Source organism: Rhinopithecus roxellana, chromosome 7, assembly GCF_007565055.1.
Source record: "Rhinopithecus roxellana isolate Shanxi Qingling chromosome 7, ASM756505v1, whole genome shotgun sequence".
Classification (NCBI taxonomy): Eukaryota; Metazoa; Chordata; class Mammalia; order Primates; family Cercopithecidae; genus Rhinopithecus; species Rhinopithecus roxellana.
Genome location: NC_044555.1, coordinates 83,948,449 through 84,092,627, shown reverse-complemented (window position 1 = coordinate 84,092,627; position 144,179 = coordinate 83,948,449). Strand labels below are relative to the sequence as shown.

The window sequence follows — 144,179 nt, the reverse complement described above, 5'->3', positions numbered from 1 at the left end:
GCCTCGGCTTCCCAAAGTGCTGGGATTACAGGTGTGAGCTACCACACTCAGGTAATTTGGTCTCTCTCGGTGGGAACGGCACTTCCTGCTGTGTCTAGTTGGCCATCTTCTCTCCTCTCAACACTGGATTATTATGGAAGGGCATGTTGATACTTGTTTTCTGTGCTACTTAAACTTTTTTTTTTTGTGGTTTATGTGTAAGCTCCTTCAAATTTGAACCTGAAAAACATATTTAACCAAAATATTTAATTCTGTATTGTGTTTATAGAAGAAAATATTTTGATTAAAAGATCTCTTTTCATTTTCCTCCTCATTAATTAAAAATAGTACCCAGTTTAAACAAAGAGAATGAGCTTTTGGGTAAGACAGTTCTGAATTTGAATCCTAGTTCTACCACTTCTAGACTAATGTGTGATACTGGGTTGGGTGGTTACTTATCTTGCTGAGCCTCTGTTTATTCATATTTAAAATAGAGATGATACTTGATTCACAAAGTTGTAAAGCCAAATTTTAATACTATATTCTGAGTCTCCGGCACATTTGAGGTATGCAGATTTCCTTCCTGACCTGGCATGGTGGCTCATACCTATAATCCCAGCACTTTGGGAGGCCGAGGTGGGTGGATTGCCTGAGGCCAGGAGGTTGAGACCAGCCTGGGCAACATGGTGAAACTCTGTCTCTTCAAAAAATAAAAAAATTAGCCGGGTGTGGTGGTGCATGCCTGTAGTCCCAGCTACTTGAGAGGCTGAAGTGGGAGGATCTCTTGAGCCTAGGAAGTCGAGGCTGCAGTGAGCCATGATCACACCCCTGCACTCCAGCCTGGGTGACAGAGTGAGAACCCTGTCTCAAACAAAAACAGAAACAAATTTTCTTCCTTGTTTTTATCCTAAGGTTTTTTTTTGGTTTTGTTTTGTTTTTTTTTGCAGTAAAATTCACATAACATAAATTTAGCCATTTTAAAACGAACAATTCAAGGGCATTTAGTACATTCACTGTGTTGTGCAACCATCACCTCCATTTTATTCTGAAACATTTTTATCACCTTAAAAGGAAACCCTGTACCCATTAAACAGTTGCTCCCCATTTCTTTCTCCCCCTTGCCCTTGTTGTTAATCACCAATCTGTCTCAATGGATTTACCTATTCTAGATATTAATAGTTTGTGTAAATGGAATCATACAAGGTGTGACCTTTTGTGTCTTTCACTTAGCATAATGCCTTCAAGGTTTATACATGTTGTAGCATATATTAGTACTTCATTCCTTTTTATGACCGAATACTATTCCTTTGTATGGATATGTCACAGTTTGCTTATCCATTTCTCCGATGATGGACATTTAGGCCCTTTCCACCTTTTGGCTACCGTGAATAGTGCTGCTATGAACACGGGTGTGTGTATATATGTGTATGTATATGTATATGTGTGTATACATATGTATGTGTGTGTGTGTGTGTGTGTATACATGAGTACGTCTTTTCAGTTCTTTGGGATCTGTACCTAGGAGCGGAATTGGTGGGTCATATGGTAATTTAACTTTTTTGAAGAACTGCCAAACTGTTTTTTTTTTCTTCTTAAGACGGAGTTTCACTGTGTCACCCAGGCTGGAGTGCAGTGGTGCAGTCTTGGCTCACTGCAACCTCCGCTTCCTGGGTTTAAGCAGTTGTCATGCCTCAGGCTCCCAAGTAGTTGGGACTACAGGTGTGTGCCACCACGCCTGGCTGATTTTTGTGTTTTTAGTAGAGACGGGATTTCTGTTGGCCAGGCTGGTCTCGAACTTCTGACTTCAGGTGATCTGCCTGCCTTGGCCTCCCAAAGTGCTGGGATTACAGGCGTAAGCCACTACGCCTGGCTGCTAAACTGTTGTTCACAGCAACTGCACCACTTTACATTCTCACTAGCAGTGTACAAGGGTCCTGATTTCTCCACATCCTTGCCAACAGTTGTTATTTGTCATCTTTTTTATTATAGCCATCCTAGTGAGTATGAAGTGGTACCTAAATTTGCAGTTCTTCCTTCCGTTTTGAATATATTCTAGAAATTAAGTTGGTCGATGAGTATTTGAATCTTACTTTTGCCAAGAAAATGGTAAAATGTTACGATCGAGCTATAGTAGTCAATTTAATGCATTAACACCCTGAATTGTTTCTATGATAATACAAGATCAGAGACAAAACTTGAATTTTAAAAAGTCATTAATTCAGCAAACATTTATTGGATGCACATTATATGGTAGGCCCTAGACCAGGTATTGAGAGGTAACAGTGGAACTTGACATAGTTCCTTCTCCTAAGGGAACTCACAGTGTGGTGGGACAGATAGATATATGTAAATAAAGACAAGCTGTTACAAGGTCTATGCCAGTAGAGATAAATACATACAGTATGTGTGCTGTGTGAACATCATGGTCCTATGTTTGCCTGAGTAACTTATTGCTAGAATTTTACAGAGCTGGTAGTTGAGCAGAATTTTGAAGAATGTGTAATAGTTTAGCCATTGACAACAAGGAAGGGAAGGCCTTTCCTGAAAGGAGAATCGGTCTCTGTGAAGGCTGAAAGAGTGAGAATGGAAGACTGAGCAGATGTTGACAAAAAGTTAAATTCTGTAAAATATTTGAAGAGATTTATTCTGAGCCAAATATGAGTGACCTTGGCCTGTGACACAGCCCCCAGGAGATCCTGAGAACATGTGCCCAAGGTGGTTGGGGTGCAGCTTGGTTTTATACATTTTAGGGAGACATGAAACTGCAATCAAATACATTTAAGAAATATGTTGGTTTGGTCCAGAAAGGTGGGACAGCTTGAAGGTGGGGGGACTTCCAGGTCATAGAGTTAATTTTTAAAAATTATTATTATTATACTTTAAGTTCTAGGGTACATGTGCACAACGTACAGGTTTGTTACATATGTAGACGTGTGCCATGTTGGTGTGCTGCACCCATTAACTTGTCATTTACATTAGGTATATCTCCTAATGCTATCCCTCCTCCCTCCCCCCACAACAGGCCCTGGAGTGTGGTGTTCCCCACCCTGTGTCCAGGTGTTCTCATTGTTCAGTTCCCACCTATGAGTGAGAACATGTGATGTTTGGTTTTCTGTCCTTGTGATAGTTTGCTGAGAATGATGGTTTCCAGCTTCATCCATGTCCCTACAAAGGACATGAACTCACCCTTTTTTATGACTGCATAGTATTCCATGGTGTATACATGCCACATTTTCTTAATCCAGTCTATCATTGATGGACATTTGGGTTGATCCCAAGTCTTTGCTATTTTGAATAGTGCCACAATAAACATACGTGTGCATGTGTCTTTATAGCAGCATGATTTAGAATCCTTTGGATATATACCCAGTAATGGGATGGCTGGGTCAAATGGTATTTCTAATTCTAGATCCCTGAGGAATCGCCATACTGTTTTCCATAATGGTTGAACTAGTTTACAATCCCACCAACAGTGTAAAAGTGTCCCTATTTCTCCACATCCTCTCCAGCACCTGCTGTTTCCTGACTTTTTAATGATTGCCATTCTAACTGGTGTGAGATGGTATCTCATTGTGGTTTTGATTTGCATTTCTCTAATGACCAGTGATGATGAGCATTTTTTCATGTGCCTGTTGGCTGCATAAATATCTTCTTTTGTGAAATGTCTGTTCATATCCTTCGCCTGCTTTTTGATGGGGTTGTTTGATTTTTTCTTGTAAATTTGTTTAAGTTCTTTGTAGATTCTGGATATTAGCCCTTTGTCAGATGGGTAGATTGCAAAAATTTTCTCCCATTCTGTAGGTTGCCTGTCCACTCTGATGGTAGTTTCTTTTGCTGTGCAGAAGCTTTTTAGTTTAATTAGATTCCATTTCTCAATTTTGGCTTTTGTTGCTGTTGCTTTTGGTGTTTTAGACATGAAGTCATTGCCCATGCCTGTGTCCTGAATGGCATTGCCTAGGTTTTTTTCTCGGGATTTCTAGGGTTTTAGGTCTGACATTTAAGTCTTTAATCCATCTTGAATTAATTTTTATATAGGTGTAAGGAGGGAATCCAGTTTCAGCTTTCTACATATGGCTAGCCAGTTTTCCCAGCACCATTTATTAAACAGGGAATCCTTTCCCCATTTCTTATTTTTGTCAGGTTTGTCAAAGATCAGATGGTTGTGATGTGTGATACTATTTCTGAGGGCTCTGTTCTGTTCCATTGGTCTATATGTCTGTTTTGGTACCAGTGCCATGCTGTTTTGGTACCAGTGCCACGCTGTTTTGGTACCAGTGCCACGCTGTTTTGGTTACTGTAGCCTTGTAGTATAGTTTGAAGTCAGGTAGCGTGATGCCCCCAGCTTTGTTCTTTTGGCTTAGGATTGTCTTGGCAATGCGGGCTCTTTTTTGGTTCCATATGAACTTTAAAGTAGTTTTTTCCAATTCTGTGAAGAAACTCATTGGTAGCTTGATGGGGATGGCATTGAATCTATAAATTACCTTGGGTAGTATGGCCATTTTCACAATATTGATTCTTCCTATCCATGAGCATGGAATGTTCTTCCATTTGTTTGTGTCCTCTTTTATTTCGTTGAGCAGTGGTTTGTAATTTTCCTTGAAGAGGTCCTTCACATCCCTTGTAAGTTGGATTCCTAGGTATTTTATTCTCTTTGAAGCAATTGTGAATGGGAGTTCACTCATGCTTTGGCTCTCTGTTTGTCTGTTACTGGTGTATAGGAATGCTTGTGATTTTTGCACATTGATTTTGTATCCTGAGACTTTACTGAAGTTGCTTATCAGCTTAAGGAGATTTTGGGCTGAGATGATGGGGTTTTCTAAACAATACAATCATGTCATCTGCAAACAGGGACAATTTGACTTCTTTTCCTAATTCAATACCCTTTATTTCTTTCTCCTGCCTGATTGCCCTGGCCAGAACTTCCAAACTATGTTGAATAGGAGTGGTGAGAGAGGGCATTCCTGTCTCGTGCCAGTTTTCAGATTGTTCCAGTTTGCCAAATTGTAAAGACCATCGATGCTAGGAAGAAACCGCATCAACTAACGAGCAAAATAAGCAGCTAACATCATAATGACAGGATCAAATTCACACATAACAATATTAACCTTAAATGTAAATGGGCTAAATCCTCCAATTAAAAGGCAGAGACTGGCAAATTGGATAAAGAGTCAAGAGCCATCAGTGTGCTGTATTCAGGAGACGCATCTCAGGTGCAGAGACACACATAGGCTCAAAATAAAGGGATGGAGGAAGATCTACCAAGCAAATGGAAAACAAACAAAAGCAGGGGTTGCAATCCTAGTCTGTGATAAAACAGACTTTAAACAAACAAAGATCAAAAGAGACAAAGAAGGCCATTACATAATGGTAAAGGGATCAATTCAACAAGAAGAGCTAACTATCCTAAATATATATGCACCCAATACAGGATGACCCAGATTCATGAAACAAGTCCTTAGAGACCTACAGAGAGACTTAGACTCCCACACAATAATAATGAGAGACTTTAACACCCCACTGTCAACATTAGACAGATCCACGAGGCAGAAAGTTAACAAGGATATCCAGGACTTGAACTCAGCTCTGCATCAAGCAGACCTAATAGACATCTACAGAACTCTCCACCCCAAATCAGCAGAATATACATTCTTCTCAGCACCACATTGCAGTTATTCCAAAATTGACCACATGGTTGGAAGTAAAGCACTCCTCAGCAAATGTAAAAGAACAGAAATTATAGCAAACTGTCTCTCAGACCACAGTGCGATCAAACTAGAACTCAGGATTAAGAAACTCAATCAAAACCATTCAGTTACGTGGAAACTGAACAACTTGCCCCTGAGTACATACTTGCTCCTGAGTACTGGGTACATAACGAAATGAAGGCAGAATATAATGTATATTAACCTTAAATATATAATTTTTATTTGCCAATTATACCTCATTAAATCTGAAAAAGGTCAAGAGCAAGGGAGCCCCTGCCCTCTGAAACATGAAGTGGGAGCCCTAGGCAATTGCTTTGCTTTGTTTTTCTATGTTGATGTGAGAGATGATTCCTATATATGACATAATTGGATACTGTATTCTGAAGGAGAGACTCCTTTTTGTGCTTCCCATAAAAATATGGGAAGATCCCAATAGGTAAGTTGCTAGAAAGTTTTACCACGCTAAGTTGAAGTTACTGATTCCTCTAATAAAAGCCTCTTTATTTTTTCTGGAGAATTAAAGTATTTTCTGATAATATGAAATCTTAGGATACCTAAAACTTCATTTCAGATAGTACTTTTAGTTTTAAGTGGTTTTCAGTGAATGACCTTTGGAAATGGTTTTAAAGGTCAAGTAAAACTTATTTTGAGTCATAAGGAGACAATACCTTGTGTCATTTACTTTAATAATTTTTATATTTTTTCCTCAGTTCCTATTGTAAAGAATATAGCAAAAACAGAGTCTTCTCCTTCCGAAGCGAGCCAGCATTCAATGCAGTCTCCACAGAAAACTACTCTAATATTACCAACACAGCAGGTCAGGAGATCAGGTCGAATTAAACCACCTGGACCTACTGCAGTCCCCAAAAGGAGCAGTTCTGTTAAAAATATCTCACCAAGGAAAAAAGGTCCAAACTCAGGAAAAAAGGTTAGTTGTATCTCCTCCTAATTTGTATTATAGGTGTTTGTGGTGTCTTATTATTTATAACATGCAATTTAGGAATTTACTAAGAGGATGATGAGGGTCTTTAGGAATGTACTAAGAGTATGTAGGCTTTTGAAAGCCTCACATAACTATCGATAGATTATTATTTCTTTGCTTGGGTAAACTTAAAACTTTTTATAGTGTTCTACTTCTTCAAAACCACAATGAAAGTACTATTAATACATGAGTGTATTTATGTTCAGACTACTTAATTTGAAACTCAGTATACTTTAAAAATCATTATGAAGTGAATCTTACTGTACATATATTATGCTTCAGTAAACTGAGGCAGGGAGAGAAGAATCAGTGTGATGAATTCAATAATGCTGGAGTCAACTCTAAAACCTAGAAATAATAGAAAAAGCAACAACCTGAAGACACTGAAGAGTGAAAAGAAGCAGACAGATTCTGGTGGCAGGGGAAGTACTGACTGGGAGAAGGGGTGTTATACAAAGTGAGTTTCCATTGTTGTGGTTTTAAGCAAGTACACTTTGTGTAGCATGTGAGGCAACAGGAGTATTAGTAGAAAAATGACAATTTATCTGTCCTAGGGAAACCAGAAAAGTCAGGAAACCTGTGGCTGTTAAAGGGAATGGAGGGATTTTGGAAGGGAAAGGACCAGAGAGGGAATCTACAAATTCTGTCTACCAATGTCTCTGACCGACCCCTGATCTGAGCATGTTTGTCTAATACACACAGGCCAGTGTAGCTAAAGCAAAAGATCTGAACTGAGGCTGGATGAAATTAGGCCCAAGATCAGAATTTAAAGTTCAAGTCTAGCCAAGGTAATTACTAGCTAAACAAAAGAAATAACAATCATCAGAGAAATACAGAATTTAGAATCTGCACAGATTTTTGTAACATCTGGAATGTAACTCAAAATTACCCAAATACGTAGTAAAATGAATAATATTTTCAAGAGAAAAGAAAATCAACTGAGACAGACCCAAGTATAACCCAGATGTTAGAACTAGCAAACAAAAGTTTTAAAGTGGCTATTCAACTGGTCCTCGATGAAGTTACACACACACACACACGTGCACACACACACACACACACATATACACAATTGTACTGATTAAAAAGACCATCTTAGTGGAGAAGCAAAGGATAAAAAGGAGCCACATTGAAACTCAGGAACTGAAAAATACAGTATCTGAAGTAAAAGATTCACTGGACAGAATTAACCAGAATTGACTAGAGATGACAGAAGAAAGAGTAAATGAACTGGAAGACAGAAGAATAGAAATTATCCAGGGTGAAAAACTCAGACTAAGATTGAGAAAGAAAATGAACCCAGAGACCTTTTAGATAATATCAGAGGTCCAATATAATGTAATGGGAGTCCCAAAAGGAAAAGAAAGAGAAACTGGAGCAGAAAAAATATTTGAAGAAATAATGTCTCAAAATTTTCCAAATGTCATGAAAGATCGAAATATGTAGACACAAATTACTCAACCAAGAGCAAACAGAATAAGCACAAAGACATCTAAGCTGAGGCATATTAGAGACAAACTGTTGAAAACCAGAGACAGAGCAAATCTTAAAGGCAACAATGTAAAAATGAAAAAGTACATGCAGAGAAACAAAAATTTGATTAACAGCTGACATTTCTCATCAAAAGCCATAGAGGCCAGAAGAGAGTAGAACATCTTTAAAGGACTGAAAAGAAAAAAAAAAAAAAAACCCTGTCAACCCGAAATTCTATATGTATCAAAAATACTCTTCCAGAATGAAGGTGAACTTAGAATATATATAATTTTTGTTTGTCAATTATACCTTAATAAAGTAGAAAAGACTCCTAAGTAGAGTTCAATAGTTTTCTTCATATAATTTATACTGTCATTTATTCTTATTTATTTCTGCATATTTTATGATTTTTGTTGCTATTGTGAAGGAAATCTTTTCCTTATTACTCTTTTCTATGAAACAAAAGATATATTTTTTAAAAAAAGAATGAAGGTGAAAACAGTTTCATTTTCAGATAAAAGCATACTAAGATAAATCACTGTCAAACCAGCACTGCAGGAAATGCTAAAAGGAAAATCATCAGGCTAAAGGAAAATGGGACCAGATGGAAACCTGGTTTCTCAGAGAGAAAGGAATTGCTTTGAAGATGGTAAATCTTTGGGTAAATGCAAATGACTTATAATAAGATGACTATTTATAGCTAATTACAATACAGTGTTGCAGAGTTTATATTAAACAGACATGAAACAATTGTAGTATAAAGGCCTGATGTGGGGGATATGGATCCTATATCATTGCAAGATTTCACCATTTTATGTGAAGTGGTACAATATTAACTTTATATGGCTTGTGGAAAATTAAGGATGTACATTCTAATCCCCAGGACATATTGTAAAAGAATTATAGCTAAAAAGCAAGTAATTATAGCTAAAAAGCCAATAGAAAATTAAAATGTAATTCTAAGGAATATTTGAATATTCAAATACATTCAATATAAAATATTCTAAGGAATATAAACTATTAACAAAAGGAAAGGAGAGGTTGGGTACAGTGGCTCATGCCTGTAATCCCAGCACTTTGGGAGGCCAAGGCAGAAAGAATGCTTGAACCCAGGAGTTTGAGACCAGTCTGGGCAACATGGCAAAACCCCATCTCTACACAAAATACAAAAATTAGCTGGGTGCAGTGGCGCACGCATGTAGCCCCAGCTACATGGGAAACTGAGGCAGCAGAAGAATTGCTAGGAGGTGGAGGTTGCAGTGAGCTGAGATGGTGCTATTGCACTCCAGCTTGGGTGACAGGAGTGAAACCTTGTCTCAAAGGGGGAAAAAAAAAGGAAAGGAAAAGGAGGAACAGAACCAAACACAGAGGAGACAAATCAAAAACAGGCAATAAAATAGTAGATCCAGCCAGGCATGGTGGCTCGCACCTGTAATCCCAGCACTTTGGGAGGCTGAGGCTGGTGGATCACCTGAGGTCAGGAGTTTGAGACCAGCCTGGCCAACATGGCAAAACCCCATTTCTACTAAATATACAAAAATTAGGCATGCTCACAGGTGCGTGTAATCCCAGCTACTCAGGAAGCTGAGGCACGAGAATCGCTTGAACCCAGGAGGCGGAGGTTGCAGTGAGCTGAGATTTTGCCACTGCACTGTAGCCTGGGTGACAGAGGGAGACTCCATCTCAAAAAAAAAAAAAAAAAAAAAAAAAAAAAAGTAGACCCAGATCCAAACATACTAGTAATTGCATGAAAAGTTAGTGGATTGTCCTTTTTGGTTAAAAAGACAGAGATTATCAACATGGATTTTTTTTTTTTTTTAAAAGGCCCAAATATATCCTGTCTACAAGAGATGCACTCTAAATATAAAGACATAGAATCTTTTCAGATCTCTTGGGGCTGACTGAATTAAATGCCAGCAGTATTATCTTACATATTCCTGAGTTCAGCCATCTGATATCAGTAGCTGTAACATTTCCATTTTGTTTCAACTTATGTTTGCTGTATGGAAAAAAATATATAACATTTTAAAATATATTGATACTGGTATTCTTTAAAAACACTCAAAATTTACAAAATAAAAATCAAAAGTCAAAGCTAAATATTTCAAAAATACAGTCACGAACACTGAAAAAAATCAAGCAGATTGTTCTAATATAAATGGTAGCAGATGAAAAATTTTAAATGAAAAATAAAAGTTAATAGTGAAATTTAAAGTGAAATAATATTTTAAATGCATTAAAAAATTAACATATATGTGTATTTTCCAGCTTCTGAAATGTCTTTGTGATTAGTTGGTATAATGGTGAAAATATAAGATAACACCAAATAGTTTCCTTTGATTCCTTTAGTTTCCAGTTCCAAGCTAATTTGATAATTTTGGAGAACTCTCTTTGAAAACATTGTTTATTTGATAATGGGGATGGAGAAGGGACAGTTACTATACTCTTGTAAAAATTATTTAAAAAATTTTTTACTTTTTATTATGAATATGTAATACTTGTATATATTTATGGGATGGGGTCTATGTTATATTTGGATACAAGTTGTGATTTTCTTCCTCCCCTTAAGGGAGGAGTGCAGGAGCACATTTTCTAAATAAATGTACCTTTATTCAATTTGCAGTGTTAATGCAAACATGCTATCTTGGTATGTCTCAAGACAAAGGATTCAGATTTCAGATTTTTAAAATAGTGAAAGAATGACATGATCAACCCAGTAATTATAATTCAGTACTGAAAAATAACATGATTGTGTCCAGGCAGTAGTGCATGCCATGTAATCCCGGCACTTTGGGAGGCAGAGGTAGGAGGATTTGTTGAGCCCAGGAGCTCAAATCCAGCCAGGGCAACATAGTAAGACAAAAAAAAAAAAAAAGTCACATTTTTTGTTTCTTTAACATTGATAAAAAACATTGTATCAATGTTAAATAAACAATAATGTGATTTACTAGATTACTGTCAACCCAAATGACAGTCATTAATTTAAGCAAATAAATTCCAGCAACATTGAATGTTCTGTTTTTTACTCCTTTGCTCCTGCCTTTTAAATGTCCTCTGTTATTACCTTTTCTATGCACAGGTGTCCCTTCTCTTATATTGGAGAGTCATGTTTGAAGGTAGCTCCTGGAAAACCACAAGAGTTGATGTAAAATAAACAAAATACTAGTGAACTTTAACAATGCTCAGGAGACATTGGTTCTTATAGGCGATAGGCATAATTTTGTATAGACTTTAGCAAGCCATCTGTTGTGATTTTGTCAGAATTATTGTATGTAATATGGAGAAATATGGGTTAGACACAGCGAAGACTAGATGAGCAACTTCTTTCTGAAAATAAACTCTGTCCTCTGCCTTGCTGAGATTTTTTTTCTATTGGATGTACTGCTCTGGGTTAGAGATTTACAGACTTTTCTTTAGCAATGTGAAAAAACTTGTCTTACAGGGAACCTCAAAAAATAAAGTTAAGTTTTACGGAATAAACTAATTTGGCTAAGGTGTGATTAGTTGGAGCAGGAGTAGGACAGGGAATCCCAGCCATCTGGTCTCTTCTTCCCCTACCTGGACAGTTCATGGACCTCTGAGAAGCTCAGTTTGGAAAGTTCTGCAGTTCATGGCACACACAGGGGTTTCCAACCTGAGGACTTCTGATAACTAATAATTTTGTAAACCAATGATATTTATAATTTTCTGACTTTCTTATCTAAGAATATATTAATGAGTATTTTATACTTGTATTTTTTTCCCTTTCTTTTTAACAGGAAAAGCCTTTGCCTGTGATATGTTCTACATCTGCAGCTTCTCTAAAATCGCTGACCAGAGACCGTGGCATGTTATATAAAGATGCCGCTTCTGGGCCATGTAAAATAGTGATGTCTACAGGTAAATTCATATTTTAAAAATAGTATAGAATTACTAATCTTTTATCCTGTATTATTTTCAGTGTCTTTGAGGTCCTGGAAATAAAATAATAGGGGAAAAAGATGATAATATTAAATATTTATCTTAACATTTTTCATATTAAAGTATTTTGAAATTCTGATTGTTCCATTTTACATTAAGGAAAAAGTCTTTAAATACATGAGTCACTTGAAAATTGAGATACTCTTAAAGTATTTTATCCATTTAAGTAAGATTTATGAAATTTACATTATTGTCAAATCTATTCTTGTTTTCCCTTTATCTCATTTCAAAATTTGTCTTTTTGTATTGTATGTATTTTCAAAGCTACCTCAAACCTTTTCTTAATGCCTTTTAAAAATTATCTCCCTTACACTGTCCTATTCCCTGGACTTTTTTTCCTTTTAATTGTTCTTTCCTGATTAAAAGTAAATTTAGTTTTTTAAAAATAGAAGTCACTTTAAAAATGATTGTTGTAACATATCTCATTTTTTTCAGTTTATTATTTCTGATTTTTAATTAGCAGGAAAGACTAGCTGAATGGATATAACACAAAGGAGATAAAACATTGAAATCCTTGTTTAGCTTCACTTGTATTCAGTAGAATTTGTCCATGCCATCAGCACCGTGGGTTGAATTTTTAATTGCTATTTCATTTCTGAAAGATAACATAGTCTTTCCTCTGGCTGTTGCCACAAAGTTGAATTGTATATTTCAACAGAGCAAAAGTGAGAATGATCAGTTTTCTTATACTAAATATAGACTATGTGTGTGTGAAAGTTTTACAATATTAATTAATGGATTAAAAATGTGCTTCTTAGGGGAACAATTTATTTTATTTTTGGTAGTAATGTGGCCTCATGTTTTATTTTTTTGTTTGTTTTTCGTTTTTTGAGACAGTCTCACTTCATCACCCAGAGTGGAGTGCAGTGGCGCGATCTTGGCTCACTGCAACCTCTGCCTCCCGGGTTCAAGCGATTCTTCTGCCTCAGCCTCCCAAGTAGCTGGGACCACAGGCATGTGCCACCACACCCAGATAATTTTTGTATTTTTAGTGGAGATGGGGTTTTGCTGTGTTGGCCAGGCTGGTCTCTAACTCCTGACCTGAGCTGATCCACCCACCTCGGCCTCCCAAAGTGCTGGGATTACAGGCATGAGCAACTGCGCCCAGCCTCCCTCATGTTTTTATAGTGTATATTGATTTGCATTTGTTGATTCTCAGTAAAGAAAATTATTGGAAGTTGGCATTTATGTGATTATAGATGAATTGCTTCTGTATCATATGCTTTTATTATACTAAGGAAAGAGTTTATTTTAAAGTTTTCTTCTGTGAATCTTGGTATATATAGAAGGAACATTTTTATTTTCTTAAAATTAATAAAATATTAATATATATCAATAGAACTTAACTGTTATGTATATCTTAAATTATGTGGTTACTTTAGAAAATATAATTGAGGTGCAGTATTGGTGATTTAAAAGAAATTCAGTTCAAAAAAGAGCATAGCAAGATGACCCGTTTTGAAAGGAAATTCTTGTACTGTGTATACAATTAAAAGATGAAAATATTCATCTGTCTTTGTGCCATTTTATATAATGTGGGAATGTATGAAGAATTGTTTTTGTGATGTTCCTAAAATGTCTATAGGTTTTATATCATCAGTTTGGACAAGATTCTAAAAAACTGAGTAAACATTTTGATGGTTTCTTTGTGGGTTCAGTGTGAATGTATGGTTGCATGAATGTAAAAATATATTTACCTACATATTTTTAGGTAACAGAAATGATCATTGATATTAACTATATTTAGGTTTTCTGTGAGTGAAGTGGCTAGTGGGATATAGTAATTGATTATGTAGTGTTTTCACAAAATTTCTTTTAATCAGTCTCATTGTTATGTCTGCATACGTATTTTTCCTCAAGTCTGTGTCTATGTAAACAAACATGGAAACTTTGGCCCTCACCTGGATCCGAAGAGAATCCAGCAGCTGCCTGACCACTTTGGCCCAGGCCCCGTGAATGTGGTGCTTCGCCGGATTGTGCAGGCCTGTGTGGATTGTGCCCTTGAAACTAAAACTGTTTTTGGATACCTGAAGCCAGATAATCGTGGAGGAGAAGTGATAACTGGTATACTTATCTAATACATTGTCTAATTCAGGCCCTCCCCTCCCCTCCCTTCTTCTCCCCTCCCTTCCCTCCTCCCCCCTCTCTTCCCCCTCCCCCTCCCCTTCCTCTTCTTCTTTCTTCCTTCTTCTTCTTCTTTTTTTAGAACAGGGTCTCACTCTGTCACCCAGGCTGAAGTACAGTGGTGTGATCTTGGCTCACTGCAGCCTCCACCTCGCAGGTTCAAGCGATTCTCCCACCTTAACCTCCTGAGTAGCTGGGATTATAGGCATGTGCCACCATGCCTGGCTAACTTTTGTATTTTTAGTAGAGACAGGGTTTTACCATGTTGCCCGGGCTGGTCTTGAACTCCTGGCCTCATGTGATCTGCACACCTTGGCCTCCCAGAATGCTGGGATTACAGGTGTGAGCCACTGCACTTAGCCTGTGATATTTATTATATTAGTATAATAGAATATTTATAGGAGTTATATATTTATAGACTTTAAGCCCTGGTTTGAAAAGTTTACTTTTAAAATGGACAAATGATGTCAGAATAATGTAAATTGGGACAAAAGTCACAGATCCTTCATTTTACATGCTGTGTTAAGCTCACTATAGGCAGAGTACCTTGGTTGATAATATATTTTATCTATAAGAAGCTCTAAATAAAAATGCGACTCAAGAAGTCATTAAGCAAGAAGATACAGTTGGTAGCTGTGATCAGACACCACAACATTCATACCCATGGAATATTTGGAATAGAAGGAAGTGTTACATAGATCAGTGAGTTTCTGTTGTTGTTGTTGACTTAAGAATATTTTCAAATGAGGATGTTTTTACCAATACAGGCTATTGTGTTTGAATGAGAGGAGCTTTTATAATTTAAGATTATTTCTTTATGAATTACAAAAACCACAAATTAGACTTATAATACCTTTCCTAAAGTGATGATTTTTTAAAATATTAGTGTTGTATGGCCGGGCGCGGTGGCTCATGCCTGTAATCCCAGCACTTTGGGAGGCCGAGACGGGCAGATCATGAGGTCAGGAGATTGAGACCATCCTGGCTAACACGGTGAAACCCCGTCTCTACTAAAAAAAAAATACAAAAAACTAGCCGGGCGAGGTGGCGGCGCCTGTAGTCCCAGCTACTCGGGAGGCTGAGGCAGGAGAATGGCGTAAACCCGGGAGGCGGAGCCTGCAGTGAGCTGAGATCCGGCCACTGCACTCCAGCCCGGGCTACAGAGCGAGACTCCGTCTCAAAAAAAAAAAAAAAAAAAATTAGTGTTGTATTTCTCATCTCTCTGAGATTACTCTTGACACCCTTTTTTTCCCCAATAGCCTCCTTTGATGGGGAAACTCATTCCATCCAGCTCCCTCCAGTGAACAGTGCATCATTTGCTCTTCGCTTTCTTGAGAACTTCTGCCACAGTCTGCAGTGTGATAACCTTTTGAGTAGCCAGCCTTTTAGTTCTTCCAGGGGTCATACTCACAGCTCTGCAGAGCATGATAAAAATCAGTCAGGTGAGAGAAAATGTAAACTCTTATAATTCTGTTTAACTTGAGAATCTTGTATAATTGTTTTTCCTTGTGTTCTCCTCAAAGTAAACATTTTAGCCACAGTGAACTAATTAGAAATGTATAACATGTAGTTGTTTTTGTTCATTCAAAGTAGGAAAGTAATTTCTTGTATTCATAATGAACTTGAGAATCAAAGCCCATGGATTACTTACGTTTGGCTTCATTGTGACTACCTCACAGAGTTAAACATTCTCTATTAGACTGAAGTGTGGCTTTAAAGTTACTGACCTTTATAATCCTAAGAAGTTAGCAAAGCATGTTGAGCCCATTGGCTATAAAGATTTTGTTGCAGTCATCAAGGTTTGACAAATGATGATATGATTTTGTTGTTGCTTTTTGAGGCAGAGTCTCGCTCTGTCGCCCCAGGCTGAAGTGTGGTGGCGCAATCTCAGCTCACTGCAACCTCCGCCTCCTGGATTCAAGCGATCCTCCTGTCTTAGCCTCCTGAGTAGCTGGGATTACAGGCACCCACCACCATGCCCAGCTAATTTTTGTATTTTTAGTAGAGACAGAGTTTTGCCATGTTGGCCAGGCTAGTCTTGAACGCCTGACCTTAAGTGATCCTCCCACCTTGACCTCCCAAAGTGCTAGGATTTACAGGCGTGAGCCTCCACACCCAGCCTGTGATATGCTTGGATTTGACATTTGAACCATGGTTGCTTCTCTTCCATAAGAACCCCAAACTGATGCCTGAATGAGAGGGTAGGTATAAGATAGCCCTGTAGAACCAAAAGCGGGTTTCTTGCTTCTGATCCCTAAAGCAAGAAAGCTCTTCCAGCTTTTATGCAAGTGCTCTTTTGCTTTTTGGGAGCGGTTTGTCTCTTTTTCATGTGACTTATGAAAGCTAACTATGTTTTACCGATCATGGCAGGATTGTATGTGGGTCTTTCAAGAGTAACTGAGATTCTTAGGTGTTACTGCCGCATGGTTTTCTGGCCAGGTGCTGCTGATTCTGGAAATACAGAGTACCATCAGACTATCTTTTTAAGTCCAGGGATTCTAATTCACGTGCCACTCAAGTGTGAAGCGTGGGTACCATGTCTCTAGCTACTACTTTTTTTTTCTGGTCCTCCTGGTTACCCACACCCTTCTCCTCTACTTCAGTGACACCTCTCATATCCATCCCCTTTTTTTCCATTTCCTTGTTACTACCCTGCTTCAGACAGTACTAACCCCTTCTCTGGTTTAGTAAAGCAGGCTCCTAACTGGAATCCTCTTTCCAGTTTCTCCCCTCTGGTGTAGCTGTCCAGTGAGTCCCTTTGAAATAAAGGTATGATACTGTGACATGCTTGCAAAAGTGTTCATGGAGAAGCAGTGGCATGGAGAGCACAGGTGTTGGAGTTTGTCAGACCTGGGTTCCAATCCTGGCCTTGTAATCTCTATGCTGGAAGAGTGTAAAGTCTGACCGGCCTACATTTTAATTCAGTTCCTGCTGTTAACTAGCTATGTGCCCATAGACAAAGTACTGAGCCTCTCTAGTTCTCAGTTTCCTTATCTGCAAAGTGGATACCTCTTTAGTTGTGAAATTGAAAGAAAGTATTTGTAAATTCTTAACCTACATTATGCCTGGCATGAAGTAGGAGCAATAAAAGCCAGCTGTCAGAACTAGGGGGAAGAGGAAGAGTGAAGTTTCATGTTTTCGTGTGATATTATCCTTTTTTTTTTCCTTCTTCGGGAGAGGTAGGAGGTCATCAGAAATGGTAGGAAATTTGGAAGATGGCTAGAAAGGGAAGGGCCACCTGTGTGGGAAGAGGGGTGTCTGTGTATTGATAGGTTTTCTGTTTCTAAGAGTAATGTGGGGAAAAATATGAGTTGGAGATGCTGAGAGTACAATTTCCTGATTTCTCACTCTGTTGCCCAGGTTAGAGTGCAATGACACCATCTCGGATCGCTACAACCTCCGCCTCCTGGGTTCAAGCAATTCTCTTGCCTCAGCCTCCCAAATAGCTGGGATTGCAGGTGCCTGCCACCATGCCTGGCTAATTTTTGTATTTTTAGTAGAGGTGGAGTTTCACCTTGTTGACCAGGCTGGTCTCAAACTCCTGGCCTCAAGTGATGCTTCCACCTTGGCCTCCCAGAGTGCTGGGATTACTGGCCTGAGCCACCATGCCAGGCCCAATTTCCTGATTTCTTACACAAAGCATTAAGAATGCCAGTAATTTACAAAACCCCATTCTTTGAAAGATTTTAAAGAAAATGTAATTCTTCTTTAAATTGAACACAGAATGTTTGAATTTTCAGATTAATCCAATAGTAATAGGTAACTATTTGAAAAAATACACTGAATAATCCACATATTTTACATTATTTTAAGGGTTATTAATTTTCTCTCACAGAAAGCTTAATTTAGCCATTTGAAAGTGGCTTTGAGTTGGAACTCTTAGGTTTTTAAGTCAGCTTGTAGTTAAAGAAGTTGCATGTAAATGTTATGAGGTTGATTATTACTAAGATTTCATGTCTAGTATCCCATTTCTCTTACATTTTTTAAAATAAGGGACTCAAAAATAGTTTAAAATAGAGTGCTCTTCTTAGGAGACTTTGATTCTGACCAATCTTGTGTTTGCACATTTTAGCAGTAATTTTAAAGACATTTTACTGAAGTATAGTATACATAGAGAAAATTGTACATGGAATGTAGCTTGATTAATTTTCATGCCTGTATAAGCAGTCCCTGGTTGGAAAAGTAGCTATTACTAGTACCCTAGAAGCACTGCTAATGTGTCAAACCCCCTTTCATCCACTACTACCCCTCACTTTGCACATGGATACCTACTGCCCTGACTTCTAGTACCATGTATTACTTTTGCCTGTTTTTGAACTTTATAGAAATGGAATTATACACCATTTACTCTTGTGCCTAGCTTTTTTGGCCCATCATTATGTTTGTAAGATTCATCTGTATTGTTGCATATAGTTAGATCATTCATTCTTATTGTTGTATAATATTCTGTTGTATAAATATGCTACCGTGGTATGTATCCATTTGAGTGCTTTCTGTTTTGTGCCCTTATAAGTAGTGTTATGTTTTGTACTCTTATAAGTAGTGTTATCATGAACATTCTATACACGTCTTTCTGTTCCTGTATCTATCTTGGAGGGAATTGCTAGGTCACAGGAAATGCATAGATTAAGCTTTAGTAGGTACTGCCAAACAGTTTTTCAAAGTGGTTGCCTCAATTTACTCTCCTATCAGCTCTCTGCTTTTTAAAATAGATTATAATTCTCAGGTGAAATTTTTTATTTGATCTTTTCTGTCCATTTTTCCTGTTTTCGTGAACATATTCATCAAAATTGCATTATAGTCTTTGTCTACTGACACCAGTAGTTTTTCTCTCAATTGGTTTATGGTCTTACTTCTTTGCATGTTTACCACTATTTTTTGGTATGTGGGACATTGTATATAAAGGATCTGCAGAAGCTCCAGATTTCTACCTTAAAAAGTTTCCTCTTTTTTAAGCAGAAAGAAGGAGGGCTCATTCCATTCAGTGATTGAACTGGGTTGGGGCTAAATAGCAGTTTTAATAAGACTCAGTCTATCTCCTGATTCCTCGCTATTCTTCAGGTGTTACTTTCCCAGGCTTTTGATTGAGAACCTGGGAATTCCCTAGCTCCTTAACCTTGAAAGACTATGGGGAATTGTTCTTCCCTCCTTCAGGGGTTTGCTGCTCAGCTCTTCAGCCTTCTTCCTCATGTATTATCACAACTTCACACTTGTGTTTAGGTGGCTTGTGTGTTTGAGCTAGACCTCTTCACCCCGGTGGGTCTTTATTTCTTAAGCGTCGTGAGACTGTGAGAGATTTCATCGTGCCTTTTAAGAGTTTTTAGCCTAACTCCCCAGCTTCCTGTATAGCTCCAGAACTTGGCAAATGTCCTATAGGGGAAAACCAGCTATGAGTTTGAGTTTCTGATTTGTCACTCCAGCTGTGTGAAGCTGCTAAATCTTTTTTGATTTATTTTTGCCTAGTTATAGCCCTCTGCCTGTGTCAAGTTCTATTTTCAGTGTAGTGCCAAGAATCAGCAAATTCCTACAGGGAAAAAATATGACGAGATCTTCAGTTTAGACTAGAATGGTTCTTCCCCCTCTGGAATTTGATTTTATTAGTTCCTATGACTGCTATACCTTGAGGATGCTTTTCTTATAATAACTTTATTGAGATATAATTCACATACCATAATTTCACCCTTTTAAAAGTACACAATTCAATATTTTTTAGTGTATTCACAGAGTTGTGCAGTCATCACCACTATCTTCATCACCCCAAAAGAAATCCCATACCTGTTAACTATCATCCCTCAATGTCTTTTCTCCCTCACCACTGGAAACTATTTATTGACTTTCTGTCTTTATGGATTTTCCTATTCTAGACATTTCATGTTAATAGAATCATATAATATGCAGTCTTTGTGTGTGGCTTCTTTCACTTAGCATAGTGTGTTTTTTTGTTTGTTTTGTTTTTTGAGACGGAGTCTCGCTCTGTTGCCTAGGCTGGAATGCAGTGGTGTGATCTTGGCTCGCCGCAGCCTCTGCCTCCTGGGTTCAAGGGTTCAGGCGATTTTCCTGCCTCAGCCTCCTGAGTAGCTGGGACTACAGGTGCCCACCACCATGCCCGGCTAATTTTTGTCTTTTTAGTAGAGACAGGTTTCACCACATCATCCAGGCTGCTCTCGAATTCCTGACCTCAAGTGATCCGCCCATCTTGGCCTCCCAAAATGCTGGGATTACAGGTGTGAGCCACCATGCCCACCCTATGTTTTCAAGGTTCTCCCATGTGGTAGCATGTATCAGTGCTTCATTCCTTTTTATGGCTGAATAATATTCTGTTGTATGGCTATATTGTATTTTGTTTATCCATTTATCAGTTGATGCACTTCTGGATTGTTTCCACTTTTTGGCTATTAGGAATGCTTCTGCAATGAACATTTGTATATAAGTTTTTGTGTGGATACATGTTCTCTCGGGTACAAACCTAGGTGTGGAATTGTTGGGTCATATGGTTAACTCTGTTTAACTTCATGAGGACCTGACAGACTTTTCCACAGAGGCTATACCATTTTACATTTCCATCAGCAGTGAATGAGGTTTCAATTTCTCCTTGTAAACACTTGTTATTGTCCATCTTTTTTATTATACCCATTCTAGCAGGTGCGAAATGGTATCTCATTATGGTGTGATTTGCATTTTTCCAATAGTTGATGATGAGCATCTTTTCTTGTGCTTTTTGGCCATTTGTATATCTTTGGAGAAATGTGTGTTCGAATCCTTTGTCCATTTTTAATTGGTTTCATTTTTTATTGTTGAGTCATAAGAGTTCTTTGTATATTCTAGATACAAGTCCTATATCAGGTATATGCTTTGCATATATTTTATCCCATTCTTTGGGGTTGTCTTTTAACTTCCTACTTTTTTTTTCTCTCTCTCTCTTTTTTTTTTTTTTTTTTTTTTTTTTGCGACGGAGTCCTGCTCTGTCACCCAGGCTGGAGTGCAGTGGCGTGATTTTGGCTCACCGCAGCCTCTGCCTCCCAGTTTCAAACAATCCTCTCAGCTCAGCCTCCAGAGTGCTGGGACTACAGGTGTGTGCCCCCACACTTGGCTAATTTTTGTATTTTTAATAGAGATGAGGTGGCATGGTTTGACTGTGTCCCCACCCAAATCTCATCTTGAATTATAGTTCCCATAATCTCCACATGTCATGGGAGGGACCCAGCAGAAGGTAATTGAATCATGGGGGCAGTTACCCTCATGCTGTTCTTGTGATAGTGAGTGAGTTCTCATGAGATCTGATGGTTTTAGAAGGGGCTTTCCCTGCTTTGCTCTGCACTTCTGCCTGCTGCCATGTAAGATGTGCCTTTGCTCCTCCTTTGCCTTCTGCCATGATTGTGAGTCCTCCCCAGCCATGTGGAACTGTGAGTCTATTAAACCTCTTTTTCTTTATAAATTACCCAGTCTCAGGTATGTATTAGCAGCATGAGAACGGACTAATACACTGGCCTTTTTTTAGTTCTTTAGACATGATTTTCATTTTTTAGTTCCTTGAATATATTTATAATAGCTGATTTAAAGTATTTGTCTAGGTCAGGTGCAGTGGCTCACGTCTGTAATCCCAGCACTTTGGGAGGCCAAGGCGGGACGATCACTTGAGGCCAGGAGTTTGAGACCAGTCTGGCTAACATGGCGAAACCCTCTCTCTACTAAAGATACAAAAATTAGCCAGGTGTGGTGGCATGTGCCTATAATCCCAGCTGCTTGGGAGGCTGAGGCATGAGAATCATTTGAACCTGGGAGGCAGAGGTTGCAGCGAGCTGAGATCATGCCATTGCACTCCAGCATGGGCAACAGAGTGAGACCGTGTCCCAAAATAAAGTATTTGTCTAGTAAGTCCAATGTCTGGACTTCCTCAGGGACAGTTTCTGTTAACTGATTTTTTTCCCTTTGTATGGACCATATTGTTTCTTCACATGTCTCATTTTTTTTGTTGTTGAAAACTGGACATTTAAAAATCATATAATATGGCAACTCTGGAAATCAGATTCCCTTCTCCCTAGGGTTTGTTGTTGTTGCTGGTGCTGTTTAGTGACTTTTCCTGGACTAATTCTGTAAAGGCTGTATTTCTTTGTTAAGAGTAGTCACTGAAGTCTGCTTGGTTAGCTTAATGTGGTTAATGATTGGGTAGAAATTTCCTTAAATACCTGGAACCAGTGTATCTCCCAGCCTTGGCCAAGGGGTGTGTGTTGGGACATAACGTCAGTGCTCCAAGAGGCAGTTTGTAAGTCAACTTTGTGCAGAGCCTCAAGGTCAGCCAGAGATGAAAGATTAGGGTGTTCTCATGTCTTTCCTGGGCATGCATATATACATCCAAGCACATGCATGTGAACTATCTAGATTCCCAGGAATATGTCTGTGTTTTTCAAAGTCTCCTAGGGGGCATCTTATACCCAGTTTTTCCTTTTAAGCTTTTTGGCCAGCCTATTGTTAGCCCTGACTGGTAATATGGTCTCAGGCAGCTGCAAAGTTAAACAGTTGCCACCATTTTCCCCCATCAGATGCCCTGGAGATGGGGTTGTTCACACAGAACAAGCTGTAATGTAGGTCAAATAAAGACAAACCCTGAAAAGGAGCTTTTCAGTGAGCTTCAAGACTGGTCTAAGTGATAGTTCTCTGGGCATGGGGCTTTTGGAGTGCTCCAAAACCATTATGTCCCCATCCAGTGACTATTGCATGGCTGTTTTTCACACCTGCCGTAGTTGTGAAGTGTTGATTTTCAAGGCTACTGTGAAAATGGGGTGAGGGGGATTATATTAGGGCAAGTTAAAATGCCATAGAATTTGCTGTTTTTTTCTGAGATCCATTCATTTTTCTTAAACACTTTGGATTGTGGGAAGTCTTTAATTTCCAGAGTTTTGAAAAAGTTAGTTTTTATAGTTTTTGCCACTGTTTTCAATGTTTTTATGAAGGAGTAGATTTTTGGAGGTCTTTGATCAGTCATCCTGGAAGTGCTTCTCTGATGATTTAAAAAATACTTTGTAAATTACCTGGCTTTTCCTAGTTATCTCTGTAGGAACACTTTCCTCCCTTAGCCTTACTACAATACCCAGAAGCAGAAGTCGAGTCAATTTTATATTTGTTTCAGCCCCAAATAGTAGAGCATACCTAGCTTCGTAAACTTTTCATAAAGCATTAGTACATTACATATAAATGATAAAGATGTTTTCTAATCTTGCCGAGATTCTGAGGGAAATAAACATTTATAGAAAACTGTATTTTAGAACTCGAATTTTCCATATTAAGTTGGTATGAAAAGCCAACTTTCCTTAGAATTTAATGTCTTAATTAATTGTAGAAATTTGAGATATGTTTTGCCTGTTGGTTTTATAGTCCATTATTAAAAATAAAACTAAAGTGGTAAGAGCTCTACCGGACTCATTGGGATTCACTGAGTAACTAGATTGAACTAAAGGTTACTCATCATGACATTTTGAGCAGCATGCCTGGCCCTCAGCCGAAATTTTGAACCAGATGAAGTTTGACTTTGATACTCATTGCAATCTTTCTTCTCTTTTGAGGTCTACTATCAGACTTTTAAGATTTTTCTTATACCTTATTTGTCCTTTTAGTTAGAGGTTAAATCAGGATATTTGTTGATACTTAGGGTATAATTGATGATTAAAGCTGTCTTTACTTTCAGGATCATGTTTTACAGAGTGGTCCTTTAGGTAGAAGTGTGTTTGGTTGAATGATAAGTAAGCAGTAGACTTGTTTTAAGGGTAGCTCTAAGCCAGGATTGTTACTTAACAAAATGGATGTTCATTATACCATATCTTTTATTTAATTTCTCTGAAGTTTTAACTCCTCCTGCTCATGGGAGCAATTTTCCCAGGCCATTTTAGACACATTTTAATGGGTTGCCTCACTGCCTTGTGAGATATTTAGAGAGATCTGGTAACCCCATATTAAGAGTTAAATGCTTTTTAACTCTTGAATATTATTTCAGTGAAAATATAAAATAGGATGAAATAGACACATGTTATTCAAGAACATCAAATAATTGAGAAGTTGTCAATGAAGGTATTGTAGGCAAATGATGTAGAAACAAGTGTTTCATGCTGATGATATGAAAATGCTTGAGTATATTAGTTCGTTATAACAGACAACTGTTTTTCCTTTGAGAACAGCAAAAGAAGATGTAACAGGAAGGCAAAGCACCAAACGATCTCCTCAGCAATCTGTACCATATGTTGTTCCTCTCTCTCCTAAGCTCCCCAAAACAAAGGAGTATGCATCTGAAGGTAAATAGCATTTACACCTCCCAGGATTGGGAAGAAATGTTTCTCTGCTACCACTTGTGTATACTCTTGGGGTGGTAGTATTGGAGGTAGAGAGGTAAATTTGCCTAAATAAGTTTGGCAGTTAGGCTACTACTTGGACAGCTTTGTTGAACACTTCATTCCCTTCAGAAGTGCACGGCTGTTATTTCTCCATAGAAAAAAAAAATTATAATAACCTAATAACCTTTTTCCTTCACTTTTGTATTGCTAAAAATTGGTAGAAAGAAGAATAGAAAAACCTGCTGCCTTTCTCCAGAGAAGGTGTTAACTGCCCAAGTAGTAAACAAATGTTAGAAACCAACTGTATGATCATATTATAACAAATAGTAATGAAGAACTGCATTTCTAAAAACATGCTTTAGTGAGGTGTTTATAGTCTTGGTGGCAAGACTGGCAAATGATAGTAAGTTACTATGAAAAATATAGGTGATATGGAATCACTTTGGACTGTAGGACAATGTCCATTAATATAAATGCCAAGGAAGGCCAAGTCGCGTGGATCATCTGAGGTCAGGAGTTCGAGACCAGCCTGGCCAACATGATGAAACCCTGTCTGTAGTAAAAAAAAAAAAAAAAACCCAAAAGATTAGCCGGGCATGGTGGCAGGCACCTGTACTCCCAGCTACTCGGGAGGCTGAGGCAGGAGAATCGCTTGAACCCAGGAGGTGGAGGTTGCAGTGAACCAAGATTGCGCCACTGCACCCCAGCCTGGGCAACAAGAGCAAAACTCTGTCTCAATCAATCAATCAATCAGTGCATGCATCCATACCAAGGAGAGGATAGCCATGAACTTTGTGTTAGAGCGTTGTGATTCAGTATAGCACAAGTTAAGTGAACTTGCTAGGGATGAAATTTTTTACCTTTTAGTAGTATTTGAATGAAATTTTTTACCTTTTAGTAGTATTTGAATTGTAAGTCTATTGAAGATAGCCTCCTTTGTCTTTTTCCCTGTAGAAGAACCATTGTTTGCTGGGAGAAATGCCATTCCCAAAGAGGAAAATCTTTCAGAAGATTCTAAGAGCTCATCACTAAATTCAGGAAATTGTTTGAATCCTGCCTGTAGAAATCCTATGTATATTCATACTTCAGTCTCCCAGGATTTTTCTCAAAGTGTGCCAGGCACCACAAGTTCACTCCTAGTTGGGGACAAATCATCCCCCAAGAGCAGTCCCCATGAAGTTAAATTCCAAATGCAGAGGAAAAGTGAAGGTATGTTCAAAAATAGTGGCTCTCAATGTGTTTGTCTTTTGCCTTGAGATTTTCATACCTAACAGCATCCCCTGAGAGTATCACATTGGAGAAAGTGCTAAAATTTGGGAGGCTGAGTCCTCCCTTTCACATCACTGTCAGGTCAGACCATTATGGATCCTCCAATCCTCTTGACGGCACAGAACTGTCTCTGGGGATCTGGATCACCAACCATGTCTCTGATAGAGACTTCTCAGATTAGTAGTGCTTGAGCAGTTGTAATTTATCATTTGCTTGGGTACTGTCTGGACTCACAAATCTCTCATGACTCTGAGGCCTGGAAAGACAGTCCCTCTCCTTTCTGTTGTACACTTTTCTTAGTCTCTCTTGAGACCTTTCCTGGCCTTAGCCTGTGTTGACTCCTGGATTCGGGCTGGCATCTTGTTACCACAGCCACACCATTTCCTCATTCTCCACATCCTTCCTCAGACCCACCAGGAAGACATGACGTGTATAAGTAGGGCAACATCCTGTTGCCATTTAGAAAGAGCCAAAACAGGTCGGGCGCGGGGTGGCTCACGCCTGTAATCTTAGCACTTTGGGAGGCCGAGGCGGGCAGATCACCCGAAGTCGGGAATTCGAGACCAGCCTGACCAACATGGAGAAACCCTGTCTCTACTAAAAATAAATACAAAATTAGCCAGGCATGGTGGTGCTGCATGCCTATAATGCCAGCTACTCGGGAGCCTGAGGCAGGAGAGTCGCTTGAACCCGGGAGGCAGAGATTGCAGTGAGCCGAGATTGCGCCATTGCATTCCAGCCTAGGCAGCAAGAGCAAAACTCCGTCTCAAAAAAAAAAAAAAGAAAGAAAGAAAGAGCCAAAACAGCCTTCAGTGTGCAAAAAGGGCTAATACCCTGTACCTTTGAAGGATTAAGGGTGCAGGAGAGTGAGGTTGGGAATAAGTGTCTTGTCCTTTTTCTCCAGGTAGGCACGTAGGCGAGGTTGAGTGTAGGAAGTGGGAACCCTTGCCTTTGATCATGGGTGTTATCTATGGGCAACCACACTGTGCACACCCCATGACACATTTAATGTTGTCAGCCCCATCCCTTCTGGAGATTTTCTCTGCTTTTAGAGTGACATGGTTTGCAGTGTCTAACAATAGATGCTTATTCCATAAGGGCTAGTATACCCTGCATTTTAAAGTATTTTCACAAAGTTTGACCTTTTGAAGATAGGCCTTCAGTATAAGATTACTTCTAATGCTGAGTATCTCACTTCGAAATGTATGTCAAACACTGTTGTGCTAAGGTAGCCAGTATTGGGGCTTCAGAAGGCTGGCTTCTGGTCTTCTTAGGAATGTAGAGACTAATAGTAATAACATTGCTTTCTAGTAATTTACTTACTGGTAATAGAAATAATAATCATCTTCATCACTATCTGACATATGCCAGGCATATAATATTTCATATGGCCTCCTACATGATACTGTTACAACAATTCCTTGAAATGTAGGTGCTGGCAAGCATTTTCAGGTGAGAAATTAGAAGTCATGGCCGGGCGCGGTGGCTCAAGCCTGTAATCCCAGCACTTTGGGAGGCCGAGACGGGTGGATCACGAGGTCAGGAGATCGAGACCATCCTGGCGAACACGGTGAAACCCCGTCTCTACTAAAAATACAAAAACTAGCCGGGCGAGGTGGCGGGCGCCTGTAGTCCCAGCTACTCGGGAGGCTGAGGCAGGAGAATGGCGTCAACCCGGGAGGCGGAGCTTGCAGTGAGCTGAGATCCGGCCACTGCACTCCAGCCCGGGCGACAGAGCGAGACTCCGTCTCAAAAAAAAAAAAAAAAAGAAGTCATTTGGCTGAGTCCCTCAGCTAAAAAGTGGCTGGGCCAGTCCTTGAACTCAAACACTCTGACTCCAGGGTTGTACTCTTAACTTCTGTAGTACTTACATCTCCCAAGAACAGATACTTATTTTCATTAGAAACTGTCCAGAGGTGCCATTACTATTATTTTTGAGGCATTTGAACTGTTACCTAGAGCTGATTCCACTCCTGACAGCCAGTGATGCTCACACAATTTCCTGTCCTGCCTTGTCCCATTATTCGAATGAAAAATATTGCTGATCTTTATTATAGGAAAGAAATCCGGTGATGTCGTGGGGAATCAGATCACTTTCATACTTTCATTATACTTATTCTATAAATATTGATTGATATGCCAGTGTATATAAGACAGAACCGTTCAGGAGAAAAGCATGACTGGACTTTGATTATTTTTCACATGATTAGTTTGTTTCATGTAATTATTTGAATAACAGTAATGTAATGGTTGAAAACTTCTCTGATTGTTTTGAAGGTGTAGGCCCAATTAAATTATATTTTCATAATAGACTAAAAATAGAAAATCTTATGGTTTTATTTTTAGTATAAAATTAATTTTATACCCCAAATCATATCTTTTTACATATAGTTTATCTGCAGTAAACTGTAAAACTAGTTACATGTTATTCAAAACATAAATGTACCAGATTATGACAGAAACCAGAAATTCCACAAAAATATAAGTTAAATTAGAGATATGATTAGCTTTGCCAGTGATTTTTTTTCATGTTACATTGTGTCTTTGTTGAGTTAAAGGAGATAGTGTTTCTGTCTAAATTGTCAGAATGCCTTAGGCACAGCGTGGTCTACACCGTCATCATTTTTACTTGGGTCGATACAGCCCAGCAGAATTTCTCTGTAGATATGGCCAACATTTTTTTCTGTGAGTGAAGGGGAGAATATATTTTGGTATAGAGTTTTTATTTCACATCATCGTTGTGATGTTGGAAAGAAATAAAATTCAGAGCTACACACAAAAAATTAACCACTATAAGTTCTTTTATTTTCTGTTTTTCTTTACCCTTCCCCTAGGTAAGTACTTAAAATGCTTCTAAAATGGCCATAGCCCAGAGGGTAGGAAAGAAAGGGTACTCCTTTGGCTAATTCACACACAAAAAACCATCTAATTTGTGTTGACCGTCCTTGGTTAGAGAAACAAATCTTCCTAGCTAAGTACAAAATGCACTTCAGTTATCACACACTAACTTTAGGGAGTTAAGGGCTCTGGTTGAGTAAATGAATACTTGTCAGGACACAGATTTCATCACAACTTAGTAAAGAGTGCAGCTAAGACCATTTGAGATATGAGCACTTAAATTGTTTCATGTCTCAGTTATGTATTTTTTTAACGTATAAACCTTCAACCAAAATATGCAATTAAACATGATAAAGGAATTAAATGTTAAAGTTATTTCTGACCTAGCTTAGCAGAAAATAATCTTGTTTTCTTCAAAATTCAGATAAACGACCAGGCACGGTGGCTCACGCCTGTAATCCCAGCACTTTGGGAGGCCGAAGCGGGCGGATCACGAGGTCAGGAGATCGAGACCATCCTGGCTAACACAGTGAAACCCTGTCTCTACTAAAGAATACAAAAAATTAGCCAGGCGTAGTGGCGAACGCCTATAGTCCCATCTACTCGGGAGGCCGAGGCAGGAGAATGGCATGAACCCAAGAGGCAGAGGTTGTAGTGAGCTGAGATTGTGCCACTGCACTCCAGCCTGGGCGACAGACCAAGACTCCGTCTCAACAACAACAACAAAATTCAGATAAGCATTTAAGCCATGAGAGACAGGAATCTAAAGAGTAAAGTGATGCTAAAAATATTCTTATTGGATACATCAGAGAGATTTGGTAAAAGGACTACTTTGTTTATCAAAAATAATGGGATTATTGAAATTATTTGATTAAAGTGAACACATTTAAGCAATTAGAAAACTCAATTTGGCTAGGCGTGGTGGCTCATGCCTGTAATTCCAGCAGTTTGGGGGCCTGAGGTGGGCAGACTGCTTGAGCCCAGGAGTTTGAGACCAGCCTGGGCAACATGGATAAATCCTGTCTGTACAAAAAATATAAAGATTAGCTGGGAGTGGTGGCATGTGTCTGTAGTCCCAGCTACTTGGGAGGCCAAGGTGGGAGGATCACTTCAGCCCAAGAGGTCAACACTGCAGTGAGCCATGATTGTGCCACTGCACTCCAGCCTGGGCAACAGAGTGAGACCCTGTCTCAAAAAAACCAAAACAGCAACAAAAATACAAAACAAACAAACAAAATAAAACCAACTGTAAATTTGGGGAATTTCCATCAGATTTAGCTAGTAAAATAAACCTAATCTAGACAGATAGATAGAGATTGAAATTCCTTGGAAGACTTAAGAGAGAAGTCATAGGTTAGATTAGATTAACCTAATTTTACCCAAGTAACAGATCTTTTGCTGTATTTGCTTGTGGCCAAAGAGGCCTTGGATTGCTTAGTCTGTTTTGTGATCTTTGAAGCTTTAAGGTAACTTCTGAACCTGCTTTTGTTGTTTGGGGGAGGTCAGATGGGATGCTCTTATGTAGCCATCCTCACATCATCTTTGTATAAGCTTTCACAGTTGGAGTCTTGAGACCTTGTTGGGGAACTTAACAAAAGGTTCCAGAAATGAGACCATTATTCCCTACCTAACATCTCTTCTTTCAGGATAATGATCAGGTCAAGTATGATTTGTCTTTTTTCCCCCCCATTGAAGCTCCAAGTTATATAGCTGTACCTGATCCCAGTGTCCTGAAACAAGGCTTCTCTAAGGACCCTTCAACCTGGTCTGTGGATGAAGTGATACAGTTTATGAAACATACAGATCCTCAGATATCAGGCCCCCTCGCCGACCTCTTCAGGCAACATGTAATGTATCTTTTGATCCGGTTTTCCTGCCGTAATGCCTTTGAATGACCTCTGTGCAGGCCCTTCATTTGGATGCTGTGTGGATGGTGGGGGAACCCTATCAACTGATTTTTCCATATGTGAGAAAGGTTATTTTTCCCAAGATATTAGTTCCTTAAATGGTAGATTAATGGTCTGTTCTTTAAGTGAGTATCCAGGTGCTTAAAATACAAACTGCTTCACCTTCTCAAGATACAATGATTCAGCATTGCAACTCTCAGGTGTACCTCCCCTTTGTAACGACAGATACAAGGATCCTCCCCGACCTGCTCCCAGCTCAGCGCCAGGACCATGAGTAGGAGGGGTTGACCACAGGCTATTACAGGGTGGCCTTCCTCCAGTGAATCCAGCAACTGTATAAGATTAAGTACATCCTTTTAAACAGGAACTCACAAATACCAAATAATATGCTTCCATAACATAAATTGGTTAAGGTAATAAAGAATTTTAGGAGGATGCCTTGTGACTATTAAGTAATATTTTCAGTGTTTTCTAACAAATCAAATGAGTGATCTATTATCTGAGGTACCCTTTTCACTATTGCAAGAAAATTAGTAATTAGTTTTAGCATCTAACCAGCTTCAGACAACTGATTAGCCTTCAACATAATGACAACACTGTATAGCACATTTACAGTTTGCATTGATATTGACATATTCCTGGCCCTTCTCAGAAAGTTATTGATCATCTGAAATTAATTTCTATCATTGTTTTCGACCCTTTGTCATAGATATGTTTAGTATTTTATTTAACACACAGTGTTTAAAGTCAGATTGTTGGATACTTGGGACATTTCTTGAAGATACAAGGTTAAATTTTCTTTTTCTTAAATTTAAACTAAATTCATAAATTATCAAATGATGCTTCACTATATAAATTATATTTTTAATAGTTTTCAGGAAATAAAGCATATTCAGAGAATATATATCCGGAGTATACAGCTGCTCTATTTTACATGTTCTTATGTATAAATAACTTGATATAAAAGCATTATTAATGAGTATGATTTCCTTCTCTCTGTAGGAAATTGATGGGAAGGCTCTGTTCCTACTCAAGAGTGATGTGATGATGAAGTATATGGGGCTGAAGCTGGGGCCAGCATTAAAGCTGTGTTACTACATTGAAAAACTTAAAGAAGGAAAATACAATTGAAAAAAATATGTGTAAGTTTAGATTGGACATAATTCTCAGATGTACTGTTAACATTTTAATTTAAAAGTATTTCTCAGCAGTTTTTGTTTTGTAGACAGTTCCTATAAAAGTGTTTTATCAGAATTGCAGAACTGTATTAACAGTTCAGTCAACTTTTTTTTTTTTTTTCCCTGGAGTCACCAACCAGCCTCGGGAGGCACAGCCACCACTCCCCCAGTCTACTTCTTTAAAAAGCATTTGGCCGGGCGCGGTGACTCAAGCCTGTAATCCCATCACTTTGGGAGGCCGAGACGGGCGGATCACGAGATCAGGAGATCAAGACCATCCCGGCTAACACAGTGAAACCCCGTCTCTACTAAAAAATACAAAAAACTAGCCAGGCGAGGTGGCGGGCGCCTGTAGTCCCAGCTACTCCGGAGGCTGAGGCAGGAGAATGGCATAAACCCGGGAGGCAGAGCTTGCAGTGAGCTGAGATCCGGCCACTGCACTCCAGCCCGGGCGACAGAGCGAGACTCCGTCTCAAAAAAAAAAAAAAAAAAAGCATTTAACATGTTAGTATTGGCATATTCAAATTGCCAGTTCTTTATGTCTTTTTAAATTTTCATTGTACAGTTTACAAATATACTTAATGTAGTTAACAGAGAAAAACCTTTGATTTTGGTTAATCTTTATATCTAGAACCAAAACAGCTAAATCCCAAAGGGGAAAATATCAGGGATTGACAACTTATATAATTAAATCCATGAGAATTTTTCCTCACCAGAGAATTTAAAGGTGCACCTGTAGATACCATCTTTTCTCGGATGTTTTGTCTGATACTCTGTGGTGTTCTGTTCATGTTCTATCAGTATATCTAGAAAGGGAATAGCCATATAAATTATTTTCCTTTTATTATTTCTCTGTATGTTGTATTTGATCATATTTAAAGGAAAAAAGCAAGCTTATAAAGCTTATAAGCTTTCATAAAGTGTTCTTAACCAGTTTTTGATAAATTTTTTAAATTATAGGATAGAATTGTCATTTTATGCAGGAGATATTTATACTACGAGGGTTGTTTGAATGGAGTAAGATTAAATTTTTTCAGTAAAATACCTATTATTTTTAAACTTTCCGTATTTTCACTGAGCTTGGACATTTAACTAGGCATTCTTTTCTTACATCTCTATGTGAAGATACCAGTGTCCAAATTTTTTGAAGATATATATTATATGTGTTTATTCCTCATATGGTACTTTACCATATTTGTGTATTGTTTTATACCTGTAGGTTTACACACAAGTAAATCTTCTTTTTTCTTGAATTTAATCTGGCACTTTGCACTGCCACAGAGGTAATGATGAACTGTGTATATAGTTAGATGTTTCGATTTCGTAAAAAATATATGTCCATCGTTGGCTATCACCAGTACCTCTCAGCTTACTCTTCAGGGGATATGAAACAATCTGTAGATTCGTTTCCATACAGGGAAGTTCTCTGTCCTATGCAATGTTTCTAATTAATTTGCTTAGTTCTGAGCCATTTATTCTGCTACACTTCGAAAGATATATTAGTTCAGATTTATTGTTTGGGGCTTTATTTTATTTTTTTATTTTTTTTGAGATGGAGTTTCACTCTTGTTGCCCAGGCTGGAGTGCAATAGCTCGATCTCGGCTCACTGCAACCTCTGCCTCCCTGGTTCCAGCAATTCTCCTGCCTCAGCGATTACAGGCATGCACCACCACGCCCAGCTAATTTTGTAGAGATGGGGTTTCTCCATGTTGGTCAGGCTGGTCTCGAACTGCTGACCTCAGGTGATCCGCCCACCTCGGCCTTGTAAAATGCTGGGATTACAGGCATGAGCCACCGTGCCCAGCCATGTTTGGGGCTTTATTTTATAAGTTAGAACTTTGAAGAGGAAATGGTGCTATATGTTTATTGTTATTACTTTGTGTAACTTTGATGTAATGTCTATAAGCTATGAGAATCAGTTATAAAAGTATTAGCCATTTGTTGTAAATGCCAATAAAATATTCACCAGGGGCAAGAATGTACATTTTCTTTTTAGAAAACCAAATGTACTTTAGACATGAATGCAACTATTTAAAGAATAGCTTCATTTATGTTATTCCTTATATGTCATAAGATTCTTACTTAAACTTGGTCTTCTTTCAAGTTGTTTGTATGAAGATGCTGTACCCACTTGAACAGTCCTCAGGTGTTTACATAAATACTATGTTTTACAGTTTTCATATTTTAAAATATTAATAAAGTTAATCGCAACGATTCATTCAAAGCCTCAGGTGTGATTTTATTTACCGTTAACTGCATTACATTAAAGTGTGTATTTGTTGGAACTGGAACAGAGCCAGTCTAGTAAGTTTGTGGCTTTCCATGTCCAAATACTTGAGTTTTAAAACCTGCCCAGATTCTAATGCTAAACAGGATGCCTAAGAACCAAGGGCTGGTTTCTTACAGCTTCAATGAGACCCCAGCGGGGGCTGTAAGAAGTTCAGTCGATGAGCTGCATCTGTACTCAGAGCCTTTGTTATTTATGATATCATCAGTGATGTGAGATTGCTAGAAAATGCCCGTGCCCCGAGATGTCTCATCCCATCTGAGCCTGTACGCCTGGCTGGCAACTCTGGCTGCTCTTTTACCACTGGGGGCCAGAGGCCGCCTCCTGGATGCACCTGCTTTTGGCCCTCTGCCTTCAGATGGTCCAGCTGCCCCGGTGGGATACCCTTGGAGGACTGGGGTTTTGCATAGCCTCACTTATTCGGCCCCTACCCCGACCCCAGGAGCTGCGGCTCCAGCCGAGGAACCCAGAAACCCTCACTGCTCTTGCTCCCCAGCAGCGTGTCTGTGATTCACTGGAGACAATAGGGCCCTGACTGAGGCTCCAGGGGTGATGCTCAGCGACTGGAACGGGGGTGTCAATTTGAGTGATCTGAGACTTGAGTGATTCGTGGCTCCTTTTTTTCTCCTATCTGGCTTGTAAACTTTTAGTCTGCAGACTATCATGCTGTATTATCCTTCCTGTGAATTTTCCAGATGTAAAATGATCTTCCTCTGGCTTTGCCTCTCATTCCATCCTTTGATGCTTTGTAACCTGCAGAATTCTGCATCTTGAGCTCTATGACCTTCTAGGCACACCTAACATTTGCTTCAGTCTTTCGTCTGTGTGATTTCTTATTGTTGAAATGTCTTACAGTGCATGTTCTAGAGTGGGATTTCCCAAACTTTTAAACCAAGGCCTCCCTCTGCAGGCATAGAAACGCCATGCCCTTCTGTAACATTCAAAAGTAAAAAGTAAATACTGTGAGTAGTGACAGTGTAATTGGGAGGTAAAGCACTGCTTTTCCAAGCTGCAGAAGGGATTGTCCTCGCAGTTGGTTGAGTACATGAAGTAGGTTAAAATTTCGGGGGCTATAGCTTGATGCTGGAGCTTGCACACAAAGTCCCCTGAGGCTGATCCAGGCAATGTGGGAGAGCTTTAGGTTTGAGAGGACATGCAAGTGAGAGCCTGCCGTTGGAATGTGTGGGGGACAGTTCTTCCTCTTCTGGCTGTTTGCCCTATTTTGTCAGTAGGTTGATGCCACTAAACCTTAAGGGCGACACTCCATAGTTAGCACATGCTCAAATTGAGCTTGGCCACTCCCCCTGTTCTAACAGAGGCAACTCTCTTGTTATGGGATCACCTTTCTGGCTTTAGGGACACTATCAGCATTGAGGGGAGATCTTTAAGAAATAGGGGATCTAGCTCCTCCCCTCGAGCTGCCTCAACATAACAGACAAACCAGCGTTCATGAAAAGGAGAATGTCAGGACACTTATGACAGAGCATATGAGTCAGTGCCAAGTGCCCATAAGTGACGTGTCCTCATGCATCAGTAATTCCATGTCCTGTTCTCCTGCCATAGAACTGAAGCACTTAAGCACATGCATTTGTGGAAATAATCCCTCAGGGACAATGGGGCGGCCAGGGCAGGGTTTTGGCCTTGCCAAGCCCTGCTCCTCCTTTAGCCTCACTCCTCCACTTGGCTTTGGCTGGCTTCGGAGGCTCAAGTCCACTGACGTCAGGGGTGGGGTGGGTGCACATATTCCATAGGGGCAGAAATCAGTCCGTTGGGAGCAGCACACACATCTTACAACTTCCTTTTATACTCACGTAAGAGGAAAAAGATTAAGCTTTTCTGCAGTTAACGTATGGATTCACTGATGTGTTCTAAAGTGCTGAACATTGTTGGTACTTGCCACCATCCCAGCTTATCTTACAACTTCCTTTTATATTCACGTAAGAGGAAAAAGATTAAGCTTTTCTGTAGTTAATGTACCGATTCACTGATGTGTTCTAAAGTGCTGAACATTGTTGGTACTTGCCACCATCCCAGCCCTTCTTGGTTCCTCCCTGTCCTTAGAGGCATAAAGCCTGAACACGACACTTGCCACACTCCTTTACCGGTAGATGTGGATTCTTAGATTCTGCCCCAAGCGACCCTGTGCCCTGATTTGGGGAGGAGGGAGGTGAGGAGAAGCCGCTTTCTTCTGGTGGCTGCACAGGACAGGCTTTCAAGCATCAGCAGGAGGCAGATGTGGGGTTTGCCAGCAGCCTCTGAATATCATCTTGAGATTCACCCACTTCAGTCATGCAGGCAGCTGAGACACCTGGGGCAGGGGAGCTTCCCTGTGACTCTTGCACTCCTGAATTTCTAGAAACTTCTTCCCTCACCTTAGCCCCTGCCTTCCAGGAGCCATGTAAGCTTCTGATTCTGTATTAAACCACTTCCATTCTGAAGATTCAGAATGGCTCATGTGTTCCTGGCCAGGCTTGGACTTGTCTACCTTCTTCGGCGTATCTGTCCTGTAAAGGTGGCCCACTGTTCAGAAAGAAGAGTAAAACTTCCATAGAAAGGGCCCTTTATATTACCCAGTTTAAATAAACTAGCATATTTCATCAAATCTAAGACCTCTTTGATTGTAAGATGCACCACTGTTTATTAAACAGTAAAAGAAAATGCTACCTATTAAACTATCACCATTGATTATAAAATGCAAACTGATTTCATAGATGTTAATGTGAAAAGATGGGTGGCTTAAGACATAAAATGTTAGCTCTTAAAAGCGGAACAGGTGGTTTTATTGGTTTTATTTATTTTTTTATTATTATCTTTTGAGAAAGAGTCTCTCTCTTGCCCAGGCTGGAGTGCAGTGGTACGATCTCAGCTCACTGCAACCTCCGCCTCTTGGGTTCAAGTGATTCTTCTGCCTTGGCCTCCTGAGTAGCTAGGATTACAAGTGCGCACCACCACACCTGGCTTAATTTTTGTACTTTTAGTGGAGATGGGGTTTCACCATTTGGCGAGACTGATCTTGAACTCCTGACCTCAGGTGATCCGCCCTCCTCGGCCTCCCAAAGTGCTGGGGTGCCACCGCACCCGGCCTGAACAGGTGGTTTTAAAAGGTGAATGAAAAGTTACATTAACTGAATTGAAGACTAATAATGTAAGACCAAGGGAATGGCAAGAAAATGGCAGAGCTCGTCTGAGCTTTGCAACAACCTAGTACAAATTAAAACAAAAGCGATCTAATCAGATCTGCCCCAAATTCACAATTATCAAGGAGACTTTGAAATGTGAAATTATATCCATTATCGTAAGCAAAAAGCCTTACCACAAATGTGTATCTTGCCTTTAGGTATTAACTAGTACTAGGATGAAGCCATCGTATTTAGCAAGGCATGTAACAATTTCCTTGCATCCAGCCAAGGAAAAAAAGGGGAACTTGGAATGATTGTAGATTAAAAGACTCTTAAGAGTCATGTCACCCAAATGCAATGCACAGACCTCGTTTAGATGCTGATTAAAAGAAAACAACAGGAAAAATGCATACATGAGACAATCCAGGGAAAGGTGAATACTCAGTGGATATTAGATGATACTGAAGAGTTGCTGTTCATTTCTAACAATGGTGCTAATTGGTATTATAATCGTATTTTGAAAAGATGATGCCCCTATCTCTTGGAAATAAGTATCTTATAAAAATTTTACATATTAAATGAGATGATATCTGGAATTGCTTTGAAATAATTCAATGGGGAAGGAGATGCAGATGAAACAGGGTTGGCCTTATGTTGGTATTTGTTGTGGCCAGTGACACATACATGGGAATCCATTACACAAATTTCTCTACTATCATGTGTGTTTGAAATTTTCCATAATAAAAAGTTTATGCAGAATATAAAGACAATTTTTTCTATACTTTTCAGAGATGTCTGAAGTCAAGCAACATTCAATATACAGAGGGTTTCAGTAAATTAATGATCAATATTTAGACTTCTTGCTTGAGGTTTCTTAATATTAGCCAAAGACAGCTAAGCCACCTACGACTGAGAAGCACCTGTTCTTCCTGTTATGATTGAAAAGGAAACAAGGTTGCAGTAATAGATGATAAACAAAACAGGGTAAAGGGTCAACTCATTCCTTTGTCAGTAAATAATTGGGAGGCATGTAGAAAACAGGAAGACTTGAAGACACATATCCAGATAAATGGCAGGGTGGCAGGTCTGCCATTCTGTTGAATGAAATGACAGGTGTTTCTGAAACTCATCAGTGTATGGTGGAATCTGATGCTGCTTTCCTGGAGGAAGCGATGGTCAGAAAGGGAAGACCCTCATCCCTTCACCCATGCTCCTCCACACTCTGCCCTCTCCAAAGGGGCCTCTACCTCTGGGGTATTCTGGGGAATTCCTCCAAGTACAAGGGCTGGTGGTTTCAAAGTTGTTAGCACTCTCTCAGTTGGTTATTCCAGTTATTACCTCTCTAATTGTGTTTGCTTTTCAGACAAAGGGATTCAGTTCCTTTTTCATTCTTTTTCGCCATATACAGTTCTCTTCCATACACCTGAAGAAGCCCCTCATGACTCATATTTGCCAATATACACCGTTCTCCATGTTGGGAAGTCTCTCTCCCAGGAGAGTCCACCTAGGTCAACATCACCGTAAACGACATCACTATGAAGTCACTACCAGTGGGTTTCCAAAGACCATAAAATCCCTGGTTTTGGCCAGGCGCGGTGGCTCATTCCTGTAATCCCAGCACTTTGGGAGGCCGAGATGGACAGATCACTTCAGGTCTGGATTCGAGACCAGCCTGGCAAACATGGTGAAACTTCGTCTACTAAAAATACAAAAATTAGCCAGGCGTGGTGGTGCATGCCTCTAGTCCCAGCTACTTGGGAGACTGAGGCAAGAGAATCACTTGAACCCGGGAGGCGGAGGTTGTAGTGAGCTGAGATCGCGCCATTGCATTCCAGTTTACTTGCTCATGATCCGAAGTAGATGTCCTTCTGCCAGATGGTGATTTGGGGACCCAGGCTCCTTCCGTCTGTGGCTCCACCATCCCTAGGACCTTGGGGTCCTTGGACTCCTGGTAGCAGGGCACACATCACTTCTGTTCTCATTCCATGGGCTGGACCTCAGTCACATGGCCACACCTCACTGTTAACAGTGGCCACGAAAAGTCTGTGTACCCAGGAAGATGAGGAATTGGGTCTTTGGTAACTAGCCAGCAGTCTCCACTATACATCACTATCCTAACATCAGAACATCACCTGTTTATCCCTCCTGTAAGTTTGTCAGTTTCTCTGTGGCACCCCTCTAACCCCATGACACACACCTGGCTCCCCTTAGCCTCCTTCCCTGATACATTATCTTTACATCACTTAAACTTATGGCTGCTTAGATTATTGTTCCCAGCAATCAACTCTTCCCTACAAAGAATATTTCTTCCCATTCATTGCAATGGGATTTGCAGTTCCTCCCTGAAGGTGAACTCTGTTGCCCAGCCCATTGTTGCACTTGGCCCTGAACCCTGCTTTGGCCTTTGGGAGGTACACAAGTGGACTAAAGAGCACCACATCAAGCAGAAGCCTTCCTATGGGAGAGATCATCTGTCACATGCTTCTCCCTTGGCTGTGAGCACAGCATTGGCCAGACAGGGCTGCCCCTTCAGACTGGGTTCTGGAGCAAGCAAGAAGGCCTGTGGGGCTGGGCCAAGGCCATCCTGTGGCCTCCTTCATATTATGTGAGCAAGAAGTAGTGTCTACAGTTGTAACTCACTGGGATTTAGGGATTCATTATCATAGCTTAAAAATATGGTGAGATGCAACTGATACATTTCCTGCCACGGTTCATTCATTCATTCACTTGTTTATTTGCATATTGGATGTCTTTCCCCACTAGAATGAACTCTTCATGAGGGCAATGAGTTTCACCAGCTTTCATTCTTGCCATCAGGGATCAATTACTTGCTGATAGAATCATAATCCTGGGAATCAGATCGAGGCTGAGTTTTTATTTTTTAATTTTTATTTTTTGGGTTACAGTTTGGTTTTATATACACTATAAGGAGACAGGTGTTACAGGTAAAGACAAAAACTCGTACATGGGAGGTATACATTGGTTCGACCGGAAAGGCAGGACAACGTGGAGCAGGGACTTACAGGTCATAGGTAGATTCAAAGATTTTCTGATTGGCAACCTGTTGAAAGAGTTAAGCTTTGTCCCAAGGCTTGAAGTCAGTAGAAAGAAATGCTTGCATTAAGATAAGGGGAATTGTGGGGGTCCAGATTTTTGTTATGTAGATGAAGCCTCATAGGTAGCAGCCTTCAGAGAGAATAGATGGTGAAATAAAGCTGAAGCCTACTGGGCTGCATTCCCAGGAGGCCAGGCGTTCTTAGTCTTTGATAACTAGCCAGCAGTCTCCACTATACATCACTATCCTAACATCAGAACATCACCTGTTTATCTCTTAGTTAGGAGATCGGGGCTGAGTTTTTAAGTAGCAAACACATACTGAGCCATTCCACAAGTGTCAGTGAATGACTGATATAAGGTGCCATTTGGCCTTTGGATTATTTTCTGGTTGGTTTCACTTCTGTGTTCTTTTTTTTTTTTTTTTTCCCACAGTGAATTATTTCTTTCTTTTTTTTTTTTATTATACTTTAAGTTCTAGGGTACATGTGCATAACGTGCAGGTTTGTTACATATGTATACTTGTGCCATGTTGGTGTGCTGCACCCATCAACTTGTCAGCACCCATCAATTCGTCATTTATATCAGGTATAACTCCCAATGCAATCCCTCCCCCCTCCCCCCTCCCCATGATAGGCCCCGGTGTGTGATGTTCCCCTTCCCGAGTCCAAGTGATCTCATTGTTCAGTTCCCACCTATGAGTGAGAACATGCGGTGCTTGGTTTTCTGCTCCTGTGATAGTTTGCTGAGAATGATGGTCCCCAGCTGCATCCATGTCCCTACAAAGGATGCAAACTCATCCTTTTTTATGGCTGCATAGCATTCCATGGTGTATATGTGCCACATTTTCTTAATCCAGTCTGTCACTGATGGACATTTGGGTTGATTCCAAGTCTTTGCTATTGTGAATAGTGCCACAATAAACATACGTGTGCATGTGTCTTTATAGCAGCATGATTCATAATCCTTTGGGTATATACCCAGTAGTGGGATGGCTGGGTCATATGGTACATCTAGTTCTAGATCCTTGAGGAATTGCCATACTCTTTTCCATAATGGTTGAACTAGTTTACAATCCCACCAACAGTGTAAAAGTGTTCCTATTTCTCCACATCCTCTCCAGCACCTGTTGTTTCCTGACTTTTTAATGATTGCCATTCTAACTGGTGTGAGATGGTATCTCATTGTGGTTTTGATTTGCATTTCTCTGATGGCAAGTGATGATGAGCATTTTTTCATGTGTCTGTTGGCTGTATGAATGTCTTCTTTTGAGAAATGTCTGTTCATATCCTTTGCCCACTTTTTGATGGGGTTGTTTGTTTTTTTTCTTGTAAATTTGTTTGAGTTCTTTGTAGGTTCTGGATATCAGCCCTTTGTCAGATGGGTGGATTGCAAAAATTTTCTCCCATTCTGTAGGTTGCCTGTTCACTCTGATGGTAGTCTCTTTTGCTGTGCAGAAGCTCTTTAGTTTAATGAGATCCCATTTGTCAATTTTGGCTTTTGTTGCCGTTGCTTTTGGTGTTTTAGACATGAAGTCCTTGCCCATGCCTATGTCCTGAATGGTACTACCTAGATTTTCTTCTAGGGTTTTTATGGTATTAGGTCTAACATTTAAGTCTCTAGTCCATCTTGAATTAATTTTCGTATAAGGAGTAAGGAAAGGATCCAGTTTCAGCTTTCTACTTATGGCTAGCCAATTTTCCCAGCACCATTTATTAAATAGGGAATCCTTTCCTCATTTCTTGTTTCTCTCAGGTTTGTCAAAGATCAGATGGCTATAGTTGTGTGGTATTATTTCTGAGGACTCTGTTCTGTTCCATTGGTCTATATCTCTGTTTTGGTACCAGTACCATGCTGTTTTGGTTACTGTAGCCTTGTAGTATAGTTTGAAGTCAGGTAGCGTGATGCCTCCAGCTTTGTTCTTTTGACTTAGGATTGTCTTGGCAATGCGGGCTCTTTTTTGGTTCCATATGAACTTTAAAGCAGTTTTTTCCAATTCTGTGAAGAAACTCATTGGTAGCTTGATGGGGATGGCATTGAATCTATAAATGACCTTGGGCAGTATGGCCATTTTCACGATATTGATTCTTCCTATCCATGAGCATGGTATGTTCTTCCATTTGTTTGTGTCCTCTTTGATTTCACTGAGCAGTGGTTTGTAGTTCTCCTTGAAGAGGTCCTTGACATCCCTTGTAAGTTGGATTCCTAGGTATTTTATTCTCTTTGAAGCAATTGTGAATGGAAGTTCATTCCTGATTTGGCTCTCTGTTTGTCTGTTACTGGTGTATAAGAATGCTTGTGATTTTTGCACATTAATTTTGTATCCTAAGACTTTGCTGAAGTTGCTTATCAGGTTAAGGAGATTTTGGGCTGAGACGATGGGGTTTTCTAAATATACAATCATGTCATCTGCAAACAGGGACAGTTTGACTTCTTCTTTTCCTAACTGAATACCCTTTATTTCTTTCTCTTGCCTGATTGCCCTAGCCAGAACTTCCACGACTATGTTGAATAGGAGCGGTGAGAGAGGGCATCCCTGTCTTGTGCCAGTTTTCAAAGGGAATTTTTCCAGTTTTTGCCCATTCAGTATGATATTGGCTGTGGGTTTGTCATAAATAGCTCTTATTATTTTGAGGTACGTTCCATCAATACCAAATTTATTGAGCGTTTTTAGCATGAAGGGCTGTTGAATTTTGTCAAAAGCCTTTTCTGCATCTATTGAGATAATCATGTGATTTTTGTCTTTGGTTCTGTTTATATGCTGGATTACGTTTATTGATTTGCGAATGTTGAACCAGCCTTGCAAGTACCATTCCTTCTGAAACTATTCCAATCAATAGAAAAAGAGGGAATCCTCCCTAACTCATTTTATGAGGGCAACATCATCCTGATACCAAAGCCTGGCAGAGACACAACAAAAAAAGAGAATTTTAGACCAATATCCCTGATGAACATCGATGCAAAAATCCTCGATAAAATACTGGCAAACCGGATTCAGCAGCACATCAAAAAGCTTATCCACCATGATCAAGTGGGCTTCATCCCTGGGAGGCACTTCTGTGTTTTATATACAGCCAGTCAAGCACTGAAACTATCGGAAGAAAGAGGGAGTTAATGGAGGACAGTGTGGCTCTGAAGAGAATTAAAAACTGGTTTAACATGACATCTTGCTAGCAGCCATTGAGTCACTCACTCTCGCCTTCTCAGTAAATACCTTTCAGAAAATGAAAATGACCAGAACACAGGGTACCTCTGAAAATTAGAAGGGCAGGCAAGCTTTTGCCCATCTGGGAAATATTTCTACAACTCTCAGGCCCTTGAAGGTGGATTGAGAAAATACATACATCATCAATTCTAAGATGTTCTTTTTTTCCCAGGCATGAACGTATCTGACATCTGGATGGGTTTTACAATCCATGGCGTCTTCAGATGCCAGGTACTATGGTCATTTGGGGCGTGGCCATGCTGCACCCCTTGTGTTATTCCTTCAGGTTATGTCAATTCCAAAACACCCAGCAAACCCTAGCCAAGGAGGCGGCTGCAACTCCTGGAGCCGGGGCGTGGGTAGTGCATGTGGACCCCACAGGCACAGCACTGCAGGTGGAAGCTGAAGCAGAAGAGCCCTGATGGGAGCACACACTGCCAAGTGGAGTTTTCAAAACCCCGTGTCAAAGGACCAGGAAGTGGGGGAGGAAAACGCCCCATAAGGCACTGCAGACTGACAGGCAGCTGGGCATGAGAGAGTGCACAGCACAGGCACCATTCCCAGCCTCAGGATGCTCGCAGTCTATCTGGGAAGACAGCATGAAACATACAAACACCTATGTAACTCATGAGTGTGCAAAATACGGCAGATGGCGTAGCCATGAGAGATCCACCAGGCAGCCTCTACCTGGCTGAGAAGATTGTGCGGGGCTTCTGGAGAAAGCGTCGTTTCCACCAAGACCTGAAGGATGATGGGCAGGGGTCAAGGGAGGTGTGTGTCGAAGGCCAAAGACCCTGAGCAGGAGTGAGCTTCTGTCAAGACACACCTGTCCCTCTTCCAGTAGGTCTGTGGCTTTCTTTTCAAGACATCCTCAGTACATCTGGTGATCATCTGATTGAAAACCTTTATCTTTTCCCCAGGATAAACCAATTGTTCCTACACTTTTCCCAAAGGGCAAATTTATCACCTTTATCACATATTAAATCCTTATAAAATGTTTTAAAAACATAATGTATTATTTGTGTGGAACAAAATTACCCCCAAACTTAGCAGCTTAAAACAACAAGCACTCAGGATCTCACGCAGGGTCTGATGATCCGAAATCTGGGCACTGCTCAGCCACGTGGTTCTGCCCCAGGGTCTTACAGGTCATGCACTCACTGTCGGCTGGAACTGCAGTCATCTCAAGGCTTGACTAGGATGGGGCTCTGCTTCCCAGATGGCTCACTCATGTATAGGATGACCAGCTTGTCCCCAGAGTTAGCACTGAGAGGCTTGTGTCCTGGCTCACCCCACAGTCCCAGGATGGTTGGTCACCCACACACGTTGACTGGAGCCCTCGACTTCGCTGTGGCTTTTGGCAGAAGGCCTCCATTCTCATGGGGCTACCATCTCAGCCACCTATTCCCTCTGGTACAAGGCTCCCAAGACTGCGGTGGAGGGAGGCAAAAGCGATTCAGGAGAGAGGCAGAGGCATCCGAAGACCTTTCACAAAATTGAGCACAGGTTCAGCAACAAGGAACATGTGAATTACAGGAAACAAATACTGTCTTTTGTAGCCTAGGGTCAGAAGTGACGACTTCTGCAGTGTTCTGGCCCCCAGACCATCCCTGATTCACTGTGGGGTGGATTACACAGGAGTGGGACTACCGGGGGCAAGGGGGGACCACTACGGGTCAACTTGTGGGCTGATACCACACATGAAAAATGTTGAGCTTCGCCAGTGATTAAAGAAACATGAAGTGAAACAGGGTGTGTGTGATTCTTCACCTTTTATAAATTTAGCAAAGTCATGGAGGCCATAATCCTAAGTGAATTAGTGCAACAGAAAACCAAATACTGCATGTTCTCACTTATAAGTGGGAGCTAAACATTCGGTACTGATGGACATAAAGATGGCAGAAAAAAAAAATGTGGGGACTATTAGATGGGGGAGGGAGGGAAGACAGCAAAGGCTGAAACACTCATTGTTGGGTGCTATGCTCACTACCTGGGTGACAGGATCATTTGTACCCCAAACCTCAGCGTCACACAATATACCCAGGTAACAAACCTGCGTGTGCACTCCCTGAATCTAAAATCAAAGTTGAAACAAAATTTAGCAAAGGTCAAAGCAATGTCAAATACTCATGCTAATGGTATGTGAATTTGGTGTAGCATGTCCAGAAGGCAGTTAGGCATCACACAGAAAAAGCCTGAAAAAGACACACACCTATTGATTTGGTAATTTCTCTACTTCCAATGTATCCTGCAGAAGTAACCATGTGCTCAAAGAGTAAGGTATTAGCAAGCCTGTTCATCACAATATTGTTAGAAATGACAAAGGGCTCATAAACAAGTCCACAATAGGGGAACTGTTGAAATTATGTTACACCCATTCAATGCACACATTTGCAGTCATGAAAAAGTTACACAGGGGAAAGTTATTTATTCACATGGAAAGATACACGATATGTTGATCAAAGCAGGTCACAGGTAGATTTGTAGCATTCCTTCTCCAGGGGATCCCATTGTGTGTTTATACTCAGATGTGTTTATACATCTAGAAGACGTTTGGAAGATACATATGAACGTGTCTATAGTTGGTGTGGAGGGGCAGGTGGGATTCTGGCCATGTTTTCTTTGTTTTGCTTATCTTCACTCTCTGATTTCTCTGCAGCGCATTGGTGTTATAATAATTGTTCAATTGCAAGAACACAGGCTATATCATGTCCAAATCACTGTGGAAGACAAAAGGTAATAAAACATTGCCATTTAGCAGGCAGCAGAAACAGCCAAAATCATAAGGAAAGAGCATAATGTATGTCAGAAGACCAACAATGTAATGACATTACATAGAAACAGATTAAATGCCCATGTTAAAATGATTCCAGGATTTATTTTTAAAACAATCTTATGCTTTTACCTACCTCATCATTTACCTCAAACATTAGAATAAAGGGTCGAGCTGGGCATGGTGGTGCTTGCTGTTGTCCCAGCTACTGGGCAGGCTGAAGCAGGAGGGTTGCTTGAGTCCAGGAGTTCGAGACCAGCCTGGGCAACATAGGGAACCCCCCCGTCTCTTAAATAAATAAAGGACTGGACAAAAACTGATCAACAAGCAAACAGAAAGTGCCACCGTGATAATACTGATCCAGGTGAGGGAGAATTAGAGGCAAAAACAGTCAATGCATCAGGAATGGCTACCTGGTATGAAGTTCAAGTACAGATCATGAAGGTGTGTATGATCAATTACACATAATCAACAGTAGAAAGCAGAACCAGATGAACCTCATGGATAATTTAATAGAAAGGCAACAGGAATGAAAGACTTTGTTCTTAGCTTTTGATAGATGTATGCAAAATTAATGGTAGATATTGGTATCATTGTAAAGGCATTATTAATAGACATCAAATTCAAAAAGGGAACACAGACTTTTCAGGACTCCATAGAACGTTCATAAAATTGAGTACCTACTATGCTACCAGAACCCTCTGAATGTCAGAGCACAGTACGGGTTATGGCCTGGGGCAAAAAGTTGGAAGTTAATGAGAGTCTCTGAGGCACTAACAACAAAATCAACAATCACCACCACCACCTTTCTAGGCACAGCTTCTTTCCTGAACTTTCTCCTTGTGTTCCTGGCCCGTGCATCCAACACTCAGCTAATGTCTCCACCTCCAAGCCACAGCCATCTCCTGTTCATCATCCCTGAGTCTTTTCCCCTCCTGTTTTTACCACTCTATACCTCTTCAGTCCTGCCTGTGTCAATAGCGCCCTCAGGCAGGAGTCATGAGTGTGGGTTTGCCATCTGCTGCTTCACAAACCCTTTTCACCTTGCTTAAACCTTCAGTTTTGTCTCGTTACTCTTTTAGGTGAAGGCAATCTTTAAACCCTCTGAACTAGACAAAATTACATTCCCTTTAAACAAAAGCCATATTCCCATGCCTTCTTCTAATCTTTTACTAAAGAAACATTATACTTTCCTTCCTTACACTTTGTATGTAAAACTGTTTCTCCAGTAGTGTCAATTACATATTACAGTGTTAACTCTTAGCAACTTTTATTTTTTGTGATCTCGGCTCACTGCAACCTCTGCCTCCTGTGTTCAAGCGATTCTCCTGCCTCAGCCTCCTGAGTAGCTGAGATTCCAGGTGTGTACTACCACACCCGGCTAATTTTTTTGTATTTTTAGTAGAGATGGGGTTTCACCATGTTGGTCAGTCTGGTCTTAAACTCCTGACCTCAAATGATCTGCCTGCCTGCCTCCCAAAGTGTTGGGATTGCAGGCGTGAACCACCACACCTTGTTAACCAATAATTTTTAAAACTGTCTTTATTTCCAAAAGATTGCTAAAGTCACGTGAACAAATGGCATTGAAATTTCTTTCTTTTTTTTTTTTTTTGGTCAGAGTCTTGCTCTGTCACCCGGGCTGGAGTGCAGTGGTGAGATCTCGGCTCACTGCAACCTCCGCCTCCCAAGTTCAAGCCATTCTCCTGTCTCAGCCTCTTGAGTAGCTGGGATTACATGCGCGTGCCACCACGCCCGGCTAATTTTTGTATTTTTAGTAGAGACGGAGTTTCGCCATGTTGGCCAGGCTGGTCTCAAACTCCTGACCTCAAGTGATCCACCCACCTCAGCCTCCCAAAGTGCTGGGATTACAGTCATGAGCCACCATGCCCAGCCTAGGCCTTATTGTATTACTGACACACCAACACATGATGTGGCTCTGACCATCTCTTCCTATCTTCCTGCCATTGGTACTCACACAGGATCTGCCCCCGCCCATCTCTTCTGTCTTTCTGTGCTCCATCCCCACACCTCTTCTGCTCCTGTCCGTGTCTTTCTGTTTTAGTAGGGTCCATACCTACCCGTGATGTGTTTCCTTCCCTTCTCTCATTGTCTTATTTGATTCTGACCCTTACTGAATATTAGACCCATCCTTCTCCTCTCGGCCACCCTTGTGAAGCTGCCCTGGCCATTTCTTGGATGCTTCGGCATGTCCAGCTTCCTCCTGAATTCAGGCCCCGCCCTTGCAGTGGCTCTTCCTGGGTTCCTCTGCTCCCAGGTGTTGGGGCTTCTTCCTCTTTGGACCATTCACGTCTCAGTTCTAATGTGGCCTCTCAGAGAAGTCTTCTGTGACTGTCCCTCTTGGCACGTCCTCCCTTCCTTGTCATCTCCTTTTACTTTCTTCACAGTGCTCCACGCCTCCGGAAAGTATTTTGTTCATTTCTGTTTTCCCTCCCCTTGCTGACCAGAAGGTCAAGGTCAAGGCCTGGTGTGTGCGGCTGCCGGCTCTGTCCCCGCCTCACGATTGTGCTTGGCACCCTGGAGGTGATCAGTGAGGATGTGTTCAATGAAGAAGTGAATTCCAGGAGTCAAGACACAGCTCAGCAGGAGTGGCCACGCACGCTGAAATCCATGGGACCCCAAGGCAGAGGAAAGCTGGGAGGAGCCAGAGGATTTGGACAGCAGAAAGCCGGCAGTCAGCTATGGCTAACTGCGCTTGCAGGACCCAGGAGGCGGAAGGCGGTGGAAGGAGGGAGGGCTGGGGGGTGGGTTCAGGGAGGAAAAGAAACGCGAGAATTTGAGTGGCCGGAGAAGAAAACACTCGGCAGCAAGCGTGTGAGGCACGCCTTGGGCCAGGGGCTTGGCCCCGCTTCGGGGAGGGCTGGTCCTGCTGTCGTGTTGTCGTCGTGGGAGGGAGCTGGGGCTCCTGGCCTATAGACAGGGCTTGACTTCAGTCACCAGGAGCCGCTGTCTACACGTAAGACAGGCGCGAAGAGCTCAGGTTGGAAGGGGGGTGTTTAGAGGACACCGTGCCCTGAGGCAGGTTGAGAGGCAGGAGGACTGCTCAGGTGGGATTCGCAGGTGAGGACCACGGGCTCAGGGAAAGGGCTGGGGAGCTTGATCTCCTGGTGCAGCAGAGGGGCTGGAGAGAGCAGTGAAAATGGAGACCATCAGAGACAGCCCTTGGGCCACGGGGCCGGGGTCCAACCGCAGTTGGCGTCATTCCGCAGGGGAAGGAGTCGTGGAGCCTGGAGGGGAGGTACGGAGGCTTCTCAAGCCATCCTCGGGGGGTGCCAGGGTCACGGGGCCACAGAGAGCAGGGGCCCAGCACTGGAATCCAGGGAGGCGCGAGTCCAGGACAGGGTGCCCCTTGGGTGAAGGCAGCACACGGACTCCTGTACCAACACGTGCGCGGGTCACCAAACCCACACCAAGTCAGAAATTCCAGTGCACGCAGACGGTCTACCAGTTCCTGCTGAGGGTCTGCGGAGGGCCTATGGGGGCCGCCTGTTCTCAGGGCCGGCTCCTGCTGGCTTGGCCCTATCCAAGGAGGCCCCTCCATGGCGCTTTCCTTGCCTCTCCTTCGGGGCCCCTTCTCCGTCCAAGAGCCTCAGAGCCTTTCAGAAAGGGATTGGAGAGGGAAAGACCTGCCCAAGGCGCTCAGGGCTGGACCCTCTGCCTGTGTGGCTTTGTCACAGAGCTCAGGCAATCCGAGTGTGTTTTCTCCTTGGTCCAAGGAGGATCGCCCCTCCCCTGACAGTTCAGGGAGGTCAAGAAGGGGAAGTGCCTCATCCCAAAGAGTGCCCACTCTGTCTCTGCCTGTCTTCCTGCCTTTCCCGTCCCCAGGCTCCTGCTACTCCCTTTCCTACAGACTGGCCACGGCTCACCCCGCCACACACACAGTGGAACTGTAGCCCTAGCAAGCCTTACTATTAAGGAAGACTTTAAATTCCTTCTCCAAATTCTTTTGAGCTTGGATTCTGGACAGCTGAGCAGGGCCTGGAGCAGGAAGGACCTTGGGTAGGCTTTGAATGAGATCCCAGAAGCTGTGGGAATCAATTGAAGGGTGATCAATGGCGGGAGGCCACACAATCAGATCCGTATTCTGGGAGCTCTGGAGCTCTCAGCCAACAGGAGCTGACCATCTGCTCCGTGCACTACCTGGGATATGCATCCCAACTGCGTATTTTCCTTGGGGTCCACTCGAAAAATTTCTTCCTGCCTTTTCCTGGGCTGTGCTTAGAAGAGCAAGCATCCCTCTGAAAGTAGTCTGAGTGGTTGGGTTAATGACCGCAAGTGAAGCACAACTCCCTTTCTCTTTAAAACGATAGAGTAAAGTACTTTCAAGCTTGCCTGAGGTCTGAGAAGCTGAGCTTTCTGCAGTGCTCTTAGCGGAACCTTTGACTAGAGCGTTCAAAAGGCGTCTTCCCTGTTTGCTTTCTGAGCATGAAAACATCAAGATGCAGAATCCAGAAAGGTCACTGGAGCCTGGCCCTCTGCGATCTGGATTCGAGGCTGCAGACTCTCTGTTGAACTGGGCGAGGGGGAGGGCAGAGTGCGCTGGGGCCCAGCCTCCTGGGGCCCTGAAAGGTGGGACGGTGCAGGCCAGTCCCCCCACCCAAACGCAGGCGCAGGAAGAAGCCACATGGGATTTGCTTCCCCACCAGGAGCTAGGTGAGTGAGAGGCGAGCCCTGGAGTCATGCACCTGGTGACGATCAGCATGGGCTGATGGGGTCAGAGGAGGTGACAGCTCGGGTTGTGCCTAATTAGGAGGCCTCCTCCAGCTGGAGGTGCTTCCACCTTCTACCACCCCTGGGGCACACCTAAGACCCTGTTAGCCACCCCTCACCCCCCTTCTCCCCCGGGAGGCTGAGTGCTAGACTCAGCATGGGAGACAGGGTGAAGTTCTCAGGCAAATTTTACTCTACTAAGGTCACTGTTTTGTAGGTAACACAGAAATGGTGAGGTGCTAGCCTGTCACTCTGTCCTGTGCTCAGCCTGTCTTCCCCTTTTCATCACCATCTCAGCCCCATCCGTCTTCCTCTCTCCCTCCTCTCTTTTTCTCTCTGACACACGCACGCACACACACACAGACACGTGTCTGTGCCCATGAACACATGGGATCCAGCTTTCACAACTGATGGCCAGAGCTCGGTGCTGCTTTGTAGCTCCTCCGGGCCTTTCCCTGTCCTTACAAAGAACACACCCTCTGATGGTTAATATTGAGTTTCAACCTGATTGGATTGAAGGATGCACAGTATTGTCCCTGGGTGTGTCTGTGAGGGTGTTGCCAAGGAGATTAACATTTGAGTCAGTGGACTGGGAGAGGCAGACCCACCCTCAATCTGGGTGGGCACCATCTAATCAGCTGCCAGCACGGCTAGGATAAAAGCAGGTGGAAGAGCGTGGAAGGACTAGACTGACTTAGTCTTCTGGCCTACATCTTTCTCCCATGCTGGATGCTTCCTGCCCTCAAACATCAGACTCCAAGTTCTTCAGCTTTTGGACTCTTGGACCTTCGACCACAGACTGAAGGCTGCACTGCTGGCTTCCTTCCTTTTGAGCTTTTGGGACTTGGGCTGGCTTCCTTGCTCCTCAGCTTGCAGATGGTCTATTGTGGGACTTTACCTTGTGATCGTGTAAGTCAATCCTCCTTAATAAACTCCCCTTTATATATACATCTATCCTATTAGTTCTGTCCCTCTGGAGAACCCTGACTAATACACACTCCTTTGTCAAACCTGCCCTTAGGGCCAAAAACCCACTGCAGACACTGGAGTCAGCAAAGCAGCAGGCTCTCAGGGCCTCATGAAAGCATGGCATTGCATGCCTTGGCCAGGCCACCGGAGCTGTGTCTGGGGCTTTAAGCCACGGGTGATGACCACTGTGCCTGGTGAGATGGAACCCCCCCCGGGTGGCAGGAGTTTGAATGGAGTGGAGTGGAAACAAGTGGAGAGTGGCGCCTTGGGCAGCTGGACACTGCTCTGTGGCCATATTGTCCCGTCTCGTGTCCTGTGGGCTGCATTTAAGTCAACTCTCCCTCTCTTCTTGCAGGCCCAGCAGGCAGGGCACAGCCTGCTTGCTTCCCCTGCAAATCAACCAGGTTGATGCTAGGAACCTGCCCCTGCCCCTAGTTGGGATTACAGGTGCCTGCCACCATGCCTGGCTAATTTTTTTGTATTTTTAGTAGAGATGGAGTTTCACCATGTTGGCCAGACTGATCTTGAACTCCTGACCTGAAGTGATTCACCTGCCACACGTAGATTTATTACAGCCCAATTCACAATTACAAAGATATAGAACCAACCTAAGTGCCCATTGACCGATGAGTGGATAAAGAAAATGTGGTATGTATACACCATGGAATACTACTCAGCCATAAAAAGGAATGAAATATTGTCTTTTGTGGCAACTTGGACAGAGCTGGAGGCCATTATTGTAAGTGAAGTAACTCGGGAATGGAAAACCACTTACTGCATGTTCTCACTTACAAGTGGGAGCTAAGCTATGGGTATACAAAGGCATGCAGAGTGGCATAATGGACACTGGACACTCAGAAGAAGGAGAGTGGGAGGATGGTGTGGAATTAAAAAAACTGCAGTGGCTCACACCTGTAATCCCAGCACTTTGGGATGCTGAGGCAGGCAGATCACCAGAGGTTAGGAGTTCGAAACCAGCCTGGCCAACATAGTGAAACCCTGTCTCTAATGAAAATACAAAAAAAAAAAAAAAAAAAAAAAAAAAGCCAAACGTGGTAGTCCTGTAACCTGTAGTCCCAGCTACTCGGGAGGCTGAGGCAGGAGAGTCGCTTGAACCCGGGAGGCAGAGGTTGCAGTAAGCCGACATTGTGCTACTGTACTCCAGCCTGGGTGACAGAGTGAGACTCTGTAGATTGGGTACAGTGTACACTACTTGGGTGATGGATGCAGTAACATCTCAGAATTCACCACTATATATTTCATCCCTGTAACAAAAAACCACTTGTACCCCAAAAGCTACTGAAATAAAAAACATTTAAAAAATAATATCTTTGAAAATAAATAAATAAAATAAATAATTCTTTGTAGAAATAAGTTACCATTACCTTTGCAAGAGAGAATGTTTGCTTGCTTTATGCAGGCACCAGGGAGTGCTAAATTCGCAGGTGACATGAGGCTGATCTAGAGACCACATGGTTAGTTTTTGGTTACTTTTACTCTGAAGATTTGTCTCTTTGTGGTCCCAGTTTGAGGTGGGAGGTGGTTTACAAACTCTCCTTTGGTGGGTCCCAGATTCCGACTTTTGTCCCTCAGTCCCACAAAAACACCCAACGTGTAGCTCAGCCTCCTTTGGCCTCTTCTGCATCAGCAAATGTCCAAGAACAAAAGCAATGCTCTCAATTTCTCACACCTATCTAGGTTTTGGGTCTTTCTCAGATCTTAGCTGAGAAATTGTTAACTTTATGATACTCTTTAATGGTGTGTGTGTGTGTGTGTGTGTGTGTGTGTGTGTGTGTGTATAGACAGAGTCTTGCTCTGTCACCCAGGCTGGAGTACCGTTTCGCAATCTTGGCTCACTGCCACCTCCACCTCCCAGGTTCAAGCAATTCCCTGCCTCAGCCTCCCGAGTAGCTGGGACTACAGGCACCCACCGCCACACCTGGCTAATTTTTGTATTTTTAGTAGAGACCGGGTTTCACCATCTTGGCCAGGCTGGTCTTAAACTCCCGACCTCGTGATCCGCCTGCCTCGGCCTCCCAAAGTGCTGGGATTACAGGCTTTAGCCACCGCGCCCGGCCTAATGCTATAATATTTAAAAGACATTGCATTCAGTTTTTCTTTTTAGTTGTCTTTCAGAAGATGTTCACCAGTCCACAATTACAGGCTGCGGAACTCCACATTGCTGTGACTGTACTGGCTGTTGACAGAAATACCTGCTCTGTAGCTGCCGTGGTCCAGCTTGCACCTGGGAACAGACAGCTTTGCAGCATCTCCTCCCACTTCTCCCGTGGCTGGGAAGCCTCCCTTGCCTGCTGTTCTTCCCTGCTCAGGTTAATATAGCTTAGGTAGGACAGGAAATGGAAAGTCAGTCTCAGGCGTGACAATAGGAAAGTGTTTCTTCCCTCCCTCCCACCTCCCTCTGTGGAGAAGAGGCATCAGGCAAATGAATGGAGAGGACTGACCAGAAATTAAACTGAAGGGGATTACTGAGTATCTGTTGGCTATTCAATTAGTCCATGAACAAACCTTGTGTACCTATTGAGTACTGTGTGCTAGAAGGAAATCCCAAAAGTTGGGTGCATCCCTCCAGGTCCAATATGAAGAGAAATACCATGCGGTAATTTGAACAGGGAAAGTTTAATGTAAAGAATTATTGGTTGGGTGTGGTGTCTCATGTCTGTAATCCCAACACTTTGGGAGGCTGAGGCGGGAGAATCACTTGAGCCCAGGAGTTTGAGACCAGCCTGGGCAACATAGGGAGACCCCCATCTCAACGAAAAAATTTAAAATTAACTGGGCATGGTGGTGCATGCCTGTAGTCACAGCTACTCAGGAGGCTGAGGTGGGAGGATTGCTTGAACCTGGGAGATCCAGGCTGCAGTGAGCCATGATCGAGTCACTGCACTCCAGTCTGGATGACAGAGCCAGACCCTGTCTCAGAAAGAAAAAAAAAAAAAAAAAAGAAAGAAAAAAATATTAAGTATAAAAGAGGACTGGAGTAATGAGAGATTAGCTAATAATAAAACTCTAAAATATTATTTACAAATTACAGCTATAAGAAACAGGCACTACCCTTAGGGTTGAGACACAGTGTCTAAGACTCACTGAATGGCTTGCACTGGTGGACTTCACTGTAAATCTATTCTCTGGAATTTGCTGGAAACCCAACCTTGAAACTTGACAAATTTGCTGGAAATATATCCTCTATAAAGTACTGGAAATCTGCCTTCTCCTGCAGGAGAAAGCTACACTTTGCATCAGTGTCCTCAGAGAGCACAGGTCAACCAGGAGGCAAAAAAAACCCTTTCCTCCTATGGTCTCCTTTTAGCACCTTCTACTGCCAAAGGCTTAAACTGTGTTACTGGCAAAGGGAAAAATACTTAAAGGGCCCACATCCACTTTCACAGAGTCGACAAAAGTGGGTGAAGTTGGAGGTGAGAGGTAACACATTGGTAACCAGCACAATGTATCCATTTCAGCCCTCGGTTGCTCTATGCATCCTCCTACACATATGTACACTCTGGTATGATAGCAAAACAACTCTGTGTTTCTACCTAACAATATACACCTTTGCTTCTCACAAGTAAAGAAATTCTTACCCTTCCCCCAAATGAGGAGACCCACAGTCCCAAGAGTCATTGTATAACTGACACAGTGAAGAAATGGATCCCAAATTCCAGGAACCAGGTTCTTTATATTTTATAACATTTAATTCTTAGAATCTTGTGAGGGAGATGGTGTTCAAATATAAATAAGACATGGTGCTGTCCTCCAGGAACTTAGGAGAGAGGCATGTTGATGAGGATTTATAATATCAGGCAAAGTAATTTAAATACTAATAGGGACGTGAAGATTACCTGCTGTAGGATCCTTCTTACCAGGGGGCTATCGGAAAGTGTCTTGATGGAGGTATTATTTGAACAGATGTAGTACCGAGGCAGGTTTTGAAAGGTGTGAAGACAATAGTAAAGACATGGAATCAATCCAGGTGCCCATCAATGGTGGACTGAATAAAGAAAATGTGTTACATATACACCATGGAATACTAGGCAGTCATAACAAAGAACAAAACCATGTCCTTTGCAGCAGCATATACACAGCTGGAGGCCTTTCTCCTAAGTGAATTAACACAGAAACAGAAAACCACATACCGAATCTTCTCACTTGTAAGTAGGAGCTTAAATATCCGGTACACAGGGACAGAAAGATGGGAACAATAGGCTGCAGACTATTAGAGGGGGCAGGAAGGAGGGGAGGGGAGGGGTTGCTAAGTATTTATTAGGGGCACATTTTCAAAGTCGGCTTGTTTTCGGATTTGTTCCCAAAGCCGGCACCGGATGTGAGGAAGCAACCCAGAAAACACTAGAAAGTCTGAACGCAATTCTCTTACATTGGACTTTTTTTTTTTATGATGTGCTTTTTGGGACGAGCAGAATTACACTGTTGGCTCCCAGTTCATTATCTCTCTCTCTCTCCATCTGTATCTATATCTACATATATTCACACACATATATAGTACAAATATATACATATACACATACATGTATATATTTTTGTAAAAAGGACACTAAGAAAATAGGTCGAAAGTGGGGGTGGGGGGGCGAGGCCCTTTGACCCCCCAGGAATCACGTGCTACTGCGCAGCCGCAGAGACGTGGTCCAGGCTCCTGCCCGCGCCTCATTGTGCCGCGGACAATGAGTGTACGCAGTTACCACGCAGTTACCAAGGAGTTACCACACAGCCGTGGCACAGACATAGGCCTCAGGTCTCGGGCCTCAGAGCTAGACCCCGCCATCTCACAATGTCTGAGGGGACCGAGGAACAGGGTAAGGTGACCTCCCCTCAACTGGCCCACTAACTTGGGCCTCAAGTTCTCTCGAGTCTGGACGGCACCCACTTAGGCGGCCATTCAGGGGCGGCAGGATTGGCTACTCTTCGGCCGGGGCATGTCGGGGGGCGGCCTCTGAGTATCGGCCATCTGCCGCCGATTGCTCAGCGCGCCGGTGGGAAATTTGGCGTGGTGGACAGAGATGGCCCAGAGTTCAGGTCGTCTCAGGGGCTCAAGATGTCCCTGAGACGTGAGGTGATCCTGAGGTTCATGGCGTCCCCGTGGCTCTTGGTGGCTCGGGGTTGAGGTGACTCGGGCTTGTGACTCGGGCTTGTGCCCGAGTGTGTAAAGAGGCTGGGCCTGGTTGCCCTCCGGCCCGCGGTTCTCTCCGAAGCCTCGAGTGTTCAGGAAACAATGTATGCGGTCGCGACGCCGGTCTCCGGCGATACAGCAGGTCTGTGCGGCCGCACTTTTTCTTGAATTTACTGATTTTCCCAGTAATTCCCGTGGCTGTCCACCACGGAACACAGTCCTGTTCAGCGTTTTGGCATAGCGGCTGGGGCGCAGCCTCAAATTCGGGTGTTCTGAGGGGGTGCTTTGGGTGGTACCCGCCGCCTCTCCCGGGGTGCCCGCGAGGGTGACATTTTGAGATTTTGCAGCTTACAAGATACTTGATGCCGACTTTCTGGGACAAGCTGATCCTTTTTCAGCTCTTCTCTTTTTGGTGAGGCAGGGTATGGGGGGCGAGGAATGAGGAATGACTCAGACTTTCACAGAGGTTTTTTTTTGCTTGGTTTTGTTTTGTTTTCAGACAGTCTCGCTCTGTCGCCCAGGCGGGAGTGCAGTGGCACCATCTCGGCCCACTGCAGCCTCCGCCTCCTGGGTTCAAGCAGTCCTCTCATCTCAGCCTCCTGAGGAGTGGAGACTACAGGCGCGCGCCACCACGCCCGGCTAATTTTTGTATTTTTTGTTGAGACGGGATTTCGTCATGTTGCCCACGCTGGTCTCGAACTCCTGGGCTCAGGCAATCTTCCCGTCTCAGTCTCCCAAAGTGCTGGGATTACTGGCGTGAACCACCGCACTGGGTGAGAGCTTTGACTCTAAAGAATTGACAAACTCCGGAGTTGATTTCCTGTCCGACCTTTTGCGGTTGAGACATAGAGTCTGAGGCTTTGATGGTAACCGCGTTTGATTAGAGACCGTGCAGCTTCGCTGTTTTATTGTAAATACATAAATGAGGAGGAAGAGAAAGACGTAGGGCGTTGGGAGCAGAGGCGGGAGTCGGGAGATCCTGCGAAATCGGGGTCCCTGTGGAGCGGGGGAGGCCGTCGAGGCGTGCGAGGGCCGGGCCCCGCCCCTTGCCGCGCAGTCGTTAACAGGAAAGGCTCTGATTTGGTTGGTGGCGGATCGCGTCCCTCCCTCCTCTCCGCGGCTTTCCCCAAGTGCGGCAAACTGGTTTCAGGTTGACTAAAAGATAGCGATTTTCCGAGCAGCTTTGCAGCGCGGTGTTTTTTCAAGCGGGGCGTGGGCTGGGTGCCGTTTTGGGCCTCACTTGTCCGGCCTGCGGCAAGTGCTGGGCGATGGGATACGGTTCTGGAGGCAATGGAAGGGCTGCCTTGGAGAGTCTCGCAGGAAGATTTAGAAAGTGATTGTTCTTAAAACAAACGGAGCAGTCTGGCTGTTGTAATTGGCCCCGTTTTGCTGTGTGTTTCTCAAAGTGGTCCCGGCGTGAAAAGCCGTTTTCAGACCTCATTGTGAGCTGTGCTTCATCTGATGAGTTGATGGCAATTGAAAGCCTTGCGCCTTGGTAGTATAATGTTCAAACAATTTCTTGTTTTTGTTTGTTTGTTTGTTTTTTTTTTTTTTTTTGAGACGGAGTCTTGCTCTGTCGCCCAGGCTGGAGTGCAATGGCGCGATCTCGGCTCACTGCAACCTCCGCCTCCCAGGTTCAAGCGATTCTCCCGCCTCAGCCTCCTGAGTAGCTGGGACTACAGGCATGTGCCACCACGTGCCGCTGATTTCTGTATTTTTTGGTAGAGACAGGGTTTCACTGTGTTGGCCAGGCTGGTTTCGAACTCCTGACCTCAAGTGATCCACCCGCCTCGGCGTCCCAAAGTGCGGGGATTACGGGTGAGAGCCACTGCTCCTGGCCATCTTCAAACAATTTCTAAATGTTAAAATGTCTTTTAAAATTTAATTGGGAAAGTTATGTGTACACCTAAAAGAACTGATTGGACTTTTACATATTTACTGAGAAACCTTAGTGGCATTGTCAATAGCTTTACTAACTCTAGTTTGAAAGATCTGTTGATATACAAAAGCTTGTCTTAAAAATACACTTTCAATTGCCTTGGTTATTTTCTTCTGATGACAGAATCTAAAGTTTATTGTAGAGAATCGACAGAGAAGTCTAATGATAATAAATTTGCTATTCAGTGATAGCCACCTAGATAACCATTGGTATGTTACCTTTGGCTCTCAAAGTTAGGATTATACTGTATTTTTCTGTTTTGAATCCTTTTCTCCCCTTTAACTTTATTTAACTTTATTTCACAAGCATATCTAATATTAGTACATTTTCTTTGGGAACATGCTGCTGCTGCTGCTTCTTCGCCTCCTTCTCCTCCTCTCCTTCCTTCCTTCCTTCCTTCCTTCCTTCCTTCCTTCCTTCCTTCCTTCCTTCCTTCCTTCCTTCCCTCCCTCCCTCCCTCCCTCCCTCCCTCCCTCCCTCCCTCCCTCCCTCCTTCCTTCCTTCCTTCCTTCCTTTTTTGTTTGAGACAAGGTCTCGTTTTGTCCCCCAGGCTGGAGTGCAGTGGCGGGATCCTGGCTCACTGCAACCTCAGCCTCCCAGATTCAAGCCATCTCACCTCAGCCTCCCGAGTAACTGGGACTACAGGCGCATGCCACCATGCATGGCTAATTTTTGTGTTATTATTATCATTATTATTTTTTGGTAGAGACGGAATTTTGCCATGTTGCCCAGGTTGGTCTCGAACTTCTGAGCTCAAGCGATCTGCCCCACTTGGCCTCCCAAAGTACTGGGATTACAGGCATTCGTTACCGCGCCCTGCCTGAGAACACACTTCTTATTGGCAATATACCATTCCAGCTCAGAGAAATACCATAATTTATTTAAGCTTTTGTTTATTTAATACTTTGGTTTAGATAATTAAGTGGTTTCTAATGTTATATTTTTTTTCCATGAAGACTATTAAGTAGACTTCAGAGTGACTCTTAAAAAAACCACACTTTTTATGGGTGAGAAAACAGAGGCAAAAGAGTCAATTTATCTAGCCCAACGGTCATACCTCTGGATAATTACAGAGCCTGAATTGGAACCTTCATTCTGTGATTCCTAATTTAGTACCATTTTCAAATCATCACATGCCCCTCACACTAGCTAATTATTTTATTCTCCTGCATTAGTCTTTTTGAAATAAATAGAATAAATCCAAGTTATGATGTAGTTTAAATGTGATCTCTGAGTAAATACTTCAAGCTTAAATGTGTTCTTTTTCAGGCCAGCTTTAAGAAATAAAGCTTATTTTGATCTTAGACATTTTGCATAATGTGTTTTCGTGTTCATTAAAATGGTTTACTGAGTTGATATTTCACATCTGGTATATTTGTGGTTACCTATTTCACATTTTGTGAGATTCAGATTTAATTCATTTCATAACAACATTTACTTTTGCACTTTATTTCTGCATTATCAGTCATCATAGACGCTAATATTAGTTTTTAGAGAACAAGTTTAGAACATCATGGTCACCACAAGTATGTCTACTTAACACCAGTTGCATCATTTAAGTTAAAAGGATATCATTGAACACTGTGGCATGGGCCAGCTGGCCACATTTCTTAAATGAGAAGAAATTTATTGCTCTACGAAATTGGAAGTACTAGAGATAGTAGTCTATGTGTGTATACGCATACATATGTATATACATACTTCAAAACTTCCTACTATTGGTTCATTAGCTAACTTGTAATGATTACAGATATAAAAATACATAATACAAATTTTCAGCTAAAATATGTTTTTTAAACAGTCTATAACTTTATAAGGTAGCTTCCTCAAGAAACTGTTTATTTAATGTGGTATTGAATCTAATCTTTCTCTTTGCTTATTCTTAGATTTTTTTATTGTAACTGTTGACGACAGTGATGATAACAATGATTACAGTATTGAGATAGTGGAAGATTCTGAAACAGCAGATAATTCCACTGATGACATAGCAAATAATTCCACTTATGACACAGCAGATAATCCCACTGATGACACAGCAACAGAACCAAATTTTCCAGGCGGCAGTGATGACCATCACCGTCCACTCCAAATGTCATATGGTAATTTTGTTAAATTTCCTCCTTGGCAAAATTTTGCTCTCTGGTCCCCATTTCCAGTAAATTGCTCAAATATTCCTGTAACCTTTACAATAATTAGTTATGACCAGAGGGCTTAGCTTTGTGGTAATACCACAACGTTTACTTCTGCTTGCGTTTTCCCTTCACTTAACCTTTGCCATGTATCCTTTGTTCTGTGTAAGACAGTCCCAGGAAGCATTGGGGAGAATATATTCTCTTTGAACAATTATTTATATCTGGCAACTATAATTATAACAATTTGGTGGCAATGCAAAAGTAAAAAGCTAAAACTGAACTTCTAGGAATAACAGCTTGAGTCAAGAGTCCATGGAGCAGGTGGCGTGATTATCTATGTAGAAAGTCTCAAAGAATCAACAAAAATCTCCTGGAAGTCATAAGTGATTATAGCAAGGTTGCAGGAAACAGGTTAATATACAAAACTTAATCACTGTACTACATGCCAACAATAAACAATTGGAATTTGAAATTTACATTAGCGTCCAAGACCCCATGGAAAGTGGAGTCCTGCAACCAGAACTGCTATAGCCCACTGGTCCTTTGAATGGCTCTCTAGGAAATGTGAGACCCTCCACATCCTCACTTGTACAGAGAGCATGAGACGTTAATTCCTTGGAATATTTCTTCCTTAGCTATATGACAATTTATTCTTTACCCTTTGCTTAGAGAATTGGATTTTCTTCTCTTCAAAACATGGAAATGTTATTGCTTATGTTGGAGACAGGTACATTTTTTCTGTAAGGGGCCAGATTGTAAATATTTTAGGCTTCACAGGCCATAAGGTCTCTGCTTTAAGTATTTAACTCTGCCTTTATAGCATGAAAGCAGCTGATATGTAAACAGATGGTTGTGGCTGTGTTTCAATAAAACTTTATGGTCGTTGAAATTTGAATTTCCTGTAATTTTTCCATTTCATGAAATGTTCTCCCCCCCGCCCCATAATTTAGAAATGTAAAAAACTCCATAACATCTTAGCTTATGAGCTATACAAAAGCAGGTGGCAAAGCGGATTTGGTCCACAGGTTATGGTTTGCTGATCCCTGATCTGATACCAAAAAAGCAGTTTGATACCACTTATCTGTTTTGGTTTAAAACTATAAGCAGGGCTAGCAGGATACTTCTTTAGTGTGTTATAGAACATCTGATATAATGGAGACAGAAAGTAGAATAGAGGTTACCAGGGACTGAGGTGAGAGAGAGTGTAATGGGTACAGAGTGTATGTTGGGGATGATAGAAATATTTTGGATATAGATAGTGATGATCGTTATACAAGTCTCTGAATATATTTAATGCCACTGAATTGTATATTTACAAATGATTAAAATGATAAATGTTTGCCTTTCAATGTATACACATCATTATATCAAAATAGTGAAAAATTAGAAGCCATATAAATGTCCCACAGTGGAAAACAGATAACAGAACCTCTGGACAACCATAAAATGGAATATTATGCAGGCATTTAAAAATATTTTTAAAATTATAAATGAGACACAAAATTGCTTAAAAAATATATGAGTAAGATAAATAAATGTATTTAAAGGTTACAATATTTATTGCTGATGGATTGCTTTCTCTTTTTATTTAGATTCTGAATTATTTATAATGAGCTGAATTTTTTAGGTGAACTTTTCTTTTTTTTTTTTTTGATATGGAGTCTCTCTCTGTCGCCCAGGTTGGAGTGCAGTGGTGTGATCTCGGCTCACTGCAATCTCTGCCTCCCGGGCTCAAGCGACTCTTCTGCCTCAGCCTCCCGAGTAGCTGGGATTACAGACATGCACCACCACACCCAGCTAATTTTTGTATTTTTAATAGAGAGGGGATTTTACATTGTTGGCCAGGCTGGTCTTGAACTCCTGGCCTCAAGCGATCCGCCCGCCTCAGCCCCCCAAAGTGCTGGGATTACAGGCATGAGCCACCATGCCCAGCCATAGGTGAACTTTTTATGGAAGTTATATGACATGCAAAATATGCACACATCATAAATATACAGCTTAAATAATTTTCAAACTAATACATGCATATAACCAGCACCCATACCAAGAAATATAAGGTTATGAGCTCCCTAGAACCTTATCCACCCCCTTTCAGTCACTACTCTTCTTTGTAAGGTAACCACTATCCTGACTTCTCCTACCATAGATTACTTTTTTCTGTTTTTGAGTTTTATACCAATTGAATCATATGCTATACTCTCTTTTATATCTGGCTTTTTTTTAGAAACAGGGTCCTGCCGTGTTGCCCATGCTGTACTTGAACTCCTGGGCTCAATTGATCCTCCTGCCTCAGCTCCTGTGTAGCTGGAACTATAGGCACGTGCCACCACACCCGGCTTGTGTCTGGCTTTTTTTACTTCTTGCTATGTGCTGCAATAGTTGGATTATTCTCATTGCTGTGTAGTTCCTTTGTTTGAATACATCTGAATTTAATTACTTATAGCTTGTATTATAGTCAGAAAAAACTCAAACAGCTTAAAAAATAAAATTTGGTTGAAGTTACAGCTCATCTTGGAGGTATCTTACTGTATCTTTTATTATTATTATTATATTTTTTGAGACAGGGTCTCACTCTGTCACCCAGGCTGGAGTGCAGTGGCACGATCACAGCTCACTGCAGCTTCAACCTCTTGGGCTCAAGCAATTCTCCCACCTCAGCCTTCCCAGTAGCTGGGATGACAGGTGCATGCCACCATGCCAGCTAATTTTAAAAAAATTTTTAGTAGAGATATCTTGCTATGTTGCCCAGGCTGGTCTCCAACTCTTGAGCTCAAGTGATCCTCCTGCCTCAGCCTCCTAAAATGTTGGGATTACAGGTGTGAGCCACTGGATCCAGCCTGGAGGTATTTTATAACTTGATATTTCTATATAACTTTAGTCTGTGTTTATCTAACTTGAGAGTTCTCCCATTTTCTTTATCCCCTTTTGATTTCTCTCTTTTGGGTCCTTGGTCATTAGGATCTCTACTATAGAATGAAAGGGAACAGGAAAGAGATGAAACCTGAATCCCTTAATTGTGCCTCTCATTACTGCCCTGGTTCAGGAAGGTTTAAGTGAAGTAGCTCTTTCATTCAAGTGTCCCTCCCGGTCACTGTGATGCAGGCTTTCAATGCAAATCTCTAGTACAAGATATAATCCAATACTGTTGTGGCCAGTGTCTTCTAGTTCCGTAGTCAAGTGACTCAGAGCCATAACTAGACCTTCCTAATTCTAGATTGTTTGGCTTACTTTTCTCATCCATTTTTTTAGGATTAATATAAACTTTAATAAGGCAATCCTAACTTGAAAGCTGAAATGGACCTTAGAGATCATCTCAACTGATGTTAACCTGGCAGATGAGGAGGTGGTGTCTCTAGTGGTCTGTCCAGCCCACATAGTGGTGGGGGTCTGATCTAGAATAGATTCCTGGCTTACATTTTGGACACAATGCTATCTCCTTAGTCAAGGGCCTTTTGGGGCTCCTTTACAAAAGCAGTTAGCCCTTGCATTCTCTTGTTCATTTGTTTCCAGCATTTACTGTGTAGGCTTTAAGTTACTAAGCAGTTACTTCACAGTTTGCAATTGCATTTGATTTGATTCTTATTCCTAGTTATGGGTAATATAGCCCTTCAGTTTTAAAAGAGTTACTCTAAATTGGTCATGGAAGAATTCTTGTTTTGTCACTCTAAAATTCAACCCAAAGTCCAATTCAGTTTGAGTTAGCATTCTGAGAACATATCTGTATTAAGGTTATTAAGAGAGTAGTGTATGAAATAACTTTTTTATGCATTGCTTCACAGTAGCCCATGGTGACCAAACCATTTCACAGATCAAATGCCCAGTACATTTAAGAAGATACAGTTACAACTCAGAGGAAGTGGATTTGCCAAAAAGAGGAAGATTATCTACTCCAGAGGTAGATATTATGGTTTGTTTATTAAAGTGAAAATCTCTCTTTGTTCTTTTCATTCTGCTGTATTTCTTTTTAAGAAATGGAGTTGAATTTCATGCAGTCAAATGCACAAATCAGTGAGTTTTGAAAAATGTGTATACTTACACCCCGTGAAGATAATAAACATTTTGGCCGGGCGTGGTGGCTCACACCTGTAATCCCAGCACTTTGGGAGGCCAAGGCAGGTAGATCACCTGAGGTCAGGAGTTTGAGACCAGCCTGGTCAACATGGTGAAACTCCATCTCTACTAAAAATACAAAAAAATTAGCTGGGCGTGGTGGTGCATGCCTGCAGTCCTAGGTACTCGGGAGGCTGAGGCAGGAGAATCGCTTGAACCTGGGAGGCAGAGGTTGCAGTGAGCCGAGATTGTGCCACTGCACTCCAGCCTGGGTGACAGAATAATACTCTGTCTCAAAAAAAAAAAAAAAAAAAAAAAAAAAAAAAGATGGTAATGAACATTTTCATCACCCTAGAAAGTGACCTGGGACCTCTTCCCAGTAAGTCCCCATCTCCCCTAACTTTGGAGGAAATACATTTTGATGTTTTTTTCCATCCTAGATGAGTTTTGCCTGTTCTAGAACTTCATATAAATAGAATTGTGCAGTATGTACTGTTTTGGATCATAGTCTTTTTTCCTTAGAATAATGTTTTGGAGATTTGTTTCATAGTATTAATGTTACATTCCTGTTCATTGCTGAGTGGTATTCTGTCATATGAATACTCATAATCTGCTTACCCATTTTTTTTCCCCTCTGAGACGAAGTCTTGCTCTTTCATCCAGGCTGGAGTGCAGTGACACCATCTTGGCTCACTGCAACCTCCACCTCCCAGGTTCAAGCGATTCTCCTACCTCAGCTTCCTGACTAGTTGGAATTACAGGCGCCCGCCACCGCATTTGGCTAATTTTTGTATTTTTAGTAGAGATGGTGTTTCACCATGTTGGCCAGGCTGGTGTCAAACTCCTGACCTCAGGTGATCTGCCTGCCTCAGCTTCCCAAAGCCCTGGGATTACAGGTATGAGCCACCGCACCCGGCCTATCCATTCTTTTGATGGACATTTGGGTTGTTTGCAGTTTCGGGCTATTAGGAGTAAAGTGACTATGAACACGCTTATGGCAGTCTCTTTGTGAACCTATGTTTACATTTAATTTGGGTAAATACCTGGGAGTGGAAGTATTAGGTAATGGGGTAATTGAAAGTTCATGAGAAATTGCCAGCTTTTCTAAGTGGTCGTACTGTTTTACATTACCACTATATTCTCCTGTGCTTTTTGATCTCTGAAGTTGAATAAAATAGATTATTAAACTATATATAATTTGGCTTAACAGAAAATGTATTTGTTTACCTACATAAGGATGTGGATATCAGTGCCACGTAAGTAGTGTAGGCAATTCTTAACTTCTATCAGCCTCAATGTTTTCATTTTTGGGGATAATGCTAATTATCTGCCCAGTGTCATGGTTTTGTATATAATTATCTGAAAGCACTTTGGAAAGCATGAAGCACTATACAAGGGTAAGATGGTAATATTGTGTTTACAATTACTAATATCTATTATAATTTGATATAATTTTGGCTGTCTAATAAGTTTGTAATGCTGGGCTAATTCAGTTAATTTTTTTTATTATGTATTTTGAAACAAAGAAGTAGATAACTACTTGGTATGTTTATGTTAAAATTATTTTTATGGCCCACAATTCATCCTTAGAATAAGTTTTCAGAAATATAATGGTTATTTACTGTTTGGTTACTTATTTATACCCTGCCTTACTCCAAAAAATATTTTAAGATGATTTACAGATTAATTTATCAAGAAAAATAGGTGGTTAAGTGTTTCCTGTCTTGTCCACAGAGTGTCACTGTTGGTTTATTTGAAAATCAAAAGCCATTGAACATTTGGTTCTTTGTTCATGGTTAGAAACACTTGCTTTTAAAGCAGTTCTGGTGCTAGAAACTCGTTTATCTACCACTAAGTATATAAATGGTTAAGCTTGATGAAAATGGTGTCTTAAGTGTAGCTGGATTAAAGAGAACACAATTCTGCAAATATATCTTTTCCTGTAGTTGTAGGATTTGCAATGGGCAAAGGTCCTTTGATATCACAAATAGGCCTTAGGTCCTTCTTGAAAATGAAATAGAAGTCCTGAACTTTTCTTTCTTTCATATTTGCTTTTGGTTTATTAATAAATTTTCCTTAGGCAGTAACATGAATACTTGATTGTGAAGAAGATGGGGAAGTATCATTAATGAGTGTATGCCAGACTTTGAATCTTTATATTATATTAAATGCTCATTGCCAAATATATTCCAAGAAAGCAATTTGGATTCTTTTTCAGTCTTCATATACACTGTAGAATTACTCTGAACTCAGGCTTAAGGAAATAGCTCTCTCTCCTGAATCTGTATGCTTCTTTTCATCTGACAATGAGCTTTGTTTCCTTCTTTTCCTTGTAAGAATCACCATGTTGGTAAAGATGTGATTACCGGGGATTTTGTGAGTTATAAGCCAGAGGTAATGAAGGTTTATTAGAAAAAAAAAATGTTTCTTACCGTGTATAATGTTTCTTGAATGGAATGGGCTAAAATATTTTGGAAAGTGAAATTGTTTGGGCATTTATCACGATCATGGGGGAGAACAGAAGTGGAGGGCTTCCAAGGGACACATGCAGTCTTGGGGGGAAGTGGGTACAGGGGCGAGCTGGGAAGGTAGGGAGCAGGTTCTCCCCAGCCTGCCTCCCCTGCACTGCTAGACCAGGGTCCCCCTCGGCAAGCCTGCACACTGGGGTGGGAGGCAGTATCTGTGGGAGGAGGTGCCTAGGGCCACGGTCAGCCTGAAATGGCCCCAATGGCTCCTCTCCATTGCTCCTAAGGAGTTGGCTCTTTCCTCCCCTGCCCGTTCTAGATCACAGGGGCGGCGCTGCAGCATGCCTTGTTCTTTCATCCCAGTTCCCTCTTGAGTCCACCTCCGTCCTGCTTAGCTGGGAGCAGAGGAGGACCCCCTCTGTTGGCAGTCCCCGGCCTATCTCAGCCCCCTATTCCTGCCTCTTCACTCCTGGAGACAGTGGAGCGCCTGGGGCAGTCCTCTCCTCCAACTCCTCATATCTGTCCCCACAGCCAACCAGCTGCCCCCATCCCCGCCCTTCTTCTGACCCCTTCCCGACCATTCTAGTGGCCAGAGCTGACATCCTTGCTGCTTTTTGCATCTAGTCCCCTCCCCGAACTCAGAGCTGCCCCCCATCGGGCGTCCCTCTCTCTCTCCTCTGGCTCCAGTCCCTGTCCCTCCTTCCCCTCTACAAGTTCTCCCACAGCTTGGAGAAGCCACTTCTCTTGCCTCCCATCCCTTCTTTGCTGTCATCCTCACTCTCTCCTTCCCATGACAGCCTCGCTCCTGGAATGTCATTGATACTCGCTGTCTTCACATCTGGCTTCCTGTTTTTCTCTCTGGGTATTTTTGAATCTGCTGTTTCTTCTACCCTGTAAACCCTTCCATGCATCCTCACCTGGCGAGCACCTTCTCATGTTTTAATTCTCACCTCAGACCTCACCTCCTCTGAAAAGCTCTCCATGACTGCCAGCCTGGGTTAGGCCCACTCTTCTGTGCATGCTTAGCCTCCTGTTCCTGCCTGTGTCATGGTGCTGGTAATAATAGTAACAGGAAGAGACCACTGAGCACTGTTGGACCGGGCATAGTGTAGTGTTGTTACTGTTAGTATTAACCTAATACTATAGCAAGGTTCTTGTCCTCAAGAGAACCCTGAGAGAGATTTTCATTCCGATTCCCTACATGAGGACATTGAAGCACAGAGAGGTTAAGTAACTTGCCCAGGGTCACACAGCCAATAAGTGGCTGGACTCTAGTATTTGACCCCAACCATGTTCCCCTAGAGCCTGCACTATTTACCTCATTGCCATAGCCCAGTGGTTCTCACTGGGAGCATCAGAATCAACTGGGGGCTTGTGAAAACATAGGCCACTGTTGCCACTCTCAGAGTTTCTGACTCCAGAGGTCTGGGGTACAGCCTGAAATTTGGCATTTCTAATGAGCTTCAGGTGATGTTGATGCTGCTGGTCTGTGGACCACTTTGCAAACCACTGTTCCAGGCTGCTAATCACTTTGTCTATTGGAATCCTCTCTTTACTTGTCTCTTTCCCAGCTGAGATGGCAGTTCCTCTAGGACAGCTTTTTTTTGACAGGGTCTCATTCCGTTGCCCAGGCAGGAGTGCAGTGGTGCAATCAGGGCTCACTGTATCCTCAACTTCCCAGGCTCAGGTGATTCTCCCACCTCAGGCTCCCAAGTATCTGGGACTACAGGTGCATGCCACCATGCCTGGCTACTTTTTTGTTTTTGTTTTTTTTTTCCGGAGATGGAGTTTATTGTTGTTGTTGTTGTTGTTTTTGTTAGAGATGGAGTTCTGCCATATTGCTCAGGCTGGTCTCGAACTTCTGAGCTCAAGTGATCTGCCTGTCTCGGCCTCCCAAAGTGCTGGGATTACAGGCATGAGCCACCGTGCCCAGCTAGGAGCTTTCTTTCAGTCCATGTTTCCAACACATAGCAAAGTAGTTCTGCCAGGTGGTAGGCCGTCAATAAAGGTTTAGTTGAATGAATGAATGAGGAAATGTTTCTGGCCCTTTGTTTAAGTGTATTTTTTTTTTTTTTTTTTTTTTTGCCCAAAGTTTCTGTGTATTTCAAGAGGAATTCTCAGATTTTTATCAGTCATATATGCTTGATTGGCACGTAGGGGATGTGTACTCAATGGTTTTGTAAGATTAGTTGTTGACTGTATGATTTTAAAATGCTTGAAGCCAAAAGTCACATCTGTTATATTTGGCTCACTGTTCTTTCTGGAGTGGAACACTCACTCTCTGTATATAATATAGACTTCATATTTGTACATAGATGAACATATATGTTACATATGAACATTATAAAGTGAGTCTTTGGCCTTTTATCAGATTTGAGGATTTCTTTTGTAAAATAGCACCTTCCTTGATGTGCAGTGTCTTCATCATCAATGTGCTGGTGTAGAGGCATAGCAGCACTTTCATTTGCTGGCATTAGAGCAGCCTTAGTGCCTGCACGGGGTAGAGCATCAGAGGGGATGTTGGGACTCCTGAGCTCAGCCTGCTGGCTTTGTGTCATCTACAGCCAGGCCTCGAATAGGAGCAAGACATTTCTGATGGCTTGAGAACTTTTGTTGTGTCTAGCAGTTAACGTTTGACTTAATGGCGTTTTCACATATGTTATTTTTCTTTTGAAATGTGAACTACTATTTTTTAAGTATAATAGAATGTAGAAGATCTTATTGAAAATACCACTATGCAAGTTGACCATCTTTGTGGAGCTGTTTCAGAACTGCAGTGTTCTTGGGAGCAACCACCTTTGATAAAATGTGTGTTACAAAAACGTTTTTACAACTTTGATAAACCTCTAGCTCCTAAAGACACCAATCAGTTAGAACTGATAGAGAACTAGTAACTCTGAGATTAGCAAGGCTTTTCTCTACTTACTTTAATAGCAGATGGGGGACTAAAATTCCCTTGGAAGAATGCTGAAGTTGAGGTCTGACAGATTACAACACTTAGTATTTTTATGTTAGTAATTATCATGTATAAAATGCAGGGTTGAAGAAGAATAAAAATCATACAATCAAAGTACAGCATTTATCTTTAACAATGGAAAATGATGTTGCAAGGAAAATACATAGGAATGTTTTTTTTTAATCAACTTTTTAAGCCTCATTTTAAGTTACAGTTGATTTATACTGGGTTGGTGTCATTTTAGAGGTCGTCTGGATTTACACAATAAAGTTTTGATTGTATGTCTCATGGAAAAATTGAAGTCTAGGAACCGAAGAAAATAACTTTACTCATTCTGTTCTCTTACCCTGGATAGGTACGGTCTAGCATACCACCACCAGCAGAAAGGCAGGAAACCCATGCCTGGGCCAGCCCTGCTATAACATCTCTTGAGTCAGCAGCATGTCCTGAACTGCAGGAAGAAGACCTCAGTGAGAGTTCATCATATCCCAGAATTGTCTCCTCAGGTTTATTACAGCCGTATGTCGCACAAGGTGGCTCATTTCCTTGTTTCGGTATGCCATGTAACTTTATCAGTGGAGGTGCTGAAAGTACCCATGCTGTCATCTCATTTGCCGATCCTACTACAGCAGTACCTATGGCAGGTCTGTCAGGAGGAGAACCCAGTCTGGCAAATAACCCTGGTGTGGTGAATTACTCTGCTCTACTGGAAAATGAAAATGTGGGCCCAGATAGAGCCTTGTCATCTTTCTGCATCCATCCCAATTTGGGTGAGTTTGAAATGACACATATTACAGATAGCATTCTTCAATCTAGATTTTAAAACACCCTTCATGCAAATTAGTGTTAGCTGTTTTTTAAATTAAAAGTTTTATCTTGAAATCATTATAAATTCATATGTAGTTGTAAGAAATAATACAGAGAGATACCCTTTCCCCAATTTTCCCCAGTGGTAACATCTCATAAGGCTGTAGTTTGTATTCATTTGTGTGTCTGACTTTCGGCTTTTTTAAAAACAATTTTATCCCTTGAGAAAGTTTATATGTTCCTATCATAGTCAAGATACAGAACGGTTCTATCACCAGAACGTATGCTTGTATTGCCCTTCTATAACCAAACCCATCCTCCTTTTCCTTTCCCCACTTGTCTGTTCCTAACCCTTGGCAAGTGTGATCTCTTCTCCATCTCTATAATTTTGTCACTTAATTGAATGCATATAGTATGTAATCTTTTGGTATTGTTTTCTTTTTCACTCAACATAATCCCCTGGAGACTCAACCAAGTTGTGTGTTTCAGTAGTTCCTTTATTGCCAAGTACTATTCCATGGTATAGGTGTACCATGGTTTAACCATTCATCTATTGAAGGAAACTATTTTTTCAGTTTTTGACTATTAGGAGTAAGGCTGCTATGAAAATTCATATACAAGTTTTTGTGTAAATGGAACTTTTCATTTCTCTGACATGATTACCCAAGAGTACAACTGCTGTTTATATATTAATTGCATGTTTAGGTTTTTAAAAAACAAATCTTTATTGATATATTAATGTCTTGGTCTGTTTGTGTTGCTGTAACAAAATACCATAGACTGGGTGATTGAAAAAGAACAGAAATGTAATTTCTCACAGCTCCGGAGGCTAGGAAGTTCAAGAGCAAGGTGCCAGCCAGTTCTTCTGTCTGGTGAGGGCTGCATCCCCTGCGAGAGAGGAGCACTGTGTCCTCACATGGCAGAAGGTAGAAGGGCAAGATTTCAAAATGCTGTGTGAAGCTTCTTTTTTTTTTTTAAATTATTATACTTTAAGTCCTAGGGTACATGTGCATAACGTGCAGGTTTGTTACATATGTATACTTGTGCCGTGTTGGTGTGCTGCACCCATCAACTCATCATTTACATCCGGTATAACTCCCAATGCAATCCCTCCCCCCTCCCCCCTCCCCATGATAGGCCCCGGTGTGTGATGTTCCCCTTCCCCAGTCCAAGTGATCTCATTGTTCAGTTCCCACCTATGAGTGAGAACATGCGGTGTTTGGTTTTCTGTTCTTGGGATAGTTTGCTGAGAATGATGGTTTCCAGCTGCATCCATGTCCCTACAAAGGACACAAACTCATCCTTTTTTATGGCTGCACAGCATTCCATGGTGTATATGTGCCACATTTTCTTAATCCAGTCTGTCACTGATGGACATTTGGGTTGATTCCAAGTCTTTGCTATTGTGAATAGTACTGCAATAAGCATACGTGTGCATGTGTCTTTATAGCAGCATGATTTAGAATCCTTTGGGTATATACCCGGTAATGGGATGGCTGGGTCATATAGTACTTCTAGTTCTAGATCCTTGAGGAATCGCCATACTGTTTTCCATAATGGTTGAACTAGTTTACAATCCCACCAACAGTGTAAAAGTGTTCCTATTTCTCCACATCCTCTCCAACACCTGTTGTTTCCTGACTTCTTAATGATTGCCATTCTAACTGGTGTGAGATGGTATCTCATTGTGGTTTTGATTTGCATTTCTCTGATGGCGAGTGATGATGAGCATTTTTTCATGTGTCTGTTGGCTGTATGAATGTCTTCTTTTGAGAAATGTCTGTTCATATCCTTTGCCCACTTTTTGATGGGATTGTTTGTTTTTTTCTTGTAAATTTGTTTGAGTTCTTTGTAGGTTCTGGATATTAGCCCTTTTTCAGATGAGTAGATTGCAAAAATTTTCTCCCATTCTGTAGGTTGCCTGTTCACTCTGATGGTAGTTTCTTTTGCTGTGCAGAAGCTCTTTAGTTTAATGAGATCCCATTTGTCAATTTTGGCTTTTGTTGCCATTGCTTTTGGTGTTTTAGACATGAAGTCCTTGCCCATGCCTATGTCCTGAATGGTATTACCTAGGTTTTCTTCTAGGGTTTTTATGGTATTAGGTCTAACATTTAAGTCTCTAATCCATCTTGAATTAATTTTCGTATAAGGAGTAAGGAAAGGATCCAGTTTCAGCTTTCTACTTATGGCTAGCCAATATTCCCAGCACCATTTATTAAATAGGGAATCCTTTCCCCATTTCTTGTTTCTCTCAGGTTTGTCAAAGATCAGATGGCTGTAGATGTGTGGTATTATTTCTGAGGACTCTGTTCTATTCCATTGGTCTATATCTCTGTTTTGGTACCAGTACCATGCTGTTTTGGTTACTGTAGCCTTGTAGTATAGTTTGAAGTCAGGTAGCGTGATGCCTCCAGCTTTGTTCTTTTGACTTAGGATTGTCTTGGCAATGTGGGCTCTTTTTTGGTTCCATATGAACTTTAAAGCAGTTTTTTCCAATTCTGTGAAGAAACTCATTGGTAGCTTGATGGGGATGGCATTGAATCTATAAATGACCTTGGGCAGTATGGCCATTTTCACGATATTGATTCTTCCTATCCATGAGCATGGTATGTTCTTCCATTTGTTTGTGTCCTCTTTGATTTCACTGAGCAGTGGTTTGTAGTTCTCCTTGAAGAGGTCCTTGACATCCCTTGTAAGTTGGATTCCTAGGTATTTGATTCTCTTTGAAGCAATTGTGAATGGAAGTTCATTCCTGATTTGGCTCTCTGTTTGTCTGTTACTGGTGTATAAGAATGCTTGTGATTTTTGCACATTAATTTTGTATCCTAAGACTTTGCTGAAGTTGCTTTTCAGCTTAAGGAGATTTTGGGCTGAGACGATGGGGTTTTCTAAATATACAGTCATGTCATCTGCAAACAGGGACAATTTGACTTCTTCTTTTCCTAACTGAATACCCTTGATTTCTTTCTCTTGCCTGATTGCCCTAGCCAGAACTTCCAAGACTATGTTGAATAGGAGCGGTGAGAGAGGGCATCCCTGTCTTGTGCCAGTTTTCAAAGGGAATTTTTCCAGTTTTTGCCCATTCAATATGATATTGGCTGTGGGTTTGTCATAAATAGCTCTTATTATTTTGAGATATGTTCCATCAATACCGAATATATTGAGCATTTTTAGCATGAAGGGCTGTTGAATTTTGTCAAAGGCCTTTTCTGCATCTATTGAGATAATCATGTGGTTTTTGTCTTTGGTTCTGTTTATATGCTGGATTATGTTTATTGATTTGCGTATGTTGAACCAGCCTTGCATCCCAGGGATGAAGCCCACTTGATCATGGTGGATAAGCTTTTTGATGTGCTGCTGAATCCGGTTTGCCAGTATTTTTTTGAGGATTTTTGCATGGATGTTCATCAGGGATATTGGTCTAAAATTCTCTTTTTTTGTTGTGTCTCTGCCAGGCTTTGGTATCAGGATGATGTTGGCCTCATAAAATGAGTTAGGGAGGATTCCCTCTTTTTCTATTGATTGGAATAGTTTCAGAAGGAATGGTACCAGCTCCTCCTTGTGCCTCTGGTAGAATTCAGCTGTGAATCCATCTGGTCTTGGACTTTTTTTGGTTGGTAGGCTATTAATTATTGCCTCAATTGCAGAGCCTGCTATTGGTCTATTCAGGGATTCAGCTTCTTCCTGGTTTAGTCTTGGGAGAGTGTAAGTGTCCAGGAAATTTTCCGTTTCTTCTAGATTTTCTAGTTGATTTGCGTAGAGGTGTTTATAGTATTCTCTGATGGTAGTTTGTATTTCTGTGGGGTCGGTGGTGATATCCCCTTTATCATTTTTATTGCATCTTTGATTCTTCTCTCTTTTCTTCTTTATTAGTCTTGCTAGCGGTCGATCAATTTTGTTGATCTTTTCAAAAAACCAACTCCTGGATTCATTGATTTTTTGGAGGGTTTTTTGTGTCTCTATCTCCTTCAGTTCTGCTCTCATCTTGGTTATTTCTTGCCTTCTGCTAGCTTTTGAATGTGTTTGCTCTTGCTTCTCTAGTTCTTTTAATTGTGATGTTAGAGTGTCCATTTTAGATCTTTCCAGCTTTCTCTTGTGGGCATTTAGTGCTATAAATTTCCCTCTACACACTGCTTTAAATGTGTCCCAGAGATTCTGGTATGTTGTATCTTTGTTCTCATTGGTTTCAAAGAACATCTTTATTTCTGCCTTCATTTCGTTATGTACCCAGTAGTCATTCATGGGCAGGTTATTCAGTTTCCATGTAGTTGAGCGGTTTTGATTGAGTTTCTTAGTCCTGAGTTCTAGTTTGATTGCACTGTGGTCTGAGAGACAGTTTGTTATAATTTCTGTTCTTGTACATTTGCTGAGGAGTGCTTTACTTCCAATTATGTGGTCAATTTTGGAATAAGTGTGATGTGGTGGTGAGAAGAATGTATATTCTGTTGATTTGGGGTGGAGAGTTCTGTAGATGTCTATTAGGTCTGCTTGCTGCAGAGATGAGTTCAATTCCTGGATATCCTTATTAACTTTCTGCCTCGTGGATCTGTCTAATGTTGACAGTGGGGTGTTGAAGTCTCCCATTATTATTGTATGGGAGTCTAAGTCTTTTTGTAAGTCTCTAAGGACTTGCTTTATGAATCTGGGTGCCCCTGTATTGGGTGCATATATATTTAGGATAGTTAGCTCTTCCTGTTGAATTGATCCCTTTACCATTATGTAATGGCCTTCTTTGTCTCTTTTGATCTTTGATGGTTTAAAGTCTGTTTTATCAGAGACCAGGATTGCAACCCCTGCTTTTTTTTGTTCTCCATTTGCTTGGTAGATCTTCCTCCATCCCTTTATTTTGAGCCTATGTGTGTCTCTGCATGTGAGATGGGTCTCCTGAATACAGCAAACTGATGGGTCCTGACTCTTTATCCAGTTTGCCAGTCTGTGTCTTTTAATTGGACCATTTAGTCCATTTACATTTAAGGTTAATATTGTTATGTGTGAACTTGATCCTGCCATTATGATATTAACTGGTTATTTTGCTCGTTAGTTGATGCAGTTTCTTCCTAGCCTCGATGGTCTTTACATTTTGGCATGTTTTTGCAATGGCTGGTACCGGTTGTTCCTTTCCATGTTTAGGGCTTCCTTCAGGGTCTCTTGTAAGGCAGGCCTGGTGGTGACAAAATCTCTAAGCATTTGCTTATCTGTAAAGGATTTAATTTCTCTTTCACTGATGAAACTTAGTTTGGCTGGATATGAAATTCTGGGTTGAAAATTCTTTTCTTTAAGAATGTTGAATATTGGCCTCCACTCTCTTCTGGCTTGTAGAGTTTCTGCTGAGAGATCTGCTGTTAGTCTGATGGGCTTCCCTTTGTGGGTAACCCAACCTTTCTCTCTGGCTTCCCTTAAGATTTTTTCCTTCATTTCAACTTTGGTGAATCTGGCAATTATGTGTCTTGGAGTTGCTCTCCTTGAGGAGTATCTTTGTGGCATTCTCTGTATTTCCTGAATTTGAATGTTGGCCTGCCCTACTAGGTTGGGGAAGTTCTCCTGGATGATATCCTGAAGAGTGTTTTCCAACTTGGTTCCATTTTCCCCCTCACTTTCAGGCACCCCAATCAGACGTAGATTTGGTCTTTTTACATAATCCCGTACTTCTTGCAGGCTTTGTTCATTTCTTTTTTTCTTTTTTCTTTAGATTTCTCTTCTCGCTTCATTTCATTCATTTGATCCTCAATCGCTGATACTCTTTCTTCCAGTTGATCGAGTTGGTTACTGAAGCTTGTGCGTTTGTCATATATTTCTCGTGTCATGGTTTTCATCTCTGTCAGTTCGTTTCTGGCCTTCTCTGCATTAATTATTCTAGTTATCAATTCTTCCACTCTTTTTACAAGATTTTTAGTTTCTTTGCGCTGGGTACATAATTCCTCCTTTAGCTCTGAGAAGTTTGATAGACTGAAGCCTTCTTCTCTCATCTCGTCAAAGTCATCCTCCGTCCAGCTTTGATCCGTTGCTGGTGATGAGCTGCGTTCCTTTGCAGGGAGAGATGCACTCTTATTTTTTGAATTTCCAGCTTTTCTGCCCTGCTTTTTCCCCATCTTTGTGGTTTTATCTCCCTCTGGTCTTTGATGATGGTGATGTACTGATGGGGTTTTGGTGTGGGTGTCCTTCCTGCTTGTTAGTTTTCCTTCTGACAGTCAGGGCCCTCAGCTGTAGGTCTGTTGGAGATTGCTTGAGGTCCACTCCAGACCCTGTTTGCCTGGGTATCAGCAGCAGAGGCTGCAGAATATAGAATATTGCTGAACAGCGAGTGTACCTGTCTGATTCTTGCTTTGGAAGCTTCCTCTCAGGGGTGTACTCCACCCTGTGAGGTGTGGGGTGTCAGACTGCCCCTAGTGGGGGATGTCTCCCAGTTAGGCTACTCAGGAGTCAGGGACCCACTTGAGCAGGCAGTCTGTCTGTTCTCAGATCTCAACCTCCGTGTTGGGAGATCCACTGCTCTCTTCAAAGCTGTCAGACAGAGTCGTTTGTGTCTGCAGAGGTTTCTGCTGCTTTGTTGTTGTTATTGTTGTTGATTAGCTGTGCCCTGTCCCCAGAGGTGGAGTCTACAGAGACAGGCAGGGCTCCTTGAGCTGCTGTGAGCTCCACCCAGTTCGAGCTTCCCAGTGGCTTTGTTTACCTACTTAAGCCTCAGCAATGGCAGGCGCCCCTCCCCCAGCCTCGCTGCTGCCTTGCAGTTAGATCGCAGACTGCTGTGCTAGCAATGAGGGAGGCTCCGTGGGTTGGCATGGGACCCTCCCGGCCAGGTGTGGGATATAATCTCCTGGTGTGACCATTTGCTAAGACCCTTGGTACAGCGCAGTATTGGGGTGGGAGTTACCCGATTTTCCAGGTGTTGTGTGTCTCAGTTCCCCTGGCTAGGAAAAAGGATTCCCTTCCCCCTTGCGCTTCCCGGGTGAGGCGATGCCTCGCCCTGCTTCAGCTCTTGCTGGTCGGGCTGCAGCAGCTGACCAGCACCAATTGTCCGGCACTCCCTAGTGAGATGAACCCAGTACCTCAGTTGAAAATGCAGAAATCACCTGTCTTCTGTGTCGCTCGCGCTGGGAGCTGGAGACTGGAGCTGTTCCTATTCGGCCATCTTGCTCCGCCGTGAAGCCTCTTTTATAAGGGCCTCCATCCCATTCATGAGGGAGAAGCCCTCATAGCTTAATCATCTCTTAAAGGTCCCATTTCTTAATATGATCACATTGGCAACACCTGAATTTTGGAAAAGATACCTTCAAACCGTAGTAATTAATAAGTAAAAAACTGCACATATTTATTATACCCAGTGTGATGAGTTTGGACATGCATGTTTAGTTTTATGAGAAACTGCCTAACTATTTTCCAGGGGGGCTGTACCATCTGACATTCCTGCCAGCTATATATGGGTGATCTGTTTTCTCTGAATGCATATTTCTCCTCTTTCTTTTGTTCTTTCTTCCTGATGCTCCAAGATTCATTCTTTCATGATTTTCTTTTTTTTGATTGAAGAGTTTTCTTTAATCTTTCTTTAAGGGTAAGTCTGTTGGGGACAAATTCTTTTTGTTTTCCTTTGTGTGTGAATGTCTGTTTCCCTTTCTTTCTTGAAGGATAATTTTGCTTGGTATAGAATTTGTGGGTGAAGTTCTTGTATTACAGCTCTTGAAAACTTTTTATTTATAGAAATGCCAGAAAGACCAGCAAACAGCAGTAAAAACAGCGCTGAGACAGTGAATTACCCAACTTTAATGGGAAATTACAGTGGCCAAAATACTGCCTCTTTATCTGTCTTCATCCCCCCCCTATTTTGTTGAGTTTGAAATGATACATAATGCTGGGCATGGTGGCTCATGCCTGTAATCCCAGCACTTTGGGAGACTGAGGCGGGTGGATCACCTGACATCAGAAGTTTGAGACCAGCCTGACCAACATGGTGAAACCCCATCTCTACTAAAAATACAAAAAATTAGCTGGGCGTGATGGTGGGCACCTGTAATCCCAGCTACTCAGGAGGCCGAGGCAGGAGAATCACTTGAACCTGGAGGTGGAGGTTGCAGTGGGCTGAGATCGTGCCACTTAACTCCAGCCTGGGCAACAAGAGTGAAACTCTGTCTAAAGTAAATAAATAAATAAATAAATAGATAAGAAATATGCAGATAGTGTTATTTAATCTTGATTTGCCAGCTATTTTTTTTTTTTTTTTTTTGAGATGGAGTTTTGTTCTTGTTGCCCAGGCTGGAGTACAATAGCACGATCTTGGCTCACTGCAACCTCTGCCTCCCAGGTTCAAGTGATTCTCCTACCTCAGCCTCCTGAGTAGCTGGGATTACAGGCATGCACCACCATGCCTGGCTAATTTTTTTTTGTATTTTTTGTAGAGACGAGGTTTCTCCATGTTGGTCAGGCTGGTCTCCAACTCTCAACCTCAGGTGATCTGCCCGCCTCTGCCTCCCAAAGTGCTGGGATTACAGGCATGAGCGCCCAGCCTGATTCACCAGTATTTTTAGTGTCAGCTAGTGTGACTCTTTTCAAATTAAACTTTTTAGTTTGAGATAATTTTAGATTCACACACAGTTGTAAGAAATAATACAGAGACCTGTTTATGATTTAGCCATTTCCTCCAAAGGATAACATCTTTAAAACTATAGTAAAATATCACATCCAAGGTATTGATATTGATACACTCCACAGATCTTACTGAGATGTCCCCAGGTTTACTTGTAATTAATTTGTGTCTGTCTGTTTAGTTCTTTGCAGTTTTATCACAGGTAGTTTTAATGTCTACCTCCAGCAAGACATAGAACGTTTCTATTACTGCAAAGATGCCTCGTCTTGCCCTTTGATAATCACATTCACTTTCCTCATGTCATCCCTTCCTTTCAACCTGCCCCATCCCTAACACCTGGTAACTACTGATCTGTTCTCTGTTTATAATTTTGTCACTTCAAGAATATTACATTAAGGGAATGTTACAGTATGTAATTTTGGGGGATTGGTGTTTTTCACTCAGTATGGTTCTCTGAAAACTCAGCCAGCTTGTTGCATGTATCAGGAGTTTCCTCCTTTTTTTTTTTTTTAAGACATAGTCTCCTCTGTTGCCCAGGCTGGAGTGCAGTGGCGCGATCTTGGCTTACTGCAACTTCTGCCTCCTGGATTCAAGCAATTCTCATGCCCCAGCCTCCTGAATAGCTAGGATTACAAGTGTGTGCCACCATGCCCAGCTAATTTTTGTAGTTTTGGTAGAGACAGGGTTTCACCATGTTGGCCAGGCTGGTCACAGACTCCTGACCTCAAGTCGTCTGCCTGCCCTGGCCTCCCAAAGTGCTGAGATTACAGGTGTGAGCCACCATGCCCAGCCTACCCTCCTTTTTATTTTTGATTTATATTTCATAGTATGGCTATGCCACAGTTTGTTTAGCCATTCACCCATTGAAAAGGCATCAAATTGTTTTTTTCCAGTTTTTGGATATTAAGAGTGAAGCCGCTATGAACAGTCATAAACAGGTTTTTCTGTAAATATAAGTTTTCATTTCTCTGTCATGAATGCTATGAGTGTAATTGCTAAGCCTTATGGTACTAGCATGTTTAGTTTTATAAGAAACTGCCAAATAGTTTTCCAGAGAGTCTGTATTATCTTCCATTTCCATTTCCACCAGCAATGCGTGAGTGATCCAGTTTCTCCACATTCATATTTCTGTTATTTCTGTTGTTCTTCCTTCTGGATGCTCTATATTTTCTGTTTTCATCAATTCCTTTCTGTTTGAATACTTTCCTTCAGCCTTTCTTTCAGGTTTCTTTAGTTTTCCTGCATTTGAAAATGTCTTTATTTTCCTTACATTCTTTAAGGATAGTTTTGCTGGGCATAGAATTTGTGGCTGAGAGTTTATTTTCCATCAACATCCTGAATGCAAGTCAGTGATAGCTCTTTAAAAAAAAAAACAAACCAAAAAACTAGCCTTTTTATTTTGAGATAATTTTGAATTCACATGTGGTTGTAAGAAACTGTACAGAGATCCCATGTGTACTTCACCCATTTTCCTCAGTGATAACATCTTAAGGAACTATATCCTGCAACCAGGATATTGGCATTGATTAAATCCACATCAGTGTGTGTGTATTTAGTTCTATGAAATTTAATCATGAGTCAGTTTACATGTCCACTATTAGTTACAATACAGAACATTTCCATCATCACTACAAGGATCCTTTATATTGTTCTTTTTTAACCACAGCCACCTCCCCTGATCTCCCTTCTCTCTCATCTTGCCCTATCTTAACTACTGATAGTCAGCAATCTCACTTTGCTTGCCAGAATTTCATTATTTGAATGTTGTTACTTAAATACAACTAAATGCTGTGTAACCTTTTGAGCATGGCTTTTTCTCACTAAACATAATTTTCTCGAGATTCATACCAATTGTTGTATGCATCAATAGTTCTTCCATTTTTATTGTTGAGTACTATTCCATAGTAGTGATGTATAACTGTTTATCTGTTCATTCATTGAATGACATCAGGGGTGTTTTCTATTTTTGGTCAATACAAGTAAAGCTCTATGAACATTTATGTACTGGTTTTTGTGTAAACAAGTTTGCATGCAATTTTGGGTTATATGGTACTCCATATTTAGTTTTGTAAGAAAATGCTAAGCTTTTTTTTAGAGGGGCTGTATCTTTTTTAAAAAAGACATTTATTCATTGTTAATGATCAGACTATTACATGTAGCAATCAACAGCATGAATGCAAGAAAATAAAATCTACATTAAAACTCTATGTTGGAATGTTTTATACTTTCCACAGAACAGAAACTAAAATAACCTGTTATACAATTAGTCACAAATACAGCCCTCGAATTTTTTGCCCATACATGTGAGTATTTGTCTAAAACATCTCTTCTTCATAGCAGCTAGGCCCTGCCACCACTGTGCTTGGTTCAGTTCACAAATCTGTTGTCACCTGTAGCTTCCCTGTCACTTCTCTGGCCCTCCTCTCCTGCTAAGTTTTGTTTCCTAATTAAAATCTTCTGCCACTGCCATAGCTACTGCTGCTACTGGAACCACCATAGCCACCTTGGTTTTGTGGTTTGGCAAAGTATTGGCCTCCACTACCATAGGGGCCAGAGCTTCTGCCTCCCACGTTTCCTCCCTTCATGGGTCCAAAATTTGAAGACTGTTGTAATTGCCAAAATCATTGTAGCTTCCACCACCTCCAAAATTGCTTCCATCATTACCAAATCCATTATAGCCATCCCCACTGCTACCATATCCACCATCACCACGGCTGCCACCAAAGCCACCATGACCACTGAAGTTTCCTCCACGATCAAAGTTGTCATTCCCACCGAAACCACCTCCACGACCACCACCAAAGTTTCCAGAACCACTTCGACCTCTTTGGCTGGAAGAAGCACTCGCCATCTCTTGCTTTGACGGGGCTTTCCTGACTTCACAGTTGTGGCCATTCACAGTATGCTATTTCTGAATGACAGTCTTATCTACAGAGTCATGGTCATCAAAGGTTACAAAGGCAAAACCCCTTTTCTTGCCACTGCCTCAGTCAGTCATGATTTCAATCACTTCAATTTTTCCATACTGTTCAAAATAATCTCTTGGGTGATGTCATTCAGTGTCTTCTTTAATGCCACCAACAAATATCTTTTTCACAGTTAAGTGGGCACCTGGTCTTTGAGAATCTTCTCTTGAGACAACTCTCTTTGGTTCCAAAACTTTTCCATCCACCTTGTGTGGCCTTGCATTTATGGCTGCATCCACCTCCTCCACAGTGGGATATGTGACAAACCCAAAGCCCCTGGAACACTTGGTGTTTGGATCTCTCATTACCACAGAGTTCATCAGCGTTCCCCATTGCTCAGAATGGCTTCACAGGCTCTCATTGGTTGTTTCAAAGCTCAACCCTCCAATGAAGAGTTTCCTCAGTTGTTGGGGCTTTTTAGGAGACTCTGACTTAGACATGACGGCAGGGAGAAGAGAGACTTTAGTGATGCTTCTTCAGCGGAGTCCATGGGCAGAAAGGCGGGGCTGTATCATTTTATCTCCTCACCAGTAACATCTGAGTGATCCAATTTCTCTGCATGCATATTTCTGCTCTTTCTCTTCTTTATTTCTTCCCGATGCCCAAAGACCCATTTTTTTCATCATATTCTTTCTGCATAAAGATTTTCCTTTGGCCTTTCTTTAAGGGCAAGTCTATGCGGGATAAGTAATCCTAGTTTTCCTTCATGTGAGAATGTCCTTATTGCCTGTTAATTACTCGTATTAGTTTGTTTTCACACTGCTGATAAAGACATACCCAAAACTGAGAACAAAGAGAGGTTTGATTGGACTTATAGTTCCACATGGCTGGGGAGGCCTCATAATAATGGCAGGAGGTGAAAGGCACTTCTTACATGGTAGTGGCAAGAGAAAAATAAGGAAGAAGCAAAAGCAGAAACCCTTGATAAGCCCATCAGATCTCATGAAACTTATTCACTACCACGAGAATAGCATGGGAAAGACTGGCCCCCATGGTTCAATTACCTCCCCCGGGTCCCTCCCACAGCATGTGGGAATTCTGGGAAATACAATTCAAGGTGAGATTTGGGTGGGGACACAGCCAAACCATATCATTACTCAAGGAGAATTTCACTATGTATAAATTCACGGTTGAGAGTTCCTAACCACTTGAAAAATGTTCTTTCTGTAGGTATGTCAACAATTGCAGAAACCAGGCTGGAAAGCAACCCTCAGACAATGAATTACCCAATTTCTTTGGAAAATGGCAGCGGCCTATGTTCTTCCTCTTTATCTGCCGGCCTCACACCTAATTTTGGTGAGTTTCAGATGCTGCATTACAAGTGACACTATTGAATCTGGATCGATTAACATCCTTAATACAATCTAGTTGTAGCTCATTTTTAAAATTAAACTTTTATTTTTATTTTTTTGAGATGGAGTCTCACTTTGTCACCCAGGCTGGAGTGCAGTGGTGTGGTCTCGGCTCACTGCAACCTCCGCCTCCTGGGTTCAAGAGATTCTCCTGCCTCAGCCTCTTGAGTAGCTTGAACTATAGGGCATGCCACTATGCCCGTCTAATTTTTGTATTTTTAATAGAGGCGGGATTTCACCATGTTGGCCAGACTGGTCTCTAACTCCTGACCTTAGGTGATCTGCCCTCCTCGGCCTCCCAAAGTGCTGGGATTATAGGTGTGAGCCACTGTGCCCAGCCATTTTTATTTTGAAATAATTTTAGATTCACATGTATTTGTAAGAAATAATAGAAATGATCCTCTTTATGCTTTACCCTTTTCTCCCAACAATACCATCTTACAAAACTATAGTAAATTAACACAACAGGATATTGACATTGATAAAATACACAGATATAACTGAGATATCCCAAGTTTTACTTATAATAATCTGTGGGTGTATCTGTATTTCTTTCTTTGCAAATTTTTTTCCATGAATAGGTTTGATTCTCACCACCACAGTCAAGACAGAACATTTCCATCACCACCAGGCTGCCTCATCTTTGATAACCACCCCCACCTCTCTCAGGTCACCCTTTTCTTCCCCATTGACTGTTCCCTAGCTCCTGACAAACACTGGCTTCTATAATTTTGTGACTTTAAGAGTGTAATATAAAGGGAATCTTATGGCAGGTAGGTTTTTTTTTGTTTTGTTTTCAGTCAGTATGATTCCGTAAAGACTTATACAGGTTGTTGTGTGTATCAGCTGTTCCTCTTTTTTTTTCTGATAATCTTCCGTGGTTTGGATATACAGTAGTTGTTTTTAACCATTTACCAATTGAACGCCATTATTTCCCCCCTCCCCACTCTTTGGTATTAGGACTAAACTGCTCTGAACATTCCTGTACTGGTTTTTGGATAAATATAAGTTTTCATTTCGTTGTCATGAATGTCAAGAGCACAATTGCTGGGTCTTATGGTACTAGCATGTTTAGTTTTATAAGAAACTGCCAAACATTTTTCCAGAACGGCTTTACTTATATGGGTGATCGTTTCTCCATGTTTATATTTCTTACCTTTCTTTTTTCTCTCCTTTCCTTTCCTTTTTTTTTTTTTTTTTTTTTTTTTTTTTATTGAGACAGAGTCTTACTCTGTCGTCCAGGCTGGAGTGCAGTGGTGTGATCTCGGCTTACTGCAACCTCCACCTCCCAGGTTCAAGCAGTTCTCCTGCCTCAGCCTCCCAAGTAGCTGGGATTACAGGCACTCACCACCATACCCGGCGAATTGTTGTATTTTTAGTAGAAATGGGGTTTTGCCATGTTGGCTAGGCTGGTCTTGAACTCCTGACCTCGGGATCCACCCACCTCAGCCTCCCAAAGTGTTGGGATTACAGGTGGAGCCACTGCACCCGGCCTATATATCTGGTCTTTCTATTAGTCTTTCTTCCTTCCTGATGCTCCAGGATTCCTTTCATCATATCCTTACTGTTTTAACATTTCCTTCCCTCCCTCCCTCCCTCCCTCCCTCCCTCCCTTCCTTCCCTCCTTCCTTCCTTCCTCTCTCTTTCTCTCGCTCTTTCTCTCTCTCTTTCTTCTTCCTTTCCTTTCCTTTCCTTCCCTTCCCTTCCCTTCCCTTCCCTTCCCTTCCCTTCCCTTCCCTCCCTCCCCTCCCCTCCCCTCCCCTCCCCTCCCCTCCCCTCCCCTCCCCTCCCCTCCCCTCCCCTCCTCTTCTCTTCTCTTCTCTTTCTTTTCTTTCTTTCTTTTCACTCTGTCATCCAGGCTGGAGTGCAGTGGTGCGATCATGGCTCACTGCAGCCTCCACCTCCCGGGCTCCGGTGATGCTCCCTCAGCCTCCTGACTCAGCTAGGACTACAGGTACTTGCTATCACTCCTGGCTAATTTTTAATTTTTTTTTTTTTTGTAGAGGTGGGGGTCTCATGTTATCCAGGCTGGTCTTGAACTTCTGGGCTCAGGCAATCCATTTGTCTCTGCCTCCCAAAGTTTTGGGATTGTAGGCGTGAGACACTGCACCAGGCCTGGAGATTTCATATGGATAAGTCGGCTAGGAACAGATTCTTTTAGTTTTCTTTTGTTTGAGAAATGTCTTTACCTTTTTTCCAGAAGGATAGTTTTGCCTCATGTAGAATTTATGATTGAGCATTCTGTTTCTTTTTCAGTAGCTGAGAAAATTATACTTATTGAAATGCCAGGAACAACAGAAACCAGCATGGAAAATAACTCTCAGACAGTGTATTACCCATCTTTATTGGGAAATACGAGTGCCCCAAATCCAGCGTCTTCAAATCTTCCCATCACTTCTAATTTTGGTGAGTTTGAAATAATGGATATCACAAGCAGCCCTCTCATCTAGATTCATCAACATTCTTAATATTAATTCTTAGTGATAGCTTTTTACAAAGTAAACTTTTCATATTGAGATAGTTCAGAAATCATACACAGGTATAAGAAATAAGACAAAAAAATCCTGACTACCCTTTACCTAATTTCCCCCAATAATTACATTTAGCAAAAATACAACAGAAATATTACAACCCAGGATATTCACATTTATACAAGCCACAGATCTTATAGAGATGTCCCATTTTACTTGTATTTATTTGTGTGTGTGTGTGTGTGTTTAGTACTATGCAGCTTTATTCCACAAGTAGGTTTGTGTGCCCACCACCACAGTCAAGGTAGAGATCATTTCCATCAGCACGAGGCACTGTTGTGTTGCCTTTGATAACCACACCAACTCTCTCAGGTCACCCTTCCATAACACCTCATGACCCATTCCTAACACCTGGCTTCCACTGATCTCTTCTCTACCTCTATAATTTTGTCTCTTTCAATTGTTATATAAGTGGAATCATATTTGGAATTGGATTTTTTTCACTCAGCTTAATTTCCTAGAGACTCGTCCAGGTTGTTTTTTCTATTAATAGTTTATTCCTATTGCTGAATAGTATTGCATGTCTGGATATACTATGTTTTGTTCAACCATTCACCTGCTGAGGGACGTCTGATGGGTTTTTTGTGTTTTTATTTTATTTTTATTTTTTGTCTACTGTGTGTAAAGCTGCTATGAATATTCATGTACACATTTTTGTATAAATGTAAGTTTTCATTTCTCAGTAGTTTCTTTCTATTGATGAATAGTTCCTTCCTTTCCATGGTACAGATAGGAACAGTTTTTTTTTTTTTTTAAACCATTCATCTATTGAAAGACAGCTGGTTTTTTTCTTTCAATTTTTGGATATTACAAGTAAAGCCACTTTGAACATTCATGTACTGTGTACTGGTTTTTGGGTAAATATAAGTTTTCATTTCTCTGTCATGAATACCAAGACAACAGTTGCTGAGTCGTATGGTACTAGCATGTTTAGTTTTATAAGAAACTGCCAAACAGTTTCCCAGAGAGGCTGTACTATTGTTTATTTCCAACAGCAATGTATGAGTGATCCAGTTTCTCCATATCTGTATTTCTGATCTTTCCATCATTCTTTCTTCTTTCCAGATACTCCAAGATTTCTTCTGTTGTAGTATCTTTTCTGTTTGAAGGTTTTCCTATAGCCATTTTTAAAGGGTAAATCTGCGAGGGATAAATTCCTTTAATTTTCCGTTTTGTGAGGATGTTTTTATTTTCCCTTCTTTCCTGAAGGACAGTTTCACCCAGTATAAAATTCATAGTTGAGAGTTCTTTTCTTTCAGTACTTGAAAAAGTTACAGAAATGCCAGAAACAGCAGGAACTAACGTAAAAAACAATACTCAGACAGCGAATTACCCAACTTCATCAGGAAGGGGCCATAGCCAAGGTAATACCTCTTTATCGCTCTCCATTCCTCCCAAGTTTGGTGAGTTTGAAATTATACATGTTATTAGTAGCACTGTTTAATCTACATCCATCAAAGTCCTTAATGTAAAACTAGCGGTAGATTTTTTTAAACTAAACTTTTAATTTTGTGGCCATTTAAGATATACAGGTAGTTGTAAGAAATAATGCAGAGAAATACCCCTTCCACTTTACCTATTCCTCCCAACAATAACATCTTGCAAAACTGTAACAGAACATCACAACCAGAATATTGACAATGATATTATCCACACATCTTATTGAGATCTCCCACTTAATTGTGTTAAATTGTTTGTGTGCATTTAGTTCTACCTAGTTTTGTCACATGAGTAGGTTTGATTCCCATTGCCATGATCAAGATACACATTTCCATGATTACCGAGATGCCTCATTTTACTCTTTCTTTTTTCTTTTTTCTTTTCTTTTCTATTCTTTCCTTTTCTTTTGAGACAGAGTCTCAAAAATCTCCATCTGTTGCCCAGGCTGGAGTGCAATGGTGCAGTCTCAACTCACTGCAACCTCTGCCTCCTGGGTTCAAGCGATTCTCGTGCCTCAGCCTCCCAAGTTCCTGGGATTACAGGCATGTGCCACCACACCAAGCTAGTTTTTGTATTTTTTGGTAGAGACAGGGTTTCACTGTGTTGGCCAGGCTGGTCTTGAACTCCTGGCCTCAAGTGATCTGCCTGCTTCGGCATCCCAAAGTGCTGGGATTACAGGCATGAGCCACTGCACCCAACTCTGGCTGTTTTTTTTTTTTTTTTATAGTTTTTGTAGAGATGGGATTTCACCATGTTGCCCAGGCTTGCCTCCAACTCCTGGCACCAAGTGATCCACCTGCCTTGGCCTCCTAAAGTGCTGGGATTACAGGCGTGAGCCACCACGCCCGGCCCATCTTGCTCTTTTATAACCACACCTGCCTCAGTACATAATTCCCCGAATATTCATCTGATCGGCTGGATGTATGAGTGGTCCTTATTTTTTATTGTGGACACTATTCCATGGTATGGATGTTTCACAGTTGGCTTATTCATTCATCCATTGGAAGATATCGCGGCTGTTTCTAGTTTTTGACTATTGCAAGTAAAGTTGCGATGGCCACTGATGTACAGATTTTTGTATAAACATAAGTTTTGATTTCTCTTGGATAAATGTCCAAGAGTGAAAAGGCTTGGTTGTATAGTAATTGCATGTTTAGTTTTATAAGAAACTGCCAAATGGTGTTCCAGAGAGACTGTATCATTTTACATTCTCCCCAATTATGTATGAATGATCCGGTTTCTCCACATGCATATTTCCCCTGCTTTCATTGTTTTTTCTTCCTTTTTGATGCTCCAAGATTTGCTTTTTCATCATTCTTTTCTGTTTGAAGATTTTCCTTTAGCCATTCTTTAAGTGTATGTCAGCTAGTGACAAACACTTTTGTTTTCCCTCATGTGAGAATGTCTTTATCTTCTCTATATTTGAAGGATACTTTTGCCTGGTGTAGAATTCATGATTGAGATTTATTGTCTTTCAATATTTGAAATATTTTATTTATAGAAACATTGGGAAAAGCACGAACCAGCTCAGTAAAGAGGTCTGTGAAAACAAATTACCAACCTTTATTAGAAAACAACAGTCGCCAGAATGTTTCCTCATTATATCACAGCGTCCCTTGCAATTTCAGTGAGTTTGAAATGATACTTGCTATATGTAGCACTATTTAATCTAGATTGATTAGCATCCGTAGTGCAAGATATTGGTAGCTTTTTCTAATTAAAGTTTTTATTTTCAGAAAAATTTAGCTACACATGCAGTTATAATAAATAATACAGAGAAATCTGTGTTTCCATTACCACTTTTCCCCAAAAGTAACATCTTGTAAAACTATAAGAAATTATCACAAACAGGATGTTGACGTGATACCTTCTGCAGATATTATTGAGATGTCCCCAGTTTTACTTGTATTTATTTGTGTGCATGTGTATGTATGTGTTTTAGTTCAGTTTTTATCATATGTCTAATTAGGTTCATGTATCCTCTACCACAGGCAAGCCCCCAAATGGTTCCTTCTTTTTTGTTGCTGAGTACTATTCCATGGTGTAGATGTACCGTGGTTTGTTTATCTTTTCAGGTATTGAAAGACATCTAGGTTGTTTCCTGGTTTTGGCTATTAGAAGTAAAGCTGCTATGAACACTCATACACCATATAGGTTTTGTGTGAACACAAGTTTTCATTTCTCTGAGATACTGCCCAAGAGTGCAGTTGCTGGGTCCTATGGTAATGGTGTGTTTAGTTTTATAAAATACTGCCAAGTTGTTTTCCAGAGTGTCTATACCATTTTCTACCCCCACCAGCAACGTGTGAGTGACCTAGTTTCTCCATGCCCATATTTCTGCTCTTTGTGTTGTTCGTTCTTCCTTCCTGATGCTGCAAGATTCCTTCCTTAATCATATCCTTTCAGTTTGAAGATCTTCTTTTAGTTGTCCTTTAAGGGTAAGTCAGTCAGTGACCACTTTTTAAAGTTTTTCTTCGTCTGAGAATGTCTTTGTTTTTCTTTTATTCCCGAAGGATAGTTTCTCCTGATATAAAAAACATGGTTGAGATTTCTTGTCTTTCAGCACTAGAAAATGTTTTACATATTGAAATGTTGTTCAAAACAGAATCTGGCCCACAAATGAATTCTGGGACAATGAGTTACTCAACTGTAATGAAAAATAGCTGTGACCAAGATGATGCTTCAGCCTCTGCCTGCCTCACTCCCAATTTTGGTGAGTTTGAAACGATATGTGTTATAAGTAGCACTCTTTAATCTGGATTGAAAGAATACAGAGAGATCTTGTGTACCTTTACCCAGTTTCCCCCAATAGTACTGTTTTACAAAAATATAGTAAAATATCACAGCTAGGGTTTTGACGTTGATACAATCACCAAATCTATTCAGATGTCCTCGGCTTTTCATGTATTCATTTGTATGTGTGTGAGTGTGTGTGTGTGTGTGTGTGAGTGTGTGTGTGTGTGTGTGTCAGAGAGAGAGAGAGAGAGAGAATAAGAGAGTATCCAGTTGTCTGGAATTTTATGACATCTGCGTTCACTCATAAATAAACCTAACTGTATCTAGTCATAATAACAGAACTGTCCCATGACTTCCAGGAACTCTCTTACTGACTTTTTATAACCATATCTACTCCTTCATGTCATTCCCTCCCTGGCCTCATCTTTATCCCATACAACTACTAGTATGTTCTCCCTTTTTATAATTTTGTCATTGTAAGAATGGACTGATACACCATTGGATTGATAAATGGACTGATATACCATTTAACCTTTTGAGATTGCATTTTCCCACATAGCATAATTCCCTGGAGATTCATACAAGTTTTTGTGTATATCAGAAATTTCTTCCTTTTTATTGCTGAGTACTATTTCATGGTATGGATTTATCATGGCTTGTCACCCACTGAAGGACATCTAGATTGTTGTTTTTGGCTATTACAAGTAAAGCAGCTATGAGAACCAGAGTACAGGTTTTTGTGTGAACATAATGTTTTTCATTTTTCTGTGATAAATGCCCGAGTGCAATTAACTGCTGGGTGGTATAGTAATTGCATGTATAGTTTAATAAGAAACTGTCAACTATTTCCAGAGTGGCTGTGCCATTTTACATTCCCATCAGCAGTGTATGAGTGATTCAGTTTCTCTGCATTCTTACCAACATTTGGTATGTTTGCTTTTTTTTTTTTTTGAGATGGAGTCTCACTCTGTCACCCAGGCTGGAGTGCAGTGGTGCGATCTCGGCTCATTGCAACCTCTGTCTTCTGGGTTCAAGCGATTCTCCTGCCTCAGCCTCCCGAGTAGCTGGGACTATAGGCATATGCCAACATGCCTGGCTAATTTTTTGTATTTTTTAAGTAGAGACGGGATTTCACTAGCGAGGATGGTCTCAATCTCCTGACCTCATGATCTGCCCACCGCTTAGCCATTCTGATAGGTATATGGTAATATTTCATTGAGGGTTTAATATGCATTGGCCTTTCGAAATGATGTACGGCTCTTCATGTGCTAATTTTCTATCTGCATATCCTCTTCTTTGAAATATCTATTCTTGTCTTACAGTAATGTTTGCTTTTATATGCTTACATTTTGAGAGTTACTTAATTGAAATGATCATACAATTTTTGTTCTTCATTCTGTTCACATGATGTATCACATTGATTGACTTGTGTATGTTGAACCATCCTTGAATCCCTGGGATCAATCCCATTTGGTCATGATGAATGATCTTTTTGAGACAGTCTCTGTTACCCAGACTGGAGTGCAGTGACATGATCATGGCTCACTGCCACCTTGACACCCCCAGGCTCAAATGATCCTCCCAACTCAGCCTCCCAAGTAGCTGGGACTACAGGGATGAACAACCATGCCTGGCTAATTTTTAAATTTTTTTGTAGAGACAAAGTCTTGCTATATTGCCTAGGCTGGTCTCAATCTCCTGGGCTCAAGCAGTCTTCCCGCCTCGGCCTCCCAAAGTACTAGGATTGTAGGCATGAGACCCCATGGCCATCCATGAATGATTTTTTATTTTTATTTTTGAGATGGAGTCTCTTTCTGTCACCCAGGCTGGAGTGCGGTGGCACGATCTTGGCCCACTGCAACCTCTGCCTGCCGGGTTCAGGTAATTCTTCTGCCTCAGCCTCTTGAGTAACTGCGACTACAGGTGTGCGCCATCATGCCTGGCCATTTTTTTGTATTTTTAGTAGAGACGGGGTTTCACCATGCTGGCCAGGCTGGCCTCGAACTCCTGACCTCGTGATCCCTTGCCTCGGCCTCCCAAAGTGCTAGGATTACAGGCGTGAGCCACTGCACCCGGCTGATCTTTTTAATGTGTTGTTGAATTCTGTTTCCTAGTATTTTTTTGAGGGTTTTTGCATTGGTATTTATCAGAGATATTGGCCTGTGGTTTTCTTTTTTTGATGTGTCTTTGTCTAGCTTTGGTATCAGGGCAATACTGACCTTGTACAATGAGTTTTGAAGTATTCCTTCCTCCTCTATTTTTGGGAATAGTTTGAGTAGGATTGGTATTAATTCTCTAAATATTTGGTAGAATTCAGCAGTGAAGCCATTGGGTCTTGAGCTTTTCTTTACTGGGAGAATTCTATTATGGCTTCAGTCTCATTACTTGTTATTTATCTGTTCAGGTTTTGAATTCCTTCATGGTTCAAACTTGATAGGTGTATGTGTCTAAGAATTTATACATTTCCTCTAGATTTTCCAGTTTGTTGGCATGCAGTTGCTCATGGTAGCCGCTAATGATCCCTTTGAATTTCTGCGGTATCAGTTGTAATGTCTCTTTTTAAATCTCTGGTTTTATTTATTTGGATCTTGTCTCTTTCTTAGTTAGTCTGGCTTAAAGGTTTGCCAATTTTATATGTCTTTTCAGAAAAGCAACTTTTTCATTTAATCTTTTGTATTGTTTTCTTCATTTTAAATTATTTTGCTTCTGCTCTGATCTTTATTATTATTTTTTTCTACTAATTCTGGGCATGGTTTGCTCTTCCTTCCCTAGTTCTTTAAGATACATCATTATGTTATTTATTTGAAGTTTTTCTTCTTTTTTGATGTAGGCACTTTTAGCTATAAATTTCTCTCTTAGTACTGCTTTTGCTCTATCCCATAGGTTTTGGTATGCTGTGTTTCCATTACCATTTGTTTCAAGATTTTTTTTTTCAATTTCCTTCTTAATTTCTTCATTGACCATTCATTTACCATTGACCACTGATCATTTAAGAACATATTATTTAATTTTCATGTATAGTTTCCCAAATTCCCCATTACTGATTTCTGACTTTATTCCATTGTAGTCAGAGAAGATGCTTGAAATTGAATAATTTTTCAATTCTTTTGAATATTTTCAGACTTATTTTGTGACAACATATGGTCAATCCTTGAGAGTGATTCATGTGCTGAGGAGAAATATTAATAGGTATTTACAGAACACCTGCAGAATATACATTTAATATATCTGTGAAATGTTCATATCTATTAGATCCATTTGGTCTATAGTACAGATTAAATCTGATATTTCTTTGTTGATATTCTGGCTGAATGATCTGTCCAGTGCTGAAAGTGAGGTGTTGAAGTCTCCAGCTATTACTGTATTGTGGCCTATCTCTCTCTTTAGCTCTAATAATATTTGCTTTGTATATGTGGGTGCACCAGTGTTGGGTGCATAGAGATTTACAATTGTTGTATCCTTTTGCTGAATTGACCACTTAATCGTTATGTAATGGTCTCCTTTGTCTCTTCTTACAGCTTTTTGTCTTGAAATCTATTTTGTTTGATATAAGTACAGCTACTCCTACTCTTTTTTGGTTTCCATTGGCATGGAATGTCTTTTTCCATCCCTTTATTTTCAGCATATCTTTACAGGTGAAGTGTGCTTCTTGTATACAACAGATCATTGTTTCTTGCTTTTCTTATCCATTCGGCCACTCCATCTTTTGACTGGAGAGTTTAGTCCATTTACATTTAATTTTTTTTATTGGTAAGTTGAGACTTTTTCCTGCCATTTTGTTATTTGTTCTCTGGTTGTTTTTTGGTCTTCTCTTCCTTCCTTCTTTCCTTCCTTCCTGTCTTCCTTTTAGTGAAGGTAATTTTTTTCTGGTGGCATGATTTAATTTCTTGTTTTATTTTTTTGTGTCTCCATTGTATCTTTTTTTTTTTCCACACAGGGTCTTGCTCTGTTGCCCAGGCTGGAGTGCAGTGGCACGATCTTGACTCACTGTACCCTTGACTTCCCAGGCTCAAGAGATCTCCCCACCTCAGCCTCCAAAGTAGCTTGGACTACAGGCATGTGCCACCACACCCAGATAACTTTTTGTATTTCTTGTAGTGATGGGGTTTTGTCATGTTTCCCAGGCTGAACTTTTCTTGAACTCCTAGGCTCAAGTGATCCTCCCACCTCGGCCTCCCAAAGTGCTGGAATTATGGGCATGAACCACCATGCCCAGCCTCTTCATATGTTTTTTGCTTTGAGGTTACCATGAGGTTTGCAAATACTCTTATAACCCATTATTTTAAACTAATGACAACTTAACACTGATTGCATAAACCAGCCAACAAGCAAAAAGAAAACTAATGAAAACTACACTTTAACTTAATTTCCCTTTTTAACTTTTTGTTTTCTCTGTATGTCTTATTGTACTGTCTATGTCTTTTTTTTTTTTTTTTTTTTTTCCGATGGAGTTTCCCTCTTTTCACCTAGGCTGGAGTGCAATGGGGTGATCTTTGCTCACTGCAGCCTCTGCCTCCCGGGTTCAAGCAATTCTCCTGCCCCAGCCTCCTGAGTAGCAGGGATTACTGGCATCCACCACCATGCCCGGCTACTTGTTGTATTTGTAGTAGAGTCGGGGTTTCACCATGTTGGCCAGGCTGATCTCAAACTCCTGACTTCAGGTGATCTGCCCGTCTCGGCCTCCCAAAGTGCTGGGATTACAGGTGTCAACCATTGCACCCGGCCTGTACTGTCTATGTCTTGAAAAGTTGTTGTAATTATTATTTTTGATTGGGTCATCATTTAGTCTTTCTACTTAAGAGTATTTTACACAGCACAATTGCAGTGTTACAATACTCTGTGTGTTGTTATTACTAGTAAGTTTTATACCTTCAGATAATTTATTTATTTATTTATTTATTTATTTATTTTTTTTTTTTTGAGACGGAGTCTTGCTCTGTCACCCAGGCTGGAGTGTAGTGGCCGGATCCTGGCTCACTGCAAGCTCCGCCTCCCGGGTTCGCGCCATTCTCCTGCCTCAGCCTCCCGAGTAGCTGGGACTACAGGCGCCCGCCACCTCGCCCGGCTAGTTTTTTGTATTTTTTAGTAGAGACAGGGTTTCACCATGTTAGCCAGGATGGTCTCGATCTCCTGACCTTGTGGTCCACCCGTCTCGGCCTCCCAAAGTGCTGGGATTACAGGCTTGAGCCACCGCGCCCGGCCCAGATAATTTATTATTGGTAATTAATGTCTTTTTCTTTCAGATTGAAGAACTCTCTTTAGCATTTCTTATAGTATAGATCTGCTGTTGATGAAATCTGTCAGCTTTTGTTTGTCTGGGAAAGTCTTTATCTCTCTGTCATGCTTGAAGGATGCTTTCACCGGTTATACTATTCTAGGATAAATTTTTTTTCCTTCAGCACTTTAAATATGTCATGAAACTCTCTCCTGGCCTGTAAGATTTCCACTGAAAAGTCTGCTGCCCATCATATTAGAGGTCTTTGTATGTTGTTTGTTTCTTTTCTCTTACTGCTTTTAGGATCTTTTTGTAATCCTTGACCTTTGAGAGTTTGATTGTTAAATATCTTGAGGTAGTCTTCTTCAGGTGAAATCTGCTTGGTATTCTATAAACTTGTACTTGGATATTCTTTCTCTAAGTTTGGAAAGTTGTCTGTTATTATTATTATTTTTGAGACAGTCTTGCTCTGTCACCTAGGCTGGAGTGCAGTGGTGTGATCTCAGCTCACTGCAACCTCCACTTCCCGGGTTCAAGTGATTCTCGTGCCTCAACCTCCTAAGTAGCTGAGATTACAGGCATATGCCACCATGCCTGGCAAATTTTTTGTATTTTTAGTAGAAATGGGGTTTCATCATGTTGCCCAGGCTGATCTTGAACTCCTGAGCTCAGGCAGTCTGCCTGCTTTGGCCTCCCAAAGTGCTAGGATTGCAGGCATGAGCCACTGCGCTTAGCAAATTTTTTTGAATAAACTTTCTACCCCATCTTTCTCTTGATGTCCTCTTTAAGGCCAATAACTCTTAGATTTGCCCTTTTGAGGCTGTTTTCTAGATCTTGTGGACATGCTTCATTCTTTTTTCTTTTGTCTTTTTTGTATTTTCAAATAGCCTGTCTTCAAGCTCACTAATTCTTTCTTCTGCTTGATCAGTTCTTCTATTAAGAGACCCTGATGCATTCTTCAGTATGTCGACCGCATTTTTCAAGTCCAGAATTTCTGCTTGATACTTTTTATTTCAATCTCTTTGTTAAATTTATCTGATAGAATTATGAATTCCTTCTTCGTGTTATCTTAAATTTCTTTGAGTTTCCTTAAAACAGCTATTTTGAATTCTGTGTTGGAAAGGTCGGATATCTCTGTTTCTCTGGGATTGGTCCCTGGTGCCTTATTTCATTCGTTTGGTGAGGTCATGTCTTCCTGGATGGAGTTGATGCTTGTGGATGTTCATCTGTCTGGGCATTGAAGAGTTAGATATTTATTTTTGTCTTTGCAGTCTGGGCTTACTTGTGCCATCCTTCTTGGAAAGGCTTTCCAGATATTCGAAGGGACTTGGGTGTTGTGATCTAAGTTTTTGGTCACTGAAGCCATATCTGTATCAGGGGACACCCCAAGCCCAGTAATGCAGTGGCTCTTGAAGACTTGTAGAGGTGCCGTCTTGGTGATCTTGGTTAAGATCCAGAAGAATTCTCTGGATTACCAGGCAGAGACTCTTGTTCTTTTTTTGAGATGGAGTCTCACTCTGTTGCCCAGGCTGGAGTGCAGTGGCGCAATCTCAGCTCACTGCAGTCTCCACCTCCTGGGTTCAAGCGATTCTCTTGCCTCAGCCTCCCGAGTAGCTGGGATTACAGGTGTGCATCACCATGCCCAGCTAATTTTTGTATTTTTAGTAGAGGCAGGGTTTCACCATGTTGGCCAGGCTGGTCTTGAACTCCTGACCTCAGGTGATCTGCCCGCCTCAGCCTCCCAAAGTGCTGGGATTACAGGAATGAGCCACTGCGCCTGGCCTCTTCCCTTACATTCTCCCAAACAAAGGAGTCTGTCTCTGTGGTGAGCTGCCTGGAGCTGGGGGAGGGGTGACACAAACACCCCTGTGGCCAACACCACTGGGACTGTGCTGGGTCAGACCTGAAGCCAGCAGAACCCTGAGTCTTGCCCAAGGCTCGCTGTAACCACTACCTGGCTACACAGCGTGTGTTTGCTCAAGACCCTCGGCCTCTACAATCAGTAGGTGGTGAAGCCAGCCAGGCTTGTGTCCTTCCCTTCAGGGCGGTGAGTTCTCTTCAGCCCTGGGCAGGTCCAGAGATGCCAATCAGAAACCGGGGCCTGGAGCTGGAGACCTCAGGAATCTACCTGGTGCTCTATTCTACTGTGGCTGAGCTGGCACCCAAGCCACAAGACAAAGTCCTTCCCACTCTTCCCTCCTATTTCTACAAGCAGAGAAGTCTTTCCTTGTGGCCACCACTGCCACAGGCCCACAGAGGGTACCGCCAGGCCACCGCTGCTGTTCACTCAGCTTATGGTGAATGCTGCCAGGCCTGGGACTCACTCTTCAGGGCAGTGGGCTCCCCTCTGGCCCAGGGTAGGCCCAGAAATGCCATCTAAGAGCCAAGGCCTGGAATCAGGGACCCCAAGAGCCCACTTGGTACCCTACCCCACTGTGGCTGAGCTGGGACCTAAGCTGATTTTGGATTTCTTATTAAGGTGCTTTTTTTGTGTAGATAGTTGTTAAATTTGGTGTTCTTGTGGGGAGAACAATCAGTGGAGACTTCTATTTAGCTATCTTGCTCCTGAGCTGTGTCCTGTGTATTTTTAAATTTCCTTGGAGAATTCTCTTTGACATGTGGATTATTTAGGAGTTTGCTGTTTAATTTCCAAGTGTTTATAGATTTTTCTTTTGTCTGTTATTGATTTCTAGTTTGGTTCCACTGTGGTCAGAAAATATACTCTATATGATTTCAATTCTTTTAGATTTATTGAGGTTTTTTCCTCTGGCTCAGGATGTGGTCTGTCTTGGTGAATGTTCCATAGGCATTTGAAAAAAAAATGTGTATTCTGCTTTTATTAGATGGAATGTTCTATAATGAAAATCCTGTTGGTTGGTTGTGTGTTACTCAGGTCTTCTCTGTCCTTGCTGATGTTCTGTCTGGTTGTTCTTTTTTTTTTTTTTTTTTTTGAGACAGAGTCTCGCTCTGTCACAGGCTGGAGTGCAGTGGCGTGATCTTGGCTCAATGCAACCCCTGCCTCCTGGGTTCAAGCGATTCTTGGGCCTCAGCCTCCTGAGTAACTGGAACTATAGGCATGTGCCACCATGCCTGGCTAATTTTTGTATTTTTAGTAGAGACGGGGTTTCACCATGTTGGCCAGGCTGGTCCCTAACTCCTGACCTCCAGGTGATCTGCCCATCTCAGCCTCCCAAAGTGCTGGGATTACAGGCATGAGCCCCCCGTGCCTGGCCTCTGTCTGGTTGTTCTGTCAGTTGCTGAGAGGTGGGTGTTGAGGTCCTCAATATAACTGTGGGTTTGTCTATTTTGCCTTTCTACTCTTTCAGTTTTTGCTTTATATATTTTGAGACCCTTTTGATTGGTGTGAACATATTTAGGATCATTGTATTTTCCTGGGGGTTAACCCTTTTATTGTTATGTAGTGTTCTTATTTGTCTCTGGTAACTTTCTTTGCTCTGAAGTCTGTTTATTTCATCTGATATCAATATAGCCACTCTGCTTTCTTTTTTTTTTGGATTAATATTTGCGTGGTGCATTAGTCCATTTTCGTACTGCTATAAAGAAGTACCTGAGACTGGGTAATTTACGAAGAAAAGATGTTTAATTGACTCACAGTTCCATAGCCTTAACAGGAAGCATGACTGGGAGATCTCAGGAAACTTAAAGTTATGGCAGAAGGTGAAGGGGAAGCAAGCACCTTCTTCACATGGTGGCAGGAGAGAGCAGAGGGGGAAGTGCCACACACTTTTAAACCATCAGATCTTGTGAGAACTCACTCACTCTCATGAGAACAGCAAGGGGGAAATCTGCCCACATTATCCAGTCACTTCCCAGCAGGCCCCTCCTCCAATTTGACATGAAGTTTAGGCAGGGATACAAATCCAAACCATATCACATGGTAATTTTTCATTCTTTAACTTTTAACCTACTTATGTTGTTGAATTTTAGAGTTTCTAATAAAGAGCGTACAGGTGGGTCTTGTTTTTCTTTTTTGTTTTCATTTACACTATCTGGCAATTGAGGGTCTTGTTTTTTATCTACTTTGTCAATTGCTGCCACTTAATTGGTATGTGTAGATCATTGGCATTTAACGTAATTATTGATACAGGGTTTAAGCCTTCCATTTTATTATTTTTCTGTTTATTTTCTGTTTCTCATTCTCCTTTTCTTTTTCTTGCCTTCCTGTGAGTTACTTGAACATTTTAAGCATTCCATCTTGATTTGTTTGTTTTTGAGTATATTGCTTTGTGCAGTTTTCCTAGTGGTTGCTCTGAGTGTTACTGTATACATATGTGACTTACCACTGCCTGTTGGAATCAGCATTTTACCACTTAGAATGAAGTGTTGAAACTTTAATTCCACTTAGGTTTCTTTTTCTCCCCACCTTTAAATATCATTGTCATAGGTATCAGATGGTGTTTTCACTTTTGTTTCAGTCATTCCATATGATTTAGAGAACTCATGATGGTTTTGTATCGCCCGTTTTTCTGCTCTTTCTTTTTCATTTTTATTGCTGAATAGTATTCTGTGGTATGGATTTACCACAGTTTCTTTAACCATTCACCTATTGAAGGACACTTGGGTTGTTTTCAGGTTTTGGCTATCACAAAGCTGCTGAGGACACTCATGTGAAGGTTTTTGTGTCAACATGAGCTCTTATTTCTCTGTGATAAATACCTAACAGTGAAATTTCCAGCAATTTCACTCTTAGGTGCTTAACCCTAAGAAAACCCTGCAATTAATTACTACATTTTAAATTATAATAATAATTACAATAATAGTAATTATAATTACAAATGTAGTAATTGTTTTCCAGTGTGGCTGTTCCATTTCTCCACATGCATCTTTCTATTCTTTCTTCCTTTCTGATGTGCCACTGTTCCTTCTATCATCATAACCTTTATGTTTAAAGATCTTCTTTTAGCCATTCTTTAAGAGTAGGTCTCCAGCACTTTGGGAGGCTGAGGCAGGCAGATCACTTGAGGTCAGGAGTTCAAGACCAGCCTGGCCAACATGGCAAAACCCCGTGTCTATTAAAAATACACAAATTAGCCAGGTGTGGTGGTGGGTGCCTGTAATTCCAGCTACTCGGAAGGCCGAGGCATGAGAATTGCTTGAACCCAGTGGGCGGAAGTTGTAGTAAGCCAAGATCATGCCATTGCACTGCAGCCTGGGCAACAGAGTCTAAAAAAAAAAAGAATAGGTCTGCTGGCAACAAATATTTTTAGTTTTCTTTTGTCTGAGAGTGTATTTCCCCTCTGTACCTGAAAAACAGTTTTGCTGGATATAGAATTGTCAGTTGAGAGTTCTTTTCTTTCAGCACTGTTACCTCTGAACATTTTGGTAAAAGTAGACACCAACACGGAAAACAGCCTCAACACAATGAATTGCTCAACTTTGTTGAACAGGGACAGTGGCCAGGATTCTTCCTCATCATCTGTCTGTTTCCCTCCCAAGTATGGTGAGTTTGAAATGACACACATTATAAGTGGCACTATTTGAGCTACATTCTTTCACTTACTTGATGCAAGACAGTGAAAGCTGTGTGTTTCCTGTTTTGAGGACAGGTTTTAGGTGATATTCAGAACCATGACTAACATTTATTGAGTGCATATTACGTGCAAGGCACTGTGCTAAACAATTGACATACCTCTTCTCCACTTATACCCATAATGACCCTATGGTGTTGGCACTTTTATTATCCCCATCCCCAAGGTCACAGAGCTGGTGAGTAGGACTTGAGCTCTGCCCCAGCTTTCTCTGACTTTAAAATTCACGTGTCTTTTTTCTTTTTGAGGTGGAGTCTTGCTCTATTGCCCAGGCTGGAGTGCAGGGGCCTGATCTTGACTCACTGCAACCTCCGCCTCCCAGGTTCAAGCGATTTTTCTGCCTTAGCCTCCCAAGTAGCTGGAATTACAAGCATACACCACTACACCCAGCTAGTTTGTGTATTTTTAGTAGAGATGGGTTTTTGCCATTTTGGCCAGGCTGTTCTCAAACAACTAGCCTCAAGTGATCCATCTGTCTTGGCCTCCCAAAGTGCTAAGATTACAGGCATGAGCCACCGTAACTGGCTTAAAGCTCACGTATCTTACCAGTTCATGTACTGCCTGCTAAGCCACAGTGGCAGAGTTGAGGGGACCCCAAATTCTGTGGCTTCTAAGGGTAAGCCTTCCAAATATTTTGTAGTCAGTTCATTTTTGTCTCAACTTCTAAGCAGCTTATCTCTTATTAATATCCTAGAACAGGGGTCAGGAAACTTTTTCTGTGACGGGCTAGATAGTATTGTCTGTCACAAATACCCACATTTGCTGTTGTAACATAAGAGCAGCCTCAGCCCATAGACGAATGAATAGGCATGGCCATGGCCAGCATACCTTTCACACACTTCGGTGAGGGGATGAGCCAGTGGACTGTAGTTTGTTGACTCCCTTCCTAGAGGAGAGCTTATTCCTTTAAATTATTTTATTACTCAAACTAGAAGAAATTTCAAAAATTGTGGTCTGGGCTGGGCACAGTGGCTCAGACTTGTTAATCCCAGCAATCTGGGAGGCTGAGGTGGGAAAATCGCTTGAGCCCAGGAGTTTGAGACCAGCGTGGGCAACATAGCAAAACCCCATCTCTACAAAGATACAAAAAATTAGCCAGGTGTGGTGGCATGTGTCTGTAATCCCAGCTACTTGGGAGGCTGAGGTGGGAGGATCACTTGAGCAGCCTGGAAGGTTGAGGCTATAGCGAGCCATGATCATGCCACTGTACTGTACTCCAGCCAAAACAAAAACAAACAAACAAACAAAAAAAAAAAAAAACAAAAAAACAAAAACAAACAAACAAAAAAACCCAGAAACAAAAGTTGATTCTCTGTACTAAAATGGGCACTCTGATACATTGTTAGAAGTATACATTGGTACAAACTTTCTGAAAGATAGTTTGTAGAAAAATCCATAAAAACATTTATGCCAGTTGACTGTAATCCCACTTCTATCTGAAAGTGTAATAAAAAAATTACAAGAAAATTTTGGTACAAGAATGTCCTTTACAGAATCATTGGGAAAATTTGGAAACAAACAAACAAAAATAAATGATGATAGAGAATTAATCACTTGACTTCTGGTATATCCACAGCATGTGACGCAGTAAAGCCTAATGGTTGAGGGCATGAGCTCTCATGTTTGTCTGCTTGATTTCAAATCCCCGCTCTATGTCTTACTAACCTTATGATCTTCAGCCACTTTCCTAACCTAAATATTAGTTTCTTCAGCTGTGAAGTGACAAAAATAACAGTGCCTAATTCACAGAATTGTGAGGATCAAATGGGACAATGCATTTAAAGCTCTCTCTCTCTCTTTTTTTTTTTCTTGAGACGGAGTCTCGCTCTGTCGCTCAGGCTGGAGTGCAGTGGCGCAATCTCAGCTCATTGCAAGCTCCGCCTCCCAGGTTCACGCCAGTCTCCTGCCTCAGCCTCCCGAGTAGCTGGGACTACAGGCGCCCACCACCATGCCCGGCTAATTTTTTGTATTTTTAGTAGAGATGGTGTTTCACCGTGTTAGCCAGGATGGTCTCGATCTCCTGACCTCATGATCCGCCCGCCTCGGCCTCCCAGAGTGCTGGGATTACTGGCGTGAGCCACGATACCTGGCTGGGACAATGCATTTAAAGCTCTTAACACAATGCCTGGGACGTAAGTACTACGTAAATGTCACTTGTCAGGAAAATCATGGTGACAGGAATGCAGATTTTTTTTTAAAGAGATGAAAACAGAGAAATGCTCAAAATATAATGTTAACTGAAAAAGCAGGATTTAAACTATATTTAAAGCATGATTTCAATTTTTTCTTTTAAAAAAGTAGGAAAAAGAATGGAAGATATTAGTAGAAGATTCATGGTTTAGAGCAGTTGACTCATAAACAGATTTTAAAACTGGCTCTGTAACTAGCAGTGTGACCTTTTCAAATAACTTATCTTCTTTGGGCCTCGGTCTCCTCATTTGGAAATAGTGGGGTGGGAACAATGGGGTGGGAGTAATGATAGAGGTGTTAGAATAATGAAACTGAGCTGGTGCATAGATGTAAAATATTTAGCACATGCCTGATATACAGGAACTACTGATAAATGCTAGCTATTTGAAAATTTTCTTAATGATCCCCACCCATGCTTTCAACATTGTCTTCAGGGAACATCCGCTTACCCAGTAGAATGGCTCTGAGTGTACTTTTAGAGTGTGAAATGGAGCAGTGGGAACTCAGGGCAACATGTTTACATATGCACCTGCAGCCTAACAATGACGTGTGTTCAAGCTAATGAACAGAGTAGTTCAATACAGTAAGCTCAAGACCAGCAGAAGTGAAGAATGTTGACAGTTTGGCAGATGGTGTCAAAGAGACCCATTTAAGGGAAAGGAAGAGATAAGCATCAAAAAAAAAAAAATTCACCCAACTAGAAATTCATGAATTAGTAATCAGTTTATCAGCATTTGCCTTATTTGAAGAAGAAGAAAGAAATCAGTGTAATTCTCTTGTGTACTTTCAGGGTACCCTTGCATGACAAAACCAAGGATGTTCCTTTTTTTCTTTATTTTTAAAGGCTATCTTGGTGATCCAAAAAGAAATGTCAAAGTACTTAAAACTCATTTGCTGGCCATACAAAATATGGCCAAACCTAAGCAAGCAGCCTGCTATTTGGTTCGTGTTTTGTTCTCCAAGGAAATCCTGATTAGCAACTCAGTGGATAACCATTTGAAAGACAGCCAATCCCTTGACCCAAACAAAATGGCTGCATTGAGAGGTATGTGTACATTAAGTGATAATGGAATCTTATTTTTAATAATCATTTGGTCATATAATGAATGTTATTGGCAGTTGAAGGAATAACAATGAAGTCTGTGTGAATCTTAAAACTCTTCATTTTTTTCACCTGTCTGACCCTGATTTTACAACTTAATAATATATAATTGGTAACAACTTCCAAAGAATAAAACTTGTCCATTGACTTGAATGGTTGAATAAGACAAGCCTCATCTATTATAGTTGTTTATGGTTAGTACTAAGTCAATTCTTTAGCCCTGAAGCTTGCTACTTAAAAAAAAAAAAAAAAAAAAAAAAAAAGGAAAAAGCTCCCTCTGCCAAAAGGTGGGGGAATAAAAGACTTGTCAGTGCTGGAGACTAGCAACACAGAAATAGAATTTTATGATTAGTCCTTTTTAGCCTCCTGCCTTCCTGCCTTCCAGACATGTCTATTGAGATCCTAGAACTCATGGGTACTAAGGATACTACAATGAATAAGTGTTTCTGCCTATGAGGAGCTCATAGTCTAGAAAGGGACATGTTGATGGCAACAGATACATCCCAGTCCAGTGTGGTAGTGTTGGGGAAGCTCAGAGCAGCTGCTTTGAGGGAGTTGGGGAAGGCTTAACTAAGGACAAGATGTTTGAGCTGGATTCTGAAGGACTCCTTCACTAGGTAGAGGGAACAGGAGGATGTTCTAGGCAGAGGCAAGAGCTGGGGAAGATAGACACAATGAGTAAGCCCCTGGTGTAATCATGTTTGCAGTAACACTATTTTCTCTTGATATGTTTCCTTTTAGCTCTGATTTATCCATTGGGTTATTAAATGGTCTGAACACCCGGAAAGAGTCAACATTTGGTTACACACTTAAAATATTTTTTCAGACACATAGTCTTGCTCTGTCGCCCAGGCTGGAGTACAGTGGTGTGATCATTGCTCTGGTGCAGCCTCGAACTCTTGGGCTCAAGCAACCCTTCCTCCCCAGCCTCCTGAGTAGCTAGGCCCACAGGTGCATGCCACCATACCCAGCCAAGTTTTGTATTTTTTATAGAGATGATGAGGTCTCACTTTGCTGCCCAAGCTGTTCTCAAACTCCTGGTCCTCCTGCCTTGACCTCCCAAAACACTGGGGTTACAGACATGAGTCACTGTGCTTGGCCTACACCTTTTTTTTTTGTTTTGTTTTTGAACAACAAGAGCTCAATATTAGCTTCCTACGTCAGTGTTTTAGGGGATCTCATGGTAGGGGAAATAATTCAGCAAAGCATCCTCATTGGGTGGAATTTCTAAATTCTCAGAAAGAATAAGAGAAAAGGATGAGAAGTAGAAAGAGACAAAGTCAGTATTTAAGAGTCCAGAGTGCTCACCATTACACAATGGAACCATCTAAAAGTCAGTATTTAAAGAAAAAAATTTTCGTTAGTTTGTTAATTTTTTTCTAATTTTCGTGAATACTTTCTGCTGTTTGCAGAGTATCTGGCAACAACTTTTCCCACCTGCGATTTGCGTGAACATGGAAAAGACTGGCAGGACTGTATTTCTGGTATCAATTCTATGATCTACTGTTTATGTTCTGAAGCCAAGAGTACTCCAGTAAGTTATTTTTCATCTAAATATGGTTACTGTTACCTGAGTTTGTACTGTGTACAGCTTCAGAACTGATAGCGTGAGGCACAGGCTCTTTAGGCCGTGTGCTAAAATTTTCATTAACTTAACTTAGGGGGCATGGGATGTTCTTTCAAAAGCATACTGCATGTTTATTTTACTTTTTTGAGATTTATGCTCTATAAAAATATCCTAAAGATATTTAGGATAATAAAGTGCTATAATTAGTATATTTGAAGCCAAGGATAATACTAGGAAAATAGTTTCAGCTACAAAGATATTTGGCAAATCTTTTTCAGTATCTCACCTAGCAACACAAAAAGGAGCTAGCTGTGTGCTCTTTGGTTGTTTCAATGGTAGCTGAGGAGGTGCAGGGGGAAATGCAGGCACTTCATTACTTGTTCACTTTTAGTGATGATGGAACTTGGTGAAATAAACACGTCATGACGTTAAACGGTTACAGATATTTTGCACTCCGTATAGTTATGTGATAACAGAAATCTAGTTTCTCTCTCCTCCAGTCTATCTTCAAAGTACATTAGAGATTTTTGTTTGTTTTACCACAACCGGGCCATTAGGGAAGAGTGTCATATCTGTTGTCTTTTGATGAAACATGTATCTTAATGACAATTCCTAATTTCCACCAACCCCCTTTTCTTCTGGCCATGTCTAGTTGCTCCTGTGTCTCTAGAGTAAGTTTAGGGAAACAATTTGCCAAGAATATTTGTAGCTGAGCGTATGTTTTCCTGGTGAACGGGTTGATTTCAGTGATAGCTCAAGCACCATCTGCCTGAAACCAAATCTGCTTATTTTTGACATTCCATTTTATAGCCTTCAAAAATTGCACCCTAAACAATTTGAATGTAAAATTAAGACACTGCCTGGAAAATGGTAATTTGCATATTTGCTTAGGTGTCAAAAGAGAAGAGAAGCAGTGTCTGCCAAGTGCCTGCTGTGTGCTTGACTAGGAATGGAACAGGTCCTTGTCACTCAGAGTAGGACCATAGCCCAGCAGCAGTGGACCACTGGCAAACTTGTGAAAAATGCAGGGTCTTGATTCAGGGGCAGAATTTGCATTTTAGCAAGACCCTCTCCAACCTCCATCCCCCATGTGATTTGTGTGCACACTAAAGTTCAAGAAGTGCTAACCCAGAGCAGTGGTTGTCAACCCTGGGTGCATATTAGAATCACACGAGACACTTAAAAATAGTTACTAACGCCTGAGCTCCCCACTCCCACCGCCAGAGATTCTGGCTGAATTTGCCTAGGGTGGGGCGCAGCACAACCATTTGTTTTTACAGATCCCGAAGGTCATTCAAACGGGCAGCCAGACTTGAGCGCCACTAGGGAAAAAGAATACAAACAAAACATGAGAAACAAAAAGTGGTCATCTCCAAGAAACTCACTGCTTTGTTTATTTGTGAAATGTTTATTATGCACTTAATTTGTACCAGCAGTTCTCATTCAGTTCCTTAGACAAAGCTACAAAATCCTCCAAGGAGCAGCGGGTCATGACAGCTTGCGGAAGAAGCCACCCCTTTCCTTCTTTCCAGGTGGTATTGCGACAAACAGTATTCCTATGGCTTCAGCCCACCTTTTAAAGAGTTAGTTGCTTCCCTAGCAACCTGGGGGGCCTGGTAGGTGGTAGAGCACAGACATATTTTCTTGCTGTGGGACTTTGTTTACGGATATGGTTTTGTATTTCAACAGAAAGCTGTTCGCAAAAATAAAAAGCTTACCAACCCTGTTGCATCAGCATCTGCAGATAGAAATGACCGTAGGGACAGAGATGGTGGTGAAGGCAGTTCTTGGATGTTTCAGCTAATGAATTATTCTGAAATGAGAGAAAAGGGGAACTTGCAGCCAAACAGTAATGCTATCCCTGAAGAAATGCAAGAACCTTCCACTGATAATCCAGAGGAACCTGGTGAAGCATGGGGTGAGTTTTTAAAAAACTTATTTTTAAATAAATTCTCTTGCTGATAAATGTTGAATCTGAGTGATGCATTTTGGGGCTCATTGTACTATTCTCTCTACTTTTATGTGTGTTTGAGAAATTTCATCAGAAAGTGAAACAATTTAATGTCTTTTTTTTTTTTAATTATACTTTAAGTTCTAGGGTACATGTGTATAACGTGCAGGTTTGTTACATATGTATACTTATGCCATGTTGGTGTGCTGCACCCATCAACTCGTCAATTTAATGTCTTTTATTAATGAGTTAATGAAATATATAGACACATGGTTCTGGGACTGTTATTTTTCCTACGGAAAGTGGCTCTTTGCCAACTCACTGGACCGTGTGAGCTCTGATAAGGCACTGTCCTCCGTGGTGAAGGGGAGGGGCTGCAGCTGAGATACACTTCTTGTTCTCTGTGTGCCTGGCACATTGCAGGTGTGCAATAGGATTTTTGGCACGAATTCGTGAATCTCATCTCTCAGAACATTGTGCTCCCACTGCTAAACTGTCTGCTAAAGGCGCCTCCTGCTTTGATGGGTGTCAAGTGGCAGTGGTTCAGTAGTGACTGTGCCACCTGCCACTTGTGCTTCCCAATGCATCTTCCCAGGGTGCTGGGCTTTAGCATCACCCATACCGATGAGTGACATCTGAAGTAGCAAAACTTCATTCTCTCTGTACCCTGCCCCCATGTTAACCCTAAGTAGAATACTACCTGGGATCCTTTTCAAACGAAATCATTGACAAGATATAGCTTTATTTCTTCCATTATAAAAGTAATCTAACTACTGTATTTGTTAAGATTGTACACTACAGACATAGACTGGATAAATTAAACAACAACACAAGTCACCAGTTGAATAGCTCCTGTAGTCAAAGAAGCAAAGAACCAAGCGAGTCTCAGGCAGGCAGGAGCTAGAGCAGCCCCAAGACTGTGAGAACTTGGGCCACATGTCTCTAACTCTGACTCAGCTATAACGAGGGGATGGGGCAACTAAGCCCACTGTGAGCCAAGCAGTCACTGTAGTGTGTGTGGAGTCTGTTATGCCATTTTATTTTAAAAATTGGAAAATATTTTTAAGAGGGGGAAGAAAGCTCCCATGATCAAAATACTTTAAAAAACTGTTGTGGGCATTTTCATTTTCCTCCAGTTTTTTTTTTTTTTTTTTCTGTGAACATTTGGAAACATTATGATTCCCATATAATTACTCCCCTTCTCTAACATTATAATATGTATCTGTTTTTCCTCAAGAATCTACAGTCTTCGTAATCATTGCTCTAAGTAGGATTATAACATTCCATTAATTAAGTGCACCCCAATTTATTGTCTCCTACTTTCTTTTTGTTGTTGTTGTCATTTTGGTTTGAGGGTTTTTGGAAGGGGATTATAAATCAGTCTGCAAAAAACAGTCTTCATTCAGATAGATTTTTTTTTTTTTTTTTTGAGATGGAGTCTTGCTCTGTCACCCGGGCTGGAGTGCAGTGGCAAAATCTCGGCTCACTGCAACCTCTGCCTCCCGGGTTCAAGCGATTCTCCTGCTTCAACCTCCTGAGTAGCTGGGACTACAGATGTGTGCCATCATGCCCGGCTAGTTTTTTTTGTTTTTTGTTTTTTGTATTTTTAGTAGAGACAGGATTTCACCATGTTGGCCAGGCTGATCTTGAACTCCTGACCTCAGGTGATCCACCTGCCTCAGCCTCCCAAAGTGCTGGATTGCAGGTGTGAGCCACTGCACCGGCCCATTCAGATAGATTTTTTCATACTTTGGATTATTATCTTAGGTTAGGTTCTTAGAAATTGAATTACCAGGTTAAAGAGTATTAACCTTTTTTCCTGACCCTTGATAAATATTACTAGGTAAATCTCCCAGAATTAAGTCTTTGGACCCATTAAATGTGTTTCTAAACAATCTCTCCTGCTAAATGTTGAATCTGGATGATTCAATAGTTTTTATTGCCACCCATTAAATGATGGATGTTCTAAGATGAAGAATATACTTACTGACTTATAATAATTATATTATATTTTTAAATATATTTTCTTTAAGAAATGATTATTCTATGTAAAATATAATATTTTTCAAATAGAGTTAATTTGAATCACTATGGACTGAAGAGAGATGATGATTAAGCTGTAGAGTTGAGAAATGAAAAGTCTTAAAACTTATTTTTCATTTCAAATAAGATCTCTAAGATACAATATGTAAAGTGAACCAGCAGTGTGTTGATTTAAAATGAATTTAATACTAAATAGAAAACCTACATTTTAAAAATTATAACTATTTCAGGAAGAATCATGGAGCTTATTTTTGAAAAAAATCTTTCTTGTAAGTAGGGAAACAGTGCATTAAATTACGTAGAATTTGTTACTAAATGTAATTTTAAAACTTATTATATCCTAAAAGGTAACAGCATATTAAATCTTCCTGTTGAACCGTGGTAGCCTGTGTAATCACAGTGATTTCTACCTCTTTTCTCATGCTGTCTCATAATCCACTAAAAACGCAAGGCTTTAGGCTGGGCACGACAGCTTATACCTGTAATCCCAGCACTTTGGGAGGCCGAGGCAGGAGGATCGTTTGAGTCTGGAAGTTTGAGACCAGCCTGAGGAACAAAGTGAGACCCTGCCTCTATAGAAGATAAAAAAAATTAGCTGGGAGTGGTGGGGTGGACCTGTAGTCCCAGCTACTTGAGTGGTGAGTGGCTAAGCTAAGAGGATTACTCAAGCCCTGGGAGGCTGGGGCTGCAGTGAGCCATGATTGTGCTACTGCATTCCAGCCTAGCAACAGAGCAAGACTCTGTCTTTAAAATGAATAAAAATGTAAGGCCTTAGATTTTTAACCTTTCAAATTCTTGAGCCTAACAATTCAGAAAAATCAGTGTTTCTGTTTCAGCCTTTAAAAAATAATGCAACCTAACATCTGCTGTGAAAATTGACATCTTTCTCTTTTGCTTCTAGGCTATTTTGGAAGACCTTGGAGAAATATACGGATGCCATATTCAGTACTGACTTTGGCAAAAGCTAAGTCTTGCGCAAGCCTGTCAGCTAGATACCTTATTCACAAACTCTTCACAAAAGATGTCCTGATCCAAAGTAACGTCTATGGAAGTCTAACGCACGGCCTGTATGCCCTTGACTCTAATAAGATTAGTGCTCTCCAAGGTTTGTTACATGTAGAGTATGTCTGAATAAATAAAAGCCAATTGTGTTTAAGAGAAGGGCAGAAAGAAGAATCCATTCAGGTTGTGTTTGTTCTGGGGAGAATGGAACTTTTACTGAGTCCCTCATTAGAGTACAGCAAGGAGCAAGATCATGAATTGTAATTCTCTCTGCATTTGGGTTCTTAAGGCTAATTGCTCTGTCTTAAATGGCTTTGCTAGAACAGGAAACTGTAGCTCCCTGCTATGGACTGCCAGGGGTATGGAAACTCAAAACACCTTCATTGACTGAGGAGCAAGGTCAAAGCTAAAGGGCTTCATCCATTTGCGGAAGTGTCAACAAAAGCACAGAAGGTTAATTTGCTAAGTTTTTCTTGTGCACATTAGCCTGATATAGTCTCTGTGACATATGCTAAGTGAAGTAATAAAGCTTCTAAAAACTTCTTGTGAAATCTTAAATTTGGACAAAGTGGAAGCAAAATATTTCTTACTTGTATCACTGGCACCCAGCAAAGATGTAGCTCTGATCTCAGGTGGTTCCTACCTTCATATCATACATTTTCATAGCCAACAAATTTGAACAACACTGGTGTTTCAGAATAAAGAAACCTGGTTTTCAGCTAGCAGCTTTTATAAGCATTTGTTATCATCTAACCCAATTGTTTTCAAACTTTTTTTTTGCTGCAACCCATAATAAGAACTACATTTTACATTGTGACACAGTACATGCCTCTGTGTGAGTGTGACTTTTAAAAACCAAAGCAAAAGTTTCACAAACAGTACTTACTCTATGAGTGTTACATTCCAGTATTTTCTCTTCCATTACATTTCTTTCAAGTACTGCTATCACTGGTTTCACAACCTAGTAATTGGTCACAACTTGCAACTTGAACATCACTGAGCTAACCTACTAGGCAAAAAAGCTAAACTCAATTTCCCTTACTTTATGGTTAAAAAAAAAGTTTGTAGGCAATTGTGAAATGAATGTGTTTATGGAAGAAATAGTGTCTTTCTAATTACTTTTTTTTTTCAATTCAGGGAAAAAATTTTTTTTATAAAGAACTTTTATAGTTCTTTAACATCTGGAAAAGATTACTTCTTTAAAAGTTGATGAAAAATATTTTCTAAGCCTTTTATCATTTTATCTCTCACTGAATTATATTAAAATCTGAAAGATATCTTTTGCAGTAAACAAATATTCAGCACGAGTTTGATGTATTATCCACATAGGGCAGATTTTAACAAATTTCTCCTAAGACTCAAAGTTCTATTGCTTTGTAGAAGGACAATCATTTGAGTTATTTCAGCAAAGAGAAGACAGTAGAGTCATTGTTGTCCCAAGGGGCAGAGCCAGCCCCAAGGAGTAGAAGCTGACAAGAAAGTCTGTTTCACTTTAATATAAAGATAAAATGAACTTGGAGAAGGAAGAGTCAGAGCAAAGGCTGGGTGATCAGATATGAGAGGAGAGACCTGCACTCATGGGAGAACTGGGATTATGACCCCTAATATGATTTCTATAAAAGTACTGCTTCATTCGAAATGAGTTCAAACATACAGAAATGTATGGAAAATAATATAATAAATACCTGCCTACCCCCGTCACTGATAATAGACATTTCGTGTTTTCTGCTCCACATTTTTGTTTTTAAAAAAATAATAAAGCTTTACTGATATAATTAACACTCCAACTCATCATCCCTTTCCCCTCTTCTGCTCCCCAGAAGTAATCACAGTCCTGGAGTTGGATATATCATTCCCACGCATGTTTTATACTTTTGCTACCTATGTTAATAGATCCATAAATAATATGTAATATTGTTCTGTAGTTATTTTATTTTACTTTATTTTTTCTTTTCTTTATTTTTTGAAATGGAGTCTTGCTCTGTTGCCCAGGCCGGAGTGCAGTAGTGTGATCGTGGCTCACTGCAATGCTGCACTCCAGCCTCAAACTGATGGGCTCAAGCAATCCTCCCACCTTGGCCTCCCAAAGTGCTGGGATTATAGGTGTGAGCCACTGCACTCGGCATGTGGTGGTTTTAATGTACGTAAATGGGGATGTACAGTAATCTTTTTGCACATCTTAAAATCACTCAACATTATGTTTTTGAGATCTGTTCATACATTTGAACTGCTGATTCATATCCCATTGAATGAATAAACCAATTTATTCTTCTATTCTAATATAGTTTCTTACCCTAATATTTTGTTATTTGGGGGAAAAGTTTCTGAAAATTAGTAGTCAAAGGTAACTCTGTCCATGAGCCAAAGGTGTAGATTTCATATAAATAACTATTATCTGATGCTCTCTGATGAGAGTTCAGTATCACTTAAGGGCTCTTAATTGATAGGGAGGAAGTTGGTAGGCAGATTTGCAATTAGCGAACAACCCTCACTCCTTAAACCCCCATCCATGTCTTTATATTGCAGAACTGTCGAATCTTAGCAATAGGAAATACTTTACAGGCCCTGTAATACAGCATCCCACCCACAGCAGGAACTCCTATCTCAACTTTGACAGAGTCACCTCCCCTGGGCCTTGAACACTTCCATTGATGAGGCACCTGCTGTCTCAGCTACAATTCATGGGAAAGTTCTTCCTTCTAGTGACTCAAAATGTACCTTCCTTTGTAAATCATACACATTTGTCTTGGTTATCCCTTCTCTACCTAAACAGGGTCAGTCCAATCACTTTTCACAGGTTGGGCCTTCAAGCAGTTAATGACAGCTATCACTTCCTGCTGGAGCATTAGGAGATCATAAAGACACTCCCTTTTAAGTTCAGAACCGAGTGCAAGAGGGCTGCTCCATCAGGCAGATGAAGATAAAAATAGCAGCTTTATTCTTCAATCGTACATGTCCCATTCATCCCAACTTTCCAATGTAGAGGTCTCTCCACATGGTAGCATGAGGGTTGGAGAGGAAATGTTCTACCCAACCTTTTCCCTCTTAAGCCTTATGCTTTTTCAGTTAAATATTAACATTTCCCTTCAGAATTCCTCACATACGTGTTGCCCTGATCCTTCATGATTTGATTCAATGACTACCTTCAGATGTACTTAAATCCACCCAGGATACAATAGTACAACCTATTAGGCTATTAATACAGCCTAAAATGTCACATGCCATTTAAAAATTTACGGTCAGGTCAGGCGCAGTGGCTCATGCCTGTAATCCCAGCCCTTTTGGGAGCCAGAGGCAGGAGGATGCCTTGAGCTCAGGAGTTCGAGACCAGCCTGGGCAACCTGGTGAAACCCTGTCTCTACAAAAAATACAAAAATTAACTGGGCATATACTGGCTACTAGCTACTCCCTAGCTACTTGGGAGGCTGAGGCAGGAGGATCACTTGAGCCTGGAAGGTTGAGGCTGCAGTGAGCCGTGATTGTGCCACTGCACTCAAGCCTGGGTGACAGAGTGAGACCCTGTCTCAGTGAAATAAAATAGAATAAAGTAAAATATATGATCAACTAAGACCTCTAGATCTTTCTTGCTATAACTGATATTTATATTGTTAGTATTCAGGCTGTTACCATTTATACTGCTAGTACCTTTTAATGTTAATGTAAGAAAAATATAAATATATTTTTTGCTGCATCATATCTTGTCAATGTAGGTCAGCATTCCCTGAACTGTGTTTCTCAAATTCAGCTAGATGTTAATAGGTGTTTTAGGTGTTTCATGAAATACCTTTTCTTTTTTATTTTTTATTTTTGATACAGGGTCTCACTCTGTTGCCCAGGCTGGAATGCAGTGGCATGATCACAGCTCAATGCAGCCTCGACCTCCCAAGCTCAAATGATCCTCCCACCTCACCCTCTCGAGTAGCTGGGACTACAAGCATGCGCCATCACACCTGGCTAATTTTTGTATTTTTTTCTGTAGAGATGGATTTCACTATGCTGGCCAGGCTGGTCTCAAACTCTTGGGCTCAAGCAATCCACCCGCCTCAGCCTCCCAAAGTGCTGGAATTACAAGCGTGAGCCACTGTGCCCAGCCTCGTGAAATACTTTTAAAGTCAAACGGCTAGGAAAGACCTTAAGCAAGCACCCCAAGGACCTCAGTCAATAGATGGGTTCCGCTTGACTGTCAGTTTCTTTTATTTTGGAGACAGGGTCTCATTCCTGTTGCCCAGACTGGAGTACAGTGACTAGATCATGGCTCACTGCAGACTCGACTTCCCGGGCTCAGGTGATTCTCTCACCTCAGCCTCCTGAGTAGCTAGGACTACAGGCGTGCACCACCATGCCTGGCTAATTTTTTTGTATTTTTAGTAGAGACGGGGTTTCACCATTGTTGCCCAGGCTGGTCTCAAACTCCTGAGCTCAAGCAATCCGTTCGTCTTGGCCACCGTGCCTGGCCGACTGTCAGTTTGAAAACTGAATGCCTTTAGCCATCAAGCCTGCCTAAATCTCCCAGTCTTGACCCCTGACCTTCCGTTGTCCTGTGCGCTGCCACCTCCCTCATTTATGCGTCCCACCAACGCAGCTGCATCTCTAACATTTCAATCAGCAAAAGGAGGCTCCACTTGTCTTTTCTGTGGGATTGTTCAGAACCCTGCATATGCTTGTGTGCAATCTTAAATCCCCAAGTGGTGACTAGCTGCAGAGGGTAGCATTTCCCATCTGTGCAACTAGAACCTTTTTCCCCAAGAAACTTCTTTTATGACTAGTGTTCCAGAGAACACATTTTGGGAAACACAGTCAATTTAGGCTCCTTGTTGCCACCTGTTGAAAGCTTTGCAAGCACTGTATTTGTCTTCCAGTGTGGTAATTATCCCTCCCAGCTTTGCTATTGTGGGCAAATAGGACAAACATTTTTTCCAGAACTTATTTTTGGTTAATAGAATGTTAGCAGGATAGAGTGGGATACTGAATCCAGTGACATACCACAAAAACCTTTTTCCAGGCTACCACTGATCCATTAATTAATTAGTCCTTTGGGTACGAAAACCTTTCAACCTTGACACATGCTTTGCTAAAAAATTTGGATATATGTGATGTTTATGGCATGTTTATTAGCCTATTAACCCTATTGAAAAACAAATGAGATTAATGTAACTAACTAATGCTAACCTGTAGGGATCACCAGATCCTTTTCCAAGGGCTGAAAGGCACTTAGGCCTTTGATTACCTAATGATGTGTCCGAGGGCAGCCCTGCTCTTCTAATAAACACCTCTCTTCCATACCTTTCTCCTTGTCTGTCTTCTCACTTTCTCTAAGAGTGCGCCTTGAATTACGTTACTCTGTCACCTTCCCTTTTAGAAGTCTTCCTCTAACTGCAAGATCTAAATACCCTTATTCCTTTTATCAGAGATAAATCCAGCAGTACCAGAAAAGTTAGCAGTTACAGCTTCTTCCCTCTTAAAGTAGGATGACACTGCAGCCTCTTGTTCATTGCAGAGGCTTAGCATGTCTCTATTTGAGCTGATAAGCGACATGCTAGATGCTTGTTTGATACTTTTGAGAGTAACAGAAGTTGACCTTGGATACTCAAGGCACCAGAGGATTTCTATTCTGGTATGTGGCAAGGTCATGGGAGATTTTTGCTTGATTGTGATTTAAGCATGGTACTGTTTCATATAGTTCTCTTTTTAGATTAAAGAATTTGTTCAACTAATTTAATAATGATTATAGCCTATGTGTTTTAATTGAAGTGTTAATGATCCTTTCACAGACACCGTAGTAGAATGAAAGTTGAATGAATTGATTTCTCTGAGAAGTGATTTGCAAGTAAACTGTTATGTCTTGGGTCTTTACCACCAGAGTTCCTCCAAGAAAACTACCCAATTTGTGATCTCTCGGAAAATGGAAGGGACTGGAAGTTGTGTGTGACCTCCATGAACAGCAGTATCCGTAGCCTTAGACATAATGTCAGAAGTGCTGAAGCCAGATCTCAGTCGTTTCCAGCAGTGACCCCTCCAGAGTCGGAGCAGGAGTCAGTCAAGAGATCCCAACGCCACTGACAGAAGCACCTGAACGGCAGCTGCCAAACTTTTTTTTTTTTTAAACTGTTAAGACTGTTTTGTAAGTTTCTCAAGTTCTAATTCCAAAATCATCCTGCTGTACTGGCAGAGTAGTTTGCATTTACACCTGTAGAAATTGCCAAACTTCTTTTTCTGCTCATAAAGGAGGTAGAATCACATTAGAACGATATGTAATGTTTCACCTGTGGATTTGATGACAACCTTTCATTGAGGGAATGGTAGTAAACTCATGGGCTTGTGACCCATGGCTTTGTCTTAGATAATTGACATTAATATACTTTTTTTTTGATAAGGCAGAGAAAGAAATTCAATAGAAAGTAAGGAGTCGATCAGTCAAATACTATAAAATGGTAGTTTTCATTGCCTTTGAATGTGGGGTGAGAAGAGCAGTACACTTAACACGTAATGACAGATGACATCTGAGTGTCAGTAAATAAAGATAGGTAGGGAGCCGTAGAAGAGGCACTGGGAAATACTTGCCAAGTGTAGAAACTTGCAGGCAGTAGACATTGAGTATCTGCCAAGTACATTGTAACCAAGGGCTTAGATCTTAATGCCACTAACTCAGAAGCGAGGTATGGTTTACATATAACCAAAGCACCCACAGTACCTTTCTTATACATCCATCAGAATCATAGGCTTGACACATAGTTTGACCTAAACTTTCCGATGAGACCTGTGTTCTTTTGATTTACTCCTGATGAGAATAGCATTTCTTTAGTTACCTCCTGATAATATCTTAGCACTGACGTTTCCTCAGGGTTAACGTAGAAAATCATATTATAAAACTGTAGTTCCATTTAGGTAGGTTAGATTTAAGAATATGCTACTATAAATGCTAAGGATCTGACATTCAGACACTAACGTAATTTTTGGTTTTCGAAATGTCTGGGTGAAGGTTTTAATATGTTTGCTGTATTTTTCTGATAGATTCTACTAGTTGAAATGCATACAAATGTAAATCTTACAATGTTTTAAGTGAAAAAAAGATTCAAAATTCAGTTAGAAAGAAGTGATTTTAAAGGATATTGACAGGATTCTTAGAGAATTAAAAAATAATCCCATTTTGCTCATGCATAGGATTTTATTTTATTTTATTTTATTATTATTTTTTTTTTGAGACGGAGTCTCGCTCTGCCGCCCAGGCTGGAGTGCTGTGGCCAGATCTCAGCTCACTGCAAGCTCCGCCTCCCGGGTTCACGCCATTCTCCTGCCTCAGCCTCCCGAGTAGCTGGGACTACAGGCGCCCGCCACCTCGCCTGGCTAATTTTTTTGTATTTTTTAGTAGAGACGGGGTTTCACCGTGTTAGCCAGGATGGTCTTGATCTCCCGACCTCGTGATCCGCCTGTCTCGGCCTCCCAAAGTGCTGGGATTACAGGCTTGAGCCACCGCGCCCGGCAGGATTTTATTTTTAACATAGGCACTTGATTTTAAAGAAAGTTCTTGAATGTTTCAGCCATGGGAAGTACTCTATAATTTCATCATTCGACCATTTGTGTTTAAGAACCATTTTGCCAGGTTTAATGCCATCTTTCAGCTTTTAACCTATCAAATGGTCCTCAGTCACATCTGTTTTATAGCATTCCTAGGTATTGTTCAAAAAGCAATTTTTTCCTTTGTAAGAGGTCAGCCTTTAGTTTTGGTCACTGGCTTCTGACCCATGGCTTTGTCTTAAATAATTGACATTAATATAATTTGTTTTTTTTGATAAGGTAGAGAAAGAAATCCAATAGAAAGTAAGGAGCCACTCAAATAATAGAATTCGTATAAAACTTGACAAGTCTTTTTGTTTTTGTGACTTGCGAGATTAAGATTTTTTTATGTGACCGCTTTGTAGAATGAATACATATTTTCAAATATATCTTTTCAAAATTCAACTTTTAGAGTATTTTAGCAAATTTTAAGTACAGTTTATAATATACAAGTATAGCTTTTTAAAGATATTAAGGATTTATTTTTAAAAATAATTCTCTGAATAATTTGTTGTAGTAGTTGCCTTCAGCTTAATAAAACCATAGTACTTCTACATACATCTTTATAAGTTAGGCTATGCCTACAAAGGTCTTAAAAAGTAGATAATTTACCGGGCGTAGTGGCTCACACCTGTAATCCCAGCACTTTGAGAGGCCGAGACGGGTGGATCACCTGAGGTCAGGGTTTTTTGTTTGTTTGTTTGTTTGTTTGTTTTGAGACGGAGTCTTGCTCTGTTGCCCAGGCTGGAGTGCAGTGGCGCGATCTCGGCTCACTGCAAGCTCCGCCTCCCGGGTTCACGCCATTCTCCTGCCTCAGCCTCCCGAGTAGCTGGGACTACAGGCGCCCGCCATCTCGCCCAGCTAATGTTTTGTATTTTTTAGTAGAGACGGGGTTTCACCGTGTTAGCCAGGATGGTCTCGATCTCCTGACCTCGTGATCCACCTGTCTCGGCCTCCCAAAGTGCTGGGATTACAGGCTTGAACCACCGCGCCCGGCCCGAGGTCAGGGGTTTGAGACCAGCCTGGCCAGCATGATGAAACCCCGTCTCTACTAAAAATATAAAAACAGTAGCCGGGCATGGTGGCGTGTGCCTGTAGTCCCAGCTACTCAGGAGGCTGAGGCAGGAGAATCACTTGAACCCAGGAGGTGGAGATTGCAGTGAGCCGAGATTGTGCCACTGCACTCCAGCCTGGGTGACAGAGTGAGACTCCGTCTCGGGAAAAGAAAAAAAAATTAGATAATTTAAAAAATCTTGCATAAAAAAAAACCTTCCATAAAGGGCAAAAAGGCTTTAACTTCCGAAATTCAGATTTAATCCAACTAAGATAGTCTTTGGCTTCACCGTTCAGTTTCACAAGTTATTTTACAAACTACTAGTAACAGAGCTAATACAGAATAGTAATCCACATTATAAACATAGATCAAAAGACCACATCATACCCCATAAATACATGCAGTTATTATATGTCAATTAAAAATAATTTTTTTAAAAGAAAAATACAATTCAACCCTAGGCAAGAAGAAATTTCAAATTGTGTATGCAGATTTTGAATTTGGTTAATATTTTGTGGTATCTGAAATATTCCCTGGACTAGAAGCAAAACCACAGAAACAAAACTTTACATTTAGAAAAAAATTTCCAGACTTCTGTTGCTAACTTTATTACATTAGTGGTTTTCAGAAGTTATTTAGAGCAGTCTTGTCCGATAGAACTTTCCACCATGATGGAAATGTAAATAAACATACCACATTAAAAATATAAATTTGCAATGTCCAATAGGCTTGTATGGCTATTGAGCACTTAAGATGTAACTAATTAGACAGAGGAAGTAAATTTAAAATTTTCTCTCATTTTAGCTAATTAGAATTTAAATTGAAATAGTCACAAGTGGATAGTGGCTACTGTGTTGGATGGCACAGTTCAAAATGCCCCTTATTTTAAAAAAAGTATTTAAAAGTCGTTCCCATGGCTTGAAGAGGAATAACATACACACAACTTCTTTAAAATCACATTTTGTTTGAGATGGAGATCTTGCTATATTGCCCAGGCTTATCTGGAACTCCTGGGCTCAAGAGGGAAGATCACATTTGACTGGACAAAATAAATTTTACAAAAATGTTTTGTATTTTGTGTTAAAGTGGACCTTTTCTGTCTTCAAAATTTAACAAGTTAGTTCTATTACTGTATTAGTCCAATGTTAAACATTTTAACTGCCTGCTCATAAGACTTGTTTTTGATAAATAAATGTATCTTTAATGTTTTGTTTTGTTTCCCAAATAAATACAATAAATAAACATTTAAAATGCTCTTAATATAGATGCTCAGGTTGTTGTTTTAATGAACTCATCTTACAGAACTTTTGCTGATGTTACCTACAGTGTTTTGTATTAATGTAGCACATATTTTTCAGCCAGTTTATTAAATGTGGCCCAGCTAGAATGTTGACTTTCTTCCTTGATAAGCAAAACAGAATAGTTTAACCCAGTAACAGTAATTTACCATGGTAGATATAATTATAAGGCTATTGAAAACTTTGGCAGTACTTTGTCCTTCCTGGGTAAAATCTAAGTGTTATTAACACATGCCATTTTTATGCTTTAATATTTATTTAAATATATGGTAATATTTTTATTTTGGCCAGCCAAGCTAAGATTTTCAGCTATGGCTTTCAGTTTTCCTTATAGCCCATATCCATATCTAGTGGAGTAATTTCTCCATGGAGGTCCGACAATATTAACTCTTATGTAGAGTAAAGCACTTATCACCCCTTCATTTCATCCTAACTTATTTTAATTCACCATGCATCAAATTTGCAATGACCTTTCTCACTATGCTAAAAAAAATGCTCATCTACTTCGACGTAGAATAATTTGTAATCTCAAATAACTAGTAAAATAACTTTGGAAGACTGATGGGTGAGACAGGTACAAATCTCAGTCCACAAACACAGGTGGGCAGGAAATCTAACTTAATTTTTCTATAACTACTTAATTTCTATTATGAGCCTCCATGCACTGGAAGTAGAAACTTAATCTTAGTCATTCAAGGCTTTTGACTTTCCTTGGAAGACAAGAAAACAACCCGGGGCATCGACGGAGGTTGGGAGAATACCAATGAGTGGTGTTTCCGTCCTTTTCTCCAGACTTCTAAGTTCTGGGGTCTTCTACAACTCCAAGCTGGGGAGAGGATATCAGAATCAGATTCTTGTCGTTTTCTGTAGCCATCATCAGTTGAAGTGTGTGTCCCTTGTCCCAGCTGGTCTTCAATCAGTGGTCCACAGCTATTTTATTTTTAAAAATTCTTAGATATTATTAATACATAAAGCTATTTTTTTTTTTTTTTTGAGACAGGGTTTCACTCTGTCACCCAGGCTGGAGTGCAATGGAGTGATCTCTGCTCACTGCAACTTCCGCCTCCCAGGCGCAAGAGATCCTCCCACCTCAGCCTCCTAAGTAGCTGGGACTACAGGTGTGCACCCCCATGCCTGGCTAATTTTTGTACTTTTCGTAGAGATGTGAGTCTTGCTATGTTGCACAGGGTAGTCTCAAACTCCTGAGCTCAAGTGGGCTGCCCACCTTGGCCTCCCAGAGTGCTGGGATTACAGGCGTGAGCCACTGCACTCAGCCCCACAGCCATTCTTATTCCTGTCCCCAAGTTCCATTCAGATTTAGCAGCTCCTGTCTCCATCCCTTCCAGGACCCTCTCAAGCTCAGGGCAGTCATTTTTGTGCTTCTTCCTTACTTTGCATCCTAGGAAATGTTTTGTCGAGTTCTCCATATACTTCCATACAGGACTGGCTACATCATTTGCAGGCCCCGTGCAAAGTGATGAATTCACTCTCGATGCTACTTAGCAGTCTTTTATTTTTAAAGTGTTTTTGGGGGGATAATTTTGGACTTACAGAAGAGTTGCAAAAATAGCCCAGAGTGTTCCCATATAGCCTCCCCTGAGCATGGTTAACAGCGACATAACCGTGCTACAATGATCAGAACTCAGAAAGGAACCTTGGTACGATACCGCCAACTCCAAACTATCTTCGTATTTCACTAGGGTTTCCACTGAAGTTCTTTTTTACTTCCAGGATTCAATCTAAAGTCCCACCTGGCATTTAGTTGTCACATCTTACTTTCATTCAATCTGTGACAGCTCCTAAGTCTTCCTTTGTTTTTTCCTGATCTTGACAATTTTGAAGAGTACTGGTCAGTTGTTTTGTAGAATGTCCCTCCCTTTGGGTTTGTCTGATGTTTTCTCCTGATTAGATTGAGGGTATGCATTGCGGAGAAGAAACCCCAGAGCTGATGTGCTCGTCTCAGCATCACAGCCTTCTAGATTTTTCCATAAAATAGTTACAAGCACAGTTCAGTAGTTTGCCCCAAATCATAGAGCTGCTAGCAACAAAGCCAGGACTAGATCTAAAGTCTCACTTTCATGCGAGGGGTGTTATCACTAACCCATAAATCCCTTCACATATTTTCAATACCACTGAATTATCCAGCAGTTGCCTTCCAGGATTGTGACGGCCAATTCTTTGTTCAGCTGTAGAACAATGGAATGGGGGCATGAAGACGCTGCATGGTGGACAGATATCCTGGAAGAAAAATAGTAATTTCAAACAAAGCAAAAGTTAAGTGCTGGCCCAGCGTCCCTGCTGCTTCATGAATGGTGATGATGATAGTGGTCACGGCTTATTAAGATCTGGCTGAGGGCCAGGCACTGTGCTTTCTGTGTAGGCGGAACTGTCCCGCCTCAACTCAGTGTCACCACTGCCTTCCTTCTAGAATCTGTGCTTTCCAGAAGAGACACTGAGAAGCACATTCCCCAGAACTCTTGCCTTAGTACAGTTCCAGTTGAGAGTTTGTCAGTGAGAGAAACTTGCATGAAATTCGAAGGCAGAAGAGAGCGAGAAGCCATTATTGTCCATGGCCAGACATGTGGGCAGGCGTGAGATATACAGAAGCTTCCTTAAGGAACTCTTGAGAATCACACACTTCACAGCAGACAAAGGTGGGACTAGGGGAGGGGATTTCCATTGCTTCTTTAGAACCTCAGCAGCTTCCCAATAATCTTTTTGACAATCTTCCACCTCGGTGCTTTAAGCTGAGGTCTCCAGTGTCTGCTGCCTTTATCTTCGATGACACCTTCTTTGACCTTGTCTTTCCTACCTCTTTTAATAGTCCTGTAAACCACTAATTCCTATGCTAAAATCCTTTTTACCTGGAGTACATAGCATGACTTCTGTTTCTCCAACTAACTCCTGATGTAGTATAACATGTTAATGCATTTGACCCTCTCACTATCCCAGGAGTCAGTGCCATTAGAAACAGGGACTCACAATCGATTGTGCCCATACCCACCAGTGAGCAGTTTAATGAATATTTCAGATATTTCTTAGCAGTAAAACCGAATATCTTTGTTATTAGGATGTATGCTCTTATTTGAAAAAAATGAAGATCAAAATTTAATTTCTTTTATCTTTCAAATATAAAAGGCTGTTTCCATATGAAAGCATTTCCAGGAACTCTGGAAGCATTCAGAAACCTGAGGACCAGAGATGGATAAATTCCCTTCCTTCCACTTTGTGGCATTAGAACGCATAGCGTCAGCCTTAACATCACTCACTTGCTTAATTATTTGTCTTCGCCACTAACCTGAGCTTCCGGAAGGCAGAGACTGTCTTTGGTGCCTAACACCGAATAGTAGATGCCCAATAAACAAAAGCATTCCTCAGTTACCCTGCCTTAGCATGCCTGAGGGTTCATGATTAGTTTTATTTCTTTGGTTTTCGCCTAATTTGACCTTTTCCCCTGTGAAAATGTAAGTTCTGTCTGTACTCATCCCTTATGCCTTCATTGTTAAATCTGTTCCTCAAAGTTGGTTTGATTTCAAGTGTGAAGAGAGCATGAGGACTTCTGAGTCCTATGAGAGATAAATGTGCACTAAGATAAATATGTAATTAGGGTTGCAATATCCTTTGTAAAAGGAAAAAAATTGGAAACGATGTGTTTTTTTTTTTTTAAAGTAATATCTTGGCTCTCATACAGATATAAAATGAACATATGCTGGAGATTTTATTGAATCTGGTACTAATGAGGGAACTGGTAAGATGTTACAACCATTTCAAAGGACAATCGAAAGAATGGACACATGTAGACATCAAGAATATGAAAGTGAATGTGCAAATGAACGCAAAATTGGCTTCTTCCACAGCGAGGACAAGCAGCCAATTGAATCTCCATCTATAGATGCATTGCTTCAAATATACACAATTTACAGAATCCAAAAATGGTTCAAAGACAATGAAAGGTGCAGAAGCAGAATTTGAGAACCCAGAAGGATGTGCTCTAAACAATGCTGTTTTCCATCAAAGCACATTTTCCCCCGCTGGGAATGTAAATGTCCACTAATAGAGAACTCGTAGTATAGATGAAGAAACTCCCACTCCAATGGGAAAATAGGCATCCGTTAAAAAGAATGTGGCCAGTATCAACATGAAAGGCAAGACATAGATTAAAAATACAATACATATGTCTGATAGAGAACTTGGATATATTATATATTTTAAAATCCTATAAATCAATGATAAAAAGGTGAACAATACAATTTAAAAATGGGCAAAATTCTTGAATGGGCATGTGATAAAAGAAGATATAGAAAGGGCCAATAAGCACATGAAAAAGTGCTCAACATAATCAGTCATCAGATTAATGCAAATTAAAATAGTAATGAGATGCCAGTATCCATCCATCAGAATGGCTTACATTGCGAAGACTGAAAATACGAAGTGCTGTCATGGGACAACTGGATGCCATACACTGTTGGTAGGAGTGTAAGGTGGCATAGCCACTGTATTAATCATTCTCACACTGCTATGAAGAAATACCTGAGACTAACTTATAAAGAAAAGAGGTTTAATTGGCTCTTGGTTCTGCAAACTGTACAGGAAGCATGGTAGCTTCTGGGGAGGCCTCAGGACACTTTCAATCATGGTCGAAGGCAAAGGGGTAGCAGGCACATCTTACATGGCCTGAGCAGGAGGAAGAGGGAGAGAAGAGGGAGGTGCCACACACTTTTGAGCAGCCAGATCTTGTGGGAACTCTAGCACAAGACAGCACTAGGGGGACGGTGCTACACCATCAGAAATCACCCCCATGATCCAGTCACCTCCCACCAAGCCCCACCTCCAGCGGTGGGTATTACAATTGAACATGGGATTTTGGTGGGGACCCAGATTCAAACCATATCAGTCACTGTGCGAAAATATTTGGTAGTTTGTAATAAAATTAAATGGGCAGTACCAATGACTCAACAATTGTAAATACATTCGCAAGATAAGTAAGTGCATATATCCACATAACGACTTCTATGAGAATATTCACAATAACCTTACTCACAAGAGCCCCAAAGTGAAAACAACCCAAATTTTGGTGGGAATACCACTTGGCAGCCACAACAACAAAATCCCAAACTACCAATGCATGCAAAAACATGGATGATGCTCCAGAATATTATGTTGCACAGAATCCAGATGCAGAAGAACACCTGCATGTGAGTCCACGAATGTGATGTTTAACAGGAAAAACTACTGCATGGTGTTGGAAGTCAATGTAGTCGCCATCTCAATATCTGTGGGATGATATTGACTGGAAGGATATGGGGGAGCCTTTCTGGGGTAATGGAAATGTTTTCATCTTGATCTAGGTGGTTGTCACACAGGAATACAGATGGTCCTGACGTATGTGGTTTGATGAATGATTTTCCGACTTCATGATGGTGTGAAAGTCATATGCAGCCACAAGATTTCAGATTTTAAGCACCGGAGACTCTTTGACCAAAGACTCTCAGGCTGCATTTTCAACTTGTCTTTTCAACCTATGATGGGTTCATTGGGACATAATCCCATTGTAAATCAAAGAGCATCTGTAAGTAAATGCAAAAACATTCTCAAAGTCAGTTATGTGCAATAGACAGTAAATAAGTTATACCTCAACAAAGTACTGGTAAAAAAAAAAATGCAATCAATCTAGATAAAATGATTTGAAAATCATGTCCTAACTTGCAGAGACATATTTCTTAAGTTCAAACAGCAAGTCACAGAACAGTAAATGAAATGCAATTCCATTTGCATTATGAAAGACCACATGGGCATATATGTGTAATTTGTAAATGCATCACACAAGTTAGAGGACAGTTGCTGGATGCTTAGTTGGGGTTACTTCTGGGGAGTGGAAAGGAATAAATAGGTGTGGGAGGCATTATTGTTTGTATTTGTCCATTTTCACATTGCTGTAAAGAAATAACTGAGACTGGGTAATTTATAAAGGAAAGAGGTTTAATTGACTCACAGTTCCACATGGCTAGAGAGGCCTCAGAAAACTTACAATCATGGTGGAAAGCAAATGGGAGACAAGGACCTTCTTCACATGGCAGCAGGAGAGAGAAGTGTGCATGAACAAAGGAAAAACTACCATTTATAAAACCATCAGATCTCGTGAGAGTTCACTCACTATCACAAGAACAGCATATGGGAAACCATCCCATAATCTAATCACTTCCTTCCCTTGACATGTGGGGATTACATGTCCCTCCCTTGACACGTGGGGATTATAATTCGAGATGAGATTTGAGTGGGGGCACACAGCCAAACCATATCCTTGTTTGTATTGTTTATAATGCAAATGAATGTGTAATTAAAAATAGGCCAATTCTGATTCATGTAACGGTAACAGAAAATGGAACACTTGATCCAGAAGAAGAGTGCTGCAAGGGATGTTACACAGTTGGGCTGGGGCTGGCACTGAGATCTCAACTGAATATCTTATGAGAAAAATTCCTTCAGTTAAACCATGGAATTTTAGCTCTAAATAAAGCTGTAGCCAAAGGTCTTCGTGAATCCAGTTGTCTCAGTCCACTTGAGCTGCTATAACAAAGTACCTTAGACCAGAAGTCCAAGGTGAAGGTGCTGGCAGATTTAGTATCTGGTGAGAACCTGTTTGTAAATGGCCATCTTCTTGTTGTGTCCTCATGGTGGAAGGGGCAAGGGATGCCTCTGGGGCCTTTTTTATTTATAAGGGCACTACTCTCATTAATAAGGGCTCTGCTCTCATGACCTAATCACCTCTTAAGGGCCTCTCTACCTATCACAATAACATCACCTTGAGTTTTAGGATTTTTTCTTGAGACAGGTTCTCCCTCTGTTACCCAGGCTGCAATGCAGTGGTGCAATCACAGGTCACTGAAGCCTCGACCCCTGCATGCCCAAGCAACCCTCCCACCTCAGCCTCTTGAGTAGCTAGGACTACAGGCATGCACCACTATGCCTGGCTAATTTTTGTGTTTTTTGTAAAGATGAGATTGCATCATGTTGCCCAGGCTGGGGTCTTGAACCTCTGGGCTCAAGTGATCCTTCTGCCTCGGCCTCCCAAAGTGCTGGGATTACAGGCATGAGCCACTTTGCCCTGGTGATTGCTGTTTTTAATCCAAAGTTATTTCATAGGTCTGTTTAAAGAAAATGTCACCCTTTAAGATATAGGCAAGGGTAGATTTCTTTTACCCTCTCAAAAACAGGAAGAGGTGTGTGTGTGTTTGTATTTGTGGGTGTGTGTGTGTGTGTGTGTGAGAGAGAGAGAGAGAAAGGGAGAAAGAGGAACATATATATGCATATTCATGATCCAATATATTTTGTTTATCCCTAAATGGCCAGCTAAGAGTCCTGCTTAACTGAGATAGTCATTCAAAATCATTAGAGCCTTTTACTCTGACTTGAAAAAGACTGTACAAGCCCAGCCCTAGGAGGGAATTGTACATTTGCATCTCTAATATACTCCATTCCCAAAGAATGTTGACATTTCAAAATTTTAATGGCACCACTTAAGTGAGTTTCCAAGTAAGTCACTTTCTTGATGTAAAAAAATAAATTTTACATCTTAGTGGATATCATTTTGTTCTATGAGCACTTGTGTTTTCAACCTAATTGTTGGTTTACTTAACTGACTAATCGTGTCTGTTTAAGGGAGATATATCACATTGATATATTAAATATTTTTGTGGTGCCTAGCAAGGCAGTATGCTGTACTTATATTCACTTACTGGATTCCAAGAACAATTATTGTTTAAATGTCCTTTTGATCTGCCTAAGAATACCAGCTTAAGAAGAAAAGTTGTTATCCAATTTACAAACTGTAGGCCTGAGAACAGATGTGTTCACATTGGCACACTCAACAGCTTGTCAATTATTAAGAGATATTAACCAAGTCATAGACCTGAGGTGTGTCTCTGTGTATACAGGTTGGTACTCTATCGTGTGATGGCGGGTTGATACCAAGGTAGCAGGATTCAGCACAGGGATGATGTGAACCCCACAATTACAACAAAGGCCTCAGTCGAACTCATGGGAGCTCTACTTGGATTGCTTTTCCCAGTTGTTTTTTATATTGTTTTGAGACACAGTATCGCTCTGTCACCCAGGCTTGAGTGCAGTGGTGCGCTCTCAGCTCACTGCAACTTATGCCTCCTGGGTTCAAGTGATTCTCCTGCCTCAGCCTCTCAAGTAGCTGGGACGACAGGTGCTCACCACCATGCCCAGCTAATTTTTGTATTTTTAATAGAGATGGGTTTCGCCACGTTGGCCAGACTGGTCTCAAACTCTTGGACTCAAGCGATCCATCTGCCTTGCTTCCCAAAGTGCTGGGATTACAGGCGTGAGCCACCATGTTTGGCCCCAGTTGTTCTTTTTGAGGCAAGAGGACCAGGACTATATTATGTCTCCTCACTCACCAGTCATTGGATGTGAACTGCCCAGGGATGGAGGTGTGACCTTGAGTGAGGCAACTCTCTTTGGCTAAGGGCAATTCCCAGACAGCTGTCAAGTGGCAGCACTGATAGCAACTGGGGAGGGGGGGCGGTAAGTGTGTCAGGACTGAGTGGGGGATCTGGGTGGCACATCACAACATTCACCACACATTTCTTTATGGTATGTTAATTTGTTTATTGGAGTCCCGTTCTTAACACTGTGTCATTATTTTGAAAGGTTACAGCTTTGTCTTTTTTTTTTTTTGTAATTCAAGTGTGTGGATTTGTGCTCATGTAAAACACCATCCCAAATCATGTGTGCCCACTCAATTAAATATCATGGTGTCCAAATAAGGGAACTTGTAATAGGTCTCATCTCACTGGGTCAGTATCACATATAGTTATATGTATGCATGTATTCTTTCTTTCCTTTTTCTTTCTTTTTCTTTTTCTTTTTCTTTTTCTTTTTTTTTGAGAACAAGTCTTGCTCAGTTGTCCAGACTGGAGTGCAGCGGTGCTATCTTGGCTCACTGCAACCTCTGCCTCTCGTGTTCAAGAGATGCTCCTGCCTCAGCCTCCTGAGTAGTTGGGATTATAGGTGTGTACCACCATACTCAGCTAATTTTTGTATTTTTAGTGGAGATGGGGTTTGGCCATGTTGGCCAGGTGGTCTCAAACTCCTGGCTGCAAGTGATCCGCCCATTTCAGCCTCTGAAAGTGCTGGGATTATAAGTGTGAAACACTGTGCCCATCTCCTTTTTCTTTCTTGTTTTTTTTTTTTCTTTTCTTTTTTTGGGGGGTAAAGCTTGAGTGCTTAGTCTGTTTGTGTTGCTACAAAGGAATACCTGAGGCTAGGTAATTTATTTTAAAAAGAGGTTTATTTGGCTCATGGTTCTGCAGGCTGTATAAAAAGTATGGCACCAGCATCTGCTTCTGGTGAGGACCTCAGGAAGCTTCCACTCATGGTGGAAGGTGAAGAAGAGTCAGTGTGCAGAGATCACATGGTGAAAAAAGAAGGAAAAGAGAGAGGGGCGGTGCCAGGCTCTTTTCAACAATCAGCTCTTGTGGGAACTATTAGAACAAGAACTCACTCCCTATGGGAGAGTATTAATCTATCCATGAGGGATCCACACCCTCTTTCATGGGCTCCAAACACCTTCCATTAGGCCCTACGCAGACACCTTCATTAGGCTCCACCTCCAGCAACAGTGATCAATTTTCAACATGAGATTTGGAGGAGACAAACATCCAGGCTGGTCTCCAAGAGTTCGAGACCAGCCTGGCCAACATGGTGAAACCCATCTCTACTAAAAATACAAGGTGCTTCTTAATTGACTTAGAATTTATAAAATAAATTCAGACAAATAAAATACCTCTTTTAAATCTGCTTTATATATTGAAAAGTCAAACAAGATTTGTTTGGCATCAAAAGGAATTTGCTCCTTGAAAATCAGTGGTCTACAATTCCTCTCCCATCTCCAGCCTACGTGACTTCCAAATGTGGAATGCAAAATTTGAAAACAATAATAAAAGAAAAGCAAAGTTGGTGACCCTAAGAATAACTGGCATTCGACCCTGCTGAACCTCTGCATCCTTATCATAACCGAATGGGGACACTTGTCCCTTTTTGCTTACACTAGCTGCTGTCTGGAACAAGGACAAGAACCAACAAGGGAAGTTCTCTTCCAGTTATTTGAAGTGCTTGTTTCTGTCTGGTTTTCTTTCTTCCCTCCTTGCCACAGTTTTTAGTATGTGCTTCATTTATTCAAACAAGGGATGATATTATTTCACCAGAGATAAAAAACAATGGTTCCAGAAGCAGAGCCCATGCATTGCAAAGAACTCAAAAGTCACATTTCCTGGGGGATAAAGCCTTATTTGTCATAGAATGAATCTGGCCTTTTAAAACATGTATACAAAGCAGGAGGAACATACGTATAACTCCAAAGTCTCCATAAAGTTATTTAAACTACAGAGTGGTAAAGCAGGATCTTAAATTCTTTTTTAAAATAAAATATCCTTTTGAACTACTTTGCATTGTCCTACCTGTCACTTCAAAGGAAGATTCGGCATGATCTTTAAAGACTTTTTTCTGTCCAAGGAAGGGTGCGAAGATGCTGGAAGGGGTAATTTGAACTGAGTCACCCATCTATAATCTCCTGGCTTTTCCCTGCATTTCCTCATTTCCCTGCATTCCCTGCATTTCCTTTGTAAGGAATGAGCAATGAATGGTTGCAAATCATCTTGAAAAGAATAAAGGACAGAAGAAATGCTCCTTAATCATTTCCTCCAAAAGTAGTGTAAGTGATAGAGTTGGGCAGTCTGGAGCTAGACTTCAGTCGGATCTTACAGAGAGTGGGCGGTTTGCCTAGGGAAGGTCACTCTTCTCACAGAAGGTCTCTGGGAAAGATCAGGTCTCTCTAAAAGTGACACTGATGTTGGGTGTCTCAATTCCCACCTGGAATCAGGGCCAAGCAAAACCCTACTGTAGGCTCCAGAAGCCTTTGGAGCATTGAGCTGTGCAGGTTTTTAGAACACATACAGGCAAGTCATTTGTGACACCCACAACATGAAGGATTGTCAGCTCATCCCTGGCCCCAAGTCCTCACTTAATTCCAGTTGTGAATACCCATCTTAAATATTGCACACTTCCTTCCTTTCTCCCTCTGCAGTAAATAAGGCCATCAGCATCAGCTATGCATGCTGGGAGTGCTCACTAAATGACATGTTCATTGATTAAAATGTAACAATAATTTTCTACATTTCAGGAGATAAAAAAACAAGTTAATGACTCAGTTATTTCTGACATTAAGCGATCAGTAGAAATTGTACAAGACATGCTGCAATAGTTTTTTTCTGAGTGAAATATGCCTTAGTTTGGGTTCCCACAGAAGCCAACACCAGGACAAAGATTCGAATGCAACTCATTTAATTGAGAGATGAAGGAAATATTGATGGAGAGTGGGAAAAGAAGACAGGCAAGGGAAAAGTCAACATGGGGTGATACCGGAACTTAAGCCTGCTGGAGAACTCTAGGAGGCAGTGTAAAAAACATGCCTCTTGGGCCTGGCACAGTGGCTTATGCCTATAATCCCAGCACTTTGGGAGGCCGAGATGGGGGGATTGCCTGAGCCCAGGAGTTTGAGACCAGCCTGGACAACAATGGTGAGACACCCATCCCTACAAAAAAATTCAAAAATTAGCTGGGTGTGGTGGCACACACCTGTAGTCCTTGCTACTGGGGAGGCTGAGGTGGGAGGATTGCTTGGGTCTAGGCGGTTGAGGCTGCAGTGAGCCATGATCACGCCACTGCACTCCAGCCTGGGTGACAGAGGGAGACCCTGTTTTAAAAAAATGCCTCAACATGGATGGAACTAGGAAACGTTATGTTAAGTGAAAGAAGCCAGGCAGAGAAAGACAAATACGGCATGTTCTCATTCATATGTGGGAGTTAGAAAAGTTGCTCTCATGGAGCCAGAGAGTTGAATAGTGGTTACCGGAGACTGGAAAGGATGTCTGTTGGGCAAAGAGATGAAGAGAGGTTGGTTAATGGGTACAAGCATGCAGTTAGATAGAAGGAATAAGTTATAATGTTTGATAGCAGAGTAGGGTGACCATGTTATCAACAACGTATTGTATATTTCAAAATAGCTAGAAGCGAGGACTTGAAATGTTCCCAACACAAAACAATGATAAACGTTCGAGGTGATGGATACCCCAAATACCCTGACTAGATCATTACACGTTCAGTGCATGTAATAAAATATCACATATACCACTTAAATATGTTCAAATATATATCAATTTAAAAAATGCTAGTATTCCTCTGAGTGAAGGAGGCAAAGCTTTTACAGCCCAAAGACAATCAGTTCTTGGCTTGAAAACTGTTAGGGGACCGATAATTTCCCATAACTTTCATCCTGCTGCCCTGCTGACAAAATGAACTTTCTGCTGATAGGTTGGTGATGGGGTAAATGTTGTAAAGATGCTATTGGCTATCCAGAATAACATGCAGATATTTTTAAACACAATCTGAGTTTTCCATCATCAAAGGATTTTTTTTTCTGGTGATGGGCAAGAGGTGGGTTTCATCTACTTTGGCTTAATGAATAAGAATAATATTACTTTCTTTACTTGACAGGCTTATTGTGAGGATCAAGTGAATTAATACGTGTGAAGGTACAACAGAAATGGAAGGGGGCAGTTGAAATGATTTTGCAGTTTGCCATTGGATAGAAAAATGAATTCAGGAAAAGCAGCAAACTAGAAAATAATACAATCACACTCATTTCTTATTTTAATATCTTTTAAGTGGTTTTGTTTCTGAACCCCAAATGTAGAGCTTCCAATGATCTGGTGTAAGTCATGTTTTCTGATTCATCAGAAAACTTTCTTGGAATCTGACATAATTTTAGTTTAGACCAGCTGGCCAGCTGCTTCTGACTTGGCTATATGGGGGCTGGGATTTTCCCAGTCTCTAAACTAAAGAAAGCCAACAGTATTAGTAGATTTCTCTCCACCATTAATGCAAGTTCAATAACTGGCCCATAGTTCCCCAACTTTGGACTTGGAGGGATTCTCTTTATAGCCTACTTAGTATGTGGTCAATTTTTATAAATGTTCCATATGATCTCAAAATGAATGTGCATTCTTTATTTGTTGAGTGCAATATTCTGTATATAAATATTAGATCAAGCTATGTTTTTAGTGAAGAGTAAATCTTTGCTATATATATACATATATTTTTTTTGCCACCTTATCAATAACTTTTTGAGAAAAGTTAAGTAAAATTTTCTTCTATGATGGTATATCTGTTAAAAAAATTTTGCTTTACATATTTTGAAACCAAATTATTATTATTATTATTTGAGACAGGATCTTGCTGTGTTGCCCAGGCTGGAGTGCAGTGACATGATCACAGCTCACTGCAGTCTTGACCTCCTGGGATCAATTGATCCTCTCACCTCAGCCTCCTGAGTAGCTGGGACTACAGACTGGGACTGCCATCATTCCTGACTAATTTTTTGTATTTTTTGTAGAGACGGGGTTTTGCCATGTTGCCCAGGCTGGTGTTGAACTCCTGAACTCAAGTGATCCTTCTCTCCTAGACTTCCAAAGTACTGGGATTGCAGGCATGAACCACCATGCCAATTTGAAACCACATTATTAAGTGCCTACAGGTTCAAAATTGTTATATTTTCTTGGTCTATTGTTCTTTTTGTCATCAAGTGAGGTCTTTCTTTATTCCTACTAAGTTTTTCCTCTAAATTCCATTTTTCCTTCTCTCAATTTTGCTAAGTATATTTTTGTTATTATTTGTCTAGTACATCTTTTATTTTAGCTTATATATGTCATTATGTTTTAGGTATGCGTTTTTATAAATAGGCTATGCTTGGCTTTTGTTTTTCATCCACCCGATATAAACACATTTATTTATCTTTTAAAGATAGTGACTGAAACATAGGTTACTGATATATTTGGGTTTAATTTTTGCTTTGTTGTTGTTGTTGTTCCTGTTTGTATATTTCGTTTTTGTTTTCTTCTTCTAGTTTTGAAGTTATCAATTTTATTTCTTTATTTATCACCCATCTCATGTTCTCATTTTCTTTTGCCTTTTGACCGTTTATATTGCTGATAAGATGTTTTCTGCAAGGCTAATTGTCTTTCTTTTGCTAGGAATATAGTAAATGCATGATAAATATTTATCTTGTGGAATAACATTCACTACATATTTGAGGGTTGTATTAGTCTGTTTTCACCCTGCTGATAAAGACATACCCGAGACTGGGTAATTTACAAAGAAAAAGAGGTTTAATGGACTCACAGTTCCACGTGGCTGGGGAGGGCTCACAATCATGGCAGAAGGTGAAAGGCACGTCTTACATGGTGGCAGACAAGAGAAAATTGAAAACCAAGTGAAAGGGGTTTCCCCTTATAAAACCATCAGCTCTTGTGAGACGTATTCACTACCATGAGAACAGTATGGGGGAAACTGCCCCCATGATTCAATTATCTCCCACCAGGTCTCTCCCACAAAATGTGGGAATTATGGGAGCTATAATTCAAGATGAGAATTGGGTGGGGACACAGCCAAACCATATCAAGGGTTGTGTCTGTGCACTTAATGACACATCATATATATGTTGCCTTAATCCCTGGTCACAGAGAGTAGAGGCAAGCTAGTGAAACCTTCCCAAACTTTAATATTTCTATCCACAAAACTCAGCTGACCTTCTTCATTTCCCCCTTTCTGTTTTCTCATGATCTGTCACCAGCAACCTTTGAAAAGGAGCCTAAAGAAGTGTTGACAGGAGTTGCAAGAGTAAGCATGAAGGAAGGTTCAGTATATCATCTCATAAAACCCAAGTTACCCAATTCTGTGAAGTTAGTAGCTTTTAAAGGGAACCTCTTTTTTTCCCTATCCATTTGTGTGACTGCTTTGTCCTGTGGCACGTGCACCTTCAGCTGACTTTTGAAAGCCTGCTATTTTAAAGGTCATAATTTTGACTGATGGGCCTATAATTAGTAAGTGCTCATTAAGTACTCTGTCCTGAGTGTTTCTGTGGGGTGGAAGAGAATGTTCTTAAGCAGCTGCCAGGGTTGATAACAGTCCTACAACTTGGAATGACTCCAAAAGTAACCAAAGAACTTTATAAAGATTAACAAGCAAAAAACAAAACAAAACAAAACAAACAAACAAACAAAACACCACACACACACACACACACACACACAACCAAACCAACAAACAAAAAACAACAAAACAAGCACCCTGTAGTAACTCTAGCAGCAGCTGCAGCAAGGGAGAAAATAGTGTAATGGCCTCCTGGTCACCAAATCTAAGCACCTTCTTATCGTTGTTTTCTTCACAGTGTGTGTGGGAAGCTTGATATTCGCTCCATCTTTCTCCCAGCCTTTCTCTAGTGGCTCTCTGTCTTCCCGCCTCTTAGCTATAGGTGTTTCCAGGTGTTAATCTGGAGTCTTCTTCTCTCTTCCCTGATCCTCCCCAACAAAGAACATTCCATTCGGATGGCTTCAGATATAAGTTTTACGCTGATGACTCTCAAGTCCGTGTTTCTGGCTTCTACACAAACTCCAGGCCCACATTTTTAATTGCCTGCTGAATATTCTTTCTAGATGTTCCCCTGAAGTCTTGACTCAATACACCTGAAGCTAAACTCATAGTCTTTTCTTTAAAACCAACTTCTATACCCCATGATCTAGCAATTTCACTCCCATATATAGTAGCCAAAAGAAATGTGCACACAGTGTACCAAAAGAGAGGTATAGAAAAGTTCACAGAACGTTATACATTGTGACCAAATTAAGTCTGACCCAGGAATGCGAAGGTGACTTAAAATTAGAAAATGAAACAGTGTAATTCATCACATAGGAGAGTCAGAAAACAATTACATGATGGTCTGGGCGTGGTGGCTCACGCTTGTAATTCCAGCACTTTGGGAGGCCAAGGTGGGCGGATCACTTGAGGTCAGGAGTTCGAGACCAGCCTGGCCAACATGGTGAAACCCCGTCCCTACTAAAAATACAAAAATTAGGCGGGCGTGGTGATGCCTGCCTGTAATCCCATCTACTTGGGAGGCTGAGGCAGGAGAATTGCTTGAACCCAGGGGGCGGAGGTTGCAGTGAGCTGAGATCGTGCCACTGCACTCCAGCCTGGGTGACAGAGTGAGACTCTGTCTCAAAAAAAAAAATTACATGATTGTTTTAATAGATGTAGAGAATTTATTTGATAGTATTAAACAACCATTTATGATTTAAAAAAACCTCTTAGGGAAGTAAGAGTAGAAAAGAACATCTTTAATCTCCAAAAGACTTACTGCAAACATCATATTAAATTACAAAATATTTAAAAATTTATCTTGGAGATCAGAAACAAAACAAGGATGACCCTGATGACCACTGCTGTTCGACATTGTGAACAATGTTCTGACCAGTACATAAGACAAGGAAAAAGAAATAAAGCCATAAGAATTGGAAAGAAACAGAAAACTTTCTGCATTATTTATAGATGATATGATTGTATTCATAGAAAATCCAAATGACTTAGTTGATAAACTACTGAAATTACAAAGAAAATTTAGCACAGTCTCTGGATAAAAAATCTCAATATCCCCAAATCCAATATATTTCTCCATACCACGAGCAAACAGAAAATGAAATTAACATAAAACATATAGAAATAAGTCTAATAAGGAATGTGCAAGATCGTTATAGAATAAAATGATGAAACCTTATTTTGAAACATTGAAGAAATGCCACCAAGGGGAGATATACCATAGTACTCTGAGCTAAAAAGATGCCAATTCTTCCTAAATTTCTTTCTAAATTCAATGCAATTCCAATAAATGTCTTTGGTGGAACTTGAAAAATTGATTTTAAAATTTATATGCAAATACAAAAGGCCAAGGATAGCCATTGCCCTTTTGAAGAAGAAAAAAACCACACAAAGCAGGAAGACTTGATCCACTGGATAACAAAACTGTTATAAATCTGTAGTAATGAAGGCAGTATATTATTTTTCAAGGATAGAAAATATAGACTAATAGAATAGAATGGAGAATCCAGAAATTTATCTACACATAAGGTTAATGTTTGATATACCTTGCACTGTAGAACAGAGGAGAAATGTCAGTCATTAGAATAAACAGTACTGAGACAATAGGATGACTCAGCCTAGCAAAGAGAGGCATCATCAGACATAGGGGGCAGCTTAGGTCATGGTCACCGGAAGCATAGCTGGAGATAGGGATTCCTTGGATGCTGTTTATTGGATGAATGCTTTCAGAAGAAAGGGAGGGAGATAAGAGGAACAGAGCAGGGGAAGGTGCTAAGCAAGGATGTGTTCTTAGTTTCAGCCTGATTCCACAAGGAGTTCTGTAGCATAAACTGCACCACAGAGTTGTTTCCCCTTGAAACAAGGACGCCAGAATTTTATATCTCTGTGACATTTAGTCATTGGCTATGGGTTGTGCCCCAAAGGCAGAGGTAGGTATAGCTTCTTGGGCAGCAGTGGTTCTCATTCAGCTGGGGGATGTTCTGCAAAGAAGGGTAACCTCTTAGCAAGCAACGTACAACAGCTTGAGGAATGGGTGATTGATTGGTAAAGGAGATAACTGTGGAGCACCAATAGTGTCCTCTGCAGTGGGGGCCTGGTTAGCACTCTTGAGTCAACCTTAGTTCTCGTGCGATGTGGACCACATGTTGGAGCCAGGAAGCTGCCCATGAGACTGCCTGTGACAGGGTACAGTTATCTGGAGCAGAGGGTGAGGGTAAACTCTGCTCCCAGGGGTTGAGGAGGAAGTTGTAAAAGAGACTCAGAGGGATTTCTAGAGATTAGGTTGAAGTTGTCAGAGGGAGAGGGCCAATAGTCTTCTAGTACATTGAGCCAACAAACAAAAACAAATCACAAGATCACCAGCTGCAGTCACTGACCTCAAGACCAGCATGGGACACAGCACCAGAAAATTCAAGACCACCATTTCATATGAATCCCATTTCCCCAAGATCCAAGCTGTAGCCTAGAGAAGACTCATGGGCTTAGAAATAAATGCTATTGGGGTTTGTGAAGAATAATATATCAGGTTATGAAGTAGAGAAACTATATTTTTACTGCCTATTTGAATTGTGTAAGTGACATTTCAATATCTACTTTAAAACATTTTAAGGGCACTAGATTGCTATATTCAAACAGATAAATGATGTAGTCAAAAGTTTGACCCTTGACAACAATATTATAAACCTTTTGAGAGCAGGATGGTACAAGCCACACAGGAGAGTGTTAGATAATTCCATCTTATCTCATATTATTTCTTTTCATGATATTTGAAACTTGTTCCCTTTTGTTTTAATCCACACGTATTGCCAAGAGCCAGTGGTAAAAGTAAAAAACACTGGGGAAAAGATTAGATTATAAGTTGCATTGAGATACCTGTTACTAATTTAGAGAAACATCTATGTAGACCCACATCTCACACTACAATACCAGATGAATAAATTATATATAAGAAATTAATTCAAAAGGAAAAACAGTGAATTTTATGAGGTCTCTGGAATTTGCTATAAGTTTCATAATCTTTAAAGTGATAAAACATCACAATTATTATGACTGAAAAATCTGATTACATAAAAATTAAAATTGTGTACAAAAGAAATTAAACAACACAGGAGAAATATTTTAAACAAATATGAGAAACAGAGGCTTAATGTCTTAACCAAATTAAAAAGAAAAACATTACTACCCTGATAATAAAGAAGAAAAAGACAGACAATTCCAAATGAGGAACTGTGCTAAGTAGACAAATACGTGAGAAAGTGTTAAACCTTTCTTAAACAAATATTTCGACCTTAAACAAATATTTACTGAGTATCTATTATGGGCCAAACACAGTTCTAGGTACTTTAAAGAAGTAGTGCTAGTACGACTACTACCTAATTTTCTAGGTACTAGTCATCAAAGAATATAAGTCAAGTTACTAATCAAGTACAAATGAAATTGAAATTAATGTTTTCATACACTACTGACGGAAGTGAAATTATACAAACCCGGTTGGATTTGGCCATGCCTGTATAGTGATATAGCCTTGTTCTAGTTCTTTAACTCAGTAATTCTACTTGGAGGAACATATCTACAAAGGAAACAGGATCCTAAGAGGAAAATAAACTTATGTGCCTGAAAATGTTCATCACATTGTACTTTGTAGAGAAAGAAAAAATATATAAAATCACAGTAAATATTTAACAATTTAGTTCAAAGTTTTCCAAAACCTATTTTACTATAGAATCCATTTTCATGAAATATCTGTTACCTTGCTTGAGAGCACACTTTCAGAAAGAAAAAGATCTATAATTTTGGCAATCTTCTTGTTAGGGTCAAAGGGCTAATGAAATGGTTAATATAGTAATAAAGTTTCCCTTGGTAACGTGTTTGGAACCAGATTCACCGAAGCACCAGTCTCTAACCTAGAAAGGAGAAAGCTCCTAGAACATACATAATCAAAGAGAATGATGACCTCTGGTTATGTACTTTTCTAGATTTTCTGAGGTGTGACCCTCAGTAAGGCTAGATAAGACAGCCTCCACCTATCTACTGGACATAGACACTGAACTCCTCAGAAAGCATGAAAATGAATCTCCTGTTTCATAGAAACCAAGACATTCATAGAGAGGACAAGCCGCTTTTATGAACCAGGGAGTTCAGAAAAAAGGGCAAACTACCTGATGGGATTCTCAGAATAAACATTCTAAGCAATCGTGTGCTAAGAGCTCTCCAGGGTCCTGAATAACTGCTGCTGTCTGTCTCTGGCCTGGTGGAATCTTGCTCTCATTAGTGTCTCTCACCTAGCAGATTCACTACCCCTGCTTGCCTTGGCTCTCGCCCTTTGGCCTCTGGCTTCTTGACAGCATCTGTCTGTGACATATAATGAGACTTCAGTCACTTCTTGTTCTCTGCATGTACTGGCAGCTTCATTTATCAGGTTCCTTCTAAAGGAAGTTGATTTGAGCCCATCTCAGTAGGAGAGAACATATATTTTATTAACTCTTGATTGTACTATCAGGAAAGAAGGGAACTCAGGGGAGATAATTTTCAAATGTAAGTCCTCTTCTTAGATCAGTAAAGCCTGGTATCTGTTATTGTATTTGCTTGTTGCTGGGATACTTGAGGAAGTAACTACTAGAAGAACACATGGAGAAAGCAGAAGGAGGAGATCATCAGAGAGTTGAGAGATACAAAGACTTGTCTATCATCCTTCCAAATCTTGCAGTTACTGGATTCGCAGTAGTGTACAGCACAGTGCATTACATATGGTTTTTGCTAGTAAACAAATGGATATTAAACTATGCACTAGAAAAACAGAGTTCTAATCCTGGCTTTTTTTTTTGTTTTTAAACTAAGTAGCTGTATAATACTGGGTAAATAGTTTAACTTCTCTGTATTAATGTATGATAACTGGTGCAGTAATAACCCCAACATTCCAATCACTTAAAACAACGTAAGCTTATTTCCCACTCATGCAACAATCCAGTACATATTTCTGACAGGGTGGCTTTCCTGGGCAATTCTCCTCTTAGTTGTGACTCAGCCTTCTTTTATCCTGCAGCTTTGCTATCCTTGCAGTCCTTAGAATCATCTTCATTCAGGTAGTCACTGAGGAAGGGTAATGGGAGGCTTATATACTGGAGGGTTTTATGGGTCAGGCCATGAAGTGGTATATATCGCTTCTACCCATATTCCAGTGGACAGGACCCATCACATGTTCAAATCTAACTGCAAGGGATACTGGGAAATGTAGTCTTGCTTTGTGCCGAAAAGGAAAAGGGACACGGTGTGGTGAACAACTGATCAGCTTCCACCATACTGTCTGACTTCTGGTTTCCTCAACTGTAAAATGATGCAAATGGTATCTACCCTTCCCTCTCCATAGAGTTATTATGAAGCTTAAAGGAGATCATAAACTTGAAAATGCCTTGAAAAGTGTAGAACAATATATACAGATAGAGAATCATTATTGCATGGCTTACCTATTTTTAAATGTTAACTTTAGAACTGAATAAAAGTGTTTTTTCTTTGGTAGGACTCCTTATAGTTGGCCTTAGTATATACCAAGTATAAACATACTTAATAGGATAGTATAAAATATTTTCATATGGGGTGAAAATAGAGATTGTAAATGGACTTTTGACATTTCATAATTTGAATGCCTTGATAAAAATACACCAGGATAAAATTTAGAAAGTACCATTTTGCCTTCAAGCTTAATTTCTTGCCAAGTTCTTGAAGATGCTTATAACCTCCCAGACAATGAAACCTACCATAGGTTTGATAATAGGAGGTAAGTTCTATTACCTTTGATATTCTTCCCTGGAATGGTTTTTGGAAATGGGAGATTTACTATGATCGTTGTGCATGACATATAATTATTTACATACACACACACACACACAGCCCCCTTTTCACTTTTCTGAAACCCTTCAACTCTTAACAGCCAGAAGCCACTGTTTCCTCTGGCTCCCAAAGCAAGCAAACAAAAAATTTGCCTTTTCCAACTTCTTCTCCTTCTCAGATTTGCCATTAATCAGAAGATCTGATAGAATTTCATTATGCTTACATATCCAGCAACACTCCAGTGATTTCTAAACACTGATCACTCTTTAGTTTCATTATGTTTTGACCTGAAGCTACCATCAGCCATCTGGGAAGGGCTGTTATTTAAGCAAACATCACTCAGCCAATTGTGACTGAGGCACTGGATCATGCTGAACTGAGAGATTTCTTCTAGGGATGAAAGGAAATAATAAGAAATCACAATAGCAAGGGACATACTTTGAGACCTAGCTTAGTTTTCTGAAAGGAGAAAAGGAAAGACATTTGTTTGAAACCTCAAGGCCTTAGAATAGTTCACTAGAGCACACTAAGGCTTAGGAATAATGTCTAATTTATCTTAAAGCAGACTGAACTCTCAGCTTAAAAATTCAAAGGAAAGATTATACATATTGAGTTACTCTCAATATGCATAAAATAACTGAATGTGAACATGACCTAAAGGAAATTAGACTGCACATAATCATGCATTCTGGTGCACTGTAGCATTAGCTGGAAGATATAGAGCCTTGGGTTTTGTGGAAGGAAATAGAAGTTGAGATGTAAAATGAAGCAAAGAAGGAGATGCCCTTGGAAATATGAATTGCTATAAAATGAAAGCAGTGTCTAATCAAATAAGAGCCTTCTATAGAGACAGTATCCCTCACATCTGCGTATCTTGGCCATCTATCTCTTATCAGGAAAAAAAGTGGGTCAGGGAATTATACCAAAGCAGATCCCTTTCAGCTGGGCAAGCTTTGAAAGAATGAAAAAATCTCTTCTAGTGCCTCTCAGTGAACATCCTTTTTTTTTTTTTTTTTTTTTTTTTTTTGGTAAATCTCCTTCTATCAGCCATTTGCTGGCTACATTTCTACATGGGTTTCATTCTGGTCTGTGTTCTACTCACCCTCTGTATCTTATGGCACATTGGTGCCAAAGACAAACGTGCTGAAAACGCTGGAGTCCTGCAGTGGATTGAATCCACCACGTACTGGCTGACAGCTTGCATTAGTGAATATCCTCTTCTCATTTTGACTATTAAGCCGGCTTGAAAGTGAAGAGGAGATGGTTTTGCTTCTGGAAGTATCTGAGTATTGATTTTGTACTTGGAACAAAATTTACCCCTTGACAAGATAATACATTTGGATATTT

General features: G+C 40.8%; 2 protein-coding genes and 1 pseudogene across 4 annotated transcripts in view; 2 read left to right on the top strand and 1 right to left on the bottom strand.

Moving 5' to 3' along the window:
• Positions 1 to 31,974, top strand: part of SCML2 (Scm polycomb group protein like 2) — a 114,870-nt gene extending 82,896 nt beyond the window's left edge. Inside the window, exons 8-15 of one of the 2 annotated variants that reach the window (XM_030933997.1) lie at positions 6,395 to 6,612; positions 11,898 to 12,018; positions 13,960 to 14,163; positions 15,483 to 15,665; positions 24,393 to 24,506; positions 25,500 to 25,754; positions 30,348 to 30,499; positions 31,562 to 31,974. In XM_030933997.1, coding sequence (XP_030789857.1) covers positions 6,395 to 6,612; positions 11,898 to 12,018; positions 13,960 to 14,163; positions 15,483 to 15,665; positions 24,393 to 24,506; positions 25,500 to 25,754; positions 30,348 to 30,499; positions 31,562 to 31,690 — 1,376 coding nt within the window. In that variant the 3' untranslated portion in view covers positions 31,691 to 31,974. The remainder of the gene's footprint in view (positions 1 to 6,394; positions 6,613 to 11,897; positions 12,019 to 13,959; positions 14,164 to 15,482; positions 15,666 to 24,392; positions 24,507 to 25,499; positions 25,755 to 30,347; positions 30,500 to 31,561) is intronic. The other variant, XM_030933998.1, reaches the window with a different exon arrangement.
• Positions 31,975 to 56,674: 24,700 nt separating this feature from the next.
• Positions 56,675 to 117,644, top strand: BEND2 (BEN domain containing 2). 2 transcript variants are annotated; one of them, XM_030934351.1, is made up of 14 exons: positions 56,675 to 56,699; positions 60,839 to 61,051; positions 63,649 to 63,783; positions 64,861 to 64,979; positions 70,911 to 71,325; positions 79,058 to 79,183; positions 86,518 to 86,664; positions 90,835 to 90,942; positions 101,501 to 101,641; positions 104,764 to 104,964; positions 106,434 to 106,555; positions 108,278 to 108,506; positions 111,484 to 111,687; positions 117,445 to 117,644. In XM_030934351.1, the coding sequence occupies exons 1-14, from the start codon at positions 56,675 to 56,677 to the stop codon at positions 117,642 to 117,644; spliced, it is 2,385 nt and encodes a 794-aa protein (XP_030790211.1). The 2 variants fall into 2 exon arrangements, with proteins under 2 accessions (XP_030790211.1, XP_030790212.1); XM_030934352.1 differs by lacking the exons at positions 79,058 to 79,183; positions 86,518 to 86,664; positions 117,445 to 117,644 and having other exon boundaries at positions 111,484 to 111,713.
• LOC104661943 lies at positions 82,343 to 83,346 on the bottom strand (annotated as a pseudogene).
• Positions 117,645 to 144,179: the final 26,535 nt, after the last annotated feature.

Bases quoted from the DNA above. Each gene is read 5' to 3' on its own strand.
- BEND2 (XM_030934351.1), top strand. From the start codon at position 56,675: ATGTCTGAGGGGACCGAGGAACAGG. The intron at 63,784-64,860 runs AGCTAATTTTAA...TGCATTGCTTCA, and splicing joins CAGGTGCATGCCACCATGCC to CAGTAGCCCATGGTGACCAA. The intron at 90,943-101,500 runs GTGAGTTTGAAA...CTTTTCTTTCAG, and splicing joins CTGCCTCACTCCCAATTTTG to CACTGTTACCTCTGAACATT.